The following is a 102,706-nucleotide window of genomic DNA, read 5'->3' on the forward strand; positions in this document are numbered from 1 at the left end:
TCTGTTAAAGGCAATCACGACATTTCTGAAACGAAACATCTTTTCAAGACTTGAGAAATCTACACGTTGGTGAATCAACGAAATAGACAAGAAAGGGGATTCCTGGGTGTTTGTGAGAGTGAGTATACATCCGCATAACGAATCTAGTATCAAATCCACGAACCGGTCTTCATCCTGCATATCTGGATCTGAACACATTTCTTTTTGCTTCAACAAACTGTATTTGGACTTTACCTGCCGATGCGACAACCTCTGACGTACACATTTGTGCAATTTTACGCTCTTTCTGAATTCAGAAACCCAACATTAGAAATTAAAGCCAGGATCTAAACCTGCAACTCCGATACAAGCATGGTCCATGCACCTGGAACAAATAACTGACTAACCAAAATCCCCTACCCGACATGGACTGGTAAGCGGACGAGAGGCCATTGTTCGCCATATGCTCAAGCCGACTTATAGGCTTTTCTCTCTGAATAAAGGCAATGTCAACAAAACAAACAACCTAACGTCATGACATTCACACTTATTTATCTAATGAGATGTGTGCGGCTGCTGCTATGAACACCTCTTTTCAAATATTTGACTATATAGTAGTTATGTTTAACACAATTCTGGTAATTGTGGCCGCGGCGCACTAAGATTCCTTCTGGAACAGCTGCACTAGTGCAACCACCCAAGTAAGACTTTATTCAAACTTTCAATTTTTTCATCCTTTTTGTACTGACGACGCCCACTATATATTCTTAATCAAGAAGAGTGAAAACAATTGCAACAAAAGCGATTTTATAAACAAAAATTCCAACCAATATCCGTCAGAAATATAACTGTACATTTTAGTACTTTTTAGGATATTTCAGCTATTTTCAGAAATCTGCAAATGAAGAGTTTCAATCTATTATAAAACAGGCTCCTCATCCATAAAAAATACGAGTTCTAATTGATACGTGTGAATTGTCATCAGATAAGTAAGGAGATATACGTTACCTAACGTTTCAGGATATGATTTATAACTTTCCGATCCTGGTATTACTTATTTGTAATGTTTACTCAAGCACAGAACGGAAACGAATAAATTTATTAAATAAGAAATACAAGTATTGCAACGTATTTACAAAGTAAAAACCTCTTTTGATTTAATGAATTTCAAGTCAGAAACAAGACTATGAACTCAAAAATGTGCCCCTGGTATCGTTAAGCGAATGATCGCGCTTTATAGGAAATGGATTTCGCCGTATATTTCATTTTATATTTGATTTTGTTCAAAGTAACTGTACGCAAAAACACAAAAGCTACAAATAAAAATTATCACTCCAAGGATTACATCTACAGTATATATTTTTTTGCTGTGATCATTTGAAAACCCACAGGATAAAAAATGTATAAATATTGTAAATGTGGGATGAACTGTTGTACTTTTCGATCCAGCTTATATGAATATCTTCCCTATTTACTGAGTTTCGATTTAAATTTAACAAGAACATAAAATCGAATCTTATTTATTCCAGAAACACCATACGAGCTAATAGAGCTCAATGGCATTTTCTGTGTTATAATAGGGAAATAGTAAAAGTGCACATATAAAATAGGATTCATGCTATAATTAGCGTTCCACAATAGAAACAATCCTTCATCATAATGTAAAGTTACACTACTATTACCTATCGAAATAAGTTTGTCTGGCATCTCACAATCGAGTATGGCCGCGTAAATGGACCACGTCATGGATACCATTCCACCTATGGCTTTTCCTCGATGTAAACAAGTAATAATTGCTCCATATTGGTTCTTACACACGAGATTGCTATATACATCCGGATGTAGCATATCCCCCGATAATGTATACTTACTCATCGACGCTGCTGTACGATAGTTTTAATTATTGTTATGTAACTGATAGCTCGTATGTGCGCAATCACAGTACAGAATCAATTCAGTACAACAGCATGTACGTGTCTAAAAACGACAACCAACATCTTATATTAGATATCAGGGCCTTATTCCCAGCGAAGGACGTTAATAGGCGTCGCATTGAATTGAATATATCTTAACGAAGTGATGAATAAAACTTATTTTATGTCTGATTGCTATACAGTTTGTACCCCTCCCCCCAAAAAAAAAAAAAATAATGGCGTTCGCGGGCCACAATTAAAGGTTGCAAGTCATTGGCGGTGCGCACATATTTTTAGAAACTTAAAAACCGAAGGAATGGCCAATGAATCACATTTTTTTCACACAGATTTCACTTGAATTTCAAGCAGTGCGCAAAGCAGTGATCATTTGAATATTTTCTGCGTCATTAAACCATTTGCACTGAGCATCAACTTTTTTACGTTCTGTTGCCATTTGTCTAATTATAATCAATTATAGACTCATTAAACGAGTGATTGTGAATTATATACTTGTTAAGTTATAATATAATTTAGTGTCTCAAAACAAATGCTGTTACGTATCGAATATAATCTTCAATACAGTTGTTTTGTTGATGTAATTCAGTGAAGCGTCGCGGGCCGGATTATATTACTCCGCGGCCCTCCGAGTTTGCCGACCCCTGGCTTCAGATGATTAAATATTATACATGCGCACTCATCATTTAGTAATGGTGGAATGCATGGCGAGTACTGTTTCTTGGATGTAGGTTTGCAAATTCGCAAATATATGACTAAAAAATACACAAAAAATATTGCACAGCGATGAATTTATCGCATGTATTGTTTTGTATAGTCTCCTATTTCTTCGCAAGTATCCAATTTGATGTTACAATAGGCCTATATATCAGATTACATATCAAACAATACACATAGGAAGTAACGCATTATCAGCGAAAGCCCTTATAAAGTTTCCATGCATATATAACTATTACTTTGGTATATCCGCTCAAGTATGTTTAATGTATGATCGATGTATTAGAAACGTGTAATCTACAGACCATACAACGGCGGTTGCATGTTGCAAATGTCTTCCTCTTAACCGGTTCGTGTTATGAGCTCCATATGGTAGGTGAAGCTTATATTTTCGAAAATTGCTGTATACATGCTGGTCTATTGAGTGATGTATTGATGAAAGTAGATATTTTTATTAGTCAGTTTGAGAACATGAAATATTAGTGCAAAAGCAGTAGAAAAAATGATACCATAGATTTTATCTAACCTCTCAGATTGAAATGCATTTATTGAATATTTAGCGAAATAGTTTTTCAGGTGTGTCTAGAATACCTGCAAACCCTGCTATATGCAATTAATTGAACGCTGTTTATAGTAAGTTTAAACTCATTATTATGAAGGCAGAGCAGAACAAGACCATAAACACATGAAAACCAACTTGAAAATAAAGTGGCAGATTTGTTGTCTAAATATGGATGTATAGTGTGTTAATGATCTCGATGTAGCGCAGTGGATTGGACGCAACCAGATATAATAAAATGGCAAAGCAATTTCGATCTAAAAAACTTCTATATACATTTCTAAAATATTTTTAAAAAGTGCCCCCCATTTAATTATAAATCTAGGCGTAATTATTAAATTCTTCTGTGCATATGTGTAAATACGCTTGTCTTCCCAAGCGTTACGTCCCTGCTCATTTGTATTGACATGCGTTTTATTTGACGGGCAAGGCTGCGAAACGATCTATTTTTTTGAGTGGAATTACTTACAGAATTTCATTTCAATCTCAGGATCCTTTCATAACATCAATTATCTGTCTAACAAATTTTAAACAATGAGCGATCCGACTGGAATTGCATATTTGAAGACATTCCAAGCTTTGTATCAGCTGGGAGAGTTGGTCGTTGGTTTAGTGACTTGGGCAATGCTTGCTTCACAGCCTTCATATATTTTTCATGGACCTCTACAATTTGCTCTCGGAGTTCTGATTTTGGCTTGGATAATGACATTGTGAGTTTTTTGTGTTTTTTTGTTTTTACACCCATAACCAAGATCTTTTACATTTCGTGAAGAAGCTCACTTGGGATATAGAGAAAGTAGGGAGTATGGTATTTGGATCATAATACAATCAAATATACCTCCAAATCATTTGGTGTTCTTTGTTATTTGATAAAATAACTCTGGCTTATATTCCATATAGCGGGTGAACATGATCAAAAATATAGCAAAGTTTTTTTTTGTATGAGATGTAGTTTCATTTATAGTTTTACCAAGTGACTAAATTTTCCTCGTTTCGAAAAATTGCTTCTGCAACTTGAGTTACCCGCGGTTTATCCAATATCAAACACACGTAATTTTTTTTTAACATATTCAACGAAACATTTCATATCGAATTTTGGGGTCTGGTATAGTTTAGTACCACACGCACTCCTAGTACGATATCGGCGGCACAGATGCCGTTTCGGGCAATCGTAGCTATACTTTGACAAGCTCTGTGATGTGATTGTGACGGCGTAGTAACGTAATTTTAATATGACATAGTCAAGGTGGGGTTAGGCATAACATATGTCAAATTCGTTATGCTACGCCCATCGGAAGTACTTGTTGTACTAAACTATACTAGACCCAAACTTTGTGGTCTACTTGGCTGTAAAATAAGTTGGTTATCCGAATAAGGCAATTAATCTTCTTTTGCTTCAATTATTTGATGTTTATAAATATATTATTCTTTTCAGATTATTTTTCGTTACTTATATCACCGGATTTCACGTCCGAATCAATGCATTCTTTTCATCTCGCTCATCAGCCAGTAACGTCGAAAGCGGTGAAACCACAGCCGGATCTCTAGCGCCACTCTCCGGATCCACTGTTCCACAAATTCGATGGTTCGTCATGGAATATTTCGTGTATCTTGTAATGAGCTTATTCCTGTTTGTGGCATTGATATGTATGACATCACAAACCCATCACAATGGAGTATGGATCGGTGCGTGCGTCATCGGCTGGGCATTGGCTATCATGTACGAAATACACTTTTGTCTACTGTTTCGTAACGTCGAAGCTTCGTGGCCTCATGAATGGTGTTTCTCTTGCTTCCGTAATTGCAATACTGGGCAAACCACTAAATCTGAAAAAGAATCTCTCGTAGCTTCTGAAGCCGGTACATCGGCAACCCAGCCCTAAATAAAATATCTTGAATAGAAAGACTCATCAGCTGTGAGAGGCAATTCAATTCTAAAAAATCATGTCGTTAATAGTTACGTTAATTGCCTTGCATTGGCTAATAGGACCTCAGCGCCGCAGATAGAGTTGGAATAAGGTCGAAAAAGGCTAAAAATAATTATTGCACCCATTCAAAAAAAAAAAAAAGCTTGAATAAAATGTGCACATGAGAACTGTGATGCAATTCTGCAAATTTGTTTTACGCTTTGCCATTTAAATGTAAAACAAGAGAGTTATGCTCAAATGTATGGACACGTAGCGCCACCCAATGGCAATAATTTTGATGACGTCATAGCGAAAAAAAAAGGAATAGCCTTTTGGAGAAAAATTTTATCTTTAACCACTGAAAATTTCAAAGCAATTGGTCCAGTATTCGAAGAGAAAAGCGATTTTTTAATGATAATGACGAAAGAAAATAACAATAACAACAAAATTTTGAAACGATCGTTATGTCCACTAAACGTGTCCAAAAAAAGAATAGAAACTTTCAGTAGCTTGAAACGTTTTTCCAAGATTACTGAAAAGCCACGTTTTCCGGTCGGGCCCGTTAGCTATTATGGCCTGACTTGGAGATTAAAAATTTCAGACCTCTTACTTTGAGAATTCCTGGCTACGACCTTGGGTTATATAGCCATTATGCATCCCCAAAAATTTGGAGTTTCCGGATACATGCACATCCATCTTCTTATTCAATTTAGTTTTTTAATCTGAGAATAATAATTTGAGCTGTGGAATTGTGGATGTCGTAGCTTAAATATTTCTTAAATATAAGTGCAAATGTATAGGTCAGTCGTTTTCAACATTTCGAGGTACGGTGAACATCTATAAAATAGTAGATCTTTTATAGTCCGAATTGTATAAACTACAAATATACATAAAACTAACTTAATTCTGGCAAAACAGAATTATCTTCAACGAGTAGCAAGTTTAATAGTAGTGAAAACCCTAACAAATATTTGATTAAACAATATACTGTATATGATAATATAGACTTTCAGCTTTGAATGTGAATTTGCCGAACCTCTGGACTATATTGGCGGGACCCAGGTTGAAACCCACTGACACAGGCAGTTGAAACGGTGACCATCCCTGAACTGATAACCAAGTCCGATAATAGCGACTGATTTTTTGAACATACAGGGTTTCAATAAAGTCCCTTCACAATTTTAATTTTATCATGAAGTCAGTTCTCTTAACCCGGTTTGTTGTTTTTTAATCAGTAGTTGTTTAAGTATTTTTAATTCTTCTAATTATCTGTGAGGGCCAAAACAATATATGGTATCGATAAATTCCGTTTGCAATTTTAAATTGCTTTAAGACTTTATGGACAGACACCCTGTATATTACTATTTATCGACTAAATAGTATTTAGCAACGACATATTTAGCTCGCTACAATTTTTGCAATCATTGAGAATTATAAGAAATTTGTGTTCATATATTATTATTGAAGTATTGCGAAGCATAGATAGAACGTAAGGAGGCAAGCAAAAAATCGCTTTTCATATCTGGTTATCATTGTGCAATTAAGGGCGCTCTAGAAATATGCGTACCAATATGGAGGTAACTAATTTTGTTCGCCCACTTTATATTAAGTTGTGTAAAGGGGCTGAAACATATGGGCAGGTGTATGAACTTGACTAACACAGAAAGTCCCCGAACTCGTAATAGAACTGAAATAAGGAGAATCGGAATAAAATTATGGCCTAACCCTAACATGGTACACATAATACGGGAGTACCGACTTTTGGATTCGAATGTAAACTTGCGGAACCCTTCATTTGTAATGGCGGAATCCAGGTTGAAACCCACTGGCACAGGCAGCTGAAACTGGGACTATTTTTGACTTGGTAACAAAGTCTCTCAAAAGCAACTGAATTTATGAAAACGTATTACTATTAATCGACTAAATGCAAAAAAATTACTTAGCTTGTTATGTTTTTCGCAATCATTGAGAATTATTAAAAATTCATAATCATACAATTCCCCTCTGAAAGGGAAGTCGCGGGGAAACAGAGCTGGTTATCGACCAGCCACACCAAGTTTCTGATATTTAGTTAAAAAGATCGGGTAATTTAATTATAGAACTACTGTTATTGGTGGTGAGTACCGTATAATTTTGCCGAATTATACAACTAAAATATCTCAATAAAAATATAATTATTAGTGATTAGATACGAAAGCCATCAGACCGCAGACGAACAGAGGATTCTCTGTTTGGACTGGATGAAACTGCTTATAAATGGCAATTCACGTGTAACGCATGCAAAATATTTGGAATCAGACAGCGATAATTTCCGTGCTTTGATATATATATCTGCATTATCATATAGCAATTGCTTTCCAAATAAACTATTTCTCTTTTTTATTGATAAAATCGACGGATTTTAGGGAATTTGCTGAAAATTATTACCCGGAATTTGGCATTCCAATTTTGATATTTCTTACATATGAGAAGAACGACCCGGTCATAACGTTAACCACGGACCCTCGTCGGGTTACCAGGCCGATTACTAGGCCAGGTCAAGCAAAGGATTATATCGCATTTAGTCCAAATACTCGCACTTAGAAGACGGGCTTGCTTGGTAAAACACATAATACAAATAAAAATAACGTCACATAATATCTTTATTCATCCTGTACAAAAATTAATATATATAATAAATATATCACATTACAATAATAAAATGTATGAATTTTATAGAATGTTAACAACAAGAAAAGCGAAAATAATAAAGTGAAAATTCATGCAGTGGTTCCAGAGAAATATTTATAGTCGATAAACAGATGTCATATATATACAGCGTAATTATAACAAAATGCGTATCCCCGTAGCATGTGTACCAGGTTAGGGTTAAGTCATAATTGTCTACTTTTTCCCCTTATTTTAGTTCTATTACGAGTTCGGAAACTGTTTGTGTAAGCCAAGTGGATATACTCCTTGCCCCTAGTCTTTTCCCCTTTTAGTTTATCCATATTGGTGCACATACTTCTGAAGCGCCACAAAAAGATGCCAATGCGCCGTTTTCATAAATGTACAAACAAATTTTGGAATAAGAAAATGTCAGCCAAGCTGGTAACTAGCTATGTAAGATTCGAATAATTTTTCAAGAATTAGAATTAGAATCCGAGCGTCGCGATTCCTATATTTCCGAATCTTCTTCATTCAATTATAGAATTTTGAGATTTTTACTTTTAACTTTAAAACAGGCCGCTTTGTTTCACTGCTGAAAAAGTAATATTAGATATAATATATCGCTATAGCAATGAATTAACTTACGAAATGCTAACGGAACATTTAAATTGGTCATAATGCAGCACTTGAGAAAGTTTTCGACTTCAGTTAAATTTTGACTACCTAACTAGGAAGGGTAGATTCGCGTACGTACCGCTCTAAATATTGGAAATGCCAGATTTTTCTCGTTCCATGTACCATGACTATATCATGATTTTAAGGGAAGAAAATAGTTTCAATGAGCGAGCCAAGGAATTCAAAAGTAGGTTGCCGGCATACTATGCCAAGTTTTTTTTTTATATTTCATTTACCATAAGTGCATGACGGAAAATACATGAAGAAAATAGTTTTTGATGAGCAGGACAAGTAGGCATACCCATGTTATTCGCTGACGTAATAATTTTGATGCCGTCATAAATGTGCATTTAAAGTGCAATAGTCATAGGTATATTGATTATAATGAACTTAAAAAGTGCTGCAAATTCATGATGTCATATGATTGTTGACGTATCGTCCGTTCCTAAATGGAAACGTTGTGCAAGATGATGTCATGCCAGTTCTGCAATACTATTGCTTTTTAAAATGTTGCTGTATCTCATCAGATGTCTTGTTTTTTGTGTTAGGAACCATTACAGCAATGTAGATTGTAAACAGAATTGTAAAGCCCATCCATACTAGGAAACTGTAGGCGCCCATCCATTTCTACAAAAAAATGTGAAAGTTATGCGAAATAAAAGTAAGATCGGCAATTAAGCATATAGATATGAATGTACAGGTTAGGGTTTGACCATAATTTTATTCCGATTTTTCTTAGTTTAGTTCTATTGTGTTAGCCAAGTGAATATCCCCCTGTCCGTAGGTTTCAGTCATTTTACACAACTTGATGTAACGTAGGCGAACAAAATTAGTTACCTCTATTTTGGTACACACACTTCTGGAGAGCCAATTTTTGTGATTATTTAGAATTCTACTTAGAAGGGATTATATAAACGATTCATACCTGAAAATACGTTGCCATAAATCCGACCAACCATCCAGTAAACCATAGCATTGCGCAACCAAAGTTAACGCAGATTGGTCTCGTAACTTCAGTTGTTAATTCACTGACAAGTGGAAATAAACCGATATTTTCTCCGCCCGCGAATCTGCAAATATAAAAAGTTAATAAATTGTAATTTAAATGAAAATGTCGCCGAAAAAAGTAACAAATATCAGTTCAATTTTAAATTCACTCCAGCGCAAGATTTCGAGATCTTATCCTTAGTGGTAAGATTCGGGAGCTTCGCGCGAAACCGTTCTTGTTTTTTGTTTTTGTATAAGACATTTGCTAACCAAGGCGGATAGGTTCGTTCACTACAGCTGACAACTAGCGTTATATTTTGCGTTTCGAATGTTATGATTCAGATTAGACTAATGAGTACTCCCGTAGTGTATGTACCAGGTTAGGGTTAGTCTATAATTTTATTCCGATTTTTCTTATTTTAGTTCAAGACTGTCTGTCTTGAATATAATCCCTAGGTTCCATTACATTTGAACCCACGTACATTTGAACCCATGGCAATTGCACCTGTATGCTATTGCACCTATGGAATTTTTTTTGTTTTTCGGATAGTTGAACCCACACTAACCCTAACCCATGGGTTTTAGCACCCGCATATAGATTGAACCCGTGGATATACACATGGGTTCAAATGTACGTGGGTTCAAATGTACGGTCACCAATCCCTACCCATAGGTTTCAGTTCTTTTACACAACTTGATGTAAAATAGGCAACAAAGTAGTTACCTCCATATTTGGACAAACACATCCGGAGCGCCGGTTTATGCAGAGCGTGTCACGTTAATATAGCTTACGTAGTGACATACATACTTTTTTCGAAATGAGAGAACCTCATGTTAGCGAGATCGCTACTGTAGGGTCTACAATCGGTATTTTCTAACGCGCAAACCAACGCTATAGTTCTGTGTAATGTCAGTGGCTCTTGACATTTTAGCGGTCGTAGCTTCGGCTTTCAAACATTCTCCGTCAAACATTCTCCGGCTTTCGTACAGTATTCTATGTTTATATGTTAGTATTTTAAAGGTGACGCTGCTCGATAACCATCACTGATTTATCACGTCTTCCTTCACACTGAAATGCATTTTTTTTGTCTTTCTTAATATGTCTGTACAGTGTGTACTTTCGGCTTGTGATAAAATAAACTACTGAGTGACTGACTATTTAATTTATGTGTACTTGTGGCCGTGCTTTGAACGAACCAAGATCACTGCGCACATACATAAAGGAGACTAAGTTCTAAGCAAAATTACAGAAGAAATTCTGAGAGATACAAAACAATATAGAATTATAAACTGTTCTCGTAATAAACATACCTCACCCCGGTAAGTATACGGCGACTCCAACAAACATTAATTTTTTTATGTTAATTTTTCACGGGAATTTGTTCAAACCAAGATCACTGCGCGCATACATAAAGAAAACTCAGTTCTGAGCAAAGTTACAGAAGAAATTCCGAGATATGCTGAAACCACATGAAAATATATAAACCGTAATGAACATTACTTACCCAAGCAAATACACGGCGACTCCAACAATAGCCAAATACGACATTCCTGGCACTGTTTCATACGTTGCCAGACTTGCTACTACGAGGATATGTCCAACTATCATGATAATGTTTCCGATGATGCATAGCTTCCAAGAACCCATGTGGTGGAGAATGTAAGACTGTAATAATGTAAAAAATTATTATTTTAATATTTATACTATAATATTTAAACAAAAATTTATTAAACGACGATTATTAATATATCAATATTTGAAGTTCAATTGCACAACTCGATTTAAGGCAAAGTTTCCAATGACGTATCATAAATGTAAGACTGCAATTATATAAACAAAAAATTACTAATATCTCAATATTTATACTCTATTAAAGCTAATTGAATAACTCAATTTATGGCAATGTGGGTGTATCAAAAATGCCGTGTCCCGCTTGTTTAATTAGGTTGTATGAATCTCATTTTAAATAAATACTCTGCCAAAGTATTATATTTGTTCAAACCCAAAACGTAGCATGAACCCCACTCAATATGTTTATTGAGACATTTTAGGACACCGAGTTTCCAACAATTGCTAGAAGTTCCGTAACTTTTATTTAAAACAAGCTGTATGTCAAGTAAAAAACATGGTATGATTTAGCAATTGATGTGATGAGTGGTATTGCCACTATCGTAATTACCAGCCATTATCTTGTTATTGAAAAAAAAATCATATATATATAAAATAAATAATCCAATAACATTAGTGAGGTTTATGATGTGGGAATACTCTCAACGCACTTGCCATGCTTTTAGTTCGAAATCTATACACTTAGTTATACAAACATAGGTATTAAATTTTTATTCTCTTACTTTCCTTTCAACGTTGTGGTTTAGAGTAGACTTACCCCAGGGAGCGTTGATAACACTTGAAAGAGGAATACGCCGACAGTAACTACGGTGACATAGTCGGGTTTGATTCCAGCTTCCAAAAATATAGAATCAGAAAAGAATAAGACGTTGTTGAGTCCGTTCAACATCAAATTGGCAAATAGTAGAAGAACCATGACAAACTGACGTCTGGAAATAAAAACATTGTTACCTAGCAACAGAAATTCAGCTGCCACTGGGTAGCAGCATACGGCAGAAATTAAACGACGACATAATGTTGCATAGAAAGGGAGTTCTTAAACTTTTGGTGTTATGGAGCTCGTGAAGAGATTGACTATTATTTACGAATCCCCACAATAAATTTATAAAAATAAAAGCAAAAAAAAAACATTGTTACCTACCGATTAATGGGTGCTCCAGAAGTATGTGTACCAAGATGGCGCGCAACCTGAACATAGTATGTGTACCAGGTTAGGGTAATCAGGCAGTGCGCCATCTTGGTGCGCATACTTCTGGAGCGCCGATTAATATTCCTAATTAAACTAAAATAACTTTATTTATTGACTCGGATGTATTTGCTGCTTTGTATTTAAAAAATATTAAGTATTTTAATAAGTAAACAAATAGCTCGCGGAGCCCTTGGGTTTCTCGCCTCGAAATGCCATATGTGCGTAAATAGTGACTCAAAAAAATCTCAGACGTGATCCAAACTTTTTGCATCCGAGCGGTTTCAAATTTTGTGAACTTTTTAGTATCAGTACCAGCACTTTAAGAAAACAAAAAAGTTTGTTATGGCTAAATCGGGACGTATGGTATAAGCCTACTTATTCCTAGCTAATATTGGTTTTATTCAATCAAATGCACAACATGTGTACCATGACTCGATCGTCTGAACACTGAAGTAAATAATATGGACGCCTGGTAATTTTTATAAGAGGCGAATCGTTAATTTCCCGTGATAATAGTTGCCTGACTTTTGATCCCCTCACCTATATTCTTCAGTCGTCCACACGGTCTTCAGAGTGATGTCTTGAGAAGTTTGTTTCTGCTCTGTAGATTGGTCATAATTGTTTTCTAATAAAGATTCCGATCGCCTGGTCATTTGTGCTCCCATCATGCTCCTGATTTCGGCAGCCACTGCTGACTATAAAAGGAATGTGAATGTTAGATTTTTTAAACATTCTGAGGTAACATTTTACATAACCCTCAACTCACTAGGAAATATTGTGTAAAAGCTGTTTGGTCAAGTCCTGTTATAGAAATATCATAATTTTAATAACCGTTTCGGCGCGAAAAATTTCTTTCTCTTACACTCACCTACATGTGAAACTTAAGCGTCGCTTAATAGGCCAATCAAATTTTTGAAAAAATGAACTGTTTCGAGCGGGTCGGATGGATGTTTTTGAAATCATTCTAGAACAGCGGAAATACGAGAACGGCCCGCAAAGCTATCTCTTCGAGTATTATAATTCCCATCCGTCTAGATCAGTGGTGCACAACCTAAGGCCTCCATGAAATCTGCGGTCGTGCTGGTGGTATTTCAGTTGCAAAATAAGCACAAGGCAAGAATACCTACGACCTACGAAGTAATCATTGAACACAACTCATATAAAAGGTCTCGACCTCATTGGCGGCAGTTATCCTTTTGTGATATGATCTTCCGTGTTTTGCCTCTCCACTTGTTTTACTTTTATTTGCTGTTTTAATTGAGTGTTATAATTGCTTTAATTGTTTCCGCAGGGCGTAAAATGGCACAAAGTTGTATTGTGGCGCGTGTTGCCGTGGGTCAATAGAGTCGACTTTTGTGTGGAGCATGTCTGTTTTTGTTATTGTTTATATATTTTCATTTATACAGGTTAATTTATGCTGTTTTCATAATATAGTCGCAGTTGGGAATTGAGTTCCTCTGATTTTACCGTAGCAGATAGAATTTGAAAGTTGAAGGGGGAAAACGTGCGACACTTACAAAAACGAAATGCGGCCGAATGTAGAAGAAAGATTGTACACCCATGGTCGAGCACCATCGATGATACGTAGTATGTTCCCCAGCTTTTCATTTTAGGGAAGGGGAGATTTCAAATTTAATTTGTTTTAGTGATAAAACTACTTGTAACTTATAAAAATGTGTTGTGTATTTGTCTGAACATCTGCACCGGGATATAGGCTACTTTCTGGATATTCAAATAAGAATCTATTTACGTTAAGAGATATAGTGTGGTGTCACACCTCAAGATTAGGGGTGTGTTTGAAATTTTAGTGAGCGTCGACAATTTTTTGAGGGGGCGTGAAGCTAATAAAAAATAAAAATATTTGTTAGATTTGATCTTGCCCGCCTTATTTTGGATATTTACATTTTTATTTTATTTTTAGAGATTGCAGAGAGCTGTTGTGCTTGTATCTTTATTATCATGAGCATTTTCAATATTTACGTTCTATACACGTTTTTCCAACGTGTTTTTGAATAAAACATACTTTCGCTTTACTATCTGTTATTTTTAGCTTATTGTTAGCTAGTTATTTTATTGACTTGACAAATTCTAAAAAAGGAGGAGCGGCTTGAAAAGTTTGCAAACCATTGATCTTAAACCAATCTAAAATTTCCACACAAATACCCATTTATCCTACCTCTGGTCCATCCCGCAATTTCACCATAGTTTTCATGAGTTCGGCTCTGTCTCCGTTTCTCATGATGTAATACGGCGTGTCTGTTATCCAGCGAGACATTGTGATATAAATTGCAGATGGTATTGCCGGGGTTATGATGATTAAAGGCCATAGTTCAGGAGTTCCGAACACCTGGATATAAAATAAAAAGTTTGTGAAATTCATTCGCTTGATATCAAGATATAGCATATTCGAAGATGACGAAAACGTCATTCCCACAATACAATTCCCACGAGGATGAAAATTTAAAAAATGAAAATTAGCAAAAAGAGCAGTTTTTTGAATTGGCCAGTGTCAGGTAATTTTAAGTGTAACTTGATTTGTAAAATAAGCTGCAGATTGTAAAATACATTTGTGCTAATATCAATGGTCAATTATTGGTGCTCCCGAAGTATGCGAACCAAGATGGCGGACATCGGAACGTAACATTGGTAACAGGTTAGGGTTAGGCGATAATTTTTTTCCAATTTTCCTTATTTTAGTCCTATTATCAGTTAGAAGACTAGCCAAGAGCCTACCGTAGTATTTATACCTAAAATTATGGCCTAACCCTAACCTAGTACACATATTACATTCCGATGTCCGCCATCTTGATTCGCATACTTCGGGAGCCCCCAATTATTTTTATTTCAACCACTTGGAAACAATTATGAAGCCTTCAAATAGAATACAGACATATTTCGTATGTATTTCTGCGATCTCTACTTATGACATCTCGGGTCTGAAGTAATCCGTTGAGCTTCGAGCTCTCCTGTAATAGCAAATTCAACAATACAATGCGCACTAACCTCTGACCATCCCAATATGACGCCAAACAGTGCTCCGATTGCAAGTAATACGCCAATCAGTCCATCGTAGACTGCACATCTGGACTTCACACACGTTTCGCCTATGATCACTGGTATAAGGCCTGTCAAACAAAAATGAGCAAACATTTTTAATCAATTAAAAAGACATACCTCATGAACAGAAATTGAAATGAAAAATGTGTTAGTTTCAATATTGATTATAAAGGCATTATAATATGCGCCTAAATAAGATGCTACTTTAGAAAATTCGAGTAAAACGGAATTTTTAGAAGATCCGCACAACCGGTATAACATTGGGCCTTGGCTTTTCTTGCGTCCTAACCAAGTGGCCACGATCACGCCCCGGTACATATTTAAGTAAAACTATTTAATAAACTTTCATATTGCAACAAAAATTTTAAACTTCGATAAAATAACCTTGGTAAAATAAAATTGGTCAAATCGATTCAGACAAATTTTGAACTGCCGCCATCTTGTATCGAGGTAAATACCTTATATTTCGTTGTGAAGCCATATTTTTAAATGCAATTCTGACACGTGATTCTTCTCTTACTATAATTTATTATTGAAACATGTTCATGCGTGCCGGCTTAGTGAACATAGTCGTAGGTAGACAGTGACAAGGCACGAGTAAGCGTTGTATTACGTCCTTATACGAAAAATAGGCCCCCTCCCCCTCGCCAATAAAAAAATGGGGCTGGCTACGTTCTTGTCAGCGAACTGACTGAGTGATAAATTCTTGGTTTTCAGTAATTGGGTGTCGGAAAGACTCATTACGAAAAGCCACATTACGTCGATTATTATTAGATTTATATATCTTATATATCCATTATTATACATCTAAGAAGTCAAGATTCGATTTGAAAAAAAAAATATTCGACTCGATTCTGAAATTATCGAAATTGTCCAGCCCTATCCAATAAAAGAGACGGTTATTGCCTAGTTAAAACTTTTTTATATATATATATATATATATATATATCCATCTTTGGCTCGGTGCTTGTCAAATAACTCATTCGGAACGTGCCCAATAGTTTCCTCCACGAGAGGGTATGCACACATGAACTTCCGTGTTTTCAAGCTTAGCCGAGACCAAAACAACATAACAGCGGAAGCCCGACATTAGTAACCCGAAAGTGGATGACTCTTATTGAAAGCGAACAATAGCAATCAGTATGACGTCACATTGGAATACCGCTTGCAGACGACTCGCCGGTCACGTAGTCGAAAGCAGGCGTAAATACGATCACGGCGTTGCCGCCGACATCGGTGTTTTGACGGGAATCTGTATTTTTGGGAATATCACGCGGGACCTTTGTCAAGAGGGACATCTGGCGACATTTCCAAACGCGACATTTCCAAATATATTTGATTCCCCCGGGGGACTTCCAAAGTTCAATTAGAATATGCTGTCGCTTTGGTCGCATGTTAGAATAAAATTTTTATTTTCATCCCGTGGGAAAGGAAAGCCGATGCAACGGCTTAATCATATATGTATTTATAGAAACGCGGCCTTTCGCCCGGTTATCAGTCCATTTGAGTATGGGATTAGTTTAATTCGGCCCCGCATTAAATTGAACATCATACCAGCTCCTACTCGGTGTTTATGTCAAAATGATTTGTTTATGTAATCTCGCCAACAACCCAATTCGACATATGTTAGCAAGCAAAGATAGAACATGTAATAAACCAAGTAGGACCATGTTACATTATGTATAAGCTTCGCACTTATGAAGCAATCGTACTTAAATCAACTAACCGAAATATTTAATATATTTAGTAGTTACACTTTGTACGTGCATGGAAAAACGATTGAATGTTTAATTCGGTAAAATTATTTGTAGTTATTTTGCAAACTGGTCAGAAAATACCCCCAATCAAACGTGTAATGGATACATATAAGGTCTATGACGATCTTGTTAGCTCCATATATTTCTCCGTGTGTTTATCACGCGGTAAAAGCGTGACAGACTGGGTTTCACGTGACCACGGTTGTAAAAATATTGAGCGCATAAACGCATTTGAGAAGATGGCGAATTGAACTGTGCATTTTTTTCTGGTAATTTTGCTTGGCGCGAAGTGCAATGCATAAGCTCGTTCTACGTTATTAACAGTTTTTAAATATACAATTTAAAAAATATAATATCGGTCAAAACAGATAAACAAAATTTTTTTTTGTATGAAGTTCATAGATACACGTCACAGCAGTAAAAAACTGTGTAGTGGTACAACTTAACCCTTTTCGAAATGGATCGCACATATCATATACGAGTGAAGACTAGTCAATAAATTCAAGGTGTCCCGAAATGTTCATTCATCCTCAAGGATTCACATCCAATTATTTCACATACAGTTTATTTCAAAAATCAGTAATGAATACTGTTAGCGATGGGTGGTCGTAGTAATGAACTATATGAGTACGACGCTTAGGACCAGCTTGCTAATGTAAATTTGACTAGAACAGCATTGTCACATAATTGGCGCTGTAAAAAAAACACTCTGTATGACGCAGATTAACATATTAAATTACGAAACCTCTGAGAAAGGTCGACTTAAATGAATTTCACTATAAATATTTATTCTAACTATATATATCATACCAAAGACATTAGGACACTAGTCTCGTAGTCATGTCACATAGATATTATAGATTTTGGAAATTTTGTGCGGATTAAAATCATTTACTTAATCCCTTTGATACCTGTTTGAGTGCTACTTTGAAATGAAATCTGAGAAGTTGTGTGATCTCAGTGATTTCAGTAATAACCTATTTTTAACCCCACTAACCCAAGGATGACAGAGTTAGGAAAGGAATCATATGAGAATGTGTTTATGTGATTGCGATCACGTAACAAGGTAAATGACGTTAAGATCGCATATTAAGGTGACACCTCTGTTTGTTTGACATATCTATTATTCTATACCTCTGACCTCCTTTGAAATGAGTCATAGAATCCCATTTCCGTGATATTCTATTTTTTATATTTCGCGTGCACACTAGAGTCCACCTATTCGACGATTTCGGTTCGGCGAACGCGCCAGTTCTCGCCGCCAACTTTAGTTGTTTATACAACGAACTTTACCAGACTACTGTAAAAACTCAGGCTCCACAATGCCATCGGGATTTGCCACTTTTGGCTAACTTCCGAATCAAAGGGTGTCGTTCTATGACAAAGTCCTTGTATGATTACGCGATTTGTTTCAGACCTATACGTCACCAGTTTTACGACACATTGCGTAATGGTGATAGACCACGATGATGTAACGAAGCATACTCGATTCAATACGTCACATTACACTGGAGACCATAATGCTAAATTTATAACCTCTGATAACGTGCTCAATTCCTTATTATTACTCGCTAAAATACCTTTAAATATGGGAAACCGTTGGCTGTTGCAATCGTATTGATTACGTGAATATTTGGCGTCACAGATATTTTCCCCGCCAATGTCAAGGTTACCATGATAGTGGCATCGATAAAAGCTACGGCGACAAAAACATCATTGATTTCCTTCGAATGGAGGATGATCGGCATTTATAGGTAGATATTCAATTCTACGCTCCACCGTTGTTGTAAAAATAAGTATATTACAGTGGAGTACAATAATCTACAAATTGAAATGGGAGACCGCACATCCACGACGTCAAGCTTAGAATTAATGCTATTAATCAATTCGGAAATGAAAGTACGCGATCGGTCAGTTGTCGTTTTTTTTTTATGTAACATGAAGATTTTATTAACGAACTTGCGTAAAAACTCAGGCTTTAAAATGTTGTCCGGATCTGTCACTTTCGGCTAACTTTCGAATAAAGTGTGTCGTTTTATGACAAAGTCCTTGCATGATCACGCAATTTATTTCAGACACATACGTCACCAGTTTTACGACACATTACGTAATAGCCAGATTTGCGACACATTGCGTAATGGTGATGAACAGCGATGATGTAACGAATCATACTCGATTCTATACGTCACATTACACTGGAGACCATAATCACAAATTTATAACCTCCGATAATACGTTCCATCGATTATTACTTGCTAGAATACCTTTCCAGAAAGGAAATATTTGGCTGTTGCAATTCTACGTAAATATATGACGTAACAGATATTTTTGCCGCCAATGATAGTGACATCGATCTCCAAAGGCAACAATTCATTACATATATTTCCTCAAATAAAAGATGATCGATATTTCTATGTTGACATTCAATTCTACGCGCCAACGTTGGTGTAATAATATCCCTCACAATTTCATTTTTGTTGTGAAGTCAGTTCTCAATATATTTAAACCAGTTTTTTTTCATTTTTTTTTTATCAGTAATTGTTTAAGTATTTTTACTTCATTTAATACGTCTGTGGGGTGCAAAACAACATATGGTATCGGTAAATTTCTTTTGCAATTTTAAAAAATTTCAAATATTTAAAAAAAGACTCCATGGACACCCTATGTATATATATACGTATATTACAATGGAGTACAATGAGCTAAAAATCGAAATTAGAGAGCGTCGTATAAATGTGGAATTAATGCTATTAATCAATCCGAAAATGAAACCGCACGATTGGTATATTCGACGAAATTTGTCATGTAGCGCAGGAGATAGAAAAATCAATTTTTTCGTCGTAAGATGATTCATTGGCTTGAATTTTCAGAGCAACAAAATGTCACGTTCACAGAAGCAATGACATTCACACGTGTTTATCAGCGTTCGTCACAAAACCCATGAGGTTGGGAAATTGCAAAATATTATGGATAATGATTGTGTTATTTGATTCTAGAGCAGTGGTTATTTGATTCTAGACTAGCGGGTCATGTAAGTGTGACGTGAAAGTTACATTTATAGGCAATATTTACGGTGTTACGAAAGCAAATGCGGAAAACAATAAGCATGCGCCAAAACTAAATTTAATTGCAATCTCAATTTGCCTAAAACATTAAAATTTGGTTGTGGCAGCATCAGGCGGGCCATATTAAATTAACAACGGGTCGGGTTTGGCCCGCGGGTCGTAGTTTGCCCATTCCAGTTCTAGAGACTTGCTTCAAACCAGCACAAATGTATTTCTAGAACGTTTTGCCTGACCGGGGTCAAACTCCTTCAGACAATCATTATTCAACTACGATAAGAAACACGATGGCGTGCACATAAATTTACTGTATGTTTGAAATAATCCAATTAAGCATGGCGTTCCAATTTTATTAAAGACGTCAAAGCGACGTGTGCGATATTTATACTTGTCACCTTTTATTGATCGTAATAGACGACACGCCGTCCATGTAAGCAGGAAATGTATGTATTGCTTTGCTTTTCAATGACAAATAAAAATAAATTATCTATCATTACAGAGACCGGTGTCATTCATAGACGTAGCCAGGGGGCCTCGCGGGCCATGCCCCTCCCCCAAATTTTTTTTTTTACATTTTTCTTAAATACAATTTTGCGGCATTTGCAGTATGATATAAATTCATACGTCTTTTCCAACACCATTTTGTCTTTCACCAAATGAACTAGGCGGGATAGATTGTTTACTACATTGTGTTAGATATCAATGGCTACTTTCATCTGGCTTTGTTCGGAAAAGACACGAGTGAGCGCCATATTACGTCATTATACAAAAAGCACCCTCCCTCCAATAATTTTGGGCTGGCTACGCTATTGGCGTCACTCATATGAACAAATGTGTACAAAACGACGTAGATACATTTCTTCGTGAATTAAATTAATTTATAAAAATTTATAACGATGCTTTTTCTGGAAATATCACTTGTGTCGAATTGAATCTCCTTAAATTCTCGCCGCTAATGACTATATTTATTTGTTTTTAATATTCGTATAATGCCGAGCATATCAAACTGTGTATGTCCGAACTTGGATCCCCAAGCTGATTGCAGTGCCCTTCCTTGTCCACATAATCAAAGGCGTAACTGACCTTTAACTCTACGTGTTATACTACAACAACGTCGCATATAAAATAAGGTACTCCTGTAGTATGTGAACCAAGATGGCGGACACCGGAACTTAGTATGTGTTAGCTAGATTAGTGTTAGGCTATTATTTTATCCCAATTTTCTTATTTTAGTCCTATTACGATTTCGGAGACTAGCCAAGTGACTCGCGTAGTATATGACCCAACCCTAACCTGGTACACATACTACGTTCCGGTGCCGCCATCTTGGTTTACATACTACGGGAGTACCGAAAATAGAACTGAAAAAACATGACACAACAACGAACAATTTTTTCAAAAACCTGAATATATTACCGAGTGCAAGTCCGTTCGCCAATCCCATCACGAATCTCCCGATTATCATTGGTTCGTAGGCTTTACTGAGTCCTGCACCAAGGCATATGATGAGAGCACCTGGGAACGATTTTGTAAAATTGGGATTAATATCTTCCAGACGAAGTTTTTAGCTTTTAGCTTATCCATAGCAAAAAAAAACTTTAAACCCTTTCATAACAATATTGCACCAGTTTAAAAAATAAATAGCGAATCTACACTGAGATTTTTTTTTGCTCTGAAAAGAAAAACTTAACTATACTCTATTTCAATATTTATAAAGCTTTATCCTTTATTCTAAATTTTTGTTTAACGTATAAAGAGCATATTATAGCTTTTCAAGGATACACCTTTGGCGTGTTTACTTTGTGAACAATTGTGTCATATACAATTTACAATAAAAGGCATACAACTAACTTTCGTTCTTGGTTTAACGGTTTATAAGTTTTACTGTATACTATTGTTCACGAAAGGCGCCACCCCAATTTTTATTTTATTGTTAATACGACATTTATAATCGTGACTTCGAAACAAACGATATTTTAAGAAAGCTCTCCACAGTCTTATTTCGATGTCGAAGTTACCCAAGCTATATACAACGGCACAATTTCATCTATCTCGGTTTGTTCGTTTGGAAGGATTAAAAGTAAGTCAAAGAATGTCGGTTTATCAATAAAGCCAAATAGTGTTAAAACCGACGTACGAGTTTGTCTCAGCAAATACCGTAAACTAGCTTTAAAAAAAATAAAATGTTGCAAATTTAAGAAAGAGGTGGGAGGGAGGAAGGTCAGGGGTCCCCTAGTCTTCTCGTCTACACCTATGTTACTCACCCAAAATGTTGATTCCATGTACAGCGATCATGCATTGCTTCCTGCTGAGAAACATCAACACAGATTTTAGACTGAGTGATCCAACGAAAGATCCGGCAACGATCATTGACATAGTTAGAGCTTTCAACATCTCCCATGTAGAATCCGGCATTGGTTCGGAATATCGAGACTAAAGAGAAATGGATCAGTGAGAATTATGAAACTCTCAATTATTCACTGTGTATATTAGTACATATTCGGGCACAGGGCAAGTCAAGAAAACATATTGCATGTATTTTTACTGAACACAGGACATAGAATTTTTTTAAATTGTAACAGGTCAAAATTTCGAAATGCAAGAAATGTTAAAAATCAAGAGGAAAATATTTTATGCATTTGGAATACAAACATACATTTTTTTTTATTATTATTATTACGAAATGTGAAATTTGATCAAGGTTTTTATAGCGCAATTTTTAAAAATTACATATTTCTCACGCTTCGATATTTCCATCTATTTTATAAGGCAGCGGCTCCCAACAAAGGGCCCGTGGCCCCCACAAGTGGGCCATAGAGCAGTTTGAGGGGGAACACAATGCTAGGCACCAAACTGATTTTACATTCCCCTTATGTCCTCCTTCTTTTTCTCCCTTTCATTATTTGATGAGGTTATTTCACAGGGTGTTTTCAATTTATTGAGCATAAATTATTTGAACCTAATGGGATTAGGGGGGTCACGAGTGCTAAAATCCTTCAAAGGGGGGACACGAGCTATAAAAGGTGGGAACCACTGTCATAGAGTATAAGATAAAATTGCAATTAAAATGTTCTTACCATATACGTGTTGTTATACATCTCTTGCAGGACAGGAATCGTCGGATTCAGGCAGGTTAATCCGTAATTGATCATTGGTACAGTCGCTATTATCGTCATCAGAAGAATTGTTGTGCAATAACTTGAATTTTGAAGCTGGAGAAAAAAAGAAATGTCAAAGTTTTACCAGAAGCGAAGATCTTTCGTTGGCTTCGTGTTTTAACAATTTTTAAACTACGTCAACTCTCGTCTTGCGCTCCGAGGAAGGACCAGCAGTTACAGCTCAGGTTCTTTCATCTTTACGGTTCTGCACCGACTACCAAATTTATAACACCCTTGGGGGCCCCGAGATATGTAAACGGCAAAGCGAACGTTGGTCATTCTAACGCTTCAACCTCTTGACCATCGCAGGCAAACAGTCAAATATGAGGCATTCTTTTTAAACGTGTGTTTGAAGGAATTAATGAGAATACCTTTTTGGACTAAAATACAGGGATCACGGGTTAATAATGTCAGGTTCGAAACCTACATCTGGTACTAACACAGAGTATACCAATTTAGGAAAATATGAATGAATATATTGGTCATTCTCAGAAACGTATAGTGCGAGTGACCATAAGTACAAGTGGCGGCTTCGGTTTGAACACAACAACAAAAAATATTTGAAGTCAAACAAGAGTCGATATTCCGTAAACTTGGTATGTACAGAGAATACCAATCACGCCGGTATGAACACATTACAGAGGTGGCGAAGGGTAAAATAAATACGGAATTTGTTAGTCTTTTGTTCAACATAATTCGTTTTCGGGATGACAAAAAACTTTGGTACTCCCGTAGTACGTGAACCAAGATGGCGGACACTGGAACGTAGTGAGTGTGCCAGAATAGGCCATAATTTTAGTTACAAACACTACGGCAGTCACTTGCCTAGTCCCCGAACTCGTATTAGAACTAAAATAAGAGAAATTGTAATAAAATTATGGCCTAACCCTAAACTGGTACACATACTACGTTTCGATGACCGCCATATTGGTTCACATACTACGAGATGACAAAAACGTTTGTCCATATCACCCTCAAAAAATGTTGAGTTATTGTGTATATACTCGTGTTAGGTTAGTGTTCAAGCCGATACCAATTTATAAGCTATTTCCATAACAGCCATTTGTATTTGAATATTGATATATCTCAATCTAAAATCATCGATATTACGAAATTATCGAGACTTTATTTTTTGACATGTCAACGATTAAATATGTTTTGTTCAAGTGCTTTTAGTCCCCCAGACAGAAAAAAAAAAATTTAGTCAAAAGACGATATTTTAGCCAGACGTAAATATGTCAAGGACTCAAGGTATCTGATTAAATATATTTTCAATACGAGACGACTGTGGACGTGACTGAGAAAACGTTTGCTAAGGCTGTTTAAAAATGCGCAAATGTACAATTAATATTGATGTAATTCAAAATGTAAATGATATCACCTTATATCCTAAGCTCTGCGCTACGCTATCTAAGGTGTTCAATTATTTATATACTTTTAAATTTAGCGAATTTACTGATTTTTGTTTATAGCGAGTCAAGTTCAGTTCTTAATGCATGCAATATTAATGATGTTAGGATTTCAGCTTCTGATTCTCAGAAGCTAAAATTGAAAAAAGTTTTTTAAAAATAGCGATTTTAATCTCACAAATTTGATTGAGGTATTTTATTATTGTGTAATCCTAAATCACTTGACTTTATTTTCTTTCGAACATGTTCTTAAGATTAAATACTGATTTGAAAAAGTAAACTTTTATTCTTGATTACGTGATGATTTTGTTTAATAAAAGTTTCTCATTCCATATAACTTCATAAGGAAATGAAACTTTGAAAAATTATTTCAAACCAGACGTAAATTACAAATGCTTTCCTGCTTAAAAACTAAAATAAATCTTCATGCAGGAAGTTGTTGATTCTTGAAATTTCATTTTGCCTGTATTATATTTGTTTTAAAATTAAAGTTGGATAATACCCGGTTTTCAAACTGGAATCCAAACCCGACTCCGCAAAAAGCAAAAAGTCATGGAATATCAAAAAATGTTAAGGACAATTCTGGATAGGTTAGCTTACATTCTGCATTTAACTGATTATTCACATATGACCCGATTTAAAGTAATCCATAAAACATTCAACGAGATAGCGATCAGAAACCGCCGACTTATCGATCTAGCGGCGTGTATCCTTGTCTGTCTGTCCGTTAGATACACGCGATATCTCACGACATCAAGATTGAATCTGCTCCAAATAAGCTATAGATCCCCGCATTAAACCTACAAATCATTGCATTTTTTTCTACAACATAGAAAATTCAAACAACAGACAGACAACATATTTAATCATATGTTGTAAAAAAAAATGCAATGATTTGTAGGTATAACGCGGGGACCTCTAGCTCATTTGGAGGAGATTCAAATTTGCTGGCGTGAGATATCGCGTGTATCTAACAGACAGACAGACAAATACCTATCAAGATACTTACCGATCATAAGATCGATAAGTAATAATTTCAAAGGGAAGTCTGAGTTGGACCCTTTTTTCGAACCAAATTCGGCTCCCAAAAGTCGACTTTTTAAAGCCGAATCTTGAAATACTTATATCACGTTGAAGTGATAACCATGAATTGTCTGTGAAACATCGAAACAATTTAGTGATAACTGGCACCTAGTTCCAAATAATTCGCAATCCGCCAAACATCCAAATATACATATACAGGGCAAATATACAACTAAACTGCGACAAACAATATTTGTACACTCGAGCATTACAAAAAATACTGAACCTGAAGTGTGACTTCTGTATCTTCGTCATCTTCTCTTTCAGAAATCTCTTTTTCCTTCCCGTTTTCTTTCGATTTCATTTCCAGTAATTCAATAGCTTCATCCCGTAATTCAGTTTCTATTTTTCCATTCTGTTTTTCGTCGACACCACTCGCCATAGTGGTTTTATAAAATATTCTTTTAATCGTAAAGTAAATCTATATCATAGGCTGATTAAGCGGAAGTAAGAATATATATAAGAATTGTTTATTCGTTTAATTTAAGCAAATGGTTTTCAACTTTTATAGCGGAGCGGAATCTCAGTGAAACATTCCAGAGCCTTTTTAGTGTCGGAGCCAAATTTAAAACCTTAAAGTTGTAAGGAATGGCATAAAAAAACAGAAAATAAAACAGCTACAAAAGTCAACTATGTATTTAGAAAACATCAACAAAACTCGTGGTATAAACCAAATTTTCACCGAAAATGATTAATATTTTGAAGAATAATGAGAGCTGCAGAAAGAATAGTTGAGAACCGCGGTTCAGAATCACTGTTTAGGACGTTCGAGGAACACCTGTGCAGTGCTATAATTATCTCATGCAAATTCATTCTTTCATTAATAAAATTGTATAAACCAGGGCTACTCAACTATTTTCACCAAATGTCCGTTTGGGAAAATTCAAAGTTACTGGGGTCCGGGCATTATAGAAAAATTGTTTCATTAAATAAACGAAACTTCAAATGCAATATTAAATTAAATACAAGAGTAATGAATGGCTCGCAAATATAGACACAAATGTCGCACATCGGTACCAGTACGACACACTGTGTATGTAAATGGTATCAAAAATCATCTAAAACTATAAAACGGTACTTATACTGCCAAAATAAACAAGAAGACGCGTTCCAAATTAAATGGTCGAAAGGTCCGGATTCGGACCGCGGTTTGCAGTTGAGTAGCCCTGGTATAAACTATGAATACATATACAAAATACAAGCTATTACTGGCAAGGTATAGGGGTTTAATAATAGTGGCAAACATATTGTATTCAAATAAATTTAAATAATATATTATAATATTCGGGCCTCTCGTATTTAAATAAACACTTGCGAAACCCTTGGACTGCGCAACCCTGGTTACTAACCACTTGTTTAATTAAGCAATTACAACTGAGTTTTTTACCTTGTTTTTTAATAAAATCCTGCTTTACGATCGCGATCGAACCAACTCCGTTTTTCGTGACACATTTTGAAATCATTTTAGAGAACAAGTCTGTACATTAAAATCTGCACATAGTTGCCAGTGAGCACTTGGTGTAGCACTGTATCTAACCTAAAAATCAAACCCTTGATAGCCCTCTACAAGACAGTGATTGGCACCATATATCCTTCACAATTCCTTACTTAAAATCGATAGTCTCGCAGACGATTTCTAAAAGTACTACTTTTGACAATGTATATTTTAAATCAAAAAAATCGGCAGCGAACACTCGCTCCCTAACTGATTCTAATCCACGAACATCATTTTAAATGCCAAACTTCAATCAGGTGTTCTGTTTTATGTCACACGTTACATGAAAAGCTTGTACGTGAGAATCGTAACATTTTACGTGTCTATAACTCTTTAAAAACTTACAGTGAACGTTCGAGATGTCTATCAGCGTCAACAAGGGTTCAAGGGCAGTTAAATCTACGAGATACTCTCGGAAACGTCGTAATTCCGACAAAACGGCTCTCGAATTTACTATTTTGACTGTTCGGTAAACAGTCTGGTAATGCTAGTAATTTCGAAAACAAATATTGTGTGTGAAAACGATTTCGTACATGTTATTGGTTATTTTTAGAAAGCGCTAAAATTGACAAATATTTGTACAGAATGCAAATATTTTGAAATAGATTGTTTTAAAATTCAAAAGTGTAAAGAATAAAATTAAACTTAGACAATACAAGTACCGGATCTGAAATTCGCTTACTCAAACTACTCCTTTGGCTTGATGATTTTCATACATTTTTCGAAAACATACAATGATTTGTAGGTTTAAAGCGGAGATCTCTAAAGTGAGCATAGTTGGACGACCGTGGCCAACATGGAAGAAATCTTTTAAAATGGAAATGATTGGCCATTTTGTCGTTAAAGAACTTTTTTATGGCTTGTAGAGACCACTCTGGCTCATTCTAGTATCGAAGCAATATATACGCGAGAATCGGTGTGAGAGTTTATTCGTCGAATGCTTGAAGTTTGTCAATTTGTTTTCATTTACATACCGGTGACATATATATATATATATATATATATATATATATTATTTACGACGCTTCAACAGCACGTACTTGCTTAAACAAATATTTTGAGCAAACAATGATGGCTGGACACTAGAAAATACTAGAATTCTAAATGTATCACATCTGAGCTGACACTACTCAAAAAGATACTTGACTTGGGAAAGTGTCCTAGTCTTTTGATGCTACTTGAATTTATCAAACTATGAGGGGGTAAAATCAAGGTTTCTGATACGAGACTTAACCTCTCGGCGCTGAGATAAATCAAACGCGCGGAACGCTACATTTAATGACGTCTATATGAGCACCAAGATGGGACACAACCTGACAACCCTAACCTGGTACACATACTATGTTCAGGTTGTGCGTCATCTTGGTGCACATACCTTGGAGCACCCATTAAATTACTATATCTCACACCCAAATTAATCCATCAATCAAGATGATATATCTTTATTATTTGACATATTTATAAAAAAAAACACAAATTCTTGAATTTGATCACGGGCTTATATATATCCTTGTCCTATTTTTAACTCATTCCATGACACGGGAAGTAATTCGATTACAATCAGTTTCTGTCATTCCGTGACCTGACTAGCCGTCGATGCGGGAAAAAACAGAAACCTACATATGTCATATCTTGTATGATCAGCTTATAAGTGATGCTTCAAGACAAGTTAAAGATATTTCAAGGACAAGATCGTTTTCGCGATGTTTTGATAGCTGAGATTCAGTCTAATGTAGTAATTTTGAAATGCCAGTTTAATTCATGGCGCTCCAGAAGTGTGTGTTTACCAAAATGGAAGGTAACTAATGTTGTTACCAGTTCGGAATAAAATTATGGCCTAACCCTAACTTGGTACACACACTGATATATTGGCTTAAGCAATTTTATCGATTTTTCACACCAATGGGGGATCTATTTCACACTCTTGATGTATTCGTACTCTTTGTGCAACTCGATCAAACCCCGCAAAACCGAAATAGTGCAACTAATTATCAATTCACCAATGGCAGAAAAACTGTGTCCACACTCGGTATTCTACGAAACTTATCAACAGAACCTATCCTTATACACAAAATACGGCGCTCCAGATGTGTGTATACCAATATAGAGGGAACTAATTTTGTTCGCTTACTTTACATCAAGTTATGTAAAGGAACTAAAACCTATGGGCAGGTGGGAAATCACTTGGCCAACACAGACAGTCCCCGAACTCGTAATAGAACTAAAATAAGTAAAATCGAAATAAAATTATGGCATGATCCTAACCTAGTAGGCTACATACATTACGGGAGTACCCAAAATACTGGTATGTAACTAAAACAACACTTGATGTATAGAGTAATTTTAGTCCATTACGAATTGCTTTGAATACTGACATATTTACATGATTTTGATACGTATCACCACTGCGACATAGGTTGACGAAAACAGAACAATATAATTTGCCATCGGCTGTAAAATCGAATATACATCATTAAAATACACGTTCAGTGCGGTTCATCGTTAAATTCAAAACAACCTATATTGACAAGACAAATAAACTAAACCCAGACGAGAATAGGAATAAATATAGGGTGGTCGCTAGGAAAGCAGAAAATTTGAAGGTCGAATGAGATCACGAATAAAATGCGTATTGATGTAGCGTGTAGGTTGAATTGGAAAGATATTCCACAAGTTAACCTTCAAAATGTTACATGAGCCTGGACGGACGACTTTTTTAATCAGTAATTGTTTAGTTTTTTTTAAATTCATTTATTACACCTGTGAGGACCAAAACAATATATAGTATCAATAAATTCTCTTTGTAATTTTAAAAATTTCGGATTGTAGAAATTGTCGTCATAGCGAAATTGTCGTCATAACTCTAAAACGTCACTTATTCAAATTCGACAACTCGAATGATAAAAATTGAATGATTGACTGTTTGATATAAGCCTGCTTTTATTTTAAGGAAACGTTTCATAAGTATTTTGCCCCGTTTGATAATTATCTCTTTTGCTTTATAAAAATTAGTTTTTTTCCATATTATGAATATTGGCTATAGGCCATAATTTCATTCCAATTTCCTTATTTTAGTTCTATTACGAGTTCGGGGACTAGCCAAGTGACTCCCGTAATATTTGTATCTGAAATTATGACCTAACCTGGTACACATACTACGTTCCGGTGTCCGCCATATTGGTTCAGATACTTCGTGAGTGCCAGAATTTTGGACGTAGATGTTTAAAAATGATTGCATTGAGATCACTTACTTACAATTAAAGTACAATCATAAATAATAAACATTGCAATCCCAACAATGTTGCAATCTGCTCAAATTAAACCGCCAATCTAATTGTGTACTAAATTTTTTTGATTGCAGGACGGTCCAATTTACCCCGTTTGAGAACACCTGCGCTATCCGTATGAAACCTCACATTCCAATTGAATAATTTATGTTTTGGTTTAGGATTGAGCGACCCAGAGAGATTACCTTAAAACCACGGATAAAATTTGCCTACAAGTTAGCTGATATTTCACTGAAAACAGCGAAAATAAAAGAATCATATTTTTGAAGCGATATTATAGTCCAGAGTGTGCAACCTTATTGCATGAGGGTCATATACAAATAACAGGGTGAAACTGCGGGCCGCACCTTTATCCAACGTAGGCTTTCTAGTAGTTGCAGACACAAAAATTTAGGTCATTAAACCTATGACATGCCTTGTTCGCTTCGCACTAGCTAGCCGTTAGAACATCGTAACCTTATAGGCATAGATAATAAGTTGAACTCTGGTATACGCCTTGCAGAGCAAAATTATTGGAATTAATCGCACGTGCTAAATCAAACTAAATTATAAACTTGTTTCTCGGGGCCACACATCATTCAAAATTAGCACTTCTCCGCGGGCTCAATTTTTTTCTTTCTTGTAGGCCACATTTGGCCTCGTAGATTGCACATCCCTGTTCTAGGCCAGTCACTCAACAATCTCGTTGTTCGACTTCCAATCACTAACACCCAAAATTGACGTTCTGTCACATCAGCTGTTCATCTATCTGAACCTTTAAATTCAAAGGAACGTCGCTTTTATATTTTGGGGAAGTCTGCGCATCGTCAAAAGCGAGAAAAATAACGTGTTCCCATAGTATTTATGAATTTGAAAACCCCTATTTATATTCATAATTATGATATTTCACTTGGTATTATTCAATACAGACGTACAATAGTAATTTTAGATGATTTTGAAATAAATTTGGATGTCACATGCGCCTAATTATCCGAATAAATTAAACACAATTTTTTTAAGGGGAACACTGTCGTTTTCAATTACAAGTCGGCGGTATCTCGCCCAGGTGAGTAACCTTGCCTACGTGACGCCGAGCACTCAATGTTTTCGGTGTAATTTTACGACGGAAAATTGTGGAACCTAATAGAAATATGCAATTGAAATTAGGCTGTACATGAATGCTTCAACTATTGTGCTTTAATTTTCAACGACATGAGGCATAACTGACAGCAATGGCCTTATTTTAAAACTATGTGATTATTCTGTCAGGATTTGTAAACAAGATGTACGCATTATCAGGCCGATTGGAACATGCACAAATAATGCTACTCCAGCTATGTTGATATCGTCCACGCCAGACCTGTGCTTTATTTCTTGACCAATCAGAGAATTCCCCAAAACAAAACTTTGAGCCAGAGGTGGGCAATTACTTTTCTGAGTGGGTCGGTTGCAGATAAGAGACTTGGTCACTGGGTCGGAGTCTCAAAACTAAATATGGAAAACTATTATTAAAAACAGTTTATTTACAACAGCTAGGCTAATGTTTAAATAATTATAAGATGCACAATGTAACAATCGGGGTCATTATGACGTTATTTTGATCGATATTTTCAACGGAAATTTATATCCAATAAAACTAATGTCTTAATTTCAGTAGACACAAGTGGGCCGGATGAAACACTTTGGTGGGCCACATCCGGCCCGCGAGCCGCAATTTGCCCACTCATGCTTTAAGCCAGGGGTGTGCAAACTGCGGCCCGCGGGCCAAATGCGGCCCACAAGGAAAAATTGTGCGGCCCGCGGAGAAGTGCCAATTTTGAAACGTGTGCCCGCGAAACGAGTTTATAGTACGTGCGAGCAATTCCAACCTCTTCGGGCCGCACCTGTCATCTAAGTAAAATTAGTTGGCAAAATCCTGTTGTAAAATACACAATATTATAAAAACGTGTTTCTCACTGAATTCGTTTAAAGTCTGTGTGACAATAAATTTGAATAGCAGTTTTCTTTAGAAATGTATGCGTTTTATCTAACCGTTTCTGCAAGAACCCTTAACAATGCCGTAAGATCAATAACAAAACGAAACAATTTTTTGTGCCTGCAACTACTATAAAGGCTATCTTAAATAAAGTTGCGGCCCGCGGCTTCATCCATTTATTTGTATCTGGCGCTCCTGTAATAAAGGTTGCACACCTCCGCTATAAGCCATAAGATGCTGAAATCACACTTGACATATTTTCCGGTAATTAACTAGAACAGCAAATAAAAAACCAGTTACATTGAAAGAGAAATCTCAGAAATTGAGTTTTGATACATTGCAACAAACAACACGACGGCTATTTTGTTATGAATTGGTCAGCTGCGGTCGGTCAAAAGATGCAACACATTCTAGCCAATTTGGCACAGTTACCCTTTGTTTATTTTTATTTTGAGCACCGGGCAAAATTAGGGATGAAATGTGTCTAAAAGCGTATACGTGCAAAAATAAATCGTCTAGCCATCGGCCACTCTTATAGAATAAATTTGATGTGAAAAACTGCAGCGAATGTTATTAACTTAATCTTTATCGCTTTATCGCCACTTATGTTAGCAATAGAGTAAAATTACGAGGGTTTGTTGTTATCACATGTACACGGTATGTTTTTGTCGAGGACATGAATTTTTAAAATACTCACGTACGCAGGGTGCAATGCGTAACGGATACAAATACCTAACGAGTTGGATATGGCCACGTTCATAATATTATTTTAAAAATTGTATATTAGAGTTTGATGATGTAATACAGAGGTGGCCAACATGTCGATCACCACGTCTCGAGCATTCGATCGCGTCCGATGTTGGGTGAATTTAATAACATACTCCAAAAAATTGCCTTGATCCAGCTTCACGCAGCGCCTGTTGTGTGCTTTAAAACAGGAATAATACAGTACTTACTGTACATGCGCAAAATATGATATACACATACACTATTTGAGTCTGGGCAAGTCCGATATATCATATTATTACGTGCCAAATGCAGGTTTGACCGCTGCCAAGGTTTAGGAATGAACGTGCCCAATATATATTATATCGCGTGTCTTAGCTGACAAACGATCCCACAATACAATATACGAAAGTTATTGTTTCTTCCCAAGGGTAGTGTGATAAATTTTATTAGCAACCGTAGCAGTCACATCGGAATGCACAATTTTTCTAATTCCATGCGAACGAAGAATCGGACTTGGAGGAAACTATAAATTAAAATTAGACACTAAAGTTTGAATAACATTTTTGGTTTAAGAATATTTATTTTCTGCTGTTAGGATAATACATGGATACTTAGCAAGTTTTTTTGAAGAACTTTAAACTGGAACATAAAAAATACGAATTTTGTGGCGATTTCATTAAGACTGCTTATTGGAAGCGGGGGAATTTTTTATGCGTGTTTGCAGTTATCTGCATATTCACTACTCATTCGTTTTTTTGTGTCCTTATTACAGATCAGTCGATCGCAAGCTATTTTGAAGATTTTAGTCGATCGCGGTCGAAAGCAGCTTGATGAGGCAGCCCCTGATGTAATACAATAATGGCATCTGTATATGGTTACATGTGAGATTATCATAAATTGTTTGCTTCATCGAATTTGATAAAAGTGCTAACGCAGAGTTCATGTTATTGACTTTGCTTTTCTTCTATTCATATCATTTCACATTTGTGAACAGGTTATCGTAGTTATTAAATTTACGTCTTCGAGGGGGGTATTAATCAAAATTTAAGATAATAATTGATTAGACTTAATATTACAGTACTTACATCATCAAATGATTTTCGATAAGTACTTTAGCAAGTGTAGTGTTATATTGCGTTGACAACAATAATTGGTACTCCCGTAGTATGTGAACCGAGATGGCGGACACCGGAACGTGGTATGTGTACCAGATTAGGGCTAGGCCATAATTTCAGATACAAATACTACGGGAGTCACTTGGCTAGTCCTCGAATTCACAATAGAACTAAAATAAAGAAATTTGGAATAAAATTATGGCCCAACCCTAACCTGGTACATATACAACGTTCCGATGTCTGCCATCTTGGTTCACATACTACGGGAGTACTCAATATTTCATTTTGTACAATAACTTTACAGATCCCACAATCGACGAATGGCTATTTACATTATTAAGATACTTTCTATTTTGGAAAGTGTGTCATAATATTCACCACATCGTGACCGTTTGCAATTTTTTTTGTTTTAGAAACTTTTTTTGCTTTTGAGCTTTCAAATGTACATCTATCTGACTTGGTGCCAGAATAACTTTAAACGAAAGATGTTGTTCAACCCAGATGTTGATTCTAGTTTAGGACATAGGCCCTCAAAGTGCTCTATACGGAGCCCCATGGGTATGTGGAAGAAACCTTGGGGATCTGTGAGTTATTCGTTTACTTATTAAAATACTGATTTGAAAATTTTGTATCTTTCGAACGAAGGAATAAATACATCCGAGTCATTAAATGAAGTTATTTTATTTACTCATTATTTAATCGCAATATAAATAGAAATGTTTTTTTTGTGTTTATTCTTATAAATTTATTGGGGGGCTCTGTAAATAATAGTCAACCTCTTCACGGGCTCCATTATACCAAAAGTGTAAGAACCGCGGATTTAGAAAAATAGTTTCGGTTTTTGAAGTGACTAAGACATGAGATATGTGACTTGAAATTATCAGCTATCAATTCCGTCCATGTGAAATGGGGCAAATCTTGCTTCATCATTTCAATAAATCTGTGTTTAATTACATTCACTTAAATAGAAAGCAATATCGGCATTTTATGTGATTTTTATATCATTTGAAACACACATGTCAAAAAGGTAATTAAGAATGTATTTGAGACGTGAAGCAGAGTTTAAGCGACATGAATGTATAATACCTCGAATTGAAATGGAAAAAATGTGCGTTCCCGCATGTACCGCTAGTTAGCGCTATAGATTAAATTTAGAAATTAACCAAAGTGCTCATTACAGCCTTGCTGCCAGCAGGTAACAATTGGGTGCCGATGAATATGACATCACATTAAAGCAATGCCTCTAGAACTTTTTTCATTGCGGCGTCTTTGGGAAAGTTTTCAGGACAAGCGGACCGGACAATATAATTGAAATACGATAATAAAGATGCTTGCATTCAATGTTAAATTTATTAATAAAATGTCAAAACTAAACAAATATGCCTATTGGTTTGTTTTAACGTGGTGTATTGGTGTTACTTATGTAGTATGTGTACCAGGTTAGGGTTAGGCCATGATGTCAGATACAGATACTACAGAAGTCACTTGGCTAGTCCCCGAGATCTTAATAGAACTAAAATAAGGAAAATCGGAACAAAATTATGTCCTAACCCTAACCTGGTCGAATATTTCGTTCCGGTGTCCGATATCTTGGTTCACATACTACGTGAGCGCCGTATTGGTCTGATTATTTTTACAAAGATAATCGAATCTCTGAAAATGTTATGAAACTGCTACTGCTGTATTTCTGTTTATGAATAGATTCGTGACCTAAATTTGGGTTTTAATATTGGAAAAGACATAGTCGAAAATCCAGTCTCGCGTGGATAAGACGCAGCAAATGGGTAAGCGTTTGTATATCATAGCGCGGAAGGCGTCTATAAGTAAATAATCACTACAGTTAAATAATACTGATTAACACGTGTGCTAGTAATCGCTGTATATTGATAAAATTTATTCTTATCTGCAATGACCGTTATTTGATGGAGTGATAATACTGCACTAAATTGTCCACAGGTATTGCTCTTTGCTGCAAAAGGAGTCAAGGATAGGGAAACATCCACTGTGGTATAATTTTAACGCCATGAGGCGTAACTGACAGCAACGGCCTCCTTCACAAACTGTGTGAATATTCTGCCAGGATTTGTATATAAGATGTACGTAACATCAGGACGAAGACCGTTTCTGTGGAGATTTAAAAGAGAAGATTTAACCCTTTTTAAAACAAATAGATAGACTATGTCGGCCCAAAGATGTTCCTGCCGTTGCTTCCGTCATAACTTACGACATGTTAACGAATGACCCTGAATCTATAGTATTAGGCAATAAAACAATACATATTATATCGGGTCGCCTGAATGTATTTTATTTCCGTCTTCTCTTAGCATTTAATCTTCCCATTTCTTTCCCAAGTATAATTTAATGTTAGTCTCCCTGTAAAACCACCAAAAACCTATATAGGGCCTGTGTAATGGTGTCCCTAAGGGAAAGATGACGCTGCTCGATAATAATTACTGGTTTATCGCGTCTTCCTTCACACTGAAATGCATTTTTTTATCTTTATTTATTCTGTTTGTACAATGTGTATTTTCAGCATTTGCAAAAATAAACTACTGATACTGATACTATAATAATTCTCCTGATTTTATTGGCATTAAAATGGTTGAGATATTTTCTAAGAGATCAATCTTCTTTACTCATGATCCCGCGGCCTTGTTTTAGCCAATTTGCCTTGAAAACAGACATGCGCCTTTTGTAAGATTATAATAGACCCCACTGCTCCTGGTGATTAGGCCCCTACTGCTTTCAATCAGAATTTTTGTATTTATAAAGAGGGAGTTCCAAAATTTACTTATACCAAATGGCGTAATATAAAATTTGGCGCATGTTCACTGAATGACGTAAATACTTCTATTTGGCGTGACACAACCATTTTTGTAAATGTTAACTTTCCCCTGGTTCCGTCATCCAAAGATTACGTCACTACGACCTCACAATCACACCAGAGAGCTGACCGAAGTATATATAGGTACGATCGATCGAAATGGCATCTTCGCAAACGATAACAACTCGACCCCTCACTTCGCCAGCGATCTCTCTCATATCGGTATCGTTACGACGAGAAAACGAGAGATTTAGCTTGCTCGATTTCGGGTGATCGTCTTCCCGTCTTGGATGATTGTTAGTATAGTTTGCAGGTACTTATTACGTTACTGTGACGTGTAGTGACGTAATTTCTGAACGACGTTGTCAGAGAATAACATATGCAACAATGGTTGTGCCACGCCAACTAAAAAGAAGTACGTACGTCGTGCTGTGAACATGGCCCTAAAATTTAAGGTTGCAAATAATCCCATTTTTTCGAAAACAAAATATAATATATCATCTTTCATCCTCAGCAAATATTACATTGCCCCTTATTCGCCATGCGCTGTTGCCAAAATCTATATTTATCTTACTGTGCTATTAATAGCAGCACGCAATCATATGTGCAATCATTGTAACATATACGTCATAAAACTGGCAACAATGCTCAGGTCATTGAAGTTAATTCAGGCGTGTAATAGCGTTGCCGGGTAATGAAAGTGAGAAGTTAATCACTGCTGAATTTATTTATGTGAAAATATTCGTTCAAATATTCCTAATATAAATTTTTTTTTTTAAATATGTACGTGATAGGCGTGAACACCCCCCCCCCTAATTTTGACGTGCGACACCACACTTCCTAACTTAAATATGATTGTATTTTTATATTCACAATATACCAGTGCAGATGGTCAGTCACATACATAACACATTTTTATAAGTTACTCATAGTTTACTCCCTAACAGCAAAATATCTACCACAAACCCCTCGGGAGAATTTTTTTAAGCATACTGCATCCGACGATGGGCAAATAAATGCGTTTTCAAGTTTGCAACTGTTCTCTTAATTAATTAAATATTGTAATCAATGATATTGACATCCTTTGCAGAGTAACTTTCTGACGTTCCTATTTGAGGAGGGAGATCCCGCATGATAAAAACCTAATATTTAGGTTTGACTCCCCAATAATAGTAAATATTGATGTCATGGCAATTTTCAAAAGCTTCGTAACGCTAGTTTACGTATTTGTGCACTCCGTGTGATTACACCAAACTATTCATTACTCAGAGGAGATTTGACAACTTTGATTTTTCCGATCTGTGTAAAACTTCGCAAAAGAACAGGGTTACATTACTAAGTTGTGATTAATATTTCTGCAACGATAACTTTGTTTGTAAGTCGATATTCCAACTTTCGGATTCTACGCTTGAATTGACATCAAGGGAAATGATTTTGCAGAATCGGTCTTCTGTTTTGCACTCGTTGACAGACACATACATCTAGCGACATATGACAGAGGTAGCATCTGTGGAGTGTCTACAGAACGAATGGAGGGATGAAAACTTTCATGTTAATTTGTATTCAACTATTTTAAAAATATGCTCTTCCATAAGCGATACACAGCAATACGATTCAGAAGTAATTTTTACGTCGGCGTCTTCAAACAACGAGTACAAAAATGCCATTTGACATAGCGAATTCCGATAAAACAAAGTTTGAAACTTCAAATACATTATTTGAAGATATTTATCCTAACCTGGTGTAAGGTTGTTTTGTTTGCCGGTAGTTGTAACCTCTAAATTCTCATAAATGGTAAGCATTTTGGCGGGTAGTATTAAAAAATGACAAAGACTTCAGGCAAATAGAAAGCCGCAGAAATACCTAAATATTTAATGCAATGATCCATAAGGTTATGAGATATAACATTTGCATTTGATGAGAAAATTTTACTATCGGACACGCGCAATCAAAGATCGCGTAAGCTCAACACGCTAAAACAAACGCACTCATTATATTATCATTTTTTATTGTATATATATCATAGAAACTTCGCAATGAATGCATTTCGTGCAGAACAAATATTAATCACACTTTATAAAGGGTGTTGAAAAAGTTACGCAAAATGAAGGTAAAAGTTTTCGCCATGGCAACGTAGAAAAGGGAATTTTAAAACTCGTCAGCCGTAATTCAGTACTGTTAAAAGGTGTCAGTCGTTAAATATTTTAGGAAGCATTTCATTTTAACTTTTGTTTAAGATATAAGATAGTACATCTAGTATCCGTCGTGTAGTACAAATAATAATTGCAAAATAAATGAACCGCTCGAGGGTTCCTCGTGCACAATTGCAAGTGGTTACTATGGAGGCGACAAACGTCACAGAGGATAACTTTGATGGAAAGTAAGTAAGGCGGGTGAATGTAGTCTGGTTAGTAGTGTCATTATATTTTCCATTACTTGAGTCTGGCATGATCTGGCAATATATTTTTTTTTCGAGAATGATATTGTGATGGTGCGATATTGCCGTCAGACTTCGACAAATGGTAGCAGGCAACCCAAGCAAGTAAGTAACCGCGAGTAAGTTCAAGTCCAGATTAATTCAAGTGTAACACATCTAAAAAAAATTCGAATTCCAAGAAGGTTTCTCCACAGCCGCAGTAAAAGTCACGAACTCCAAAAGATGGTCAAACCTGTCAAAACATTACGGAAAATAGTTCAAAAATTGTTCGGCGTAACCTCAACCATCCAGCGATTTATCCGATGAACTTTTTCAAAACCAGGATACCAAAAACCCGATGATGAAATTCACCTTCTAATATATATACTGTTGTAAATACAACCATAAAGAGAGTAGCAAAACATCTGGTTGTGGTTCCTCTTGGCTTCGCAACCCACAGGTACGTTTAACCGTGATAAGCCAATCAATACGCAATCTTGTTTCGACGATTTTAGGAAAATACAAAGAATTACATGCATTACGCACTTGAGGAAATATTCGTTTTGTTTTCGGTTCAATCCCAAACCATATTTGTGACGTCATTTTAACGTAACAAAGTCAACAAACCTGTTTTATTTTTAGCATTCCGCTCCAGAACTTGTTTTGCGGAACCGTTTAGCAAATATTTTTGAAAAAATGGCAAGAAATGGTTACTGAATAGTATAACTACAAAACGAAAAAAAAACAAATTTTAGACCGCAGTGTGGGTGCAAAAAGTCATGCTAAATAGGGCAGCAAGTCTTGTGATCAGATAGGTTTACAAATATACACTAGGTCAGGTATGGAAGTATACAATTCTCACAATTTAATCATCGTTTATGCTTGATGTACTGCAGTAAAGTTACCGTTGCTGAAACGTGATCGAAGACAATTTCACGGATGACAAAATTTGAACAATATTATGACGTCAAAATGACGTTTTCTTGTACAGGCGACAATGAAGATAGATAGGTGATAATGGCCGAAGAATTTGTTGGCTGAGATTGAGATTCAAATTTATTTAACTGTGATTTTGGCAAATTGCCACGAATTTACAAAAAAGGAACAAGCCGATAAAATTTACCGGGACACGCAAAATTAAGTGATTTAGGGTGAATTTTTTTATTTGAAAATTTCAATGGTACAAAAAATTTTATAAAAATTTCGCCCAGCGAAGAATTATTGAGTAGTCACTTTAAATGCATCTCTTTATCCCTGCCTTAATATTATTTTAATAGGTTAGCCAGTGTTATTTTATTCTTACATATCCATCTATATTGTATTACGGTTGAGGTGTGTGAAAAATTAAAAAAAGAAAAGACAGTAACGCTCATACTTCTAATGAATATTTTATGCGAATTACAATTTTAATTGATATAATGCGTTCAGGTTCGTCATTGACAAACTCGGTCTGTAGAATTCAAAAACGGGATAATTGGAAGTTGGGTACTTCCGTAGTGTATGTACCAGGTTAGGGTCAAGCCATAATTTTATCCCGATTTTCCTTATTTTAGTTCTATTACGAGATTGGGGACTGTCTGCGTTAGCCAAGTGAATGTAACCCCTACCTATAGGTTTCAGTCCCTTTACACAACTTGATGTAAAGTAGGCGAACAAAATCAGTTACCTCCATATTGGTACACACACTTCTGAAGCGCCAAATTTCTTATTTGAAAATTTTAATGGTACAAGAAATTCTCTAAAAATTTCGCCCAGCAAAGAAATAATGAGTAGCCACCGTAAGCGGTTTTTTATTCCTTCATATCTTTATATATTGCATTAAGGTTGATGTGTGAAAAATATGTAATAAGAGAAAAAGACGACAATCGATATTTTCAGTAAAGTACAATTTTAACTGTTATATTATGTCCAGGTTTGCCATTAACAAACTGGTCTGTGGAATTCATAAGCGAGATAATTGAAAATATGGATCTCCCGTAGTATGTGTACCAGGTTAGGATTAAGCCATACTTTTTTCCGATTTTCCTTATTTTAGTTCTGTTACGAGTTCAATGACTGTCTGTGTTAGCCAAGTGAATATCCCCCTGCCCATAGGTTTCCGTCCCTTTACTCAACTTAATGTAAAGTAGGCGATCAAATTAGTTTCCTCCATATTGGCAGTTGGTACATACACTTCTGGAGCGCCGAAAATTGTAATCATACTTTGAAAATTTCTCCCTCTTTTTCTCTCTCAGATGGGCTAGCAAATCGATTCAGCTTGTGTACAATTACTGAACAAATCAGTTGACACAACATATCATTTACGAAAACAGGAAATTCCAGAAGTACAATTTGAAAAATGTCAACTTAATGACGACAGGCGATACAGTCTAATTCAACTACCACAAAGACTGGTTTATTTTTATATTTTCGCACGTAGTTTTGAGTATGACTCACGTGCCTTAGAGAAAGGAAGTGAATGCCATTGAAATTGGCCCCAGAAATTTGTGACATTTTTATCAAGTTTCACAGCAGATATCTGTTACTGGTTGTCCGTGTCAGTGAATGAATGTGAATCTTACGGTTTTTAAACTTTTGACCGATGCCTCGCAAGTTTGTAATAAAGTGGACTAGGAACTGGAGCGTCTGGGGCAGTGGTTTGTAGCCCTAGTGTCCCTAATGTTCTATCAGTAGAGTCCACAAGTTTACAGTTTTGATTGATACATGATAATATATATATTCATATGTATGTAATCAATCCGGACCCGCTATCTAGTACGGCCTAACTACTTGGTAATTAGGAATTTCAAAACCCCGCTTTGACAACTCCTGGCTACGCCCCTCGTTATACGAGTTCCTTGAGCCACTGGAATGTTTAATTGGGGTTTCGCCCCCACCAAAAATATTGAAACCCACCAGTCTAAGACAATTTGTAACATTTACACGAATCGTTTTATTCTCCCCGTTAGTGATTTGAGCACAGTTAATATGAGTTTCGTAAACACACAAAAATGTGGTATATTTTCTGATATTTTTAACAGTCATATTGCGCACAACTCTGATAGGCAGGAAATGAAAACAAAAGAAGCCGATTCAGGGGTGAATTGGAATTAAGCTGTTGACGATACAATCAGTTTAAGTGTTATATTGTTACGTTTTGAGAAAGGGAGAGAAAAATTGTTGTAACACGAATCGACTCACAAAAAAATTTACATTGACATCCCATGCTACAATTAGTTATGTTAAATTGTAGCCACGAAGCTTAACATTAAATACAGGATGCTCTAACTATTGTTAAAAACATCATAGAGCAGTGGTTCGCAAACTTTCTAAGCCGAGTCCACTTTATAGAATTTGTCTCGTGCCCCAACTCAAAAATAACTAGCTAACAATAAGCTACAAATAACCGATGGTAAGGCGAAAGTATGTTTTATTCAAAAACATGTAGAAAAAACGTGGTTGGAACGTAAATAATGCTATGGCATTTTTGTTTTCATGATTTTGAAAGAGTTTGGGAGGAAACTTGTATAATATAAATATATCACTTCCTAATAACGCAATTTCACTTCTGTGTTTCTGTGTGAGTTCCTCTCTTAGTGGCTGTGACGATACTTGAGAGAGAATTGTATGAGAAACCCTGTAACTATAAACCGAATGATATCAAAACTTCTAGACGCGTCTCACAAATACTAGCACTCAAAATATTTTAATCAAAACGCCGTCTCAATAATAATAACTTTCCAGCTTGACCGGGTCACGGTAATATCTCGATCAAAATACTTAAGCAGATGCGAACGGCGTTGAGTAATCATAAAACCTGTCATGAAAACACTTCAGAGATCCAATCCTAGGATATTATTTGTTGAAAAATTCTAATTCTTCGATCATGCCAGGCTCAAGTAATGGAAGGTATAAGAAGTGCATTTATTTTAGCGTGTTGGGCTTACGCGATCTTGGACTGCTTGTGTCCGAAAGTAAATTTTTCTCATCAAATGCAAATGTTGTATCTCATAACATTGATAAACTTTTGCGAGGGACTCGGAATTAAGAGAGTTGCACTAAACATTTGGGTATTTATGTGGCTTTCTATTTACCTGAAGTTTTTGTCAACATAACCTACTTGACCTAGAGAACCACGATAACTTAGCGAGTTAGATTGCAATGAAAGTATTGAAAAATTGAAACAGTTTTGCCCGATGCCGTGATGAAAAAGGGGCGCTCCAGAAGTGTGTACCAATATGGAGGTAACTAATTTTGTTCGCCTACTTTACTTTAAGTTGTGTAGTGGGACTGAAACCTATGGGCAGAGGGTATATTCACTTGTTAACAAAGACAGTCCCCAAACTCGTAATAGAACTTAAATACGGAAAATCGGAATAAAATTATGGCATAACCCTAACCTGGCACACATACTACGGGAGTATCGAAAAAGGATGTGCATATGTATAGTGCATTAAAAGAGTAAGTTAGCAAGATGTGACCATCAGATGTGAAAATTCTATTTCGACAAAGCATAACTATAAAATAATCATGACTATGTCTTTTGTTTTATTCAAACAGCAATGAAAATCGCGGTAGCACTCTTACCTTCTCCAACATACTTATAAAAAAACCTATTATTACGTAATGAATCTTCACTTGGAAAACAATAGCTGGGAATAACCTAGATATTCAAGGTTGTTTAACAGTCACACAAAGATGGGCCTCGCATATTCTATGTTTACGTAAAAACTTCATATTCGATTATGCATAATGCACGACAGCTTTCTGGCAATGACTCAGCCTCTTCATAAGACAATACATTTGCTCTTGAGTGTGGGAGGGCGTGGCTCGCAAATTTTTCAGTTACGTCGATTCATTTTGTTCCAAGATATATTAATTAAAAACGTATATTCTTGCGCCGTGGAACTTTTTCGGTGCTCCAGAAGTATGAGTACCGATATTGAGGTAACTAATTTTGTTCGCCTTCTTTACATCAAGTTGTGTAAAGGGGCTTGAACCTATAGACAGTGGGTATATTTACTTGGCTAACACAGATAGTCATCGAACTCGTAATAGAACTAAAATGAGGTAAATCGGAATAAAGTTATTACCAAACCCTAACCTGGTACACACATTATGGGAGTACTTCTTTCTCAAGATTAGTTCAAATTTTTCCAGGCCAGGAAACGTCTATATGGTTTTATGTAAGCATCTTGACAAATGTTGAATGCGGAGGTAGTGGTGGTATGGTCACATTAAACAGAGTATCTCTGTCGCACATTCATATACAGGGTGTCCATAAAATCCCTTTACAATTTAAATTTTGGTATGAAGTCAGTTTTCAATATATCTTAAACCAGGATTGTTGTTTTTTAATCAGTAATTTTATGTATTTTTACTATTTTTGATACATCTGTGAGGGCCAAAACAATATATGGCATCAATTTTGAGAATATTTAAGACTTCATGGACACCCTATATATATTCTAGTGCGCCAGTGGTTGTGACTTTTCTGTCAGTACTATTTACAGTTTCAGTTGAGGAATTTGACTGAATTTTCCTTCGCCAGCTTTACAGCCCTGTTTCCGAGACACTATCAACCATACTTTAAGGATAAACTAGAATGTGTTCTAAAAGATAGATAACAGGATACCGATGTTAGGATTTGTTAAACACAAAAACACCACTACCACAGCTTAACACTGAAAACAATACAATAACACGTAAACAGTATAGAATGAAGTACGACAGAACTTGGGTAATCAATAGTACATTGTTTATATAATAACTACACTGTAAAGAAACACTAACGCTATAATATGAAAAGTAAAGAAACTAAATAACAAATGAAAACAAAAAAATCGTGGCTTCTGAACTTCATTATGGACTCAGTGCAACGTATTAGTCGATCATTCAAGTAGAGTTACTGATCTTTATTAACATGTTTTCCTTCTACTTTGAATCCTGTTCAATGTTATTATATCGTAAATTTTGTATTTGTTTTACAGTGCGTTTCGTATAGGCACTAACAAAACAGGTACACTGTTAAAAAAAATAGGAAAATTACGCAATGTTTCAAGTCTTTCTATAAATTAAGAGCTGATTGATATACTCTGGCGAATATAAATCTTCATGAAACGCTTCTAAACTTTCTCTTAATCTTCAGTGTGTAACATTGAATTCGCATAGCTTCGATATATATTGCAGAAATATTGAAAGACCTCATCAAAATAGACGCAGAATACTACTGCACCAGGAATCAGTTCAATATATCCTCTTTCAAGTGTTGGGATGACCAAATGATCTCCAGTTATGTTTTCTTTGCATCTTGAACAAGTAGGTGGATAGTGGACATTGTGTCTTATATAAATGTGCTGTGCTAAACAATATTGACTTCGTAATCCAAACAACCAATCTTGCGCCATATGTTTCAATGCATAGTATTATTTACGAAAAGTGACTTCGACTGTTTCAATCGGCGACTGGCGATTTCAGCGGTATTTACAGAGTAGCGATAGAACTGCGTGGCGTGATATGAAATCACTAGTATATGCCAATATGATCTTTTGAAAACCGTGTGTTTTCAACATAAATAAAAAATACCAAAGTATAGCTTTTGTTTAATAACAATTAAATTTACTGGAGTGAAGAAAATAAACAAACGCTGATTACAGTAATTATGTTATTATTAATTCTAAATAAAAATTATTTAATGTGGTTTTGATTGCATTCGTCAGACAAGTCTTACTGTTGTAGATTGAATATTAGTTAGTGCCTTATCCTAACTAGCTTGAGTAGCTTGACAGTTCGGGTCGTAAATCTGAGGTTCTTGATTCCGGGTTTGAAGAAGTCAAAGGTCAACGCTAAAAGATGGATCCTTTCATCCCAATTTTGAGTTTTTTTCGCACCGAAAATACTAGCCTTTATCCATAAAGCATCCAGATTTGGAAAAAATAAAAATTTAATATTTATTCGCAGATTTTATAAAGAATCCGAAATAAACATATTTTCTTGAATTGCTTATATTTTAACGTTTATTGAGGCAAAAGTGGTGCCATTTGTCCCGTAAAATAAGATAGATTTCATTGCTTTTTTCGTAATGAAATTATTTGGGAAGGATCAGAGTCGCGACTATACACGTCATTGTAAAAAATTTAACATTTATTCAAGCCATGAGTTACATTTTGGTATTTAGGCATAAACTTGTCCAACTTTAATTTTGTTTAATTACGGGCAAATTGGGTACTTTCTTAACAAAGACATGTTTCTGTGATATATCGGCGTTTCGGGTTGTTTGTTATTTATCGTTCGTTACTTGAAAAATTAGCGAAGAGTTAGTGTTGACAGCTATTGAACAAATACACTTTGATCGAATCGAGATATTGATGCATTCCAGCCTTTATATTATGACGTAACAGACTACAGGCAACAAATTTGAAACAACGTTTTCATTTGAAGAATTAACCCTTTGCTTTCGACTCGACTTCGACTAATTTCAACCCAGATTGAAACGAATAAATGAGGAACGAACGGGTTAAATAAAACCGACTTCGCTTTCTTACGGGTAGATGAACCCCGATTTTCCGCCTCGATGGTCCGAACTTCGTTTTCCTTTTTTTTTGACAAAGAAAATCTTGTTTCAGGACTAAGTGGAGTTTATATTATACTGGCTTTAGAAACGTCTGGTTTCAAATGATGAAACCGCGCAAATGAAGGTGAAGAGTTTTGATAGGATATGTCTGTAATAAGAAATTATTTTACTGGGAATATATTGTAACGGGAATGGATTTAATATCCAAGGATTAGATTTATAACGATTTTATGCTTTGCGTAAAGCTTACGTACACTTTCAAGCTTCAATCTTGAAAACAGAGTTGGCGGATATACATCCTTGAAACTATCTTTACTTAGTACTGCAGTAATAAACGATTTTTCAGGCATCGATTTATATTGCAGATATATTTCATAGTTTAATCAAAAAGTCATCAAAATAGACTGGAAATGGTACTGCAGTGGTATTTAATTATATGAGTTCCTTTTTATGTTTATTCTATTTTACATATAAGGAGACATGGGTTACGATTGTAGACAGAATTGTTGTTTGAATTATTGGTCTAAATCCGTGAAATATGTCTTTTGCGATTATACTTTAACTAATTGTAAATCATATAAATATTTTGGTTATGTACACTGTATACTTTTATTTTTAATGCTTTGTGTATTAGATTAGTGTAAACTTAGAAGCAGGAATAACTATATGTTTCCAATCGCCATTTCATTGGTCTCTTCGGTAGAGATCATATTAGGCTGCCGCATTGACAGTAGGTTCCAATTTTTAGACCTTAAATAAATATTTGTTTATAGATTATTTCGGAGAGAATAAAACCAATATATCATTCTTATTTATATTTTAGTACTATTCAGCATTTTAATTGTATTTTAGTGCGATATATATTTTAGTGTTATTGTTCATAAAGCCATTGAAATGCTGCCATCGGAAATTTGTTGGCCCAATGAGTTTTAGAGAACCAGATTTGATACTCCCGTAGTGTGTGTACCAGGTTAGGGTTGGGGGGCATAATTTTGTTCCGATTTATCTATTTTAGTTCTATTACGAGTTCGGGGACTGACTGAGTTAGCCACGTAAAATATACCTTCTGCTCATTAGTCATTAGTTTCAATCCCTTTACATAACTTGATGTAAAGTAGGCGAACAAAATTAGTTACCTACGTATTGGTACACACACTGCTGGAGCGTACCAGATTTTTTAATTTGGGCAGTCTAAAAACCCCAGCTTTATTACACCATAGGTAAAAAAATGAGCTGATTCTCCCAATCAAACTGAAACTTCGAACTCGAGACGTCTCTTGTGATGCTAATATACGTGGCCAAATCACCGCACAAACCACAAGACTTACGCTCCACTTTATGAAATCATTTGTGAACCCACATTTAACGCGTTTGTTCGACTACTTTGAACGTTTTGCGTCGGATTCCTACGTTCATTAGTACAAGCTTACTATTGTTTATCGCCACGGGTGGCTAAAGCTTTACAGAAGTCAGTAATAAACGTACAGTAGTAAACTATAGTTGAACAGCGTGATTTGTAACTTTGTTATCAAATGAGGTTGAGCACGAGCGAGACTGGTTTGTCAAAATCTTTTGTGATGTAAATGTTTGAACGGAGTTCAGAAACTTTTGTCAGAACATGGCTTATACGAGGTGTGGCTAAAAAGAAACGAGACTGACGTCACAGATTGCGCAACACGATTAACCATTGGTAATCAACACTTTTACAGTGTGGTGTAATATGTGTTCTTTGTTCAACAGCTTTTTTGACACAATATCGCAATTATTTTTGCTCTTTAGGAGCCATAGGTGAATGTGATTAATTGCTTGTTGAAAAAAAAATTGCCGTGCGAGATCTGATTGAGTTTTTTGGCGATAGGGGGTTCAATTGCAGAATGACGATTGAGCAATGAATTAACATTAAATTTTGTGTCAAACTTGGAAAAATGCATGTCAACTGGGCAACATTTAATCGTTGAGCTTTCTGCTCCTCAGTCAACAGCCTTGGCACCATTTTGGCACTCACCTTTCACAAGCCAAAAGTGTCAACCAAACTGGTGCGAACCGTTTTTTTTTGTCTTTTCCAACTTCGCAATGACGCGAATTGTTGGGCGACGGTCGCTGCGAATCAACTGCCTTTCACAACTGAACTCACAACTGATACCTTTTCGATGTTGGTATCAGTTGTGGAAGTGCAAGGCCTTCCTGACTTCGAATCATCCTCCACATCCTCCCTGCATCCCACAAATCGCTTGTGCCATTCAAAAACTCTTGTTCTGGACATGGAAGAATCTCCATAAACATCACACAATTTCTTCAAAGTCGCAGTCGCCGTTTTTCCAAGTTTGACACAAAATTTAATGTTAATTCATTGCTCAATCGTCATTCTGCAATTGAACCCCCTATCGCCAAAAAACTCAATCAGATCTCGCACGGCAATTTTTTTTTCAACAAGCAATTAATCACATTCACCTATGGCTCCTAAAGAGCAAAAATAATTGCGATATTGTGTCAAAAAAGCTGTTGAACAAAGAACACATATTACACCACACTGTAAAAGTGTTGATTACCAATGGTTAATCGTGTTGCGCAATCTGTGACGTCAGTCTCGTTTCTTTTTAGCCACACCTCGTAGGTTAGCGGCCATTTTAAAATTCTTTTTTTTTTGCAAATAATTTTCCTCGTTGTTTATGGAGAAAAAATTGTGCTTGTTTTTATTATATTGAACGTTAGCGCGACGTGCCTAACTTGGTCCGTTCTTTGTAAAGACTTTCTATTTCTGACTACTTGGGATAGTCTTAGTATAATATAGTATATATGTTATTCAAAGTCCCTAATGTAATTAAGAAGCTATTTTACGAGTTGTCTAAGTGTATAAGTTTGTAACTCTGCAATGAAATATAGGCAATTCCGCATAATGTTTAGGCTGGGTGATAGAAAGGTTTCATGATACACAATTGTTTCAGAGGACCTTTGTCGAACCTCCGAAATATTTCCATCAAACCCCTGGGGTTCGATCGAACTTAGGTTAAGAAAAACTGTCTTAAACTAACAATAAATTGTTGACAAATATTTCAAGTGAACTTACTATTTTGTACAGCCTTAGCTACCGAAACATAACACTCGGTCTTCCATCTAAAAATTTATGGACCATAAAATTTTGTCGGGCGCCCTGGAGGTCTCTCAGGTATTTTACATTGTTTAGTGTGAATTTTATGGACCCTTAATTGTTAGTTATAAATTTAAGAATCCTGTTTGTGTTAGTGCTCAGCAAGACCTCAAAATCACTTGGAATCTTTTGTGCTCCGCTTTAATGGAGAAATATGCCTAGAGTTAGACATGTACGTAATAAAAATATTTTCATAAAAATTTTAGTCAAAGTAAGGTCACATATTTATACTAACTCAGAAGCAAATGCACCTCTGATTAAAGTCACGTGAGAACACTGAAATGTCATAATTTATGTGCCATAGGTCTTTTACTGTAAATTTAACATTATAATCCAACTACCTTAGCTCGTGGGTGTTTTAATCAGGTCTGTTGAGAATTTTTGGCCAATGGTAAATTTCTCAACATAGTGAATCCCACATAAGTGAATTTGATAACGTAGATGAGTTATGGAGCCTTTCCCCAGCCGTTCACCCGTTAGAAAAAAACCCAGGGTCGCTTAAGATAGTGTACTTTGGGGAAGTTCCCAACAGTTTCGTGAAGAAGTGAATCGCTTCATCAACAGTTAAAATGCGGACCGTGACTCTATTTAGATTACTTTACAATTTGTCACAGAAATGAGACAGTTCGCTAGTAGAAATCAGAAATCCTATTATTTTCTTTCTAAGATTCTACTTTTGAATTACAGAATTATAAGATTTCATAAATGTTTCCTTCAATTTGACTCAAATATATTTTTCTATTTTTTTGTTTATTCTTACAGAAAGCGTTTTGTTGAAATTTCAGCCGCCTTCCTTGTATAAGAGGTTGTCATTCAATCTCGCATCCTGAGATAGTTTTGCAAAACTTTTGCACGGTTTTACACATACCATTCGTATTTGGGAAGAAAGTTACAAGATACAAAAGAAGATAAATATAGAAAGTAGGAGGCGTGAAAAATAAATTTACGGAAACGAGAAATAATCGACATTTGATCAAAGAAGTACTGTAGTGAACTGAATTTCAAAAGTGCAAATTTGTTATTTGTTTAAATCAGCAAAATATTCTCACAATAAAGAAGAATTTATTACTTAACGTGGAAAATATCGAAGACTCGTGGCAGGATTTTATCCTGATGATTTTTATACTGCAGCTTTGATATTGGACACCTGATATTGGATCAAAGCTATTGAATAATATCAACAATCAAAAACTGGACTTACTCCTTCGCTGAAACATCGGATATTACGAGTTTTCGTGGTTTAATTTGGACCTGGCATTGCCGTGAGAAATTGAACAAATAATGATTGAGCAATTGTAACATATTTATGACCGCAAACGGGCAGTTATATACAGAAGAACAACATCCGATTGCTTGGTGGGAAAGTCATTGCGTGAAACTTATGTTGACCGCAAATGTGTGTCGCGAAAGGTTCATCCAAAATTCATAAACTTACTTCTTCGTGGTAATGTGAAATAAGAAATCAACTGAAGAACTGTTTACTAAAAATGAAAGAACTCATAAAACAACATGCTGGTTTTCATCAAGATGAAAATTTTGTTCCAACAAAATGTTTGAAACGAGTTTGTATTTCAAACATGCCTTACGATCGAATTGCAAGATTTTCTATAAAAACATTGTTGTATAACACAATTTTATGGATTATTTTAATCGCTATAATACCCTTGGATCATCGAGGAATGATTTACCAATTCTGCGGAAATAAAATACATTTATTTAGCGGAATACCCTTAGTGGGTGCGACCATGTCCACTACGATGACATGTACTGGCAGCACTTCGTTTGTGAATGAAATTGCCAAATCGAGTTTTGTGAGTGCGAGAAATTCGCCCTCGCCGGTGAAATTCAAATTTCTTCGCCGATCTTACGTTCCATATTTGCCGCTAAAAGTTATTATAACCACCGACAATGGTCCGAATATAACTTCATTTTTCCTACAAGCCCACGAGCAAAGAAAGACTACACCCATCGGAAATTTCAATTCAACATTCTCTGATAAGGATATCTCTATTATCGGCTGCGGAGTAAACACCGTGAAATTTAAAAACACAGCGACAACGGAGACAGGGAAATACAGGTGAGCATCAAGATCATTGCATTTGTTATACGTATTGCTCGCCATGTGCGCATTCAAGTACAGATATTTATTTTCGTCATGCAAAACCAATATACGATCTGAAATAAATAAAAGGCATGTAACAATTTACAAAACGGATATCTGCTTGTTGCAGTATATGAGGGGTCGCGAAAGACTCGTCAACGACACCTTGTAGCTGAATTGAAGCAGCAAATATAGCAACTGAACAACTCAATATTGAACATTTACTTAATTAGACTAAATCATACATATGCGCATTCAAAGAATTGAAGCAAATATATAATATTCGCTCGATACATTCATATCCTGGGACTAGTGATATTGAAATATGCTAATGTTATTATTCCGCATAATGCAAAGCAAATAATAAACGACTGGGTATGTCGATAGTAAACTTTTGGACGCTCCAGAAGTAATAATTTCTTTCGCCTACTTTACATCAAGTTGTATAATGGGACTGAAACCTATGGACAAGGGGGTATATTCACTTGACTAACACAGACAGTCTCCGAACTCGTAATGGAACTAAAATAAGAAAAATCGGAATAAAATTATGGCCTAACCCTAACCTGGTACATATACTACGGGTGTACTAATTTTCGTTATGAATTTTCGTTTAATCATCTGAATCTAAACGTTCTGAAGTGTTTTCATGATGTCACGGTAGGTGACCGTACATTTGAACCCATGTGTATATCAGCGGGTTCAATCTATATGAGGGTGCTAAAACCCATGGGTTAGGGTTAGTATGGGTTAAAATATCCGCAAAACAAAAAAAATTTCCATAGTTGCAATAGTATGCAGGTGCTATTGTCGTGGGTTCAAATTACGGGTTCAAATGTACGGGAACCGTCACGGTAGAGCTCCGAAATTAAAAGCAAATTTGCAACTGCAAAATGGCAGCGCGATGGCCCAACTTAATCATGGGCCATTCCATCTTATGATTGATACCTAGTTGGTGAAGTAGTCGTTTATATCAAATATAGTCACAGTTAGTCCAGTACTAGTGCTATAATTTAAACTCTGTCGTGGTAGAAAATGATGAAATGCCGCGATTATGGCATTAATTTTCAACTCAGAGCTATCTTTAAGCAACTCTAACATTTCCCTGCTCTTGTTGATTTTTTGAAGTCCACCAAGAGAGTACCATAGGCATATACGAAGTTTGATTTAAATTTTCTGGCGCAAAAGACTTAAATTGTTGCAAGCGCCGTATACTTTCATATCACACACACAGGTACAAAAATGATAACACACAGGACAAGCACACAGCTCGTGAATTCAATATCTATACAGCGTGAGCTATGCGAACAAATATACTCATCTACTCATTTAGTTGATATTTATAATTAAGTTTATAATTCCGTTTTGAATCTTCCTCATATTTATTTGTATGTTCGATCATGACCGTCACGAATTATGAAGTTTCGAATCTGGACCGATTCGCGCTTATAAACAAGAATCCAACAAAATCCAATATACAACGCCGTTCAGGATCATTGGTACAAAGCTCCAGCAAAAAACACCCCCGCTAACTCTCAAAATAAGAAAACTAGTAGTTATAACGTTAGGATCTTGGATAAAATTAGGAATGCAGATTCCGAAGGAAATTTAAATTTTTAAATCATTTCTAACCTTAACTGGATAATTACTATTTTTTTATTTCAAAAAGTGGCGGGATGTTTTTTCCAAATACCTAATTTTTTGCATTGGTGGCGAGGTTTTTGTACAAATATCCATCATTCAAAGTCATTAATTGGATAGTTACATGTCGTAAAGAATGACTAACGACATTCAGTTGAATGAGTTTATTACCCAAGATTGGGCATGTGGTATGAGGCTTGAGAGAGAGTTACGTCACCAAAATCTATCACATTATCATGTCCCCAAACAGCACTCATGTAAACCCCTAAGTGTACACTAATCCAATATAAAAATCGTGGAAAAAAGAAGGTATGTAGTGTACATATTCAAAATCTTTCATCATATTATCACGCCCCAACATCACACATTCATTTGAAAACATTTTGTTATTTATTACAATTGATTAAATATAATCAAAGAAGAATGAAGTCTCAAAAAATATTTGTTAAACCCCTTAATCCAGAAGCATTGATGCAAAACCGTGGAAGGATTTTGCATGCTGAAAGCTCTTTAACGTTCAGATTGTAATCCTAGACTACCAGACAGATGCCTTTCAAACGCAACTTGCGTCAATTTACATAAGCCTACTGTAATCCGGTTCATATTGCAGTTTATTCTCAGTCGCCCCATTATTGGGGCTGCATTTTTGTCAGTTCACAATAGGTGTGCCTTAATCTAATTCACTGGGAATTAAATGTTTTCAATTTTGCTATCCTCTGAGTTCGACGTATGTATTTTTTTGGGAACTTTTGTGCAAAGTCCCGGCCAGAAAAACACCCCCGTCACAGCTCATAAAAAGTAGTAATTATCCAGGCAAGGTTAGGGTTCTGAATGCAGATTCCGCTGAAAATGTTTGGGATCTTTTGTACAAATCCTTGGCTAAAAAACACCCCCGACACCGCTCAAAATAAAAACGAGAATATCGGTCAGAGACCGAAGACTTATCGATCGAAAGTTAGGGGATTCCCAAAACAGCTCTTTTACTCCATAGTGACACCTTGTGTCACATAACTAATTAATTGATAACTCGCTAATTATACGACATAATTCATCCAAAATCAATAGGGTTCTGGTCCGACATATGATGAATGCACATGCAAAATCTTGAGCAGCTTCAATCTCGCTTTCGTGAGATATCGCGTGCATCTAACAGACAGACAGACAGACAGGCAGTCTGACAGACAAATACCTATCAACATACTTACCGATTAAAATCGATAAGTAAAAATTAGTAATTATCCAGTTATAGGGTTAGGGTGAGGGTTAGAAATGCATATTTCGCTGGAAATTCGAATCTTAAAATCATTCCTAATCCGGACCCTAACTGGATAATTACTATTTCGTTATTCAGAAACGCGGAGTTTTTTTCCTCAAATATCACATTTTTGCATTAGTGTTGAGGGCTTTGTACAAAATATCCCTTCCTGGTTTTCAACAGATATGTTGAATAATATAATATCTTGAGGGCATCATTGTACCTCGCACACACAAGAATTTAGCAATTAACTTTGAATAACCGTCGTTCTAGAAATATGTGTACAAATATGGAGGTCCCTAAATTTTGTTCGCCTACAAGTTGTGTAAAGGGACGGAAGCCTATGAACAGGGGGTATATTCACTTGGCTGTCCCCGAGACAGCCCCAGAACTCTTAAGAGAACTAAAATAAGGAAAATTACCAAGCCGCAAACACAACATATTTACGGGTAACGCGTAACTCTTTTGCATCGATCCCACAATGTGAATTTTGAATAATATGACCGAAAAGAATTCTACAATATTACCGATTAATTTCTACATTTTTGATTCGAATTAGATTTTTTCAATATTTCTTGTTATAATATAGTCGTTTTAATGATTTTTTAAAAAACAAAATATTATATTTATTTGGCAATTTTTACAGAAAAAGGTCAAAGGTCACATTATACTGGAATCCACCAGCCAATTTCAAAACAGCGATTCAATTCAGAGTGAATGTCTTCACTACTGATCGACCAACAAGAGGTTGGAGAGGAATTACTTCGGAGGAAATTGTACCAAGAGTGGCAGGTCGGTAGCACTACTGAAATTATGAAATTTCCAACCGAGATCCAGTCGCACCGCCAGTACAGTCAAGGTGTTCCACAAGTTTACATTCATACGTTTAGTTCTTGACATAAAATGTTAAAATCTGTCACTTCACGTGGCAAATGAAATCTGACCGGCTATATTAGACATTTTTCCGCGCAATGATCGTTTCTTTATACAATCCAACCTTCCGCATTGATTTTATATGTATATTATAAGTTTTCATTGTCGTAGTTTGAAAGTTGCTTGTCAATGTGTCGCGCTTTGTATTACAAAAGTAAATGCTTCCTGAGTTCGAAGTTTCGCGGCGTACAGTTATTCGAAAGCTGCTGGAGCTTTTTAGTGATATAAAGAATAGTATAACCAACAGTATAAAGAACTTTTGTATCTGTTCATCAACAATTTCAAAAAATATTTTCTTTTCCAGAATGCTATACGGGAAATGGGGCAAGTTACAGAGGTACAATGAGTCATACAAAATCCGGAATATATTGTCAGAAGTGGGATTCGCAGACTCCACACACTCACATTTTGTAAGTATTTTTGATGCAATTTAATTTCGATGGTTTACTCATTTTTTTTTTGTATAATCGCATCGGACTACAACAAAAAACTAACTAAAATAACTGTCAGAAATGAGATTTCATCTCGGGAAAAAGGAAAACTTATATGACGACCAAAACCGCGTTTCAAAGAAGTTGGATAGTTCGAGTTTACGCCAATTGACTTCAGGCACACTGTTTTGCTCAATTGACAGTTGAAAACATTATTGAGGCGTTATTTGTAACTCTCTGACTTATTAAAATTGGTAAGACTAGTGACACTACAAACCGACGAGCTTATGAAATATCAATATTCATTGCGCAAAAGCGGCGTTTTAGGATATTTTACTTTCCCGTAAATGTTCACTCATATTCGCTCACCAGAATACGTTAACTTGATTTAATAACCCATTCAGCATATTTCAAGCATGTATGAATAGATGGCCAATCATAAATATATACTCCGTACAAAGTGACATAATTGGTGCAATAATTGATCCATCAGGGCGCGACACAGAAATCCCCAATTTCATACTACAAGCAACTTAGTTGAGAAAGTCCACCCACCATAATTAGATTCAGATATTTCTTTTCACTGTCAAAGACCTAATATTGCATTGAACATTGTATGAGCAATATCAGCATTGAGTTATAGCAGCTGATAAGGGGCCGCGAAGGACTCCACGAGCCGCCTAGGACACATAACATACCGCTCATAGCTGGTTGATATTTCATTAAACAACATGTGTTCGCTAACAATTTCTCCAACTTTAGATTACAATATGGGTTGGCCACTAGCTAACCACGTAGACACGATTCAATGTTTCTTGAAATGTTAACTTAGTGAATGACAATTTCAAGGTCAAATGGTGTTAAAGAAAACGAACCGAGTACTAAGATGAAATATATTTTACGTAAAATCTAAATGCTATTCGACATAATGCCATACGCGGGTCGGAATTCCCCCTCCCTCCGCCTCCTCCCAAAAAAATATTCTGCATCACACATAGCAATTTTTCGTAGCTTGAAACGCATTTTAGACCTTCAAGACTTCAAAACCTACGTTTTCCGGACCCGCTTGCTTTTACGGTCTAACTTAGAAATTTTAGAATCCCCACTTGGAAAATTCCTATAGCTACGCCCATGGTCATGTGTCTGTATAGAAATTTCAAACTAGACGGAACTTGTAACGTTTGTTTCCAAAACCAGTTTCGCCAACAGTTAAGGCCAAGAATAAAATCTAGTAACGAACTTACTACTATGCATATAATGTTCAGTTAAAGTATTTTTAATTTCCTCAGTTCTCGAAACAGAAGACAATTTGCTGACAAAGGATTAGAGAGTGATTTCTGCAGAAAACCTGATACAGACAATATACCTTGGTGTTACACAACCGCTCAACGACCTGTATTTGAAGCCTGCGATATACCTAAATGTGAGTTATGTATAATCGCATATGGCAGAGCGTTGAATTTAGGGTACTTCCGTAGTGTGTGAACCAGGTAAGGGTTAGGCCATAATTTTATTCCGATTTTCCTTATTTTAGTTCTAATACGAGTTCGGTGACTGTCTGTGTTACCCAATAGGTTTCAGACCCTTTATACAAATTGATGTAAAGTATGCGAACAAAATTAGTTGCTACCATATTGGAGGCAACACTTTTGGAGCACCTATATAGAGCTGTATGCGGACAGGGCCGCATCATGCCTGTGAAATTAAACAAGTAATTTTCAGTATTCGTACTGAAAAAGTTGAATTCCGGCTCCGAATTCCGACAAACTCAAATTTTGATAACAAAAACTTTGGTTTCGCAGGCTGTTTTAATAAACTGATAAAAGAATTTAATAAACTTGATGACTATTGAGTTTCTGTAGAAAATATGGACTTATGTCTCATTTAATAAAAATTCTCCGTTAATGCCAAATCTTCATGAAATCTCATATTGGATTGAAATTAGATTTTACTTAGCTTAGCTAACATCAGCTTATTGATAACAGGGATCAACGTCTTAAACAATTTCTGCCAATGGTGATCAATGAGCATTATCTTGTCAAAACTTTTTTATCGCCACCCACTTGATGACAAAGAAATTCTTATAAAACGTACATTTAACTCAAGGTTCAAACTTATTGACATTTGTCAAATAAACGATTCGATATGCTGCACATTATACTGAAGCATGAGCTTATACATAGTGTCAAAAAATAAATGAAACCCACAAAATTGTTAATAAATACGCTGATTTTAATCCTATTGTTCATATATTTTATAATTGATAAGAACTATAGATGACAATAAAAATTTTAAAATCCCATTGCTTGGAAGTTAAAAACAAAAATTTTCGTTTAATTTCACTTCACTAAAAAAATCCACTAAATTGTGATTTTTCTATCTCATTTTTCATGAAAAATGTGGTTGTGCTCTCATATTTATGAAGTTCGATGGCTAACTAGAGAAAATATTTTACTAGGTACAAACTAATGTTTCACCCGTCGTCTACTTGGTAAGAAAGAAACGTACGAGATACTGTTCATGATCTACACCTGATTTATTGAATCAGAACACTGACTTTTTTTGAAAACTGGAGCACTGACTCAAATTTTATCGATTACTCCGCTTCATTGTAACTTATTGTGCTCTTATTTTTATGAAATTCCATAGCTCATTATTTTAAATTTGGTTTCAGGCACAAATGGCGGACTGCCGAAACATTTTGCAGAGTTTGGAGAAACTGTTGGCGACAAAAAAGTATCAAGGAAATTCGGTGAAATCGGGAGAATCAAATTTTCTGCTAATTTTTCTATGGTAAAAGCTAACTACACAAATGCAGCGGTGAGTAGGGGCGATCTTATTTATACCCGATTAGATACATATGATGCCGTCATAATATTTCGTAATACGGCTGAACTAGCTCATCCCCAACACACGTACATTACCACAGAATAAAAATTGTGTTTTTTTTCATATTATTTTTTTGACCGATGCCGAGAAAAGTAGTTTTCAAAACCTTATCGCAATTTTTTCGCCTTTGAAGCTATTTCTATTAGCTTTACCAATGCACTAATTACCATTCACGACATTAATAAAGAAATATGTAGTTCATATTAATGTAAGTTCTCATTTTGAATTTGACGAAAATTCAACTTTTACTCTGTATCCTAAATTGTGCCGTTTTCACAATGCATTTTTGCACAATATATAATTCATATTAATATATGTTCCCATTTTGAACCATAAATTGTGCCGTTTTCACCCGCTATCAGGTTTTTACACAATAAATTTTCTATATGGGTAACGTCACGTGATTGCCATTTTCATTCACAGGTATTTGAAAACGGAGTAATTGTTCTTGGCAAAGACGAAGATTCTATTAAAAATATAAAGTTGGCAAAGAACAAGGGATTGACTTTCACCAGGTATTTGTATGTTTGGTATATCTTGATGCATTCGATATGTGTACCAGGATTCGCAGGAACGTTATGGATTCTAATTTTCTTATGCGCATTACATGAATAACAGTTGGCCATGACTGGACTAGGCTCAGTTTTAAATTTGTACTTAACAAACGACGTATTTGTAGTTGTTTTAACTTTATGTCGTCATATTTGTCGAACAGATATCATTAAAAAAGCGATTATTAACTATTTGTGACTTTCCACATTTAGGCCGGTCTAAAATATAAGCTTATTTCTATCGAAGCAGTTAAAGTTTATTTACTTACTTTCACTATTATTTGGCGATTTTTCAAACAAGTTACAATATGAGATTTAAGTTTGAACAAAATGAGGTCAACTCTGACCTGCAGTTTTATGATAATAAAAAATAAACCCAAATTAGAGAGATGGAGAATAAATTCACTCAATATGTAGCTTGAGATAATTCTCATTCCGAGAATCTACCAGAAACACCAACACACTCATAAATTTATTTCTGTAACGTTTCGTCTGACCTTGGTCAATTCATTTGTGTTAGTGTGCCCCAAGACTCTTGATTCACTTAGGATAGTTATCTTTAATCCTGCTACAGCATCCTTACATTATATGCATACAGATCCACCGGCACGAAAGCATAGAAAAATAATAATTAGTTAGTACCGCCGAAACCAAACCATTAACACTTATAAGTAGTCGCGAAAGTGCTGAAAGCTGGACGAGTTTGTGCCCAATCTTTATTTATTGGTGTGATAAGGCGAGTCGTCAAAACTACTTTAAATTTTTTAATCACCCTAAAATTTCAATAAAATACCACATTTATTCCGTTCAATTTCCTTATTTTTTCCCTAATTTTAGCAATACTGAATCCAAGTCTGGATCAACAGCAGTCATTGCGCCATTCTGGACTGAAATTCACCGGAATCAATCAATCGGTTCCAACTACGTATTCTTCCGAGAATCTACGGAACCTGACGTCATGATTCCACTGGGAGATGACGTCACTTCAAAGCTGCGTTTTTTAAACAGGAAAAAGCCAAGAGATGAAATGTTTGTGCCAAAATGGGCTCTGATAGTTACATGGTAAGCTATTTTTTGCACGAATTACCTCGTTCAATTATTATGCGTCGATAATCCGGGCGCGATGGTGTCGTGGTTAAAGCGTCCATCGCGGATTAAAAATCTTGTATTACGAATCACATGTTCACCACCTCATCCAGGATGTGATAAATTGGGTAAGCAATATCTGGCCCGTCCAGAATTAAAATAGTTCCAAATCTATTGCACAAAGCTCCAGCCGAAAAAAACACCCCCCCCCCCCCCCCCCCAACGCTAAAAAATATAGTTTTTATCCCGTATAGATTTGGATTGAGAATGCAGATTGCGCTGCAAATTCAAATCAGTCCCAGCCCTGACCCGAACAGGATACTAATTTGTAATTCAAAAACGCGACGGTGGTGTTTCGCTCTAATCTCACATTTTTGCAGAGTCTTGCCGAATATGATGAAAAGGCGCAGTATAAGGCACACCATGTGTACTATAAACCACGCTATTTTCGAGATGTTAAATGTTAATAGAACCGCCAAACACTGAAAAGTTAATTGAATCAAAGTACACTCGAAATAAAGGGGTGTTCTCTTCAGTCTGTGTTTCAGATATATTGGGAATAAAAACTTGACCTAAAAATAAATTCCAAGTCAAAATGTATGTTTATTCACTTGGAGAACGTTTAAATTATATTGAAATATTTATTCACGAAATTGGGAGTTGGACACGTTTTTAAAACGACGAACCAAGATGTAAAATGTTACCACAATCGCTAACACTAACTTCAATTGAATATTGAATGTACACTCGGAAGAAAGGGGTGTTCCCTTTTGTCTGTTTTACACGGAAGCAATTAAAAACGTAATAAACAAATTATAATTCAAAATGTATGATTCCGCAGAACATCTAGATTATGCTGAAATATGCTGAAAAACACTGAAAGATAATTGAATATTCAATGTACACTCGAAAGAAAAAGGTTTTTCTATTAGTCTGTTTTTAGGAAGCAATTAAAAGCTTAATAAACAAAGTACAAGTCAAAATGGACGTTCACCTACTTGGAGAACGTTTAAATTATGCTGAAATATTTGTTCAAGAAATTGGTAAATCAAAACAGGTTTTTAAAACGGTAAACCGCATTTCCGAGAGCCTACTTCACGCAGTATTGCATGTGATTTTTTAAACGCCCACGAGCCAATTAAAAAAACACTTCTAAAATGATCAGATAATTTACTAATATTATGAGATGTGTAGATAAAACATGTATCTTTAGCCAATTCAAGCTGGAATTGCCTCTGTGCTCATTTAACCAAGACACCTAACCAAACGGGTATGAAATTTGGTTTGCTTCTATTTAAATATAATACAACGTTTGTTTATATGCTATACATCGTCCTCGTTACCCCAAAAAAGCTGATGTACTACATCAGCGACAAGATTCATTTACTCATTGTAGTGTTTTCTTCCCAACGTCAAATTCTTGTCGCTAGGGAATTCTTATGGTTTACATCGGAGGAAAAATGTATCAAATAAATTTCGAAGTGTTTTTCATGAAATTTGCCAAATCGCGCGCCAGCCTATACCTATTGGCGCATCTATCACAAGTATATAAAATATGTACTTTCACTGGCCGCTTGCAACTCCATTTCTTGTCCACTTTAGTTGGCCGTTTGGGATCAAGGTTCGACTAATGATATCAAAATAGCAGCTTGCTTTAAAATTATGATTAAAGAGTTAACATTTTAATTATTCTTTCTTCAATCGCAACCCAAAATTCTCTCAAATAAATTAATTATTGACTCTGGGTGTTTAATTTGGAACTTCAAATGTCACCGACATCGGAACACCGCGGTACTCCTATAATATACATTATTACACTATAAGTCTAATTCACCCATGATATGTCCTATAAGAATAGTGACTCATGGGCCATATGTTTGATTAAGATTTTTTTTGGCTCCGAATTTAACCAACTCAACGTAATAAACCCAGATCGTGTGAAAATAAAAACAAAATGCAAAGCAAGAGTCTGTGATATTTAGGTCTTCTGTTTGTAATTAATTACCAAATTCATCACGTACTGTACAAATAATAACACGACGTTTTGGAACAATTTCACCATTTTCGGCGCTCCAGAAGTGTGTGTACCAATATGGAGGTAACTAATTTTGTTTGCCTACTTTACATCAAGTTGTATGAGGTACTGAAACCAATGAGCACGGGGTATATTCAGCTGGCTAACACAGACAGTTCCCGAACTCGTAATAGAACTAAAATAAAGAAAATCGGAAGAAAATTATGAAATAACCCTAACCTGGTACACTAGACCCTAAACTTGTCGTGTGTAAATTTTTCTATAGGACCCCCGTGTTGTTAATAAGCTGCCCAGTTGTCATACTTTGAAGTTCGAAATATTATTTAACATAGATTATCATTTGAACATTGCTAAGTAACACGCGAGGGTTTTTGTTTAATCTGTAAATTCCTAAAACACTTGAAAGCACTAATTCGTATGTGGGTACTCGTCAGTTGAGTTATTAGAGATTTTAGCCGACTAAAAACATCGTAAAAATAACTTCCATTCCAATGTAAATAGGGAAGTACTGTGAATAACTTAAGCTATTATGCATCGTACCTTGAAAGGGTGATTTTCGTCGGAGGAGCTAATTTGTTCAGTATTTCAAAATGCGATTGAATATCAGTAGACATTGCGATTTTTTTCAACATTGTTTGGCAAAGACAATACGCAATCGTGTTATCACTGTGTGGGCACAGGTAAGCAAAATGTTGTGGATTACTTCACCAACGTTCTTGCGTTGTGGTGGTCGCTATAACACGCGATTCCACTGACGTAAAATGGTCGAAAATTTCCACATTCAATATCGATGAATTCCTTGTGAATTAGCACAAATTATTTGTTTTACTTGCGACTGTTTATATTAATGTGAGGCTTCATCACGAGTGTTAGTGCACAATGACCCTTTTTTGGCGCTACAGAAGTGTGTGTACCAATATGGAAGTGACTAATTTGGTTCGACTACTTTACATCAAGTTGTGTAAAGAGACTGAAACCTATGGGCAGGGGGTTATGGAACTAAAATAAGGAAAATCGGAATAAAATTATGGCCTAACCCTAACCTGGTAGTCACACTACGGGAGTACCCTTTTTTGCATCTCTCTTCAACATGAAATGCCATTCTAGTTCATATTGCATTATGTAATTGCATTTTCAGTTTGATGAAAAAATAAACTACTGATCAATGGTTGAACCTATTTTCACTATTACTCGCTCCAGTACAATTTTCTTCTTAAAATTTCTACGATTACGTAAATATTTTATCTCGTTCAAGACATACACGGTGGTTTGCTATTTAATTTGAACATTGGTGAATATAATCAGTTGTGGCTTTATCATATACTCAACTGTTCAATCAACTTAAGTAAATGCTTCAACTTCAATAAAATGACGACTTTTCTTTATTTTCCCTATTATTTCCCTATTAAACATTTCTTCCAATCGCCGGGAGTGAATACGACCCAACTTATTGAAATACAGATCTTTCGTATACTTAGATACCATACTACTTGAATTTCCATATACATATAGATATATTTAGCAATTCAGAATTAATTTTTTTGATGAACACGATTCAGTGTAATGATATATACATCGTATTTCATATATTTAAACACCCAATATCAGGGATGTTCAACCCGCGGCCCGCGGGCTAAAGGTGGCCCTCAAAAAAAATTTTTGTGGCCCGCGGAAAAGTGCCAATTTTGAATGATGTGCGGCCCACGACACGAGTTTCTTAATTTAATTTGATACGTGCGAGTAATTTCAATCCCGTTGCGTTGCGTCTAGTCTATACCCGAGTCCAATTTATTATCTATGATTATGACGTTACAATGCCTCAACAGCAAGCTTGTGCAAACAAGGCAATAAACAAAATTTTTGTGCCTGCAACTACTAGATACCCTATGTTAAATAAAGGTGCGACCCGCGGTTTCACCCAGTTATTTCTATCTGGCCCTTCTTTATTAAAGTTTGCACACCCCTGCCCTATATCATATTATATATTCATGAACATTCAGAATATATCTTACTGTGGCATCTACTTTATTTACAAGGTATCTGGTTGGAGGCAATTCATCAGTAACTGATGTGAAGAATCTCAATTCATTTCAAGCAATTCTGACAACTGATGGAAATAGATCGTTCGTATTACTCAACTATGACATGAGAAAATGGTCAGAGAAAAAGAACACAGCATTGGTAAGGTCATTAATTGACACAATTTTTCGGGCTTGTGCATGACATATAGTTTTCTGCCCCATCCAATAGCAATTGATGCCTTCGCCATCCCATCCCATGTGACGTCTACCATGAGAATCCCATTTTCATGGACAAACCTGGGAACTTGCATAGGAATCTCATTCCCTTGAACAACCCTGCTGGTGTCCCGCTACAAAATAAATAATATATACGAGTATATGAAGATAAGGATAGTAAAAACATTGAAAGGCAAAAAAGTATAAAGACTAAGGTAAGCTCTTGTGTAATCAAGTTGACATGACTACTGCCCTTTGGGAAATACAAATGTGTGCTGTTCCATCCCATGGGACGTATCCCATGAACAAGTCTGCAATTTTTAGTTCAGATTCATCATTTATTTATTATAATTAAATTATTTGCAGATCGGGTACAAATCTGGGAACGCCATGAGTTTTTTGAATCACTCTCTCCCGTATACAAAGATATTGCAATTCCAAACAGCCTCGCGACTTGGTAGAGCTGTTACAACACAGTCAAATGTGGGAAAAGCTGGCCAGATGATGTACGAGATTTCAATCTGCAATAAGCTATTACCTGGTAAGAAAATGGGACCTCCAGAAGTATGTGCACCGAGATGGCGCACAACCTGAACATAGTACCAGGTTAGGGTTCAGCGCCAGAAAATGTTGTTCATCAAGCTGATTCTATAAATCGTTTGCCGTAGATCGTGTAGAAAGTATAATGTACTGGTACAATTTATAGTGAATATTTCAAAACAATAAATTTTCAGTTTTGAAAATCAACTATTTACAGCCTTGAGTCGTGGCATTATAAACAAATTGAAAATAAACAAGCATCTATTGCTTTTTTATGTTCAATATATGTTTTAATCTTTTTCCCACAAACTTTCGTTATACAGTGTAATTCCCTTTCATCATGCTGTATTTTGGGAAGTTGACTTGTAATGGTTCCAATTTTTGTTGTCGACGATTATTTCGATTAAACAAATAATTTAGGATACTCCCGTAGTATGTGTACCAGGTTAGGATTAGGCCATAATTTTATTTCGATTTTCCTTATTTTAGTTCTATTACGAGTTTGGGGACTGTCTGTGTTAGCCAAGTGAATATACCCCCTTCACATAGATTTCAATCCCTTTACACAACTTGATGTAAAGTAGACGAACAAAATTAGTTACCTCCATATTGGTACACATACTTCTGGAGCGCCGAATTTTGTACGTGGGCCTTAATAGCTACTGGTCGCTTTTGATTCGCTAGTCAATGGGTTATTTAAGCTACCCTAAAACGGATGATCACGACCTTCTTTTGAGCAAACTTCCAAATATATAATAATGCTTTGACAGTTCTCTGACAAACTCAAAATTCAGGTTTTGACGAGTTTGATGATCAAGAGCCATTTTTTTTTTTAATACGGCGTTACTCGCGTCTTTCGCTTCGAACCACGCCAGGTCCGAGCAGTCACTGATTTTTTAACAATAACTTTTTTTTTTGGTAACTATGATAACGATAACTATGATTTGTTTCAGATGGTTCAAAACCTAAGAAATGTTCGGACTCATTGACTCTCAGATTGAAAGCGGCACCATCTCCGCCCACCAATTGCCAGGGAAAAAACTGCACTGGGAATCGGACATGCGACTCTAAAACCGGAGGTGAGTTTACAGCCCAAACACCTATACTTCTATTTAGACGATGTCATAGACAAGTCAACGCCTTATAAATGCGCGTGCAAACCACCCAATGGCCAAGGAATCTACCAGATAAGTTTCACAGAATAAATTTCGGTTGCGTGTTTTAAACCAGGTCAACAGTCAAAAGCACTAAGGTATTTTTCGTAACCAAATAATGACTTAAAACAGAAGTTCTAATGACTTAGAACAGAATTATAAACGTCTAATAATTTTCGAAAAGTGCCAACAATTCACTACCAATTCAACTACCTTACCAGTTACAACAAAACTCCAGGAGATAATACACATTTGAGCATAGAATGGTGTTACAATATTCCTGTTTGCAAGCCTAAGTAAAAACTTTGAGTTGGATTGTGAGAGACTAACTCCCTATCCTTCCTCTGTGCCTGTATGTTAATGGATCGGCTTGCGTATACTGCAAGTATGCTGTACCAGGAATAAACAAAACTATTTTATCCAATTCGAGATTCCTGCTGCACACTAACATAAATGTACGTCTGTATCTAAGTAAAAACACTAGGTATTTGAGTGCAATTCCGAAAAGCCGGTCCGAGTCAAAGCATGCACGCTTGTCTTGTAAGCACACGAGTCTTGTGCTTAAAGTGAAGTTATATGACATCTAATTCTTGATGCTGGTTTTCAGATTGCGTATGTCCAGCTGGCTACACTGGCAGTCAGTGTGAAATAAACATCGATGATTGTCAACAGAATCCTTGTCAAAACGGAGGAACCTGTACCGATGCAACCAACGGGTATGTTATATTGCATATTCACATGATTAGAAGTTTAGATCACTTTCTTTAGACATTCTTCTGAATGTGGAATGTTAGTCTAGTAAAAGTAAGGGGGTTGGGGAGGTGTTTTGAAATACATACTTCCAGTGATCTCATTGCGTGAAGGTCATTAGAGCGATGATCTGTTCTGAAGTATAGCGGTATGATATTGCCAACGTAAATCAAACTTTTCGATTTTTTTGTTAAACGTATAAAAATATTTACGGTGAAAACGAGGGTTGTTCAAATCACGACAATCTGATATTTCAATCGTTGATGTTGTTATAAAGTTTTCACAATACCATAGCTGCGTTGTCCATATGTAACTATTTCGTTTGTTTTGTGGCGTGTTGTAATTTAACCGAGACTAGTATTAACAGTTAATAACAGACTGGCACTCGTATAGTATGTTTCATGCAAATTTACTTTGAAAACTGTTTGAAAATTCAATAATGTGAAACTGAGTTTTTCAATCGAGAAATAAGGCCATGATTTGAATTTTAGTTTTCCTTCTTTCTAGACACTTTTGCACTCGTGGACTTGAGTTTGTTAGAAACCAAAAAAGCTGTGATTTGAAATTATTTATTTATTTTTTATTCCTAGATACTACTGCACGTGTAGGCCAGGTTACACCGGGTCCAGATGCGAAGCCAATGTAAACGAATGTTTCAAATCTCCTTGCTTGAATAATGGAACTTGTGTGGACGGAGAAAACAGTTACAGGTGTGCACATTAAACGCATATTTTTAGGGTCTTTACGCTCACAATTTTGCTGCCAACAAACCCGATATTAGTAATGGAATATTTTCCATTTTGTTGTGGACCGTGGGACATTTTGAATCACAAGACACAGAAAATTATATTCTAATGAATAGTTTTCCTAACAATCTAACAACTAAATAAAGAAAAAACAGTCAATTTCTGTGAATTGGGATGAGATACTTGTATCAATGCATATTTCCATATACCAGTCTTTTTGTGAATTAAGCTAAATATCACAAAGAACTTGCGAAAACGACTGAGTAAAAGATTTATAACACTCTCTGATATGCCAGCAATAACATATATATTTTAAACCCTTTTCATTTAGGTGCATCTGCACACCGGAGTATAAAGGAGTGAATTGTGAAACACTCAAAGACCAGTGTAAATCGAATCCATGTATGAACGGAGGTAGGATTGTGAATTGTTGCATTATTTACTTGAAGTGGCTTGGTATCATCTGATCGTTATATACCTAGCGTTATAAAACAGTTCACTTTTTCAGGGCGAGTCGACTCTTGCATCAAACTTTAAACCCGTGCCCCGAATTGCTCTAGAATTTAGTTGAGAATTAACTAAATTTAAATTAGAAAAAAATGTATTTTAGAAGCTCTGGCCGTTCAAGAGAAAAAACACATTTGCTTGGTGTCATTGGAATTATACATGACTAACAGCAACTATTTAGAAAAATGATCCATTCGGGGTTTAGACAGTTCGTGTCCAATTTATTAAATGGGAGAAAGTTGTCTTGCCTGACAAAATGGCTCTTCGTAGTATGTCAATTTCTAAATGTATATCCATTTTCCTTTTTGTTAGTGGGTGAAGTAAACCAATGAATAATAAATAAATTCAATCGATTTCTGTCGAAATATGTAATCTGAGGAAGTTTGACTTTGGTCAGAAGAAACGTTACAGAAATATACTTGTGCTAGTGTGCAGCAAGACTATTGAATTGTTCAGGACATTAATTAAACTCGATAATTTAACTGATAAAATTCATCCATCTTTTTTTACAGCCAAATGCACGACAACTGAAGACAATTTCGTTTGCAATTGCGCTGAAGAATTTTCAGGAGAACAGTGTCAATATCGGTATTGTTTTGACGGTAGCTGCATTAAAAGTCACACATGCCAGGATCGAACGACTGGAAAGGAAAATTGCACCTGCCGGGCAGATGCACCATCTAATGGGTATTGTCAAGAGGTATGTTACTGGGTCACGCTTACTATTTCTTTATGAGTTATTTTCAGAATAAAAGTTTTTTTATAAGCTCTATTTGTTATTGATTTGTATCAGAGCTTCCCACGTTGACCTCAAACTTTCAAACGAGAATATCGGTTGGAAACCGAAGACTTGTCGATCGATAGTTAGGGGATCCCCCAAAACAGAAACTGCAGTTTCGATTCATCCGCTCTTGTAACTTGCGCACTGCGCATCGCACACACACACTCGGCGGGTTTCAAAATTCTCTCGCTTTACAAAAATCTAGATCACTATATCAATAATTGATTGATAACTCGCTAATTATACGACATATTTCGCCCAAAATCAATAGGCTTCTGGTCCGAGATAAGATGAATGCACATGCAAAATCTGGAGCAGATTCAATCTCGCTTTCGTGAGATATCGCGTGCATCTAACAGACACACAGACAGACATACAGACAAATACCTATCAATATACTTACCGATCTTAAGATCGATAAGTAATAACGGATATATTGCTATGGATCTATGAATAACTGAAATTTTGTTTCAGACTGTATTGTCGACGTACAAGTTGCCAAAGAATCCTATATATTCATTTCATTAACTAAATATTGAGGGAAAGTTTATTTATAACTTTGCACACAATCCTGTTTCTGATTTCTTTATTTTGAATATTTACATTCTATGCACGTATTTATCAACGTGCTTTTTGAATAAAACATACTATCACTTTACTAGCTGTTATTTGTAGCTTTTTATTAGCTAGTTATTTTTGGGGTGGGGCGACAAATTCTAAAAAGCGGGCTCGGCTTTGAGAACCACATAACGTTGTACATAACGTGCCAGTGAAAAACGGTACAAATTGATGAGAAATCTATTGTGTTTTTCTATATACTCGATCTATACTGAATTAGATCATAAGTTTATCATGCTAAATAATTCGGATCTTTTAAACAAATCCCCGCCACTAATAAAAAAAAGTGAGATTTGAGAAATCATCCCCGCCACGTTTTTCAATAACAAATTAGGGCGCTCCTATAGTATATGAACCAAGATGGCGCACACCTGAACCCTAACCTGGTACGTATAATATGTTCAGGTTGTGCGCCAAATACTACCGGAGCATCATGTAATTATCCAGTTAAGGTTAGAAATAATTTAAAATTTCGAATTTCCAGCGCAATTTACGTACCTAGCCCTAACTGGACAATTGCCAATTTTGAGAGTTGGCGGGGACTTTGTAGAAAAGATCCAATAATTTGAGTGTCAAAGTTTTTCGTGTCTATTTTAAAGGGTAATTTCAATATTATACTTCCTATACAGGTCCCAAGTCTACCAGGTGAGTTTCACTCAACGTGGAATAATCTTTTTTCGACAATTTTGAAACCCATTCAATCATTTCTAAGCGCAGTCACAAATACAGGAAAGGTGTCATTAGACAGTGTTAAAAAGTTACGTACAACGGGAGAGAGATCAAAGAAAACAGCATTTCATTCGTTGCCATACATAAACAATAAAAAATTGAAAGTTGATGTCGTCAGTAACAATCACGATGACTTTATATTACGCTCTCAAAATGACGTCACTAAATTAGACAACACAAATAAATTTTTGCGGAGAAAGAGATCAACCATCACCTGCCAAGCTTTAACAACAGAAACTGAGTGCAAAAATGGACTTTCACAATACGAGTCATACGGGAGCATTGGACTACCTTACTCAGCATTAAGTGCAAAATACAATACACAAGTCAGCGCTAAGGGCACAATCGATTTCTACAACGCATATAGGAACTGCCATCCATATTTTCTTTATTTTGCCTGTGCTTCAACGCTCCCAAAATGCACAGAAAACCCTACCACCATCATTTTGCCGTGTCGCGACTTTTGTGAAATGGTCAAGTCGGATTGCAAAGACGAACTAGATAGGCATAAGCCAGATACGTCATGGGATGCGAATTTTCCATGTAATTCGTACCCTGAAAATACCACCGAGTGTGTCGGTCCTCCTACTCTAAAGACAACGACTACTCAACCAACGACAAGTGCAAATGTTGAGACAACTAGTCAGAGTAGAACAGAATCACTGACTCTAGAAACATCAACAACTGATAAAACGGAGCCATTCACAGTTAGCAATTTGGAAACAAGCACAGGAACGATAGACGTTATTTCAACTTCGACAGAACTTGTTGACATCACAGAAGTTACAACAACAGCGACATCAGGTGAACAAATGACAACGAAGATAGAAACGAGCACAGCAACATCAGGTGATCAAAATACAACGAAAATGGATTCTAGCACAGCGACATCAGATGATCAAACTTCAGAGATAGTGGATACGAGCACAGCAGATTTAACAACAGACACGGCCGAAAAATCTACAACCACTGACGGTAGTACGGCATCGCCGTTTCTTGCGACAACAGAAGGTAGTATCACCAGCAATGCCATTCAGATGCAGTCAACTGAAGCATCTACAACAAGTAAATCGATAACTTCTGCCCAGACGGATACGACGATTACGAATCAGTATACCGAAGCCATGAAGACAGATGAAATCACGACTGAACCAATAGTTGAAATATCTTTAACTATAAGCACTACTGCTACACCAACAATGATTGAAACAACTAATCTTGAAAATGCAGGTGTTTCCACAGCAACTTCCCGTCCAGAAATGACAGAATCTGACATTGCAACTCCGACTCCGTTATCGGCAACACCAGGAATATTAGTAACAACGACTAAAGAATCTATTACAACAGGAATCGTAGACACAACAACCGAAAGTACAGTTCCATTCGTCGCTTCTTCCACTACAACCGTCACTTCTCAGACACCAACTGCTGGAACGACTAGCGAAAAATTGTTGCAGACTACTTTTAAACCAACATCTGTTTCCACAACACAATTATCAATTATAAACGAAGAAACAACTGCCGTAGTGACATCGTTATCCACCACTGTAGAATCAACGGAAGATACAAATTTGACGACGGAGTTAGCATCTACAGTTGCGATGACAACCGATCAAACCACGGTTATCAGTGAAATCACGACACTGATCAAAACATTATCTCCTGAGCCAACAACGATGAAAGATATGACTATCATTTTTCCGACTACAAATCCTCCAGTCACTATAACTGAAACTAAATCCACTTCAGTCACGTCACCTACCCCAGTGACATCATCAGTAACGACACATACTGCGTCCTTATCTACAGTGCAGCTGACTACCACAGAGGGAATGATCTCAAGTACTGCACCAATATTAGTCGCGACATATACGACGTCATCACCAACAGATGAGTTAAGCACTGTGGGAGAAATTAACGAACAAAGCACAGGCATAGAAACTACATCAACGCTTGGAACTACTGAAGTACAAACAACAACGAGAAATACAGTAGAACAAATTTTCTCGTCGCCAGCCACAAACATATCAGTAACTGAAGAAGCCCCAGCAACAGCGCCCTTTTCTACAGAAACCTCAGCGATATCTCAAGAGATTCTATCTGTTACTACCCAGACCTCAACAGATGTTATAGAGGGACAAACAACAGAAGAAAACGAAGCGCCAACGATATCAATCGACTCTGAATCAGTAGCCGCAGAAATCACAAGTTTAGTCGCAACAACATCAAAGCCTTTTTCTACAGACACCTCGGCTATATCACGAGATATTCTGACTGTTACCAGTCAGGTCTCATCGGGTGTTACAGAGGAACGAATAATGACTAAAACCGAACCTTCAACAACATCAGTCAATTCTGAATCAACGACAAAATCTGTCACTCAAACTTCACCCAATACTTTGGATATAGCCAGTACTCAACAACAAAGTTCCAACTCTGAAATTATGGAATCTACTACCACAAACCAATCTGAAGTAGAAAAGCAAACATCGAAACCGAACGACACTACTTCTTTGCCAGCGATTACGGAAAACACAACGCTTTACCCTTCTTCTATTGCTACCTCATCAACAAGCACAACGGAAGAAGATATCGAAACATCGATGGCCACCACCAGTTCAATAATGAATGACATTGCTACATTTTCTCGAGATGACACACAAGCAATCACAACTGCAAATGTGGAATTTCTCCGTACAACAAGCAGTGGATCACAAACTACACAAACGACCCCACTAGTTAACGAGACTAATAAAGCAAATGACTTTTCCTCTACTTCCCTTACGGGGCAGACACAAACTACAAAACCCTTAGATACGACGTCAACCAATGAAATAACGAGTGTTTTCTCTGGAACTGAGCAAATGTCTTTTGCCACAGCTGATATTACGGGTTCTGAAACAAGTGCTGTTTTTAACACCACAGTACAAGGTAACGTGAATAATTCGAGTGCATCATCCACCACGAAAGAACTTCAAACTGATTTCACTGTCAATTCAAGCACAACCAGAAATACCGAATCTACCACTGAAGAAAGTTCTACTTTGAGTATGGTGTTATCTACCACGAATGGGGAAAAGGAAACCACGAGCCTACAGCCAGATGCTACTACGCGCATCCTGCTAGAAACTACCACTTCTGGACCAACCTCGGCGACAAGCAATTTTACCACAAGCCTCATCTCTGACAGCAGTGGAATTAACACCGAAACTAGCCGTCTATCAACATCCACTAACTCATCGTCGACTACTGAACTCATGACCAGGCTTGGTTATGTAATTACTGCAGTCTCTGAAAGTCGAGAAACTGTTTCCACTGCTGAAGCGAATACAATCGAGACTTTGGTTGAAGTGACAAGTTCGTCTGGTAGTTCACAAAGTATGTTCCCCACTACTACTCTATTTGAAGCATTAACCCAAAACAGCACTCTCAGTACATTCTCACCATCAGAAATAGAATTAACGTATACACAGAATAATATCACGAAATTTGCCGAGCTTACAACAACAAATGTGAAGGAGACCACTGATTCAAGCATGACATCTGAAACTACATTACCACAAGAAAATGCGACGCAGGCCAACTTGGAATTCACAAGACTGGATAACAATTCTAGTCCACAATTCAATACAGAAGGTGATTTCGCGAGCACAATAACTTCAGCCAGTAATGAAATCGCCCAAAACAGTGTAACAAATACCATTTTGTCAGGAACAACGGCAAATCCTCCAAGCGATTTAACATCTAGCCAGTACAATACTATGGAAGTGACTGATACCACAACATCAAGTTCAGAAAACACAACTAACTTGGTTTCAGCGTCAGAAACTGGTAGAGCAATCATTGATAGTGTCACAAAACTGCCAGAAATATCAACATCAACCTTCGTTGTTACAAGCCAAGAACAAACCTCAAGCAAAGATTCAACTGAACAATCGAATTTAGTAGAAGCCTTAGTGGAAGAAACGAGTCGAACTACTTCGACTCCAGCCATCTCTGAAACTATTTTTGCTTCAACAGAACAGTCGTCAAGTGCAACTTCAAGCTTTTCAATACAAACGACGTCCAAATCCGATACCACAGAAGTAGTCGAGCTCTCAACAACGGAAAATATTCAAATTACAGTAACACAGGCTATTGGAACAGAGGCCTTCATCGACACTAACAGTACTGTGATTAGTGATATTACCATTCGCACAACCAACACAGTTTCGATAATACCAGAAACGATGAAAAGTGATAATACTACAATAATCGATGTCGTTTTGCAATCAACAACAACTGTACCTACTGTATCGGATAGATCAACTATAGAAAGTACATCAATGGCAGCGACAAACTCACTTCAAGTAGATAATTCAACGTCAGATGTGCCATTTACCTCGGTGGCCGAAAGTACGAGTAACGTGTTTGCTACGTCGGGTACAGACATTGCACCAACATCGACAGTCATACCCTCAACGTTGCCTTCTTCCTCCGAGTTACCGCTAAAACAAAATAGTACCAGTGCTAATACTACCGTCATTGCAAACGACACGTCATTATTAGGAGGTAGCAGGCCCATTGAAATTACGTCTGAATCAAACAGCGTTGGGACATGGACCCATTCCACAAGTTCATCACCCATTGCTCAAACTACTGAAAGTCAACTGAGTGTATCTCAACCGATTCCCAGTTCTGTTCCAGTGAGAAACAATACAGGTATGTTATATTCCTTTTGTCGTCAGTCCGAAGTCGTTTGTTATAGTATTTATACTATCTCGAGGCAAAGTTGTCAGATTCCTTTTCCTAGCGCGACTTCAAATAATAGTTTTCAAGCGTTAAACATTTTGAAATCATATATTTGCAACATGTTTAGTAAATTGCTTCATAGTACTTATAGATTCCTAGTAGGAACTGTCAATTAAGCAAATACATGTCAACAAGGCGGTAGTAATTTGTTTAGCAAAATTTTACTAATAATATTGTATGTCAGTAATAAAAAAAAGAAGACTTTGTGACGTTTCACCTTAAGAAAAATTACCGTAACAAATAGTGACCATGAATTAAATAATTGACCAGTTGTTCATAAATTTATATATATATTCTATTATTGTTTTCTTATTTATTTATTTAGAGCTTCCGAAGTATGTGCACCAAGATGGTGCACAACCTGAACATGGTATGTGTGTCAGTTTGTTCAGGTTGTGCGCCATCTTGGGCACATAATTTGGGAGCACGATTTATTTGTCAACTTGTCTTCCAAATCTATAGAGTAAACAGTCTATGAAATATTACTTTTTCATGTTTATTGCTTGTTTGCATGTGTATCATGGTCTGGACATCCAAAGTTTCATAAATAACTTGGAGAATACTTGACTTATGGACTAGTGACTGAGACGGATGTCTTTTAACTTTGCTTGTATAAATGAACTTGCATGAAACTTACTGACTTATATTGCATCCGTCTTCCTTTCGCAGAGAATCCCTGCAAATTTTCTTTTCTACTGGATGCATCGACGTCTGCTTTCAAGATTCCATTGTTCTATGAATGGCACAAATGAAATGTTCCAAAGGTTAAAGATTAGAGGTCAAAGTTGAGACTGTAAATAGTAGAAAATCAGATTAAGAGCTAGCAATTGTTGAGGTTTAGTTAGTTTAGTAGATATTAAAAGGTAAGTATCCCAGTCCAGTCAAACATACTACCCGATTATCTATTTTTTATTTTCTTGTTACGTAGCATGGTAGAGTCATATAAATAATTCAGTTGTTTATCTATGTACATGCTTATTGATATAGTGAACACTATCTAACAAAACGTTAGTTCAATAAGATACATATAAAAATAATGATCGAGTGTAAATTATTCTAAATAAAGCAAAATTATATTGACCATAATTACTTTGTATAGTTTTGCGAAGTAATGTTGTCACATTTTAGTTGAATAAGGTCCGTGAAGATCACTGCCTGTTATGTCCCATGTTTGTATCTTGCAGAGCATGATCATAGGAACCCATGAATATGCTCTGAAATTATTTTAGTATGTTTAGATCGTTTGCTTTGATGACCCATAATAAGATTCTTTTGGGTTATTCCTATATACTTGAACTTGAATTATTTTTTAAACTTGGCACAGTGTCCAAATATTCACCATAAATATGATGGTTAAAATACAGGCAAACAATCACAGCAAGCACTTTATTGTTTCTAGAAGACGTTACACCAAGACAAAACACTGTCAAATATCAACAAACAAATGGCGGACAAAAAGACACACAAACACATCATACTTCATTTCATAGTTTAAATGTAAACACCACAACATATGTCAAATCATTATTAGCATCAACATTATATCACTTCATAGAGTACACATCACTCGTACCATTAGCTACCACTTATCATCCAATATCAGTAGAAAGTCAAACGACATCCAACGTCTTCGAAACATCTGCTGACAGTCAAGATGGAGAATTTTCCACAATAATTGCCAAAGTATCTGAAAACACTACCGTTCCTATGAGTATGTTAACGGAGGGATTGAAAATGTCCCAGGTCCACGAAGATACTTCTCCAACAGATGCCAATGAAGCATCATCCAACACAGAGGCCGTCCGACGGCTGGATGCAAATTTGACATCTACATTTAGTTTACCACTCGATGATACAACAAGAGTTTCCGATTTGGCTTCAAGCGACACAAGTTTACCAAAGACTGGAGGCTCCTTCGTTGCCACTTCAAAAAGCAAAGAAATTAATTCAACTCGAACTGTTACAGTAAGCCCAACATTTCAGTTTAGTAGTTACGACGCTCCCACTCAACAGAATAATACTGGAGTAACGTATTCATCAAAAGATTCAAGCATAGACTGGCAAAGTAGGAAGTATTTTAGTAAAAATTCACTACAAAAATCACTTTCAATATTAAAATCTGAACCTGTCACGACAAAGACACTGATAAACAAAACACATAGTAATCACAGTACAATTTCATCTGACGCAAATGTCGCTCTTTCTTCAACTCATTCATTTATTGCATTTTCATCCATCATTCTTTCTCGAATTTCATCAGTTTCTCCTTTCCGTAGTTCTAAATCTCCAGCTTTGAAGTTCACGTCTAAATCACCCCCTTCAAGTCATTCTCCTATTAAATCATCTACATCTGAGTCTTTTCATTCATTGTCATCTTCTACCTCAAATCACAACTTAGTTACCTCATCTACGACTCGGTCTTTGTCACCATCTTCACCGAGTCGTGTCTATGCTAGTTCACTTCCTGGCTCGATTTCCGTGTCGTCATCTTTTACTTCTCCGAGCCAGGGCATTGTAAGATTAGTTTCAGACTCGAACTACACGAGTAATGACTTTGTGAGCACGACATCTCCTTTTATCACTTCAATCATTGTCAATAATTGCAGTTCCATTTCACCTAATTCAGCACCGATCACGGAATCTACGATTGTTAACTTCGAAGAAACATCTTCAACGCAAAGTACAATTCCGTCAGCGTCATCAATCGAAGATTCGACAAGTCAAGCAACTGCCTTTGAGACTGCAACTAGACTGAGTTTGCGAACCAGTGAAACGAGCACAAGAAACGATACGGATGCTACTAATATTAATGTTGAACAAACCTCGAGTAGAAACGAATCCCCAACTATGGAGTCAGCGAATTTATCTACCCAAACCATATCTCCCAACGATGCGCCGGAATCCCCAACCATGGAGTCAGTGAATCTATCTACCCAATCCTACTTCCCCACTGATGCGCCAAACACTGACACCGTACGAGTCTTGCCCACAAACGAAGCAACAACAACTTTGGTATCCACGAATGCTATCTCTACTAGAAGGGAAACAACCGTAACCCGTTCAACTAGTTACAAAACTACTGGAACAACAGAAATGAACTCTTTTATTACTTCGACCGTCATTGCAAGTTCAAACCCAAGTGTCATTGTGGAGAAGGTGTCTGGAGTACCTACAACAGTTAGAATTGAAGGCCTGGAAGGCGCAACATCTATAAGCACCACAACAGCATCGACGGATTTCGACGATATTTCATCATTTCCGAATTCAAACAAAACTGATAATATAACCGAAACCACTTCTTCTTATGACTCTACTCCTGATGCTTCCACATATTTTGAAAACGAACAGTACACATCCGAAGAGCCGCCTGTAACAACTATCAACGGACTGTTTACAACACTACCCGTTTCAACCGCAGCACAAACCTCGCCTGGCAAAAGTTCAGGTACAAGCATGCAGACTAAAATGGCTAGCCCTGTGGAATCAACCACACCAGCGACAGTACTGACGAGCCAGAAAACAATATTTCTAAGCACTGACTCAATGGATAAATGGATGTTATCGACGACAAATTCAGTCACTCAGCCAATAACGACTTCCGTCGCTTCAACGGATGCAACCTCAGCTACAATCACTTCTGTTGGATCAACCACTTCTGTGGGATTAACCACTCCACTGACAGTAATGACGAGCCAGGACACGATGTTGTTCAATACTGGCCCAGGCGATGAATCTATATTATCGACTACAAATTCAATCACTGAACCAATAACGACATCCAGCACTCTATCGTCTGCAACCTCAACTTCAGCCACCGCATTTACTAACATTGTTTCACAATCTACTACAACACAGAGTGACAGCAATACAAGAAATGAATCTAATTTGGCAGAAACTACCGTGAGTTCCACTGCGCTTCTTACGGACGAAATCACGCAGGAAGTCACTGTGACGCAACAAGTACCTACGTCAACTACCAGTGACGTCACAAGCATCGATGAAACCCAAACAGCAAATTTGGAATATCCTTCAACAACCATATCTTTCAATGAAATACCATCGAGCTCAGTAATAAATGGAATTCGAACACCCACTGCAACTTCTTCTATTACTGAACAAACATCTCAATCTACAAGAGAAACTACAATGCCGACCGAAACAACTATAATTTCTACAACACAGACGTCTTCGAAAGCAGTTACACAAAGCCAACAGCAAACAACTGGTTACACTCAGTCCATCGCTAGCTCGACAGTTTCAGAGATTTTATTGAACGAGACTAGCACTTCACAGAACAGTTTCGTTACATCTGCAACCACAAGTACAGATGGTATAGAAACTTTGACCCCTTCAGGAAGTAGCGCTGGATCAAATTTTGAGAATAGCATAAGCACAGATTCTACCGCAACAGTCTTCGAAATTGAAACAACAAGCACAAATACATTTCAAACAACTGAAACATTACTTGCCACAACAAACGTCCTGACAGAAACAACCCCAAATGCTTCTGGTACAGTATAATCACGATATATTCATAGCCATTACGATTAATACATAAAAATGTGCACGGAAACTCATATTTTGAAATTACAAAATATGGTCTAATATAGCGGCTTTGACGCCTGAAATAAGTAAACAATAGGATGTGCTAGTACTACTTACATAAACACTAAAATATTGATAACTCAGTGCAAAGCAGTAGCGTTGTAAATTAAAATTGCGCTTACTAGCTTTGAGAAAAATAATTGGAATCGCATATTGTTATAGAAATATTTGCTTTGGTGGTTTACCTGCTTTATTAGGCTTATTCCAAATATATTTTTGATAAATGTTCATTTTTATATCCCAAATGAATTAAAAATGTATTATATATATATTTATGATTGCGTTCATACTTTATTAAACGAATATTTTATTGATGGCAGCTTGTTCCAGCGAAAAAACAGGTACGGACCCAAGCGGGTATATTCTATGGCCGACTACTAATAGCGGATCAGTGGCCGTTTCGTCCTGTCCCACGCCAACTTCAAAGACAGCTACAAGAGTATGGTGAGATTCATTTTCTTTAAATCGGGCGGATTTTTGCAACTTTAGGCCATTGAATGGACGGACCTCCTGAAGTATGCGCACCAAGATAGCGCACAACCTGAACTACTTCAGGAGTACCGAATGGACAATATAAATCAAAAATCTTTTTTGTTTTTTTATTGGTCATGTTTTCAATTTGCGTTCTGATTAAAAATGGCGAAGTTACTGCAAAGGAAGATGATCTTTTTTAACACAGTTTTCATATTAGCAGATTCCAAAATCAGCAAGAAAATTGGATTTGTATTTACGGTATTATACATTTTTTTTCAACAGCAATTCTAGCAATTGGGGAGCGCCTGATACCTCGGCATGCACACAACTTAGTCCACGAAGTCGAGAATTGCAGGATATTGACAGAACAACTATAGTAGCAGGTAATTGATATTTTATAAAACTAATATTTAAGCCATCGTACCGCGCAGAGGCTCTATACAAGCCTACTTTGTGTCTACCCATACTCGGTATGTAAAATTGCCTATGCATTTCCGAGAAGGAGCAATTTCATTTGACATGACTCAAGTTTGGAATAACCAATAATAATATTTGATACCTAGGCATCAAATATTTCTTTAACACCAGTTAGTACTCTCTCGAATGGCCGAGTGTATTTTTCGCGTCAGTCCAGGCGTTCAAAAAACGGTGCCCACGATGTATTCGTAACAAGATGGCGCACAACCTGAATATAGTATATGTACTAGAGATGTACCGATACCACTTTTGTCGCCGATACCGATACCGATCCGATACCAGCTAAAAACGCCGATACCAATACGCCAATACTACAAAAAGGCCGATATTCCGATACCGATACTATGTAATTATTACTTAATTAGGTGCGCTGTGTAGGGCAGACGGGTTAAAACACTGGTCTTTGAGCGTTGTTCATAGTACACATTATTTCAGATCGATCGAAAAAAAAAAGATATATCACATTATATGAAATTAATGTTTGGTGTTTCCTTAACTGCTTAAGGTACATTGTACAGTAACGCTAGTAATATCGGTGTTCAATTAGAAAACTCATAAGCCGGGATGTCCAATTAAAATTTAATGTTAATAACGCGACCTTCGAATATCGTTATTCGTGTTTAAAAGAATATCGAATATTACCCACACATTCTAGCACCGCCGTCTTACGTTCAAATTAAAAGCATTTTACAAATATTTTATTTCGTGGCTAATCGTAATCGTCGACGCAATAAGTCAAAGCCAACATGAAAGAATATCAATCAACACCTACAAAAAGAAGGCCTACCTATAACCGTCGACGATGTTTTTTTACTTTACTATTTCATAATATTTTACAATTGCTATCATATATTTTGAGACAGTCAATATATCTATAAAGAAATTGTGTAGTTGAACGAAATTCAAATTAATACTTGCGTAGAGGGATAACTGTGTCGGAATTTAGTTTATCGATGTCGACGGACTAAATGACTCTCGTACTTGACGACAAACAGTCAGAATTTATACCCGTGCCAAAAGTCCATGTGCCGTTAATAAGGACCCCAATTCCACTGTATGATTTGAAACTGGGCGACTAGTTGCTTTTTGTTATGTGCTGTGTTGATATATTTCTTCATAATTACTATGTAATATTAAAAATGTCGATATAAAAATTTGACAGCGAAAATAACCAAATTAGTTGAGCTAGTTTGGCTGATAAATAGCTAAAAACACGCGAATCCTATTCTCTCGCGGGGGTGGGGACATGTATGGCTCATAGCTCACGATCTCTCCAGACAAAAAATGAATTAAAAAGTAGTATTCCAACTTAAATTTTAAAACATTCTGAAACATATCAAAAAGGTAAATATATCGGAAATATCGGCCTTAATCTAACCGATACCGATACATGGCCGATACCGAAAAAATGGCCGATTACGCCGATACCGATATATCGGTACATCTCTAATGTGTACCAGGTTAGGGTTGTACAGGTTGTGCGTCATCTCGGTACGAAAACTTCCGGAACGCCCAAAAAACGGCATGTGTACAAAGGCCTGGGGAAGCCGGAGTTTGGCATATTTTCACTGGAATCGAAGTCGTATTTTTAAACTACCCGATGTCAAAATTTCATATTTTCAACGGTGATAATAAAAGACTCGATTACCAACAGGAACTCAAAGTTTACCAAGCGTTCTCAACAGTCAATTACTGGAGGCTTGTCGAGGCTTTTGTTAATTGAAATAGGATTTTATTTTAATAACAAACTGTAGTCGGAGTCAAAATTTCTTACGGCGCTCGGGAAGTATGTGCACCAAGATGGCGCACAACCTGAACCTTAACCTGGCACACATACTATGTTCAGGTTGTGCGCCATCTTGGTGCACATACTTCGGGAGCCCCTTTTTTTACAACCCAGAGTCGAAATCAAATTTTTTTTTTTTTTTTTTTTCTAAAAACGAATGTAAATTACCCTCAACTCTACAGCCCTGTTTACAGCAAGAGGTCTTTACGTTAAAGCTCTTGGTTTATTTCAGGAAACGCAGCGACGCTCGCAAATCAAATTCTTAATGTCACCAGCAACGAGAAAGATTCTCTCGTTGCATATGACTTGCAACTGGTATCAAATATTCTGTTGAAAGTTGTAAACGTTATCGGAGAAGAAAACAATTATGACATCACCAGTGACGTCATAAACTCAGTGAGTAACGTCATAGAGGCACCGAGTGAAGAATTGAGAGTGGCATCACAAGAATTTTCATCAAACTCAAGGTAATTGAGATTTGGGCAGCGTTGATTTCGATCGATTTGTGTCACATTTTTTTCGCTTATTTTAAAATTTATAAATTATTAAATTAAAATTTTGCAAACAAAAGGGGAGTAATGCTCAAATATATCGACACGAAAGGGCTGAGGGGCCGTGCCCCACCCCCTATTTTAGCGATTGTGTACTTTAGATCAGGGGTTCTCAAACTTTTGGTGTTACGGATCCCGTGAAGAAGTTGACTATTATTCACGGAGCCCACAATAATTTTTTGAAATAGAACAAACAAAAACACATTGATGCTCACCGATTAATGTTTCTGAGTAAATTAAAATTACTTTCCTTAATTTAAATTCTAAACCTTTTTTAATTGGGTTAATACAAGCCATGAATAAATCTGAATTTCACAGATAAATTATATATACTGAGGCTGTAGATTTGGCACTTGACAAGCATGTTAATAAATTCGGGGTCGGATTCGGTTTTGGATATTTTTGAAAGACTCAGAAAGTCGCTAAATAACGTGCGCGATTGCATTTTGTTAAAATCGCTTAAAATTGTTTTCGTAAGCGTGACGCTTTTTTTTGAGACTGTAAACTTCTTTATGTCGGTGTTTATTCTCCCTAAATCACAATTTTTTTTTGGCTTATGCATGTTATGTTCCACAATGACAACGATAATTGCTTTTTTGTTCTCGTACAGAATTGTGAGTCCATTGTGAAAAACAATTTAGTATATTATATTCATCGACAACGAGATACCAATAATAATTAATAAAGAGGTGAATCCGCAACCCTAATTTCGGCTTTATAAAATATTGAAACTAAAACCTAAAACGGAAGTAACACCATAAGTTTTGTTTTAGCAGACTCGAGATAGATTAAAAACGCTTTTTACACATTATAAATCACAAAATTTGGTGTTATGTTAAGTTTTCTTTAGAAATCATACCATATACACTGAAATCGAAACATAGTCAACTGTGCGCGTGATGTACCTTTTTATCCATTCTGAAACTACCGGCGGAGCCGCATGCGCTTTTTGCAGTATGTGACGTCTTTTCAGATACTAAATATAAAGTGTATCAATCAATTTTCATTTTGATAAAATGACATTCAACAAAATTGAGCCAATAAACAAGCCATTTTAAATATGCCCGCATCCGTCATGGATTGCTCAGTTGTAAATTGTACTCATTGAGATTTCAACGCCGACCTTGGGATTTTTGTAAAGACGATATCTTGCTTAAATATTCTTGAGTGCTGAAAGCAGGAAACTCTGTATACGGCGAATCCCAAGATTGCAAAATGTGATTCCAATCCATTTATAGTTGGCAATTTAGCACTTATTTTATGTTATTTTAGAATAGTAATCTTTCATTTTATTAACCGTAATACTAATTTCGATTCAAAGGCGAGTAACGATGAACACAATTAACACAAATATTATGACAAAACATTTTAAATGTTCGCGCCGGCCATGGATTGAATATTTTACGCAACCGAAATCTCGTTATTCACTGAAAAAGTCCTTTTGTTAACGAGTGGGCTAATCGCGGAGAATGTTGCGCGGAAATTTCAATTTGAACCCTCTCCTGCTTTTTAAGAATCCTGGCTGCGCTCCTGCTTACAGATAATGTCATATTTAAATTACCGCCTTATTGCCATGTTTCGACGCAACTGTTGTCAAAATTTATGACGATATTCCTCAATGATGATATTACTTAATGGTGTTATTGCTTCTTTGGAAAGTTAAAAAATTAGCCAAGTTAGTATTTTAATAAGTTATCGAATAGATCGCGGAGCCCCTAGGTTTATCTCACGGAGCCCTGGGGCTCCAAAAGGAGCACTTCGAGATAACCTCAAGAGATTCTCTAAGATATTGTTAGATATTAGTCGCTGTTTTACTTTAGCCTTGTTCGGAGTAGGCGTCGTATTACGTCATTATACAAAAAAAATATTTGGGGCTTACTACGCTCACGTAACTGCAGATTTGCAATAACTATTCCGAGTATAATTGTTGTAATGATGACATACAATAGCCAAGATTAAAAATAAATTAACATTTTGTATTGCGAATATACAATACTTATTCCAAGTATAATCGTGGTAATGATGACATACAGTATCACGTAAATAACGCCATTGTTTACAATACAAATTGAAACAGTATTTAGTTCATGGTATATGCTCATCGGTGGCTACGCGGCATTAACATTTTGACATGAGTTATGGCATTGTTTCCAAGGCGTTGTGTATATATATTAAGTTTATGAAAACAAAACATTTAAAAATACACACAATATCCGGAATCCGTATGATTGTTCATTCTAAAAGTATTTCAATAAATATTGTAAGTCTAATTTTAGAATTCTATTTCCCAAATATTCCGGAATGAATATTGCCAACAAACACTATAAAGCTAAAAATATTCACACCTCCTCAAATTATGGATTTGTTTCAAATGAAGCTATTTTTGGTGCTCTTTAACGGTCCATTGCGCCCCCGAATCGGGCGCCAATAGTCTGCATTGTTTGTTCATAAATCCTCTTAATGACCACAATCCAAGCAATTTCGTATCAAAACAAAGCCTATGACGTCATAATTTGCTGTGCGTAAATAAAGCATTAATCTTAAACTATTGAGGACAAGAAAAGCTCGACATTCGCCAAAGTGAATGAAATTTTGTTATGTCAAACGTGAATTTTAGGTTTATCAATAAATAATTTTGTCTAAATATAGTCATAATCGCCACAAGCAAACTTGTCGAATCTTGTCAAACTTCGGCCCGTCCAAAATTAGATTTCCTTGGTTAAGGTTTCAACAAAATCTCTTTTGATAATATAACAAGCCCATCATTAGGAGTAATCGTTTAAAATTCGTTGTTTGCGCTTAAAACTATAGGCTAAATATAGACTATTCTGAAATGTCAATAATTTCCTATTAATTGTTGAATATACTTGTTCAGATTACAATAATAAGAAAGCCCAGGCAATAGCATTGCGTGAAGTTTGAAAAATGGAGTTAAACGTCTTGAAAATCTTGCCAATTAAACTCGTAGGGTCCTGTCGCTATTTCGCGTTTTAAAATTAGATTTTCTGGGTTATGGTCTCGATTAAATCCTCTTTGTTATTTTATCAAGCCCCTAAGAATAAGTATCTGGAATTAGGTATTTGCGCCTAAAACTGTGGGCTAAAGATAGACTATCCTGCAAATATTATTAGATAAGCTTGTTCAGCTGTATTACACAGATATAAGAATAAAGTGGGAATGTTCATGCAGTTTGTATGTAAACAAATACCTGCTGGTTCAGCAATTAGATGATTATCAATTAAGCTGAATTATATTTATCTGGTTAAGGTTTCAATCAAATCATCTTTGTTAATTTATCAAGCTCCTAAGAATAAGTATTTGAAATTGGGGATTTGCGCTGAAAACTATAGGCTAAATATAGACTATTCTGGAAGGACGGTAATTTTATACGAAATTATCAAATATACTTGTTCAGCTGTGTATAAAATAGGATTACAGTCCTGTCGATATCACGCGTTTCAAAATTAGATTTTCTGAGTTATGGTCTCAACTAAATAATCTTTGTTAATTTATTCAGCCCCTAAGGATAAGTATTTGAATTTATGTATTTGCGCTTAAAACTATGGGCTAAATATAGACTATCCTGAAAAGATTATTGGATATGCTTGTTTAACTGTATATTAAATAAGATTACATGAATAACTAAATAAAGGAGGGGTGTTTTCGTAGTCTATATGTAAACAAATTATAGCTGGTTAAGCAAATAGATAATTGGCAATTAACCAAATTATGTTCGTACAAAATGAATTTAGAATTTTATTTATTATTCATAATTCATGCGAAGAGTTTGTATAGTAAGACTGGTTTTGTCACTGCTTTTCCTGTTTTCTTCCCCATTTTACATTAAATTGTTGCTTAGAAGTTCACATATACATAGGCGTGAAGTTTACATATACAGGGCCTGTAGTGTACTTCTTTGAGAAATCGTTAGACATGAGTGACTACGTGTACCTGGCCTATGTTCAGAGCCAAAGACGCGAAAAAGTCGTATTAGAGTAGAACCCCTCGTTTTTGAGATGGCTACTCGCTTTGCGCATATAGGGTAACTTATCGCCCAGAGCAGGCGCGGATGAATGTCTATAAACCCCCTATTAAACTTCTCCCCATGTACTTCCTTCATTTCTTCATCTGCCTTGGTTTACCATTTACTTCAACATTCCCAATGCATGAATGCCGGTAGGACTCGGCCATGCTATTGCGATTGCATTACGAGCGTGCTATTGCGAGTAGGGCTGGGCATTTCGAATCGAATATTCGAATCGAATCGAATAGTAAATTATTCGAATCGGTTCAGAGCTAAATTTCGAATCGCCGCCATCTTGTTTTTATCTTTCCGCTAATGGCCGAGGTGAATTCCCCAATTTTATTTCATTGGAGTCATATATTTTCAACGAAATTCTAACATATGACTATTTTCTGTAGTGAGTTATTGATAAAACGTGTTTGTTATTCTGTGTGAGCGCTCAGTAATCTATCTGGGTGATTTATTCTATGTCTTCGGTAATTCATGTGTTGAGAGGACCAATTACTATAATAAAATCGCTTACAATTATATATTTTCAAGTATTCGAGATTCGATTCGATTCGAAAAATATTATTCGATTCGATTCTGAAATCACAAGGTATTCGAAAATGCCCAGCCCTAATTGCGAGTGGGGCATAACGAGCGTGGACGAACATTTAGCCGAGTGACGAATGACCAAGTTTTGGTGAAATATATATTGGCTAATTGCGCTGGAACATTAGCCCAAGTCATTCTCAGAAAATCAATTGAGATTTTTTTTTCAGGCTCGTGCAAGTAATCGACAACGTGCTTCTGAAACTTGAAGTACTAACCGACCAAAACGTCTACCTCGACTCGAAGAATGTAAAAGTTGCAGTTGCTGGAATTAGTGGAAACCAAACATTTACTGGAAAATCATTCACTCTGTCGTCTAATTTACAGGTAAATTGTTGTTTTCTCAGTGATTATGAACTGCTCTAAACAAGGCGCTCCAGAAGTGTGTGTACGAATATGGAGGTAAGTAATTTTGTTCGCCCACTTGCAATCAAGTTGTGTAAAGGGACTGAAACCTATGGACAGGGGGTATATTCACTTGGCTAACACAGACAGTCCCCGAACTCATAATAGAACTAAAATAAGGAAAATCGGAATATAAAATTATGACCTAACCTAACCTGGTACACACACTACGGGAGTACCCTAAACAAGGCTCTAGTCAAGTAGCTAATGGCACCCATGGACTAATAACATCTTCAAAAAGAGTTTTCCGGTTTATCTGTTATTGCATTTTGATTACTCACAACTGGAGATTACATTGAGCTAAACCATCCCGAGTAAATTTCATTCTGGTTTTTGTTAGTTTCAAAGCTAGGACATGATGTAAAATTTTTTTTTTAAAACATGGCGTCATAAAAATACTTTCTGATAGTCTATGAATGCACGGACTGCTTGATCAAAATTTTACCTTCCTAGAATTTCGGTCCTTTAATTCGATTCACACACAGCTTTTCTGATTTTATTTTTTGTATAAATCAAATCTTTTGATCGTAAAGACCCACAAAACTACATATTGACGAAGCCATGGATAAGGTCGACTGTTAGGTACTCCCGTCGTGTATGTACCTGATTAAGATTAGGCCATAATTTTATTCCGATGTTCCTTATTTTAGGTCTATTACAAGTTCGGGACTAACCTGAAACTAACAAAAACCAGAATGAAATATACTCGGGATAGTTTAGCTCAATGTAATCTCCAGTTGTGAGTAATCAAAATGCACAACAGATAAACCGGAAAACTCTTTTTGAAGTTTTTATTAGTCCATCGGTGCCATTAGCTACTTGACTAGAGCCTTGTTTAGGGTACTCCCGTAGTGTGTGTACCAGGTTAGGTTAGGTCATAATTTTATTCCGATTTTCCTTATTTTAGTTCTATTATGAGTTCGGGGACTGTCTGTCTTAGCCAAGTGAATATACCCCCTGCTCATATGTTTCAGTTCCTTTATACAACTTTGTGTAAGGTAGGCGAACAAAATTAGTCATCTCCATAATGGTACACACACTTCTGGAGAGCCAACAGTGAAACGATTTTAGTAAAGTTGATGTTAAACGTTTCTTTTTTTTTCAGCCTGGTATATCTGATGGGACCGACTCGGGTGACAACTCTGGCCAGGCTTCAGTGTTTATTCCACCAAGTATCAGAGAGAAAGTAACGTCTAGTTTTACGAGAATTCAATTCGCGGTTTATACGAGTACTGCTTTGTTCAATGTAAGTCTAAGCTTGTAATAAATTGCCAAACAAAGCGTCACTAAATATTAGAGTTTCAGGGATATTTTAGAATAATCGTAATTTATGTAGCTCAGCTGGTTGGCGCTGTGCTAACAAATCTTGAACCCACGATTTTTGAAATTCAGTAGTTAAATTCAGGTATCGAATTACAGCACAATTTCTTATTAAACCACTTTTTATGGAAACTCAAATAAAAAAACGATTTACTATGAAATAAAGGTATATATCTCGTTGCTATGTGATTGCGGCAGATGTATACTCAAAAGGTTTTTTTTTTCGGTCAGGATGAAAATAAAATAAAGGTGCTCATTCAGTCATTGGATGTGACTTATTACAGCAATCAGTTTTCGCCTTACTACAAAAATGACATTTCACGGTGGTAAAAGAAGTTGTGATTAATATACATTGTCGTATTGTGAGAAAATATGTCAAGCATCAGATTAAATGTTTTATTCTGCTTACAGCATGTGCGAGTGGATGATGGCACAGTACCAGGTCTCGGGTCAAATATGAACGTATCCGTGTATTCCGACCATGTTGTATCAGCAAGTGTAGGTAAGTGATGACATATGTTTGGAATAGAACAGTTTACGTAGAATCTAAATTCATTACGGATATCCGTACGGAATGTGGTACACCCGTAGTATGCGTACCAGGTTAGGGCTAGGCCATAATTTTACACCGATTTTCCTAATCTTAGTTCTATTACGAGTTCGGGACTCTCTAGGTTAGCCAAGTGAATTCCCTGCCCATATAGGCTTTCGTCCTTCTACACAACTTTATGCAAAGTAGGCAAACATAACTAGTTACCTCCATATTGGTATACATACTTCTTGATATGCGCCTGCAATATTTGTCAGAGTAAGCTCGGTTCACCACGATAATGAACTTGGCTGTGTGTACTACCGCAAATATTGTGAAATATTTAAAATTATTTGCGAGTGAGAGAACGTAACAATACGAAACAAATTCCATATTAATGCTAAACATAAAAATTCCTTGGGATCAAACAGTTGTCCAGTTTTAGTCTCGAAACTTCATATTTTGAGTATTTCAATTGAAACAAATGAAGAAAAATTTGAATGCATATTTGGGCGCTCCGGAAGTATTCGTACCAAGATGACGCACAACCTGAACAACCCTAACCTGGTACACATACTACGTTTAGGTTGTGCGCCATCTTGGTACGAGTACTTCGGGAGCACCCATATTTGTTCGAATTCACTGGATTTTCGGTAATCCATATTATTCGATCTCATTTGAACAAGCTCTGCACACGCGCTGATGAGTTCAGAGTTTATGTCACTATTTGTTCATTTGAATTGACAAAAAACCAAGAATCTTAGTAAAAAGACAAAACATTTTATAGTTATACTCATAATTATTTTTGCAGGCAACACAAAGATTACAGGATTGAGTGAAAATGTTACAATTACCATATCACGATCTAATTCATATTACGGGAAAGGACCGCATTGTGTGTTTTACAACTTCCCTGTGAGTATTTTTCGTTCAACAACAAACTATTAATTGAGACGGGTGAAATGATCGGGACAATTGGTAATTACCAAAGTGTAATTTGCCGCTATAATGCTTTATATCAGTTGTTCCCAAACCGCGACCCGCGGGCCCGCGTAACGATCTAATCGTCATAATGACCCCAATTGTTACATTGTGCTTCTCATCATTATCTGTACCTGGAAATATTCTTTAGTATCCATATGTTTTGCAATTCAAGTTTTTACTAAAAAAATTTACTCCAGGCCATGTTTTCGATGGGTCTAAACGGCTATCGACGAAGCATTACCTTATTTCCAGAGTATCTTTCATAATATGAAATCAAAAGTACGAATTTGAAATGCGGTTTTAGAATATATTGCCTTCGTGATAGATTTTTATTGAGGCTTAGTTGAAATCTTCAAGCAAAAATTGCAAGCTGGTACACAATATGAGGTGAACCGGAATCCTTCTTGCTTGACAAAACCTATACAAATACAGTGAGCAAACGCGAGATTTTTTTAATTAATTTTTCATTTTATTTAGAATAACGGAGGCGAGGGAAGTTGGTCGGCAGAAGGATGTCATTTAAATCCCGTATCTACTTCAACAACGACCATTTGCGATTGTAATCATTTGACCAATTTTGCTGTTATTATGGTAAGTGTGATAGCAACATGAACCATTGCTTGAGGCCTCTGGGCTACCACAACTTAACTAGGAACCTAACTCAATTTAAAGATGTACTTGCCGCCAGATTGCTCTGAACAAACTCATTAAACAAAGAGTTTTTCGTCACTGTGTAGTGGAATTCAGAGAGGTCGATAATTTCAATTAAAATACATAACATTTAATGATTGTTCGTGTAACTATTTTCAGAGAAACCCAAAAATTGCAGAATTAGATAAAAATGTCACAATAAACACATTAAGATCGAATTCATATTACGGGCCGGGCTCATCATGTAAGAACATTTTCTAGAAATCGAGCTCAGAAAATTATTACTCGTTAGAAGGGTTCTGGTGGACAAGGTTGAGGGTATAGGTTCCAACATCTAATTTTTACCCTGTGGTGCCAAATTAGTCGGGTCTAACGCTCCAGCCGCTTGACCATCGAGTCCACAAAAGATTTCACATCATATTAAACAACGTTCATTTATCACAGGATGTCTACGGCACGGTTGAATATTTCAATGAATACCAGAATATGATACTTCAAATACTGACGTATATAGGATGCAGTTTATCAATATTTGGATTGCTCTGCACATTGATATCTTATCTGATGTTCGAGTGAGTTTCTCCCTTTTACGGTTTTTAGGTCTCGGGCCTGTCTATCACGACTATGACTACGAAGCATTGCATCGAAATAATATAAGTGGGAATTTCCCGAATATAGTATATTGCATTACAGTCCCGTCTTGAGGCCATGCTGTTCTGGTCTCGAAATCGTTTTGTCAATTCATCTCGGAGTTTTATACATACAGCTATGGGGAAGAACTCAGTGACAAGTAGGCCGAATGAAAATTTTGTGGTATCTTGTCCATCCGGACAAAGGCGTCAATACCTTGGTTGGTTGATTGGTCAAAACGTTACAATAGCAAAACTACCCATGATTGTAATGAATGTATAATTCTTTGCTAAATTGATTCAAATGTTTAACAAATTGTTCTTTGAACGATTTGTGAATCTCACATTATTTTATTTTTTTTTTGAATCACAGAAAACTACGTAAAGAAGTTCCTGCAAAGATTTTAATCTGTCTCTGCGCAGCACTGATCACTGTAAATATAGTTTACCTTTGTTTGCAGTCTGCTTATTACAGGTAAGTTGCATTGGAATCAACAACATTTGCTGGTGGCCTGCGATGGCGCTATCTATTTGTAAGGATAAATATAATCGAAAACATTCTTTACTATTGTTCGATATACACGTTTACTCGAGTTTACTCAAAGTATGTCTCGAGCTTTATACCAACTGTGTAGAGCAGCGGTTCCCAAACTTTTTGTCCGTGCGGCGCCAAATTACCAGAGGGCAACTCACGGCGCACTTACACGAAAATGTTGCTGTTGAATAAAACTCAATTTTATAATCGTTAATGTGTTCTTCATGCCGCGGCACACCTCATGGGAAACGCTAGTATAGAGAGTTCTGATTAAAATATGCAAGGCATAAGATATGAGTAAGGTATTGAAGCAATGCGTATTGGTTTATCCTTGTTACGCGTATGTAAATGGGTGACGAAACAATACACGAAATTAAACACGACAGAATAACGCCTAAGCGGAATGATGTTCAACAAATTTAAGTTTTTGAGAAGAACCCGTAACCGTCAATAAATAAGTGGGAACCATACAGTGTATGAATGAGGACTAGAGACTAATAAATAGAGGAATACACTATACTTGAATATATAATAGCTTTACGCTAAAAACTTCATCGCAGAACTGTATTACTTTCTGCTCGTAACCAAATTACTGGTAGATTAGGAGGAGATTTTTATGAAAACTTCTGAATTACAAGGGCACTTTTCATGAATCACTGCGATGTCCAGGGTCAGTGATCGACCTTTTTCCCTTACTGGCAACAGACTCTCATGACCCCAGAAGGTCATATCGTTGCCTCCCAGTCATATACGCGGTATATACAGTACTCCTGTAGTGTGTGTACCAGGTTAAGGTTAGGCCATAGTTTTATTCCGATTTTCTTTATTTTCGTTCTATTACGAGTTCGGGGACTGTCTGTGTTAGCCAAGTGAATATGCTCGCTGCTCATAGGATTCCATCCCTTTACACAACTTGATATGAAGTGGGAGAACAAAATTACTTACCTACATATTGAAACACACACTTCTGGAGCGCCCAAAAACATATGTTTATTTATTATTTATATATGTATGTATATATTGTGGGTTTCATGGTTTGACAAATAAAATAAATTCTCTAAAATTAACCAACTATTATTTTTATTTAGTTCTCACACCACTTGCGTTGCTATTGCTGCAATAATGCATTACGCGTTACTGAGTTCGTTAATGTGGATGGGATTGGAAGCGATCAACATGTACATTGCTCTTGTCAAAGTATTTAACACATACTACAGAAAGTATATGTTAAAGATGTCACTCGCTGGATGGGGTGAGTTTAATATGTTTGAATGTTGATCTCGTTGAGGATTACTTTCTCGAAGGCGCGGTTCGTCGAAAATGGGCGTGGCTGATTTTTTGGTCATTCTCAACAAACGTATCGTCTCAGTAAAACCAAAGCTGCCTATTTTTCAAAATGGACTTTTTGATTTTCTTCCGTTATGGACCAAGGGGGACTTGTCATATATGGGCGTGGTCTCATTTCGGGGTCATGCTCAACGAACATATCGACGCAGTGAAACCAAAGTAATTCATGTCACATTTTTATGAATGAACTTTTTGATCTTCTTGCATTATGAACCAGGGACCTTTTTTTGGTCTGGATTTCAATGTTGCACTTGCTTCAGATTTGATTTTAGGTAATGTCTTATGTATATTTTCAGGTTGGGTTGTTAGAACCAAACTATTACAAAAAAGCGTAACCTCAAAAAGTGACTTCAAACTTCTATATACTGGAATAAAAATAAAAAATAGAATAGGATTTACCTATTTATCCCGGGGAGAGGAAAACCGATAGGCTTTACCATATGGCGAACCATGGCCTCTCGTGCGGTTACCAGTCCATGTCGGGTATGGAATTAGTTAGCCAGTTATTTGTTTTCGGAAGCATGGACTTTGTGGTGGAGGAAGCCGTAACTGACCAGCGGTTACGTGAACCACCCTACAACGCCGAGGAGTCCAGCAATCCTCTCGCACATAACTATCCCGCATGGAATTCGAACCTGCGAACCCACGTAGTGTAATCAGAGATGCGGTGGCGAGCGTATTCCTAATGCTTAGCACGAGATAAAGATAAAGATATATTTCAAATATAAGGCAAAAGTCTCAATACAGCATCACTAGTGATGTGTAACTCATAGCACGTGTATGACAGACGATAAGCAAAAATGGATCTCTAATTATCATGGATCTCCACATGGAATCGTATATTATCCCCGAATACAAGCTTGCACTACGCATCTGATGCCAAACAGAGGTGTATTTACATTTTTTTATTTCACAGGTGTGCCACTTCTGATTGTCTTGATTGCTTTCATCGTTCAGTTCGCCACTGGGATTCCTTCATATGAAATGAACAGCAAAACAGAAATGTAAGTCTTTGAACTCCCTTTATCAAGTTCATGTATCCGGAATAAATAATTCACTAACTAATTCCCCAACCGACAATGACTGGTAATCGGGCGAGCGGCCTTGCTTTGAATTAGAAAAACTCGTGATTAATAAGATGGGTATTCAAATGGCTTTGCTTTATAAACAAGAGAGCTATGCTCAAATATATGGACACGTCACAAGGTGTCGCTATTTTTTATTCTGACACATAAAAAACGAATCTCTTGAAGTCCACAGAAATTTTTTAAATAAGTGAAAGTAATAGCCTTCTGGCGAAAAATCAATCTTTAACCACTGAAAATTGGTCCAGTATTCGAAGAGAAAAGCGATTTTATGGTGACGGAGAAGAATATGAACAACAACAACATAATATTGAAACGATCGTTATGTACACTGACGTGTCCAAAAATAACGATTCGGCATCACCTACTGAATTTATTTTCCGCGGATGGGACCGAAAAATTTATGTTTTGCTCCGCCGCTCTCGCGTACATAGTTAAGAAACTCAACATGGAGTAATAGACAGCACTGGTTCAACAAAATAAGCAGTATATCAAGCCACTTTCTTAAAATCAGAAAACGCGAGAATTCTAGCGGTTTGTAAAAAAGGCAATTTCCTGAAGTGACTTGGTAAAAAGCCGGTTGTTGTTTCAATGAGTTCTATGTTATAAATAAAATTTCGATTTTCACAGATGCTGGCTAAGAAAAGATGTTTTCTACGGCACATTAGTCGCTCCATTTGCAATTGTATTCTTGCTAAACAGCGTCATATACTGCTTAGTACTCGCACAATTGCTCGGGATGTCCTCGAGGAAGCTCAAACATCTCGACTCAGCAAGAAAATTGAAGAAACCTGCCAAACGAGAAAATTTTAGAAAACTGAGAGGAGCGATAGGTGAGTAATAATTGTGTCCATGATTGGTGCTATATGCGTGAAAGCGTTACGCTAAAGGACGAACTACCTTTTGGCATGGTGGTGGTTACTTAATGGGGTATACATATATATCGACACCACATATTTTGAAAATGTGGATATGTTTTGATGAATTAGATATATAATCGTTATTGTGTTAAAAATTGAAGCTCAGCAAAGTATAATTATTGTTTTATACTTAACATTATTGGATAGCATTATTGATACTCTCCATTTCAAAAAGATTTATTTTAATAAATTAGACATGCATCAGATATTTCGTCAGAAATCCCAAGTTCAGTGCCTTATTCATACTCCGAGAATAAGCAAGGGCACCACACGCTGTGTATTGTTAATCAACGCGGTTACAAAACGGGAGTTCCCCTTATTTGCGTAGACACTTGCTTTGAACTAACATTCATTGAAATATTTTTCAGGTCTCATGGCACTACTTGGTATATCATGGGGATTCGCACTTGGAACTTTTGACAAAGCAGCTCTCACATTCGCTTATGTGTTCGTTGTCTTCAATAGTTCACAAGGTATTGTATTATCATTCATTAATAACCAATGAATTCTGCAATTTTTGCCATTGCTAAGTTTTTGTTCTAATTTGTTACGTAATGTTTGCTGTAATGAGCAAATGATATAATTCTCAATCATTGGAATTTCTACCGGTAGTGGTTATGGTAAAACCAGAATATTTTGTGCTAACTATACTGTATCATTCTCACTGTAATCAGCTTAGTTTGCATGTATACCTTAACCGAGAACGTCTAAATAGTATACGGTATAGTATAGGAAATTCACTGTTAAGTACAACAATTTAGATTATTTGTTCGCAACAGAGGCAAGTTATCGTACCCTTGTTGCCTGAGTTCCATCAGTAGTATTTTCTTTTAACTTAACATATAAAGATATTATACAAAATCACTGTTATAAAATGATTTTGATGTTTTAACCAAATGCTAGGATTCTGGGTTTTCATATTCCACTGTGTCTTGAAGAAAGAAGTCAGTAAATGTTGGAAGAAGTTGATATTCAACAAAGGAACATTTAGAGATGGAAGTTCAAGATGGAGCAGGTATAGAAGTCTTGTTTTGTTATGCTCGAAACACGAATTTTTCCATAAATCTACGGCAATGCGTACTTTACTGAGGCTTAGCGCGTATATACTGCATATATATATATTTAAACTAATCCAATACATAACATCAAATTATACGGGTAAAACTTATTGGACATAAACACGAGAATATCGGTCAGAGACCGAAGACTTATCGATCGAAAGTTAGGGGATCCCCCAAAACAGCGCTCTTACTCCATAGTGACACCTTGTGTCCCATCACTAATTCATTAATAACTCGCTAATCATACGACGTAATTTATCCAAAATCAATAGGCTTCTGGTACGACATATGATGAATGCACATGCAAAATCTGGAGCAGATTCAATCTCGCTTTCGTGAGATATCGCGTGCATCTAACAGACAGACAAATACCTATCAACATACTTACCGATTAAAATCGATGAGTAATAATAACAAAAGTAGGACAATAAGGGGTTCAGTGCGACTTTTCATTATTTGCGAGAGAAGATTTTGCGCCAACACCAATTTTAACAACAATTCCATAATAATACTAACTTCACTAAACGCACTTATATATATATATTCATCTTATTCCAGTACATAATATTAAATTATACAGGGAAACTTATTATAGATAAACATAATACCAAAGTAGGACAATAAGGGTTTCAGCGCATCACGTCCCATAATTGTGCTTATTTCACTTAGCGCACTTCTATATTTATCCTATTGCAGTACATAACATTGACATATATGAGGAAAACTTATTATGGATAAACATAAAACCAAAAGTGGGACAATAAGGTTTTCAACGCGCCGCGTCCCGGGCCTTTCAATACAATTAAACAAAATTGATATATTTTTACCAAATTGAATATCATCACTCCGTGCATATGGTCGAGTGATTTATTGCTGAACGCTTATTTGTAAGACGAGCCCATTATACCAATATCTGGTGTCCTAAAACGCACCCTCAAGCTTCCGGGGTTGATTGAGTGTGAACTTCCGCTTTGTATGAATTTATTAATGAAAGTGCAATATTTGATTTCCATTTCACCTAATTATCACTTCAATTAACATGACACTTTAACATACCAAAGTGACCTGACATATATGTTCAGATTCAGCAGCAGTAACACTAGAGGGAGCCGTTCAACGACTACGTCATCAGCAAGAAGTATGTCAGCGTCATCTATTAGAACATCCTACCTTGGTGAGCGAATTAAAAATGTAGACAACCATATTAAGATATTCCGCCATCTAACCTACTGGTACAGTAAATTGCAGCTTTTTGCCAGTCATCGGCTTGAATCAGGTCCAACGCATACTCTCAACCTTACGTACGACAACCTTCTAAAGAATTAAACCTTTGTAAAAATCGAATTAATCATTAATTCCTGATTGAAAGAGTGTCTCTATGTTGTACATATAATCCAAAATTGGCTACTTCGACAATCTGCATTTACAACTTTTTAGCTACACTGAAATGCCGAATGATATGTTGAATATACGCTAAGTTCTTGGCGCATTTGTCGCATGCATCATCTACACGCATATAACCGTTCGTGTTACCCAGGCTGTCTTTGCTCAATAACCAGCCATATTTTCCGCGAATCTCTTACCAGTTGATTGGTGGTAAAATCCCAAATCGAGGACAAAACATTTTGACTTAGTACATTTCACTCTAACAATTACAGACCAAATAATGTTTAATGATTCTCAATTGAGGGGGACTAAGGCATTGTGTAGTGAACTGCAAGTTCTTTCTCCTTATTTACTTTCTACTTCGGATCCGTTGCTTGAACGAGGTAGTATTATAAAGATAAAACAAGAACAACATCTTTGCTATTTTGTGAAAGAGATTATATTATTCTTATTTATATTTAATTATTAACAGTTCCAAAGCCATCTAAATCTGTGGACAGAAGCGAAGCCAGTATTGGAATGGATTCAAAAGGACTCGACGTTGTTACAAGAACAAACTCCACAGCCAATCCAGTGTTCGATGACCCAGGTATTTGCGATCGTTTTTCTAAAATATGGTTTGGTTTTTTGAGTGTAAGACTTTGTCAGCATGCATTGAAGATTATTGTCATATTTATATACATTCTAACCTTGACACGGGCAAACGATCGTTAACCTACCCGTTTAAATATAGTGACTATAAATAACTGATTTTGTGTAGATTGCTTGTAGCAAATTTACGAGCCACCTTATAAGAGTGTGCTGCTGGCCCATATGACATAAATGATAAACACTTATACTTATTTGTACATATACTGTTTCATATAGTAAAAATTTTGTTAAGATATTGGACCGCCTCCGCCTTTCCCTCCTCCACCGATTCCAACAGAAGAACGAATCGTAAGACGAGTTCCTCGTAGAACTTCGCCACAACCTTCAACGACCATTTCGACCCAGACTGACATCAATTTGCTACATTCTTCAGATACAGGTGGGTAACACGAAAAAACTTTAAACTCGGCCGAAGACAATTGCTTCGGGTTATATCAAATTCATGCCATGAAGGAATGTAGGATAAAGTATGTGCTACACTGGCGCCCCACAATGCTAAGCGTTCGGGTACTATTTTCCTAGCCATCATGTCGTTGGGAATACTCCTGCCCTCATTTCGGTGGTATGCTTAAGAAAATTAAAAACTAAGTTGAGCATTTCTGTGCGCCAAAAATGCAATATTTGGATTACTTGATCTCCAGCTTTGGAATGAAATTACTATGTACTCGCGGAATATCGAATTAGGGCTCAATTCTAATTTAAGACAAACTACACAAACATACTGAGTTGAGTTATTCAAGCAAGTTATTAAGGGACATAATATTAAGAATAGAAACGACAAAGTTTGAAATACTATGGGACTCAATGAATAGGTACACAAAGTAGGGTTGACATTTGTTTTTCAACTTACAAACGATGCAACTGAATATCTATACAATATATTTTTGTAATTTAAAACTGTAGTAGATTGTTAGGTTTAAAACTGGTGTCCATTTTAGACTCACAGAACAGCATGGAGAGTATGGAGAACTCAAGACAAGATGAACAAAACATGGAGGACGAAGAACGACGTGATAGCGTGAATAACAATTTCGGACTCCCAGGAATACAAGGATTCCAATTTCCCGACCATCGTGAAGTAGTGATTTCCCCGTCAAATGAAAGTGGGATTTATTCAGATGCGAGTGTTTCCAGTACAGCGATATTGGTGGAAATGCCGACTTATATGGACTTAGAAAGCAATAACAATGAGGTTTCAGCTCTGAGAAATAATGACGTTAGAGGTCATCATTCTGGAGAAATAAACTTGGGATATGAAGACGATACGCTGGATGACGTCACAATTATATCTAATGACGTAACATTGATAAACAGTGGTGTCAAAGACAATGTAGATATTGTCGAAAGGCATGGAGGGGTAAACAGTAGACCACATCAGCGTTATGCTGTTAAGGAAACGAAATCCGACAGTACTCCAGGTACGCCACGAATAAAAGGTACGAACAGCCTTACGGATGATGCAAGGAATACAGATAGCGGGATAAGTATTTCAAGCGATGCTACGGGGGCTGGAAGCTCTACTGCTGGTAGCACGCGTAGCGATAGACCAGAACTTGTCACGCAAGATAGCCGGTCGAGTTTGTACAGTGTAAACAGTAACACTAGCAGTGCAAGTGGGCCATCGAGTGGGTCTGAATCATCTTATCAAATCGGTAGGGTGAGGGACCGGGAGAGTTCAGGTGATCTGCCGTCTCCTCATTTATGGAAAGCTCCATTGGTAATAAAACGGAGCGACGATCACACAAAAGCAAATAAAAAGGAGGGTATTTTCCGGCGCAAACCAGTCATAACTGGTCCCAATAACAATGGCAGTACAAAACGAGCATTGTGGAAGAGGTCGCGAAACAATTCAAAAGATAACAGTACTGAAAAACAGAGCATGAATTCGTTTCCACCAAAGCGCAAACTCAAACGTCAGCCTAATAAATCGGAGAACTGTGACAAATCCGAGGGCGCGACTAACAAATTAGATATTCAAATGACAAATTTTAGCCTAAATCGAGGCAGCTTTCATGACGGAGCGTTGTAGCTTGAATAGTCAAATGCTTCAACAATACATAAGTTCGCTAAATATTTCTCATACTTCGTTCGGTACTCCCGCATTATGTGAATCAAGATGGCGGACATCGGAACGTAGTATGTGTACCAGGTTAGGGTTAGGCCATAATTTTATTCGAATTTACCTTATTTTATCTAGTTCTGGGACTAGCCAAGTGACTACGTAGTATTTGTACCTGAAATTATGGCCTAACCCTAACCTGGTAAACATACGACGTTCCAGTGTCCGCCATCTTGGTTCACATACCTCGGGAGTACTCTTTGTTCTGATATTGTAAATATTATGTCAGAAAATATATGTTTATTACTTACAAAATCGCTGCTTTTTCATTGTAATTTTTTATTCATTTTCATTTTCTGCTATATTCCTGCAAAGGATGGATGCTCCAAGTATTTACACTGCCTTTGTCTATAATTTGCCAAACTATTTTTGTTTTCATTTTTTGCGAATAAAAACATTCTTCTTTAAAAAATCTCTATTTAGTTTTACGTTACATAGAAAGGAAAAATAAACTGAATTAACTCCAATTCTATCCAAGATAGAATTACATCAAGTAGTAGGAACGAGGCTGGTCTGAAGGGATGGAAAGTAT

The 102,706-nt window shown here is 36.3% G+C and overlaps 3 protein-coding genes across 7 annotated transcripts; 2 read left to right on the forward strand and 1 right to left on the reverse strand.

Annotated features, from left to right (window-relative positions):
• Nucleotides 1-3,529: 3,529 nt before the first annotated feature.
• On the forward strand, nt 3,530-7,562 carry LOC120337158 (uncharacterized). The gene is made up of 2 exons (XM_039404878.2): nt 3,530-3,893; nt 4,619-7,562. Exons 1-2 carry the CDS (start codon nt 3,718-3,720, stop codon nt 5,064-5,066), a joined length of 624 nt encoding a protein of 207 aa, XP_039260812.2. The 5' UTR covers nt 3,530-3,717; the 3' UTR covers nt 5,067-7,562.
• Nucleotides 7,563-7,984: 422 nt separating this feature from the next.
• LOC120337155 (solute carrier family 2, facilitated glucose transporter member 5-like) lies at nt 7,985-26,180 on the reverse strand. The gene is made up of 11 exons (XM_078117101.1): nt 25,973-26,180; nt 23,174-23,308; nt 22,361-22,529; nt 21,513-21,611; nt 15,224-15,345; nt 14,397-14,567; nt 12,761-12,915; nt 11,789-11,960; nt 10,907-11,067; nt 9,340-9,484; nt 7,985-9,041 (listed from the first exon to the last, which is right to left on the reverse strand). Exons 1-11 carry the CDS (start codon nt 26,126-26,128, stop codon nt 8,907-8,909), a joined length of 1,620 nt encoding a protein of 539 aa, XP_077973227.1. The 5' UTR covers nt 26,129-26,180; the 3' UTR covers nt 7,985-8,906.
• Nucleotides 26,181-51,032: 24,852 nt separating this feature from the next.
• On the forward strand, nt 51,033-102,176 carry LOC120337160 (uncharacterized). Of its 5 annotated transcripts, none has more exons than XM_078116793.1 (35): nt 51,033-52,343; nt 55,910-56,055; nt 56,501-56,606; nt 57,917-58,050; nt 59,302-59,447; nt 59,940-60,031; nt 60,905-61,129; nt 65,225-65,369; nt 65,792-65,966; nt 66,919-67,044; nt 67,727-67,835; nt 68,460-68,579; nt 68,947-69,029; nt 69,635-69,822; nt 71,151-71,166; nt 77,441-80,551; nt 80,967-81,090; nt 81,403-81,503; nt 83,616-83,850; nt 88,723-88,879; nt 90,063-90,203; nt 90,689-90,779; nt 91,618-91,721; nt 92,268-92,381; nt 92,886-93,013; nt 93,444-93,545; nt 94,694-94,857; nt 95,869-95,956; nt 96,668-96,870; nt 97,326-97,430; nt 97,861-97,972; nt 99,101-99,192; nt 99,877-99,993; nt 100,288-100,434; nt 100,994-102,176. In XM_078116793.1, exons 1-35 carry the CDS (start codon nt 51,754-51,756, stop codon nt 102,082-102,084), a joined length of 8,928 nt encoding a protein of 2,975 aa, XP_077972919.1. In that variant the 5' UTR covers nt 51,033-51,753; the 3' UTR covers nt 102,085-102,176. The 5 variants fall into 5 exon arrangements, with proteins under 5 accessions (XP_077972919.1, XP_077972920.1, XP_077972922.1 ...); XM_078116794.1 differs by having other exon boundaries at nt 77,444-80,551; XM_078116796.1 differs by lacking the exon at nt 77,441-80,551.
• Nucleotides 102,177-102,706: the final 530 nt, after the last annotated feature.

The sequence above is a fragment of the Styela clava genome, chromosome 10 (genome assembly GCF_964204865.1).
Source record: "Styela clava chromosome 10, kaStyClav1.hap1.2, whole genome shotgun sequence".
Lineage (NCBI taxonomy): Eukaryota > Metazoa > Chordata > Ascidiacea > Stolidobranchia > Styelidae > Styela > Styela clava.

Bases quoted from the DNA above. Each gene is read 5' to 3' on its own strand.
- LOC120337158 (XM_039404878.2), top strand. From the start codon at position 3,718: ATGAGCGATCCGACTGGAATTGCATATTTGAAGACATTCCAAGCTTTG. The intron at 3,894-4,618 runs GTGAGTTTTTTG...TATTCTTTTCAG, and splicing joins TTGGCTTGGATAATGACATT to ATTATTTTTCGTTACTTATA.
- LOC120337155 (XM_078117101.1), bottom strand. From the start codon at position 26,128: ATGGCGAGTGGTGTCGACGAAAAACAGAATGGAAAAATAGAAACTGAA. The intron at 21,612-22,360 runs GTGAGTAACATA...AATCGTTCCCAG, and splicing joins ACATGGAATCAACATTTTGG to GTGCTCTCATCATATGCCTT. The intron at 11,961-12,760 runs GTGAGGGGATCA...TTTTATTTCCAG, and splicing joins TGGACGACTGAAGAATATAG to ACGTCAGTTTGTCATGGTTC.
- LOC120337160 (XM_078116792.1), top strand. From the start codon at position 71,721: ATGGTCAAGTCGGATTGCAAAGACGAACTAGATAGGCATAAGCCAGAT. The intron at 75,952-78,667 runs GTATGTTATATT...CACCTAATTCAG, and splicing joins TCCAGTGAGAAACAATACAG to CACCGATCACGGAATCTACG. The intron at 97,973-99,100 runs GTATAGAAGTCT...ATATATGTTCAG, and splicing joins GGAAGTTCAAGATGGAGCAG to ATTCAGCAGCAGTAACACTA.